We start from the raw sequence: 144,179 nt of genomic DNA, 5'->3' as shown, positions 1-144,179 counted from the left end.
TTTCCTTATCTCACGATTTTTTTTTTATTTGTTTTTATCTCATGACATCTCTAGGTCTCGTCCATGTCTCTTCTGTCATCTCACGAGGGTATTACGAATTGAAATGGGGTCCCCACAATTTTGTATTTTTGCTTTTAGGGCCCCCAATGGGCAAGAACCAACCACGAACACAATCTCACTTCCCACTACCCGTGGGTTGCATAGCTTACGAATTAGACAGAGCAATGTGTACTGCCCTGCACCTGGTGGAGGCATCTCAACATGTGGACAGGCAGCTGGAATATTAAATACCCTCTCCATTCCAGAGCCATTTTCTCCATCTGTCAAGTGAGCGGACGGACAGAGCCCGCGCATACCGCAGCTCAACCTGCAGGATACGCTAATGACAACAGGCAATCGCGTGTGATTTTTGCGAGCGTCCATTACATCTTCTTCGAGGATGCAATTTCAGCGCAGAGGCAGCCCAAGTACCTCCGGATGCACGCCTTAGCAGGGCAATTGCCACATGCCGGGGCATATCGCGATCGCCGCGTTGTTCTGCAACAACAAAAAAATCCTAAGCCTTCACGATAACATCGGAAGGAGGCAGCTGCACATACAATCGCACAATACTGTTAAAGACGGCGGGGCTGGGAGTGGCAAGGAGGCATGAGAGAGCACACCGTGAGAGCAGCTGCGTATGTCCTAACCGCACGCGCGCGAGGCATCGATCGGGCGCAGTTGTCTCGAGCCGCAAGTGTGACCTTACATATCCCAGCAATTACTCCAGGTAATTGCTTCCAATTACTTCCAGCAATTTCTTCCAATTATTTTGCCAATAATTGCTTCCGAGCGCTGTGTTTTGGCGCGGGCTGGATTTCTAACACGAGCTTGAGAATGTTTACTGAAGAGCGCTGCACCGACTCTATCTCCACGCGTCACAAAGAATTTCCAATAATAGAGAGTGTTTCTTTTAGCGATGTGAGGGTTTTATTTTTTATTTTTTTACAGGATGCATTACATTTCCTCTGCCAGTAATTATAATTGTTACGCTTGTACGAACGGTCTAGTTCCCTGATGCCAGCGTGCTTATTTATCTTCCCGAGAGGGTCAAAAACATAACCGAGACTTGGTTTTCTGTACGACTGTAATATGTGTCATAACGACTGTGATATGTCATAGCAGGTGGTGGTATCTGAATGACTCGAGGTCTACATGATGATTTTAGAAATAAATAGAAGAAGTAAGATCTTGAACAAAATGCGGTTGTTCTCTGTTGTGGGGTAATTCAAAATAATACTTTAATTTTTATCACGTCATTCATGCTAATAGCATCCCACAACGCTGTACATTAATTATATACGAGGACCAAATCCCATATACAGCCACTACCCAGCAATTAAACCCCTTACTACCGAGAAAAAAAATGGATAAACAAATCAACAAATGGCACCAAAATTGAAAGCACAACAACAATAACACCTCCATCACAGTCCGCCGCGCGAGCTGAGATTGTTCGTTGACAAGAGGACCCTGCGTGAACGATGGTGCGTGGCACAGTCTGGAAAATAACACGAGGCCCGGAATGCCCCCACCTCGCAAATTGCCGCTTGGAATTATGAGCAGGGTAGTTTGGCTGGCTCTTTCGTGTCAGAAAGTTCGCATTCAATGCTGACGTTAATTGGTGAAAATTGTTCAATTGATAGCTCATGGGGACTTTCCAAATACTTGGTCGTCAAGTCGCCATCAACTCGGTACCTGCTTCCATATGGGCAGTCAGATTTCGGTTGAAAAGCCCCAGTGGCACTCTGGCCTCGTGTGCTGGGCTGTGAACACTGAAGCCAAGACCTGGTTTTAGGTCCAGCAAGCGAGCGTGCAACATGAGGTTTTGGTAAAGCAGTCTTCACTTTGTGAGGGACACGTAAAAATAAATATACTTTCAACAAATATTCGTACCACAAATTCCCTTTTTAAAAAGTCCAATTCATGTTTACTGCAAATAATGGAAATAATGGATAGCTTTTATTAGATTGAAGGAATCAAGGAGATTAATGTGGAGAAGTCCAGTCAGTGACTTTACGAACGAGGTGGACTTACTCTAACGGACAAACCCCAGATCGCCACACGTCGTTGTCATCGTCAAACACAGGAGGCGGTAAGTTATTTCACAGGGCGGTAAGTACAACATGCACATCACTCCACGTATTTTCCTCGCAACATTTTGCACAACTTTCCACCAAAGGTGGTGGCATATTCCTTTGGATCAATGTGCAGACATGTTCAGTGAGTCGCTCCCTCTCATCACCCCCCCCCCCCCCGCCCGCCCACCACCCCCAAATAAATGAAAGCCATCTGATTCCCACTGACGGCGTGTGACTTACCGGATGGGAGTTGCGCTATTACGACAATGAACCGTTAAGTGAGTGGGAGAGGCGGTTGAGTGAAGAGGTGTGGTCGCCAGGGGGGGGGGGGGGGGTGGTCAGGAGGAGGGGGGGGGTTTGGTCACGCATCACCGGCGCAGGTCACAGCAGGGGTGAAGGGGGGGGGGGATGGGGGTGATGTCTCGCCTCGCGCGCACAGACACACGCGCTATTGTTGGGACAAGTCCACGTGTGCATGGTGACTCCGTTGGGGGGCGAGTGCCGGGTAGAAAAGGGGGCATTGACGCCCATCGAGGGGTAATGCGGTTCTGCTTTGGGTTTGGCCGTTGGAAATTTGCCGCTTTTGCGGGAGGAGATTTCGGCGGATGCTCTCGCTCTGCGTTTGCGACGTGGGGTCGACGCGCGTTTTTGGCATCGTTCGCCGGATAAAGTGTGGCAGTGTCGTGTGACCTGGTTTTTTATTTATTTTTAAAAAATATTCTTGTTTATTGGTCGCTTAGAAAATTAACAATTTTTCCGCAGATAATATAACAGGAATGCTGCCATGGTATAATTGTTAGCACACTGAATTTGCAATCCAGAGGTCGCAGGTTTCAATTCAAACTCCTGGCTCGGCAGTTGAGACGGTTAACAATGTTTCTTAAATCCCTCTGCCTCTGTTCACCCAGCAGGAGTACAGACGGGGTACACCAGAGTTAGTCAATCGGCAGGAGGTCGTGTGTGGTGGGGTAAAGTGTGGGTATTCTCACCGTTTCTGCGATGTCGGGAGAGTTGGACAAAACAACCTTCAGGAGGGGCTCCACGGAGCTCCTTCTGCCCGTAGCGGCGTGAGCTCGACATATGACAGGTGCAGCCATGAGCAAGTATTTATGCACCTTTACTTATTACCTACTTATCATGTTCGTTAACAATTGCCATAACAATGAACGACTTCTGTTAACCCCCCAATATTTAAAGTGTAATAACTACAAATAATAATCCTGCTGAAATGGTACATTTCTCAGTAATGATGACGAGCCGCAGTCCAGAGTTGCCATTTGGCGGTCCGGCCGCTGTTACGCTTGCAGCTACTGATAAGGGAGTCAACTCGAAACTCATCGAGTTTTCCACTACCGATGGCCCCGTCAGACCCCATGGTGGGGACGACCTTGGAGGTGACGTGGCCGCTGTGCATTAGCTGTGGGATCTGGTGGAGGGTGGCGAGGATTTGAGAGGGTGTGGTGGCATCAACCCCTTTGTTTGATTGAACTACGCTGTAAAATGTGTTATAACATAGTCTAGACTCTGCAAGGTCGTGCTATATAAATATCTAAAAGTGGATGGCTATGCATTTGAACGTAGTTAAGATGATAAAACACTTTAAGATGTCATCAATCTGTGGGGGCTACATGGTGGCGCGCAGTCGTAACACTCGTTCCTCGTGGGTTTTCTGTGGGTTCACTGGTTTCATCCCATAGCAAATAATAAATATAATCCATACAAAAGTTCCGAAAGCCTAAAAATGACATGTAATTTACTCAAGTGGGATTTGCACATCCGATGTTTTGTTGTCCTTCCTCCGTACCTCCGATTAGCACGGTTGGATACATACGGTGCAAAAGAAGTTCAACGTACTTACATACTACTGCGACAATTCACAGTACCCTCTTGAAAATGTCTCAATACGCCATGAGCCAGCCATTCATGGGTAATCAGTCGTAAATAATAATAATTAAAATACTCCGCGCTCATTGCCGTTCATCACAAATATGAATGGAGCAAACATTGTTGACCGTGTCATATTTAGCTGATAACGTAGCGATTATTATGGGAATGACCGACAAGAAATGTTAGGGGAACATACCGAAGAAGGCTACAAAGTTGCGCTGGATAAACATTATCAAAATTAAGGTCGTGTACAACAAGTTCGCCACGCCATTGGAAACATCTGTTGAAGTGGGGGGGGGGGGGTGTAACTGATAACAGCGAAATTGAATCAAAATCCGTTGGAAATGGCCAACGATTGAAATTAATAAATGAGGATGGGAGTGAGTTGGCCGTGCCTCTTGGCAAGATGAACTCGATCATGAATAGTAGCAACATACGAATGGGACTGCAGACGAATGTTTTTTTTGTTCATAACAACAGTCGTGCATATTACCCCGCCGTGACCAATGGCTCAGAAACGCAACAAAAGTGTGCAAAGAAGCGTGAATAGGTGAATGCTTGGAATTACACTTGAAGGTGGAAAAATGAACGCGTGGATCTCGAGAGCACACGCCGGTCTAGAGACACAGCATTGACCGTTCGGACAAAGTGAGCGGGCCTGGGCAGAAGGGACGACGGCCGGTCGTCTAGAATAGTGCCGAGTGGCAGCTAAGAGGACTCATTATTTGTTTCTTTCGGTTAAGTCACGTCTAAAGATCAAATAATAAATTAAATTAAATAATAGAATACGACGTTTCGATTGCAACACAAGCTAAGAGGACCTCCACTGCTGAGATGGAGCGATGAAATCAGTGTGTGTGCAGGTGCTGGGTGGATTGTTATACCCTAGGGTAGTGTCGCGGTTAAGGCACCAGCGCTACGAACCCCGCTCACGATCAACGCCAGTGACGATTATCTGAAGGGGTCCTGGGCCTCCCCAAGGTTGGTCCCAAATGAGTGCCTTGGTGCGGTGTGTAAACATCGCCACGAGGGAGACAAATGCGACCGGGCGTGGTGCTGGCCACCCACCCCTTCATGCGCCGTGCCAGCCTTCATAGGTGCTCGCTAACAGCAGTTGTCCCAAAAAGTCCGTTAAGGCTACACGGGGGGATCGTAGTTATATCCCGAGACTGTGAGAGATGGAAACAGCTTAAGGATGCCTTAATCCAACCGTGGATTGATCGTGGCAGATAATAATGCATTTTGAAGAAAAAAAACTTATGAAATATGGGTCGGTTCGTTCGTTTCCCAGTCCGCTTGTCCTGGTGAGGGTCGCGGCGGCAGCGTGTTGAGTCGGGGCGGTCCACGCCTCCCTTACCCTGACTCCAGCACGACATTACTATAGACTACTACACTACACTATACACTACTATACACTACTTTACTATGCACTACTATGCACTACTACACTATACACTGCTATATACTACTACACTATACACTATTATACACTACTACACTATACACTACGATACACATCTACACGACACTATACACTACTATACACTGCTACTACACTATACACTACTATACACTACTACACTATACACTACTACACTATTATACACTACACTACGATGCACAACTACACTACACTATACACTACTATACACTGCTACTACACTATACACTATTATACACTACACTATACACTACTATACACAGACTCTAGTTCTTCCTGGGGAATTCTCAGGCGTTCCCAGGCCATATACCGGCAGCAGCTGCTGCTGCTGCTGCCGGTATAGTTCCAGGGGGAGTCGACTGGGGGGGCATCCTGACCGGGGTGCCCGTACCACCTTAAATGGCTCCTCTCGATCGGGAGGAGCAGCAGCGGCTCGACTCTGAATCTCTCCCGGGTTACCGAGCTCCTGGGTAGGCTATCCATGTAGATTCATTGTATTTGTCATACACAAGTGATATTCAAATCAAAGTGATGATTCATTTAAACATTTATTATTTTAGCAATATATTTTAGTGCCGTTGCTTTGTATAAAAAAAAACACCCCAGGCCTTTCTATTCCACATACTATTCATCCAACAGATCCAGACCTGGACCTGACTTATTTAATAAACATGTAATAAAAGTCTCAGTAACTAATACAATCCAGGTTCATTGCAATGCTGAGTTTGGCATCACTCCCCACTGTGTTCCCTCAACTGTTCCAAGCGTTCCATATAATATCTTCTTACTGGTAAGAACCTCCTGGTTACACCAGCCCACAGGGGATTATTGTATCCGTCGTGCAGGGAGGGGCTGGGTGGGGTGGGGAGGGTGGGGCTGGGTGGGGAGGGGCTGGTCACCCCGTGGTGCCCTTATAAAACTCAACGTTTAACCTACTCACGCCGACTTGTGCTCGCCCTCACAGTCGGGCATATTTGCGGAATACACCCCGCCGCCGTTGACCCTGGCCATTGACCGAGCAACCCAACGTTCCTACCAGCTCCCTCCGCAGGAATGTGTTTAATTGACTGATGCCCCGTGTGATATTTTAGAGTATAATTCACACAATTTGCAATTGTAAATGTTGTGGATTTACTCTCCAACACACCGGTGGGCTGAAGCAGTAACTATTTGGCGTTTTGTTTACGTGACAAATCCCTTACTAATTGGCTGTGTCGGGTGGTGGAGGGTTTCGACGTATTTATACTTACGCGATCTAACCCAAAAAACGTTATTATGAATATTGGTCGCGAAAGCCTTCGTGTTAAACCAACTAATTTACACTGTCTACGTATTCATCGCAACTCCGATTAGCACGGTTGGCTACGTACGGTGCGAAAGAAGTACAACATAATACGTACAATAGGAGCAACTTCACCAATGATTAATTTGCTTAAGCTTTTCGCTGCCACGACATTAATCCCTTGCACCTATCCAAACACAATCTCACACAACCACTTCCTTCGCTGTCAAATACATTAATCCCCCCATTAATTCCTTAAACTATCCCCAACACTCCGAATGGATTCTTCACCTTATCCTGCCTGCACAGATGATTCCAACAATGTGACTCACACTCACACCTAAGCAGATGAATAACACAGCTATTTACACAGTGCCCCAACAACCCCAAGTGCCCGCAATGACATGCTCACGCTCTCTTTCCCCACTCACGTCCCATCCATCACAGCGCAACCTGCCGTGTCGCACTTATAAGTCATCCACAACCCCACCTACGCAATCCTGTATCACCGACTTAAGGCAAATTACCTTATTATGTCTTTGGGTGGAAGAATGCACAAATTCAAGATAATACCATCGGCGATTGACAGCGGAATGCAGATGGACATTAACCTTAAACTTAATATTTTACGCGTTTCATTCGAAACGGTTGTTCCTTTCATAAACAAGTTACAACAGGCAATGCAAAAGTATATTAAGATGGAAATAAATAACTGGGGTGGATTTTTCAGGAAATTCAAGCATACGCCAAAGCCTCAGTAGGAAGATCTTTCCATGTCAATCCACTGCTAGATGCGGGTCTCGTCGTGTCTTGTAGAGGGATATTTTGACCACACTTGGGTTGGTGTGGGCTGTACATATGCATGTTGAACTTCTTTCACACCATACGTAGCCAACGGTGCTAATCGGGGGGCAGGACAACAAACTCAACACAAAACGCAGCTCTGAATAAATTAGTTTGTCAAATCGAGATTATTTAAAAGTGCGTAGCTCCAGTGGCTTCCTAATGCCGGAAGGAAGAGCGTTCCAGACGGCCGCAGCAGCGCATCTGAAAGTGCTCGATGATGCGGGTGGCCGTCTTTGTTCGATGGCCAGCCAACAGCCACGGCGAGTATGGCCGGAGTTCGCGTGGTGGTGGTAGTTTATGTTCTTATGACGAGATCAGCGAGAAGTGCTGTGGTTCATTTGTGTCGAGCGCTTCGCGTGTGATGAGTGCGACCTCGTGACGTAACCCTTCGATAACCAGAAGCCCGGCAGCTGAGCGGTGCAGAACAACAACAGTGAATGTTGCTGGGTGGTCACTCACCCAAGCACTACCTGGGCTCAACCCTGCTCGAGGGCAGGCACGCAATGTAATTTCGACGTTGAATAGTCGTCGAAAATTACGTTGATACGCTGTGCGACGCGACAACAACCACGATTCAACACAATTTGCTTAGCTTCATAGATTTGATGAGATTGGGGGTGGCGCGTCGCTGGAGATTTGTTGGCCATTGGAGAAAGAATATAAAAGTTAGAAAAAAAAACATCGGAAAAAATCGTTTAATTATAGAGATAACGCTGAAGTAAACATTTTACATAACACGATAATAATGATCGTGTAAAGTTGTTGTTCTCAATGTTAGCGAGTCCCTTGACACATGAAATTCTCTATAAGGAGCATCGTGTGAAAATTAAGCGCGTGGTTGAGTCGAGTTCCGAGCGATGGCGTGGGGTGATGGGTTGTGACCAAGCAGAGAGAGTCCTGTGGGGACCACGGCTGGAGGCAAAGGGGGGGGGGTGGAGGAAATAATCCTGACGAACCAAAAAAAAAGGGTTTGGAAGTCTTTAAAATGTCAACACAATTTTTTATTAAAAATACATTTGCCACGATGCTATTTATTAGATTTTGTCGGAGCGATGTGTTCCATTTCGCGAAAACCGAAGCATCTTAGCCGAGGGTTGTGCTTAGCCCATTGGCTCTGACCCCGTAGCAGACGAGTGGAGCTGTGGTGCCGTGAGCGCACTGGGAATAGACACTGGGGGGGGGGGACGAGGGGGGGGGGGGACGAGGGGGGGGGACGTCCTGGGACCCCACCCCGGCCCAGATCGGAATGGGCCCTGAGTGCTTAATTTTGTCCGCACGAGTTCTTAGAAAAGCTGATTGAGCACAAAAATACAGCAACCCCTCAGCGACGAATAGTATTGTGTTTTAATGAACACATGGGGTGGGATGCGTAGTGGACGTTGGCAACCTACTTTGCGAACAAAAGTTTAATTTTGCTAAATGTGGCCTGCAACCGGGTGACCTTGCCGTTCGCGTACTCGCTTCTGAGGTTCGGAGTTTTCAAGTTCAAATGAAACATCGTAACCCCCTTGATGATACTGGGAACACACGCATAGCGCTTTCTCACACGCCGACGACCAAACTACCCACAATGCCCCCCACCTCGTCAAATTTTCATAATCTAAGCTGAGCTGGCCCTGCACAGTGCTTGTATGGGCATCCCCTGTGCATAACATGTATTATAGGCTGTGGAGATACAATTGTGGGTAGCAGAGGGGAGTGCAGAACAACAACTATTGTTGTACTGTACTTCTAAGCACTAACCTGCACGGACAAGCGTGGTGAATTTATGGTCAAACAAACGGCCATGACTCGCCCTGATCCAGCAGCAGATTGAGAGAGGCCTGTAGATGTGCATAAGCGCGCACCTTCTGCTGATTGGGTATGCGTTGCAAATTGGAGTATACCATTGCATTCCAAATTTCCATAGCCAAGTGTGGAAGAATATTTGTAATTAGTCTGATGGCAAGAACATTGTTCCTCCATAAACAGATCTGTGCTCAACTGAGGAAGACCCCACGACAGCATAGCCACAGTACAGATACGTTTGCTCAATGATGATCATCACGATGCGTGCTGTATGTACAATGGAACATATCTTGTATAAGTCGTCATTATAAGCTGTGAGAAATGTTACATTGGAAAGGGGAATAAATGAGGAGTTATTGATTGAAGAGGAATGAATGATTACGATGATGTTCACGATGATAATGAATGATGACAATGATGAGTGTTAATGATGATGGTAATGATAAATTATGATGATGTTGAATGATAGATGATAATGAGGATAATGATGTTGCTGTAACTGCTAATTAAGCACCAACCCACACCAACCCCTTATATGCGACGATCCATCAACCCTTGCATCTAAAGCGTACACTGCACCAGGGACCTATTTAAGGCTGAGTCACCCTAGGGGAGGTTCAGAACGGGTACCACTGACATTCAACGGTGGCCGGGAATCAATCTCAAGTTTTGGTATTTCGTAGCGCCTTGCGCGAGCCGCTGCAATACCGGTGCCCATATAACCGACACAATTCAAGGGCAGTGGATTGGCAAAGGGCTGTAACGTGATGACTTATATTACTAAAGATCAAAGCCAGTGATAAAAGCTGTAAAGATAAGCACGTCTGGATAACAGCAAAGTCTGGATTGCCGGTCAAAGCGCTGACGGACAAAGGCTGCTTACCTTTTGGAAATAAGAAAAATAAACGATCATTTACAACTATTGTCAATCCACTGCTGGATGAAGGCCTCCCCCATCTAACATTAGTTATGGAGATTGACCATATTTCACCATGCCGGTCAGTGTGGGTCGGTGAAAGGGGTGCTCAGGTCTGGTACAAATATCACTTGCCACTGACAAACAGCAGCATTCATTATTGTCGCAATAATTAGCAACTTTGATATCATCATCATCCTTGCTTAACACGTAAACTGTCACGACCAATATTATTAATAATAAACATTTTTGGGTTAGATCGCGTAAGTATAAACGAAACGTCGTACTACTCAAATTGTAAATGTTGTGGATTTACTCTCCAACACACCGGTGGGCTGAAGTAGTATCTAATTGGCGCTTTTTCTTTACGTGACAAACCTTACTGGCTGTGTCGGGTGGTAGTGGGTTACGACACATTTATACTTACGCGATCGAACCCAGAAACCTTTATAATGAATAATCCTTGTTGTTCATCTTGTATTCTTTATCATCACCACGGCCGTCGTCTTCATTTTCGTGCATGCCACCATTCTGCCACTTACCCGTTTAATATTGACCAACTAAAACCCGTCCTGGTTTCTCTGTCGAAATGTGGAGAATATGTCATGGGATTGAGGCGACAAGCACCGGGTACTAATTCGTGTACTTCAGTGATGAATTGGTCGCACGTGGATTGCAAAATCTGGAATGGGTCTGATCTGCCGCGAACATGGCCATTGTACTGCCAAAAAAAGTGGCAGGACGGTGAATGATAGTGTTACGTGGCCCCCATATCTTGCATACTTGCTCTTGTTAAACAAAAAAAGCTTGCCATAGAATACCTAGAAATGTACCGCTACTCAAAAGAAGCCTATTTCACCTGCATGAAGAACGAATTACCCTTTTCAGATGTTTCCGCATCACGTAAAATCATCCAGCATTTTTATTTGACTCGTAGTTAAACAAATGTATGTACTGACAGCAAATAAAACTTCACTGTGCAAAAAAAAAATGCGTCATCAAAATTCCACCAAACCCATTATAATCATTAAAAACGTAGATATATTACTTTCAGAGCATAAAAATGATCGAGTACATCCAATATCTTCCATGAAAACTTCTCAGGGATGTAATTTTTTCCAAAAATAAATGCCCGCAGCTTTGTATGCAAAACGTATTGCCAAGAGTTGGGCTGTTTCTCATTTTGGTAAACTTCTCTGCTATCCCAAGTGGTCGATTTCACTGTTGTGATGAATTAAAGAGGCAGCGCACAAATCCTCGTGGTACTCGGCGATATTTCTGGCCCGAACGCCCATTATATTATTGCTGCTGCTCGCTTTTTGCTGATAACTGCTTCAGCGTAAAATAATTATCTGTCATTTCCTTTGGGTAGGCGTTCACATTGACTTAAGTTAATTTAGGTATACAAATATGTACGTATTTGCTGAAATGTCTACCTGTTTGTCCATGTGTATACATGCATTATGTTTATCAAAGGCCATAACGTAGATTTTAAAGGCTCAAAACTGCTTTAATGTGACTAATAATTGTACTCAACAGGCATCCCATAAGATTGCACTTTGTATGTTTGTGTATGCATAAGTTCTGGCTATGGAAAGCGTTGGCTCAGTGGTGAGCGCATTGTACTACGAACCCACTAACCTGAGCATGATTCACAGTCAAGGCAAGCCTTCGTGGCGAGTGGACTGGAAGATGGCAGCCTTCACGCGGCCCACTCTGTTAAAGTCAGAAATCACAACGAATTCCATCGATGCGGCGACCCAACATCGCCCATCGGATCTCCCGGTCTCCGGAGCAACAACACAAGCCACGCCAATTGCCCTCTTCGGGACAAAACAACGCGCCAGATAGACTCTGTCACAAGGATCCTACAAATGAACATTGAGGGCATCTCCCGGGTGAAGTGTGAGTATCTCGCGAACACGATGAACCCGAAAATACGAAGGAGTCATCACAGCGAAACACACCGCTACTCCTGGCGCGGTTATCTGGGCTTGGTCAGCTGAGATGTGAAATTGCATTCATTATAGATTTGAAGTTTTCGTGACTGCAATGATCCATCCTCTTCAACTATATAATCCCTTGTTACAGCCATCTCTTTGGTATACTTCAGCGATTGTTTTCGCTGTGGTGGTCGCCACCTGATCAAGGACGCTTGTATTGCGCCCGAAACGTCGTGATTTAATTGAGTTGTTTTCATTTTTATTTTATTATTTTCACCTACGTGACTTTACCGAAAGAACCAAAGAGTGTGTAAAAGTGCAGTTGTTGCTCTGCATCTACATCAGCAGCCGTACGAAGGAAGAAGAAGAGGCGAGTGATATATGAACCAGTGCTGGGTGCCCCCTTCACCAAGCCGCACCCACCAGTATGGTGACATCATCTGGTTCAAACAACCCCCATGATCCACATGGCATGGGGTGGCCTTCATCTGACCGTAGATTGGAAAGGGCCGGACATTCGTATTCTTCATAATGAAGGGGTTTTTTTTGTTCAATCGCGTAAGTATAAGTGTGTCGTTAACCCGCCACCACCCGACACAGCCACTAAGTAAGGTTTGTCACGTAAACTAAACGTGCCTATCAGTTACTACTTTCAGTCCACAGGTGTGTTGGAGAGTAACTCCACAACATTTACAATTTTTGAGTACGAATATTGGTCGCGAAAGCCTACGCGTCAAACATTCTTACTATTAAATTGTTTTTTTTATCAACCTATCAATCTATCACCGCCGTTAATTACAATTGTAATTTATTTTCAAATATCTTTATAATTGGCTAACCTCTTACCACGGCAACTCTCTCTCCCACTTCAGCAAAAAATGTTCTTGCTGTGGTTTTCCCACCTGATGATGATTGCTTGTGTTGCAATCGAAACGTCGTGATTTAATTTTATTTATTTTATTTTATACCTACGTACCTTTACCGAAATAACCAAAGAGTATGGATTCCTGCAGTCACGAAAACTTCAAATCTAGATTGGCTAAACCTATTACACGCTCACTTACGTACCATGTGCGGTATGTTGTTTTTTTCTCTCCCTCTCTTTCTCTCGTGTTACACGTCGAAAAATGCAAGGCAGGCAGCAAAATTAGACAAACTAATTGAGCCTCCCTCTTTCGGCTGACGCCATCCCCAGTCGTAAACATTAGCGGCACGCAACGCACGCAACGCACGCACGAGGACGCAGACAGCCAGCAGCAGCAGCGGCTGCACGCGCACGCACGCGCGCGCGCGCTCTGTGCAAACAAGCGTTCGCACGCATCGCACGCGCGCACCCCGCGCGGGCACACGCAGGGAGCTCACGCACGCGCACACGCGCGCGCGCGCGCAAAAAAACCACCCACCCACACAACACGTGTCGGAGCGCGCACACCACACACACCACACACACACCACACGCGCGCGCGCGCGCCACCGTGAAAATGATGAGAAGCCGGATGTACACGGGCACATTAGCATGGACCACAAGCCACCTCCGCTAGTCTAGACAGCCACAGGCTAAACTACTATACCTCCCAGAAAGAATCGCTTTTTTTGGTGCAGTAAAGTATATTACACGTGCATGCACATGTACAGTCCACTGCTGGATAAGGGCCTCCTCATATCGTGGGTGACATCGGGAGTTGTTGAACAATATTTCATCACCACGCTGGCGGTTGTGATCTTGCGAAAGTGGATATTGCCGCACTGCATTCGCTACCCCACCACGTATCCCACCCAGCAAGCCCTGTGCTGGATCATCTGTTTGTGCATGGTGGCCATCCAACAAAGCAGTATCCAGGCCCGAACCTGCTTAGCTTCCGAGCTTTGGCCATAGGCATTTAAGGATTACCATGAAGAATATATCTGTCTAAAATGTGCTCTACGCAGGTCAATGAAGGACGCGCATCAGTGTCTGCTAGCAATTATTGTACACATCTTAACCTCCAATGTTGGTGAGGCCACGGAATTTAAGTTTTTGATCTATGTACGTAAACTTCTTTTGTACCGTACGTAGCCAACCGCGCTAATCGGAGGTGCGGGGGAAGGACAACAAACTTAACACAAAAAAGCAGTTGTAAAGAACTTAGTTTTCAATGTAGATTTAAAAGTGCACAGCTCCAGTGGTTTCAGATGGCTGCAGAAGTGCATCTGGAAAAGGGCGATGCAGGTAAACTCTGAAATAGCGTACTGGTTGTTTTTCTTCTTCATTGGATGTGAAACTTATTTCATAAATGGAGAAACCATCCCGAGGTACCCTGCACCAAAATGGGCTCTTATCAATTCACAAGTTCATGTATCACTTCCCAGACAAAATAGCTATAAAGCAGAGGCATGTGTTTAGGGCTATTTTATTGTTCTGGTTTAAGTCCTTGTTAAAAAAAAGCTGCAAAAATTACCTCCAAGTCTGGAGCCTCTTGCAGCCCCGGGGCGAGGGGAAAGCTGTACGCGTAATTTGTCCAAAATTACATGCACATTGCCATACACTGTACGTGTGTTGTTGTATATGAAGCTGTAAACATTTAATATTTTCCAAGGAAAAGGAGGAAATTTCCACTACCTGTTTGCATGGCTAATTTAGCGTATAGAATCGCGCAGGAGCGCACAATTTCATATGGTTTTAGTTACTAAGACAACATTGGACCTTTTAGAGATTTTTTTTTAGCGGTGAAAAAAGGGGGCTTTTTTTTTTACCCTCCACCACTGCGGGGCGGAAGCGTTGCAGAATGCCGCCACGCAGAGTGAAGGGACATCAATAACGCTGCGCGCCCCCTAACCGAGGCGCTTCGTCGTTCGCTTCCTTTCCCACTCGGGCAGCAGCAGCAGCGGCAGCGGCGTCGAAAGCCGCGGAAAAGAACAAAGCGACGCTTGTGCCAAGAAGTGAAGTCGCACGTGGAGCGAATGCCTCGTGAGGCCCTCTTCAAGCAGCTCGGCACTGGCAGCAGCAGCAGCACACACAAAAAAAAACCCTGAAAGCCAGCGATGGAGGCCCTCCCCGGCCTCCATACACACCATTCACGGGGCACCTTCATCAGTGTCCGTGTGACAAAAGGGGGAAGCCTGGGGCCATGCCAAGTGTTCCCACACGCACAACATGAACACATATAACACAAACACTCACACACTGCACTGACGGGCTTTTAGGTCAAGCGAATACTCGGAAATTTTGATGTGAATTTATAAATAAAAACAAATACCTACTATATGTCTGATTCCGCGCATAATTACAATACCTTTTTGGCTAATTCTGCAGGTTATTCATGGCCTTTTATAGAATAAAAGAATATGTACAGCCCTTTGTCAAGCCACTGCTGAATGAGGGCCTCTCCACGCCATGTGGGTGGTGGGGATGTGTTTGACCACAATTCACCGTACTGGTTGGTGTGGGTTGGTGAAGGTCGGCTGAACAGAAAGTGGAGGTATAGAAGTACGGTACAACAATCGATTTCGCTGCACTGCCCTCTGCTGCCTGCAAAGAAGCCCAACAGCCTACACCATGGCGGTCACCCATACAAGCACTATCCAGGCTAAACACTCCTAAACTCATGGCATCTGATGAGAATAGGTGCATTTTGGGTGATACAAATGCCAAAAATCACAAGCTTCCGAGGCTCAATTCGATGTATTATCAGATAGTATTCTATTTAAATATTTAAAAATCGAATTATAGTCACTCAGAAGGTGGCCCGTGTCTTCCTTGCCATATGCATTCCAGTGCCCCACTCTCTCTCCGCAGCTCAACGCACCCAACAACCTCTCTGGAATCACGCGGGCGAGAGTCTCCATTAGCTCCCCTCTTGTGAGGGCTTTAATGGTGTTTGCACACAGAGCAGTGGCATCACAAACGGGCCTGAGCTGCATGCTAACGAAGGGGACGCTTCCCAAGGAGTGCGCCATTGTCACCATTGGAAGGGGGAAGGAAAAACACCGAGACTTGTCACAGCCACCGTTAGAATGGTGCTCCCATGCCTCCTTTTCAGCCTGCGGTCCTTTGTGCGCCCGTGTGCGATGTTGTCGGCACGCACCCCAGGTGACGCAAAGGCCTTTCTCGTTTCGAGTTGCATTGTTCACGTTCCCCATTAACACGAAATTAAGGCAAAGCGCGTTACTTTGTGCTCGCATAGAAATGGGTGCCTTTTAGAATTTTTTTTATTCATTTAGAACTATTTACAAATTCCCTTCAAGTACCTTTTCCGAATATTCCAGTTGTTTAATTCATGAATATCGATACACAAATGGGATTTTGTAATTATGGTATGGAATGCACCAACCGTTTACATTTTTACTATTTTTTTTAAATAAATTTGTAAACATATTCATTGGCCGCTGAAGACATGTCCAAAGGCCCAAGTGAAACAATAATAATGAATTGGCATGTTTTTGTTCAGCATAACCTCCTGTTTCCATTGGTGCGAAATCCGGGGCACCCCAAGAAAAAAAACACGTGTATATACTGTGTGAAGCTGGATTGTTTGAGATGCTGTTTGTTCCCAACGATGAGGGCTAACTACAGTCCCAAAGCCCAGATCCAGGACAAGGTATAATCATGTTTATAGAGTGTACATGTACGTCCCATTTTAGTTTATCTGTTGCTGGAGGCCGGCCTCTTCATACCTTGTGGGCTGGGTGGAATTTTTTGACTATACTTCACCACTTCACCACACTGGTCAGTGAGGTTTGGTGAATGTGGAGGGAATGCAAAATGACAATGACTATTGCTGCTCCGCCCTCTGCCGCCAACAATGCCTACTACACTTGTTTTATTTAATTTTTAAACCGTTCAACTATTTGAACGTTACCAGGTAAGGCCCACTGAGATATACATCTCTTTTTCAGAATTGACCTGGACACAAATGAAAGCTCAGCGAAGTGGCCTATCGCGTGGAAATTTATAGCAGCAAAATACTCTAAACGCGCGTGTTTAAATGGAGAGGGAAAACCCGGAGGACTCAGAAAAATCCACGCGACCACAGGGAGAGAGAAACACGAAAACTACAAATACACAGCAGCAGCAGCAGGCGTCTGGGTGGGGATCGAATCCACGACCTCCTGCATGCCAGGCGAGGAAGTTAACATCTCGCCATTGTGGCACCCATGGTTGGTCACCCATGCAGGCACGATCCAGATCTAACGTGTTTGCAACATTCCGCGTGATTTGGTCACAGTCAAGTGGAATAATATGGTGTGAAATATTTTGCTACAATGAGGCATTGATGATGACCATGTGCGTGTCTAAATCCACCTTCACGATTTCAATCTTTCTTTCTGTAGCTAAATTAAATAAAGACGGAAATAAGTACGCCGTGCCAAGATCCACTTCCACCTTATATGATATATAATATCCTGCGCTATTGAAACGCATAATTCAAACACAATAAAAACGCACTCATTATGGCCCAGCTTTTAATAAAACCGTGCCCTTTTTTCTCCGGTTATATTCCCCACCTCCAACACAGCAAATGGTCTAGAAGTAGGCCATAATAAATCTAAATAAGTCGATGAGAATCACTAAATCACTCTGGCATTACTTCCCGAATAGAACTGTAAATGGAAACCAGGTTGCGCGGCGTGGCCGTAGCAATGCGGCTGGAAAGAATAACGGGGCAGGCAGGTAAGGCGAGACAGGAAACGAAGGCGGCTAAGGGAGCGATGCAAAACCTAGGAAGCTGGATGCTTAGGACCGCCAGTATAACTTGTCCGAGCGCTGCCATGTTTTGATATCGTTGGCGTGCATGACAGGAGATACAAAAACAAGCCCGTGTGTTTATTTCATTCATCAGATAACATGTCAATCAATATGCTTCCAAACATCAACGTACAAAATGGTCGATTGCTCTTGAAACGCGAGCCAAACGTCCCCGTTACTAAATAAAAGCAATGAATTATATACAGTATAATTCATTGGTATGAAATATATGTATTGTGTAAAGTTGAACTTACTATGAAATCAAACAAATAAATAATGAGCAAAGTTTACTTTTGGCGGTCAACAATGTGTCAATTGCACGTGAAAAATCTCCGTAATGCAATCAATTTCATCAGACCTCAGAAGCTAAGCAACTTAAACTTGTAGAGGACTCTGAAGGGTGGTGATCGTGTACAGGCTGCCACGGGCTGCAGGACGGCAACATCCATTGTTGTGCTGCACAACGCTCCAACACCTGTGCTCCCCGCGTTCAACCAACCCGCGATGACAAATGTGGGGAAGTATGACCAAATAACCTCCGTGACCCACGTGTCGTGGGGAGACCCTCACCCAGCAGCGGATTGACAAAAATTGGCCGCACGCATCCAATGCGTTCACTTAAAAATGCAACTAACATTTTTCCACACCAAAATGATTTGGCTTGCTGCTCAAACCCTAAGGATCAGTTCTGTGCATGTTGATGTCCGGAATTAGGCAAGGCACCTCGTGGTTTAATGTGTGCCATAGGTCCTTTCCTGGCTTGCCCTCACAGTTTGAGAAAACGTTTTTCCCCTCATTTTTAAGACCCCCCTTCCCTCCCCTAGTCCAAAGCAATTCATGCAGTTGGGTTTAAAGGCTGATTTAAGTTGTATTGCACCATTAAAAGAAGATTATACCAACAACATAACATGTGGACTTTTTATAGTCTTTGAAACAGTAAACGGAAATATTTTGTTTAAATGATTACCTACATTTTTTTCCCACAACAATACACTGTTTTAATTACATTTGTGCTTAAATTAAATGGAATTGTACATTTTAACAAGCGTATTAAATTCGGAAATAGCACCATGTAGGTGCCATATAATTGCGTTAAATCATTGACAGAATTATAGCTTTATTGATTTTTACTCAGAAATGCATTTAACAAGAACACATATATATTTCAAATGGCTGGAGTCCAAAGGTTACACGTGATGTGTATCTTCTCATTATGCCTCACGTTGTAAATGTGTGCTTGTGTTGTAATCCATTCTGCAAGTTTAAAACGATGCTTTGCATTCTGATCAATTTAATTTAAAATATACAACTCACGTCTCTGCCCTTTCTCAGTCCGCTGCTGAACGAAAACCTCTCAAACATGTACCGTTGGCATGGGAGCTGTTCGACCATACTTCACCATGCTGGTCAATGCGGTTTGGTGAGGGGGGTGGAGGCAGGACTGGTTTGGACAGCAATTGTCACAGATGTTAGCCATGGTTGGAAATCAATATTAGTTCACTGGGTTCGTAGCAGTACCAGAAATTAGATGGAATTGGGCCTGTATAATGTAATTACATCATGTAAGGTATTTGAACGATGTGATTTTTTGACGAACATTTCGTTTTCATACACAGTAAATAAAACGAGTACAATGATGGTTATAGTGTTGTATACATTTTGCTCACCTTGCTTAAGTCACGGATCTTTTGAAGTCTCCGTTTAGCTGGATGTGGGGGTTACAGTGTGAAAGAAGAAGAAAAAAAGACCCGCACAATTTAATGAAACAAAATATTAAAACAACACAAACAGACACATTTCTGCTACCACTGTGGAAGTATTTTTCCCCTGCAAAACAGCAGGGCAGGTAATTCAGAAACAAAAGCTCCACTGTGGGGCACATGTGAAATTAATTTGTTGCCTCTGAGCCTATGGCTCACTCCTGACAGCAGACACATTCATAAGTCCTGGCTAAGCAATGCCACGTGGGATGAAATGCTACACCAGTGCGGCTATCAAAAACACCACCAATCCACACTTGACAAGTTTCACTGATTTCACGAAGCCGCCTTTTGTTGGTGCATTCACAAATTTCACATTGAGACCCTTCATTACGTGACATACACGTTACCATTCGTGTGTATGGGCCTCCCATAGGTCGACTCAGCCTTAAATGAGTAGCTGATGCGGTGTGTAAACATCGCCACTGGCGAGACAAAGGCGATTGGGCGTGGTGCTGGCCACCCACCCCCTCGTGTGCCGTTCAGGCCTTCATAGGTGCTCGCTAACAGCACTTGCCCCAACAATCTACTCAGGCAATACGGGGGGATCTTTGTTTTTAGTGTATGTGCAATACAATGAAGAAACGACTGTATGGCATTTTCATTACACGCGCATGTGTCTCGTATTCAATAATGTACTCGTGTTTATATTCAGACCTCCCCACAACGACCACAGTGATCACACCCTGGACCCAAAAACGAATGTACATACTTAATGTGCATACATAATGTGCATACATTGACCACGCACACACATTGTGCGTGTGGTCACTGTGGGTTGGTGGAGGGGAAGCCCACAGGACCCGTGGTGACATCACTCGCCACTGATGCCATCCATGGCCAGGATTCGAACTCGAGTAGTCAGTTTCACTGCGTAAATCACAACACCACCACTCCCCCTATTTAATATACGTGTGTTTAACACGCATTTTTTTAAGATTCGTATGCAGTTAACGTGTGTATGTGAAGGGTGCATCTACAGATTATTGAAAATGCATGTTTATATGTTGAGTGGGCTGGGTGTATGGGGGCAGCAAACCATTATCCAGTGGCCCCCAAACTAGAACAAACAGCGTGATACAAATTGTGGTGTATTCATGACTACATTCATGCTTGCAGGTCAGTGGGTGTGCAGTGTCAAATGTTAGTCTTTTTTTGTAGTGTTGCCTACAACTAACTCACAGCCACAACTTTCTGATAATTATTTAAAAAATTACTATAAATAATTATCAGCTCATGGGGCCTATATGGCCGAGTGGAGGCCCAGGCTGTACAAAGAGCAACTAAGTAATGCATGGACCCAAAAACGGCAGAACTGTTTGGACCCAAAAACGAATGTACATACATCATCTGCATACATAATGTACATACATCATGCACATTATGTATGTTATTAATTGTAAAGAACGCAACAAATAATAAAGATCAATTATAATTTATATTAATACATTACCCCCCCCCCCCGATCTTCATACCTAATTGGCTCACATGTGACGACATCACATGTATTTCTCTATTTAAGCCCAAAACAGGATTTCTCCACAACTCTGGCTATCGCCTGATGATGCTAGCTGTAATTACCGCCGAAACGTCGTACACAAATTGTAAATGTTGTGGGTTTACTCTCCAACACACCGGTGTGCTGAACTAGTCACGAACTGGGACGGTTTGTTCACGTGACAAATTTCTAGATTTGAAGCTTTCGTGACTGCAAGGATTCATATTCTTAGTTTTTTTCGGTAAAGTCACGTAGGTACACACGTGACAAACCTTACTAACTGGCTGTGTCGGGTGGTGGCAGGATTAACAACACATTTCTATTTACGCGATCTGACCCAAAAAAAACTATTATGAATAATGAACCAATGTGTATAACCGAATATACACAAGACAAAGCTACCTGTGTATATGGATAGCCTTGGCTATTTGCTTGTACAGTCTTGGCTGTACGGCACCACACATTCCTGCGGCACATGGGTGTGGGTAAGAACCGTGCCTGGACCAGTCTCCATGTGGCTGCCTAAGTCCCAGATGCCCTTCCTTTTTGCCCGAATGCCAGTAGCAGAAATGGGATGGAATTAGGCCAATTCTACGCTATACGCATCAGAAATACGTAGTATTTCAATGTGGATTCTGGCAGTGTGGAATGGGCCTGAAGCTGCATTGTGGTTGGCTAGAATTAGCAATGCTCGACGATGCGAAGCATAACTGATGCTTAACTAGGCTAGATTTGCAATAGAATCCCAATAAAATCCCATTCGGTTGCACAAATTTTCCATTGTAGAATTCCATTCCATTGAATGGATATTTTTAACATGGGAATTGTCAACAGAATGACTCGTGATTCCTGCCAGAATTGTCCAGCAGTAGACTCGTGGAGATTGAATGTGATTCCAACATGAGTCACCCAATTCTAATTGTCATGTCAATATCCCATTTACCAAGAAAAGCTTTCCTGAGTCTCAAGAATATATTTTTAAGCAGGATCCTGTGTTTGAATGTATGGCCAACTCCTTTTGAAGTTATTCGCTGTGCAAGCGACCTGCAGATTAAAGAGTCAATGTCTGTCCCGCCATCTCCTAGCCATCTTGCACTACTCAAGGCCTCTAACACGTGGTATACCCTGGCAGCCTCCCATCCAAGTACTCACCAAGCTTAGCTTCCAAGATTTGATGTGATTAGGGGAATCCATGATTTTGTCACAGAGCATGTATATATTGTACTATATTGTACTGTATGTGGTTCCATGTGTATACATGTGTGTGGTACAAGGTTATAAGCTCTGGTTCAGCAGCGTGTGTTGACGGTTGGCTGGGAGGTGCTTTTCCATGCACATAATGTCAGCTCCTTGTGTTTTCTCTCCAACCCGACACTGACATTACTATTGATTTGGAAAATAGCCCAGTATGTGTGTGTGTGCATGATGAACTTCTTTCACACCGTAAGTAGCCAACCGCGCTAATCGGAGGTGTGGTAGCCTTCCACATTAAGATGCCTCCCTTTGAAGCTTTTGACTCGGCAGTAACAATGAAGACGCGTAATTAATGGCGTCCATTGGAAATGTTCTATCAAAGATGGCCAGAGACGTCAGCATGTTATTACTGTTTCGTGACATCCGCCATTGGCCCTCAAGGACATTACAGTATCATGCCACAATACCTGCCCTAATTATACCACATCACACTGTGTATAAGGAGGGACAGCAGTATATTTCATACCTGACTCGAATACCGCTTGGAAATATCAGTCAAGCAGACAGCGGGCAAAGTTGGCTTCCAGCCGGCTTCGCGCGGACTTCACAAACCTCAAGCACTGCACGAATAAAAATAAGGGATTTGGCAAGCAGACAGCAGAATGTCAACTATAATGCCAAACAGAAAGAAAGCTTTCTTTTGACGGGCGTTGTTAACGAGTGTCCTTACCTCTCACTTCAAAGGTGACACGGAACAACCGAGTTTCTGTGACTCCACTGTGCACTTCATCCGTGTGGGGTTGTAATAAAATCTTTTTACATTTCCACATAACTAAAATAACACAATTCTTCACCCCTGTGTGCTTGTTATTTTTAAAAAGGCTAATTAGTAATGGGTGTGGATGGTAATTGCAGACAAATGTGTAACCTTCTACCACAAGGCTACTATGTGCACTAAAACGGTCAATGTCAAACACATTGTCCATCATCATCTGTTCTTTGTCTTTTTCATAAAAACCATCACAGCAAATAAATATTATTACTCTGACGATCATAATCCATGAAGTAATCATTGCCCATTAGTCCGTTGTTGTTGTTATTATAATTACTCTATTTAACGGTACATATAGGTTTTACCTTTTATTATGCATCATATGAAAATATTATTTTCATGACATTATTACCGTCATTATCATCGAATCTTTTACTGTAAGTTTTAGAAGTGTATGCAGTAATGCCCTAGTCATTGTTTCATTCCTCCTCATCATCTTTATCCATCCATTGATCATTGCCAATATCGAAATTCATGACCATCATCAATACGATCATATTTCTCACTGACCACAGGGAATTGATTAAGCCACATTTCCAGAAAGCATGGTCCAACGTTGTTGTTGTTGTTAATAAGCCACGAAGTCAAACCACTGGAATTTGGCTTTGAGAGGACCACCTTGGAGGGTGTCGCAAGAAACACCACCAGTCCTCGGGGATGTTTTTTTATAAAAGAGACAGTGTTGAAGTCAATGCTTGAAAAAGCATGTACAGAATGAATGCTTAATGCATTCACGTGATTAATTATACGTTTTGTATTTGGCCCACTATTGCAAAAAAATTGCCTTTAGGGGTTTCTTGGCATCCTCCATCCTGGAAATTCGTAATGTTGCTCTATTTTGAGTTGTTTTTACTTTAAATGTAAACCATGATACACTGTTCCAGTATTTCGTAGCAATCATTTGGATCGTGGAATTTAGTTTTAACACTTTTCGTTTTTTGGCACTTTTTAAAAGTTGTTATTTGCCACGGAAAAGCTTGAAATTATAAACTTCGATTCAAACTGTGGTGAAGCGACCCAATAATTGGCCAGCGTTCAATAAAAATTAAAAACATGTTTTGGTTCTGTCCAAATGTATATTTTATGGTGCACATTAATTCGTGACAAAGGATTAATTGCTGGCACATTTGTACATTTCATTGTGAAGGCAATAAATACTTCCACTGTCATCAACAACTCCAACGTAGCCTTTAATCCAATTGAGACAAATGCCTGACGTGTGTTTTCACTTCGGTAAGATTTGCCACCTTTAAAGATCATCACAATAAATACATGTGTATTTTCGACTTTGTCAAGCCAAAAACACGCCCATTTACAGGTCATATGGGAGAGCAGTAGTGCAGTAGTTGGGGCACCAGACTATGAACCCAATGACCCGAGTTTGATTTCCAGCCATCGCCCCAGCCGCGCCTCCCTTCTCGAATCCTCTAGAGCAGGGGTCCCTAACCCCCGGGCCACGGACCGGTACCGGTCCGTGGCCTGTTTGGAACCGGGCCGCACAGCAGCAGGAGGTGAGAGCGGTGAGTCCGCGCGTGGCCCGCCCGTTATTTTATAATTTACCACTTCCGTCCGCGCCTTTTCCCGCACTGAGCACTTGTCTCAGTCACAGTGTTGGTAAGCCCACAAGCTGCTAACCCCTAGCCACAATGAGTAATAAATAAACGTGGCTGGAGAGCTTCTTTGAAAAGGGGGAAAGACCCAATGATGAACCCCCCCCCCCCCCGGTCCGTGAAAAAATTGTCTTCCACGAAACCGGTCCCTGGTGCCAAAAAGTTTGGGAGCGTTGCTCTAAAGGGCTCCCGGGGCTTCCACACGAGGTCTTCCATGACCCTTGCCCCAGTTCCTCCGCCCTGCTGCCGGCACACCCGCGTATATGCTCAGCGGCGTGTGCACTAAGTGCCCACCTGCAGTTGTTGCTGCTGTCCAACAGTCAGCGCTATGTCACTACACATACACCCAGCAGTATAAATCGGTACAACACAGTTAGTCGTTTGGCATGTTGGGGGTTCATGTGTGGGTATTCCCACCTCTTTTAAAATGTCCGACCAGTGTGGAAGAGGAAGCCAAAAAATATATACTAATGAGGCTTTCTCAATCGCCCTCTTGCGGAGGCATAAGCTAGTAATTGAAGTCATACCGTAGACAGTCAAGCCACAAGGATCCTCACACCATACACTGGAAATGTGGATAACCCAGACTTTCTTTACAAGTTAAACAGATGTATAGATACTAAAACAAATAGGATATGCAGCCATAGAGTGTGTACGTTTTTGTGGTCTAATACATTTAATATTTTTTTTTATAATTGCAATTCGTAAGTTTTCAAGTGATGTATCTCCAACCGCACTCTTGACTTTTAACAAAAACCATGCTTACTTTTTCTTGAATTCAATCAATAGAATGAGTAACACCTTTAAATGCATTGATTTAACTCTTTAACCAGACACTGTGAATGCCTGTGGAAGCTGCTTTTTTTAAATACTGTAATAATAATAATCCACATCCATATGTCAATCCACCGCTGCATGAAGGCATTCTCATGCCAGTCATGGGGGTTGTTTACAGTTCACGCTAGTTTATATAATACTGTTTTCATTTAGACACTGTAGGCTATTGTTTCATTGAAGCGACGTGTGCCATTGCCCAGTTGCTAAACTTGTGTCGTGCTGTAAAGCGGTCTGCTGCTAAAACGGCTGCAAGTGCGTTAACCAAACGAAATCATTTGGATAAACAATAAACACATTCAGCGTCCTTTCAGTGTAGGAAGAGCTTGGTTTCAGTCCCAAAGCTGGCAAGATGAAATTGGTACAGCGGAGAATGCTAAGGCATACGCATTTGCTCATTTTAACGAACTTACAGGGCTCTGTTTAGCGACTTGCAACGGCCGTTGATATCAATCAGATGCATTTGATAATTTCAAACAAAACCTAGAATGGAAAACAAAGAGTGAGTTGTCTTTTTCTACAGGGCCGTATCATTATAGGAGCTTTCGGGGCGATTGTTTCTCGGTTAGAAATTATCCTAATCCTGGGACAACGGTAGTCAGCCATCCTGGTCACCGATCAGAGCTGAGCTAATCATGCCAGGCAGGGCTCCGTTTAAACACACATCCATGGCTCATTAACTCCGCTGAATGGCTCGCGCCGAAGACAAAGATCTGAATGCTGAATAGCATCACATAATTCCCACCAAACCTCCACAATCATACACTGTGCTCTATCGTTTAGTCTCTTTCAGACTGTTCATTATGCTGTGAACAAGATAGAGAAGTGTAGTGTAAATGGTATAAGCATGTGTCGCGTGTGCAAAAAAAGTGCTAAAATAAGTTGTGATCGTTCAAGAAAATGTACTTGTATATTGTACAGATTGTAATGTATTTACATAAACGTTCATTGAAAGTTTACAGAAGCCGTGTTGTGGCCAGAGAGCATTGGTTTAATTTGAAGAGCACACCTTAATATATTTTGTATGTATATTGTACATTTAATCAACATCATGATGTCGTCATGACAAAAGTTGTTGATATGGAATAGCCCACTTTTGGTACACAGTTGCTATCATTGAGAGATTTATTTTTTTACATTTGTAAGTGGTCAGGTATTTATTGCTCCCACGAGAATTTACATGAATGACATTTGGAAACAGACTCACTTTTACGATCTCTGGACTAACATTTATAATTGAACCTTATGGCGAGACGCTGAGGTCCCATAAGCCCCCGGCTCTCGCATAAACATTATATTATAATGTAAACAAAAACCTTGCTCTTTTTCACCAATGGGTTTGAAGGATGGTGGCAAGTGTTATCTTGTTAAACTATGCCTTTAAAACTGAAAACTACTTATCTGCAGTACCTCTATTTAAATACACTATCGAAAAAGAAATTTACACCCCTCTGTCAATCATCGTGTTTCTCAATGTGGATTTGTGAACACACTCTGTACACAATACATAAAATAGTACGCGTTTTCAATGCGCTGTTCATATTGTAACAAGCGTTTATACCAATGTTACTCTACAGAGGAGTGGGTGGCCGCTCCTCTTATCCGCATTGATACGAGCGGTATGTGGGGACTATGGCTTAACCGCAAAAAAAACTATCTGCACAGATGCATACGGACAAGAGAAGTAACAGGAGGAATGAACGGTGCAACGCATCTCATCTGTTAAATATCTGCAGGGACTAGGATTGTCATCGATTGATTCTGGCTGCAGACATTGGTAGGTCACAAATAATAATGAAGATAAGAGAGCAGTTTCACTGTATTATGCATACCGCGATGACAAATAAAGGACTTAAGTCGTGTAGGCAGTTTGAGCCGCTTTGGATAAGACTTATGATCCTGACAATACCCGAGCATGGAGTGCAGCATTCGCTTGTTCAGCTCTTCTGCGCATTCGTCCTCGCTGCTGCGCTTGGACACGATGTGACAACAGAACGATATGTTCATGGTGGGACGGAGTCGCCAAAAATAAATTAATTACCGTAAGTACGATTTTGACTTCCGTTTGTCCGAGACCCCGGGGTCCCACCATAAGGTTCAATTGTTTAAATGAAAAAATATATCTATATATATAAAATCGCAAATCTGTCTGTCTGTGTGTGTGTCTGTCTGTCTGTGTGTCGCCGGACCATACGCAGTTTCATTGGACGACCGGCGCGGACCACGGTGGTTGCTCCTGGCAACGGGTAGCGACGCATTCGCTTCGGGGTGGACGCCATTTTTAATTCCCGTTAAAAATATGCGCACGCATTAACACGCGACTCTGAGGTAAATTCATCAAAGTTTCACGTCCTCTTCACTCCCCCCCCACCCCAATGTGTGCAATTACTATTATAGGGTCGGTAGATAATAAAATTATAGCGATTAGACAGTATTATTGTAGCGCGGGGGGGGGGGGGGGCGTAACGGCCCCAGTACCCAGCCTCAGCCGTGTGGGCAATCTAGGCGAGGCCGGAGGCTCTGCACGGTACTAGGCCTCGACACCCCACCACACTATAGGCCGTACATATTACTGCACAGCGGCCCAGGAGATCGTGGCTGGGGGGGGGGACAGGGGTAGCAGCCCATCTGTGTATATATGTAAGGTTATTAAGAAATATATTTTTCACCCGGGCAACGCCGGGTACTTCTGCTAGTAGATTTATATTAAAATGGGAGCAAATGTTTTTCGTCAAATGCAAAGGTTTTGCAATTGCATTGTCAGTGATTACAATGTTTTCTGCCAAACTTTTACTAAACATATTGTTTCGCATTAATTATATCATTTATTTTACCACGAGTAACGTGAAGAATAACAGCCTAAAAACACATTTACATTTAATGAAGAAATAAAAAAAAAATCTAATGGGCTCTAGAAAAACGTGAAATATATAAGAAAATAAAATTCCAAGAGGTTAGTCACTGAAACGTTGCAGGACCGGAACGAGTCCAATGAAGGAGAAGGTTCTTCTTCTTGGTTCTTTCGGTAAAGTCACGTAGAAGGGAAGTAAATAAAACATAATATTATCTTCTTGGATCTTTCGGTAAAGTCACGTAGAAGGGAAGTAATACAATAATAAAAATAAAACATTATAAAATAATATAACAATACTTCCCTTCTACGTGACTTTACCGAAAGAACCAAGAAGATGAATCCCTGCAGTCACGAAAGCTTTAAATCGAAACATAATATTATGTTTTATTTTTATTATTTTATTACTTCCCTTCTACGTGACTTTACCGAAAGAACCAAGAAGATAAATCCCTGCAGTCACGAAAGCTTTAAATCGAGAAGGTTGTTGCCTCCAATATTTTTGACTACGATGTGAACAGGAATTCAGTCAACTGACAATATGGCATTAAAAAAGAGCAGAGAGGCTGCGCCACCTGCAGTAGGGAGCGTATTCCCACAAGCATTTGATGCGGGTTGACTGTGGCCCTTATTGTGCCACGTCCGATGTGCCACTAGTGAACCATCCTCTGCAAACACTTGCACTGATGTAGTTGTAATAGTCCCACAAAAGCAACGTCTATGCTTTCTGTAAACAATCTACGTGTCCATCGGCACCCACCTTGCTATGTCTTTTGCTGGAGAGAGAGAAAAAGAAAAACGAACGTTACCTTTTCCAGTTGCTGGCCGCTTGGAGTTTTGGGCTTGTGCTCGGCAAACGTGATGGGTTTTTTTGTTCTCTCTTTATCAAAGCAGTGCGGTTTCAAGCGCGATTTGTTGGGAATGGTAGACCAAGGGCTCCCTCTGGTGGAAGTGAAAGTCTGGGAGTGAGGCGCGCGCGCTGCCGATCGCGATCACAGGAGGGCCCACCCTGATCGTGATCACAGGCGGGCCCACCCTGATCGCGATCACAGGAGGGCCCACCCTGATCGCGATCACAGGGGGGCCCAACCTGATCGCGATCACAGGGGGCCCACCCTGATCGTGATCACAAGGGGCCCACCCTGATCGCGATCAGTGGAGGGCCCACCCTGATCGCGATCACATGAGGGCCCACCCTGATCGTGATCACAGGGGGCCCACCCTGATCACGATCAGTGGAGGGCCCACCCTGATCGTGATCACAGGAGGGCCCACCCTGATCGCGATCACATGAGGGCCCACCCTGATCGTGATCACAGGGGGCCCACCCTGATCGCGATCAGTGGAGGGCCCACCCTGATCGTGATCACAGGAGGCCCACCCTGATCGCGATCACAGGAGGCCCACCCTGATCGCGATCACAGGAGGCCCACCCTGATCGCGATCACAGGAGGGCCCACCCTGATCGCGATCACAGGAGGGCCCACCCTGATCGTGATCACAGGAGGGCCACCCTGATCGTGATCACAGGAGGGCCACCCTGATCGTGATCACAGGAGGGCCCACCCTGATCGCGATCACAGGAGGGCCACCCTGATCGTGATCACAGGAGGGCCCACCCTGATCGTGATCACAGGAGGCCCACCCTGATCGTGATCACAGGAGGGCCCAACCCTGCACCAAACTGGATGATCTTTCTGAGACGAGGCAGTTATTACTTCTTTTTAAAATCAGGTATTCTAATTGGTTTCATATTGTGAACATATAATGAATCAATACTTTCAGCATCTACGAGCAGATGGTCGAACCGAAACGAAAAATTAAACCCAGAACCGGTTTTACCCGTAATATTTCCGGCACCGAAACCGAACAACAATTAAAATGTTTTTTTTACGTGCCGGAATAAAAACATATATATAAAAAATGCGGTTACCGGTTGTAATCAGTTATATAAGTAATGTATTGCATTTAGCAGAACGTTTCTGACAAAATTAAATTAATATTTATTTTAAGATATGCTTTTGTATCTGTAAATACGCATTAACAACAGAGACGGGTATACAGAGAAAAAGACAAAGATCCCCCATATCGACTGAACAGGATGTTGGGGCAAGTGCTGTTAGCGAGCTCCTATGAAGGCCGGAACGGCACACGAGGGATGGGTGGCCAACACCACGCCCGACCGCCTTTGTCTCCCCAGTGGCGATGTTTAACACACCGCACCAGGTTCTCATTTGAGGCTGAGTCGACCTATGGGAAGGCCCAAGACCGGTTCAAACAATCGTCACCGGTGTTGGCCATGAACGGGAATCACCGGGTTCGTAGCGCAGCACGAAAACCGCCACACTCCTGCCCTGTGCACGTCGCTACGGCTTGAAAATGCGTTGGTGCAGCAGTGGATCGATCATAGAATTGATCACACACTGCGTTACCTAACCAGAATGTTGTTTCCCCGGACATTCTGTTTTCCCCATGTAACCCGATGGGCGTTCCGTTTTTTTTTTAAGGTCGCCTCTGGCAATTCTGGATTTCCGAATGTTAGCCTCTGAGGATCGCGTTACGCGATCAAACCCAAACACCTCTATTGTGGATAATATTGGTCGCGAAAGCCTACGTTTTGAACTGAGCCTTTGAGGAGTTTATTTTTCCAATGTTGTCCTATGGCCATTTGGCATTACATTTTTAGTGTGAGCCTATAGGTATTGTGTTTTACCATGTAACCCTATGGGCATTCCGTGTTCTCCTTTATAGTCTATTGGTATTCAATTTTCCCCATCCAGTCCTATGGGTATTCCTTTCTCATTGTTATCCTATGGGCATTCCGTTTTCCCAATATAACCATATTCTATTCCATTTTCCCAATACAACCCCATATTCTATGGGCATTATTTTCTCATTACCCTATGGACATTCCGTTTTACCATGTGCCCCAAATGACATTCGTTTATCTGTAATTCGTTTAAGTCTGTTCCACGTGTCCTTCCCAAGCCGACTTTTGTTAATAGCTCGGATGAGATCGTTAACCTGCATATGATCTCTAATCCACGTGCTCCTATTTCTGTCTCTGAAAGTAATTCCAAGCTTGCACCTCACCACGTTTCTTCTGCACACTTTTTAAGTTTTTATCCCACTATCTTTCGTGAATGACCATGTTTCTGCACCATGTCATAGCATGTAACATGCACTGATTTAAAATGTTCTATTTCGGCGCGTGGGTACGTTACTTTTCATTATCCAGTTCAGCTTTGCAAATCCAGCTGTTGCCCACCTCTTAATTTGGAGTTTGAATGTTCTCCCCGTGGTCGCGTGGATTTTACTCCAGGGTCCTCCGGTTTTTCCCTCCACACTTAGAAACATGCATTTAGATTAGGGGTGGGGAACCTTTTTTCTGCCAAGGGCCATTTGGATATTTATAACATCATTCGCGGGCCATACAAAATTATCAACTTAAAGATTAGCCTGTTATATTTGGTCAAACATTTAATTAACTCACCCCTAATGTGATGGCTGGAACTGCTTCTCTTTGGCGAGGCGTGTGATGTTAGCTGGTGTTGATGATGTTGCTACTCGCAACTGCTTTTCCAGGTTTGCTCCTAGATGTATTGAATTTCGAGTCCTGCCTGCGGTTGCCTTGGCAGGGCCACACCAAATGATTTCGCGGGCCTTACACGGCCCGCGGGCCGGACGTTCCCCACCCCTGATTTAGAGTAATTGGCTGCTATACATTTCCACGTGATAAGCCCCTTCGATGAGCTATCATTTGTGGCCAGGTCCTTTAAAAAAGAGCTGTATAGCTCAGTGGGCCTTACCTGGTAATAATAACAAATAGTTTAGTTTATTTCATCGTTTTAATTTTGTGTTTCCTTCCATTTTTGGCCCAGACACATTCTACCTGACTGCCACTATTTATTTTCTAGAATTGGCGATATTCAAACCCTTCCCCTAACTACCGTGTCATTAAAGGGCTTAGCAGAGGCCAATTGAGACTTGGGACTCATCTTACACACCTGCTAGCATCATCAGTCTCTTATTGTTCTTTTGCTGCCCTGCCCAAGGTTGCATGTGTGCACGTACTCGTGCAAGTTGTACTACCGTGCTTTATTTATTTAAATGTATTTAACGTTTTCTCTATCTTAACTCGAGTACAGTATTCTTCATTGTATGATTTGCTTTGTAATTTGCTGACCTGCCCCGAGTGGAAATCTGTGATAAAAAAAAGAACATCAGAGCTCATCAGATTCCTCCATCAGGATAAATAATCTGATTCCAATAAAGAAAAGATTATGATGAATGTATTGAGTAATACAGGTTTCTTTTCATTGAGTAATTAAGTTAATTGTGCTGAAGTAGTAACTAATCGGATGGTGGTGGGGTAACAACATGTGTATATTGACACGATCTAACTTAAAACAATATTTATTATGGACGATATTAGTCGCGATTGCTCTACTCCTAACTACAGTACGTGTTAAAATATATTTGTTGAGTGTTTTGTCCCTATTAGATGCATGGACGTGATGACGTTATGACCGATATCAAACCACGCCTACTCCTACTCGCTCGCCCCGCCCCTTTAAACATCGCCCCGCCCCCTTCAGCATCGTTCCGCCCCCTACGACACCCCCCGCCTACTTCAACATAACCACGCCCCCTTCGACATCCCCCCGCCTACTTCAACATAACCACGCCCCCCACGACACCCCCCCGCTTACTTCAACATAACCACGCCCCCTTCGACATCCCCCCGCCTACTTCAACATAACCACGCCTCCTTCGACATCCCCCCGCCTTCTTCAACATAACCACGGCATCCCCCCGCCTACTTCAACATAACCACGCCTACGTCAACATAACCACGCCTACTTCAACATAACCACGCCCTCTTCAACCATCGCCCTCCCCCTTCAACCCATCGCCCCGCCCCGTTTTACCATCGCCCCGCCCCTTCCAACATCGCCCCGCCCTCGCGCGGCGGCCGCGACCAATAAACGAACGGCGTTCGACGTCGCCCGTGGCAACCGGAGCCGAGCCACGTGACACCGCGACGGGCCCAATGGTGGAGGGCGGCTCGCGCCGGCGCGCGCTGCTTCCCCGACGAACTCGAAGTGGAGGAGGAGGTGGTGGAGGTGGGTGGTGGTGGAGACACTTCGCAACTAAATTTACGTCGTCGTTTATAGGGGTTAACGGCTTAACCTCTTGTCGTTTATAAGGGTTTACGGATTGATAGTTTGAGGGGTTTTTTTTCTTAAATTTTTTGTAAGAACGAATGTTTATGTTTCGGAGTCGGGGGGTTGCGTGTGTAATTGAATGGCACCCGGTGTGTACTGTAATGTGTGCGTCACGAAGCGTAACGACTAATACGCCACAATGCTGCTGCCAATGGTTAAGATCCTCACCGCGGTGTTAAGTGCCGCATTGTAGCTGTTGCCAATGTGCGTGGACGCCCATTGCACCCACGACCATGCCCCCCTCCCCCTCGTGAGTCTCTTACTCGGTGGCGGTCCAGCGAGTCTGACTCCCTGCCCTGGTTGTCGGTGAGGCTGTCGTCGTTATGGATGTTGTGTTTGTTGTTACGGGTAAGATCGTACGAACCCATCGATCCGAGTTCGATTCCCGCTCACGGCCACCAACACCCAAGCAGTGACGGATTTATCCGGAACCTCGTCACGGGGAAGACAAAGGCGGCCGGGCGTGCCGTGCTGGCCCTTAATAGGTGCTCGCAAACAGCACTTGCCCCAGCAGTCTGTCACAGGCTACACGGGGGATCTTTGCCTTTAGCTGTCGCAGTGGCCGCCCCATTGTGTTGCAATTGGGATCGGCGCGTGTGTGTGTCACGTGACATCTCCACATGGCAGCTCAGAGGTTTTAACCTCCAGATGTTGTATATAATTCATAAGTGCGCAGTGAATTTGTGTTTTTATTTTTCTATCATTTATTCATAAGCTTTGGCGAGGGGTGGGTGGGGTGGTGTTAGTAAGCATTAGTTTCACATCTCTGGTTCTTTTAAGCTGGTCTGGTTTGCCCAATGATGGAATTCGATCATCTTACCAAAAAGCAATTTGCGTTAACACACATTTGTGAACGTGTTTCGTGTGTCCTGCAGTGCTATCTTTGTGACAGTCGAGCAAGGATTTAAACATTGGGAGGATCTTTTGAATTCTAGAGGTTTCGGCAGTAATTAGTCGCCAAAGCACCTATTAGGGTCATTAATTAATGGGCAAATTCTCACCATTGATGTTTGACTTCTTTTGGCTATTAATAATGAAGGTTTTTTGGCTAGTTTGAGCTTTCGTACCTGTCAACGCATACGGTTTACCCCGTATTCTTGTACAGGGAAATTTAGTTTTCAGGTCTTTACCGAATACAGCCGTTTCAATAGGGCACATTTTTTGTCTATTTGTGTTTCTCCGTTGTGATGGGACTATTTTAGGATGAAAATTTAGATGTTTCAGGGCACAGGGTGGCCAATAAGGTCTGAATTGGTCTTTAATAAGGTAGGGCACTGATAAGGGGTTGACGAATACGGGCTTTTGTTGTACTGATTTCGTGGCACGGGGCTGAACAACTTTGCCGACGTTTCTTCACGGCGAAGTTACCCTCATGGTACAGTCTAGCGTGGAGCTCGTCAAAGATTGACAAAAATAAATGTGACACTACAAAGAGTTTTTTTTCCCCCCACGTCATCATTACAGTGTTCATTTCGGAAATGTTACTTATCGTGAGAACTATATGCAATAGCCAATGGTTAGGTGACGACGTCAATGGTATAAGTAATATGAAAACAACTTTTTTTTTAAACACGTTTTAATTAAATGTACCCTACTAGTAATGGCAGAACTCCACGACTCCAGGAAGTGGCCCCGAAGCTTGCCACAACGTAAGGGGCCGTGGTGATTTACAGCCAACGTCAGTTGAGCGTGGACAATTAGACCCAAACCGAAACATAACATATACAAAAGATAGTTTACAAATATTTTTAATGATAGAATATAGTATTGTCATCAGTATGACATAAGTATGCCAAGTTTTCAGTCGATACCACATTGGGAAGTGGGTTAAAAATTAGTTACAAGATTCGAGGATACAACAACAGAGTGAGTTAATAGAAAGCGTGTAATAATAAATGATACATTCCTTTGAAATATTTATTTGACAATGATGTATTTTTGTTTACGACTGATTAGTTCTTACCAAATGGTGGAAATTAGAAGATCCTGTCATGGGGAACAGCCTTGTTGAAGTACAATCTTAACACAGCTTACGTGAACTTCCCACAAAGTGTTGCAAATGTTATGTCCCAATGCACAGAAAATACTGTCTTAGTATAAACGTCATCTGCTATCTTTAGCTTTTTATGGACATGTAAAAAGTGTCTCCATTGTGTAAAACGCAGAAAAGTCGGTCTTTAATGAACTTTACATTTCGGCTACCCCATATTTCATAGCAATAATGTGTCATTCGAGTTTTGGACAAAAAACATTCTTACATTTAAATTGGGCACGTTATTTTATTTTTCTCAGAAGACCCATGAGCATACAATACAGTACAGGTACATTATTCATTTCTTTTTTATGCAAGGACACTTGTAAGAGATAATGTTGTGACTTGAGCGCTGGTTGCATAACGGTCAGCTCAAACATGCACGGCACTTCTCTCTGGGAGCGATTGCTGTTTCAATGAGATATTGTCCTCACTGTGCCGTCTTTAATCCCCACGCGCCTAGATTCGATCACTGCAGTTGCTCCGATTGCCCCTTTTATAAACCCCCTGGGGTATGATGCCTTCATTACACAAATGACTACAGGAAAGGATCGCGTGACACGAGAGGAAATGGAAATGTCCGAATCCTGACTTTGGGCGGGCAGCAGTTGCTCAAAAACGAGTGCTCGTGGTTTGTTTTCTCTCGCTTGCATGGGCAAAATGTGGACGCTTGGTGGCACACAACCATATGCACACCAAGAGAGTATTTGCCTCTACAAGGATGTATCGTTATTTTATATTGCTGCCTTTTGAAAACTAAACATAAATCACAAGTAAACGAGCACATCTGTATGTTGTTAAGCCCTGTCGTGCAACCTATACAGTGAAGACAGTGTGGACAAGAAGGGCTTAATTCTTAATACGCTGTGTTTTTCACATTCGGTTCCATTGAAATCAATTTTCCTTCCTGTACAATAGAGCTATTATCTATCCAAGGGAGGGCCGTGCCACAACATGCACATAATCATTCTCTACAATTCTACAATAAAATATTTTCTATAACGTGTAAGCAACCTCCATTTTTAGCCATTCATTGTATGCAACAAACCCCAGATGTAGGGGAGCAGCAATGATAATTTATATGAATACTATTTTTTATTCAGCATCCAAGGGGATATGCCACTGGAGGTGTTGGGCATGGCTGAGTGGCGATGGACACTCCGTTAAAATAAAACGGCGACGTTTTGTATTTTTGAAGTGAAACATTTGAAATTCATTTAATATTAAATGTAATCAAAGGGTGGAGTGGTGGTGCTGTGGCTAGCACATTGCGTTTTGAATCTGGTGAACAGAGTTCGAATCCTAACCATGACTAACATCGGTGGTGAGTGGTATTTGAAGGGGTAATGGCCCCTACCTTTACCAGCCCACACTGACTGGCATGGTGAAAGTACAGTATGGTCAATAATCGAAAGGCAATGGGATTCCTTCATCTAGCAGTGGATTTACAAAACGCTGAATATAACAACCAATGAAATTTAATTCATTGCTTATTGAATAATTTAATTAAGGCTGAATTGTTGGGCTCATAAGATATGAGCTAAACAAATATTTCAGGAACAAAACTTGTCAACACGCCAGCATGTGTATACCTATAGAAATTACCAAAGATGTACCGGAATGAAAATGATTAAGTAAAGAGGCAAGTACGAGCATATTTGAGTGCTTTTATAAAGCAGAACTTGATCATGAATAGCAACATATCAGTGGGCCTACAGAAGAAGGTTTTCAATCGGTTCATATCATTTGCTATGCCATGGGTCAGAAACATGGGCACTGACAAAGAAAATTAAATGAAAGCTGAGAAATACGGAGAGAAGCGTGGGAAGTTGTAGACTTGGAACTACACTGGGTGACGGGAATACATCGGAAAACAATATCAATCATAAAGTTGGATTGGGCAGTACATATTGCTAGAAGATGCTGACCAATGATCGAGACTGACTATGGAATGGCAAAGGAAGAAACATGCCCAAGAGGACAGCTACCATGGAGATGGAGCGATGAGGGGACGTCCCATGCGCAGAAGTCGGATTGATCGTTGCATCTTCATGCAGCAGTGGATAGACCATGGATGATGTTAGAAGGCCATTTGCATTCTCAGATTGTACACGGATGGCAACTGTGTAAACATGCTTATTGCATTGCTTTCATTTTGAGTAGATGCGTCATGCGAATGCCAATCCCTGATGATTTAAAAAAAATCTATTGCCAGCCACTTAATGCTGTGTGCATTTTAAATATACATTAGAACAAATACATTGCACCACACAGTAATTTTAACATGATACATTTCATTTTAACCTCCATTGAATCTCTTTCATGTTTATGGACTTTGTAATTGTGAAGATTTTATCATTTTTACGTAGAGTAATTTTAACGTGGAATTGTCGACTTAATTATTTGCCCATTAATTTGATAACTTAACCGCCTTGTTCTCTAATTACATCCGATCCTTTGTTGAGCATATAATGAATGCACTGTAGTTAAAATTACATATTTTTACAAATGCGTGTGTGTGTGTTTGGAGTACAGTATTTCAAACATCAATTACCAGACGGGGTGGAAGATATCTAAGTTGAAAGATGCAGCAAAGGACGTAGGGAAGTGGGAAGACCACAGCACAAAGTTATCGGTGAAGGAAACGGTCACAAAAAAAACACAAGGGACTAGGAAGAGATGTCGACTATTTCTGTACGACAATATAACTGGGCATTATTGATGACGCAATATTTATTTTTTCATTATTCTTGTTAAACCCAAGGAAAGCCTGTCAAGTTTTCACGGGGGGAGGGGGTAGGGTATGATTCATGCTATATACTGTATATTACAAATGTGTACTTTGTGGATATTTTTTTAAAATTTGGCAAATCTCTACCATACCACCAGCAACACAGTGGGTGTGCTCTTGAGAATTACATCACGGAATCTTTAACGCCCACACTGTGAAACGGACGGCACATATTTTTACTGTTAATTATCCAGCAATATTAATTAGGGCGGCCGCTGGAATCGAACCGTGAATCTCCGCAGTAAGCGGTGAACACGCTACTGCTGAACCATAGCACTGACCAATATTCTTGTTACCTTTTTAACGTTTAACATTTCGGTGTTCTATTCGTTATGAATGGAGCTTGGTTAATGTTTGTTTGTAACAAGCTTGTATATGACGGGATGACCATCATCTTGTTAACTTGAAGGGCTGAGTGCGTCTGTGTTACTACTCCATTGGCGCCACACCAGAATTTAATGTTGTTGCGTCGCTAACCCTGCGACTGGCAAATTTCAATATCCAGTCAATTGAATTATCACCGGGCAGGATAGTGGGGTCGGGGTACCCGCTATTTCTGGCGCTTCATAGAGATTGCTTTGAGATTAATTAAGATACAGTCGTGACAGATGGTTGGCTCACTTGCAAACTCCCAACTAATGCCTAAGTCTCGTAAGGTTAATGTGGACAGTAAGCTCGGTTTAAGACAAACCATGCTTTATGTTTGCATCGCACGCGCTTGTCATTCTTGCACTTGACACCAATTGTGTATTTGAAGCATATTTAATATCACGCCCATAATTAATTGTGGTGCAGGAATACAATTTCAGTAATATTGTTGCACAAAAATGCGGCGTATGAAATGAAAGTCGACTTAACCTCTGTAACGCATGGTCTGTAATGTCGAGTGTATCAAATCTTGTATAGCCATTGCTGTAAAAGTGTAAAATCACTTCCTTTCCTCTGCAGTTGTATACAGCAATTCCAGTATGCAGTAAATATATACACATTTTACTAACCTTTAAAACTTCAATATTTCTCATTTGACTACATTGTTCTTCTGCATTAAACCAGCGGAACGCCGTGGCTTTTTATAAAGTGTGCGTGATATTGGGGTTATGTGGAGTGGGCGTGAGGAGGCCGGGGGTAAGTGCTTTTATCGGGGTATTGCATGTCAGAAGCAGCTGTCCCAGCTGTTGCCCATCCGAAGGCGAGGGGCTGATGCCGGGTAACGAGAGCGTAACTCCGTCTCCCTGCGGATTTACAAAATCACTCGGAGCGCGTACGGCCTGGAGCGCAAAGCGCTTGCTCGGACAAAGCGCGGCGGGTCTCTGCAGTCCAGCGACAAAGGCACTGATGTTCATGTGGAGTGTCTGCGGCGATAACCGAATATTCGGTGCTTTGATGGCTGGTGGGACGATTTATTTGCGTGAGGTTATCTTTTTAAAACAAATGTGGCGGTTTCTATATCTGGCTTTTTTTGTGGTTTGTTTTCCCTCGGGACTGGCGGCTGTTTTGTGTTTTTCGCTGACAGGAGCCTGCAGCAGTGAGAGCTTGTGGAGGAGGGCAGATCGTCCATCTTACTGAAGACAAACAATCTCCGTTACCCCCCGTGGCAGCAGGTTGGTGAAGTTATAGTTTTCTTTTGGCGTTGGAGTACAATAAAGAATTACACTGTGTAATTGTTGTTTTTTGGGAAGTAATGTTCACTTGGGATGCATAAGATTGAATATCAGTTCCATTTGCTTCGTCTGGCTGTAGCGAGGAGTATTTCCACAGCCAGGATGATTTGTTTCATTAATGTGACTTTGCTAACAAATGGTATTCCAAAACGTTCTCGTGTAGCTTGTTGGAATTCTCCTTTGTAATGTCTTAGACTGAACTCTTTACGTTGCGGGACGGTGAAGGTTGTCGGTGACTTGGAGAGGCCATCATCCGCAGACGTGTTTACCATGGACAAATAGTTGTCTTGTTAATAAATGTGAATCTCGCCAGACATTAGTTTAAATTCTGCGTGGGCATTGCAGCAGTACAGTGTTAGAATTTGAGCTTTGGCCAAAACTGTTTGGTGATGAACGACTTGAGAAACGAGCACTTGTTTGGGCCTGTTTTCCAAAGTAAACTATGGCACGCAAAGCATAACCAAGAAGGGACTTGTGTTTACAGTTTTCTATGGGCGCATGGTTGGAGCTAAAAAACAATAATAATAGGCCAATAATGTTTAATGCTTGTACACCAATTATAATATTTACAGACAGCAGTTTGGTGCCAGATAGGTTTGTTTCGGTGCTTAAAAAATGTGAACGCACAGCCCTTTGACCACTGCTGGATGAAGGCCTCTCCATGCCACACAGATTGTGATGGGTTCTTTGATCGTACCGCAACATTCTGGCCAGTGCATGTTGGTGAAGGAAGGGAGCTTGTCCTGTACGTAGCAGCATATAACTGGAGTACAACAATGAATAGCACTGCCCTCTACTGCCCACATTTAGATTCAAAAAAAGTTGTCGCGTTCGTGCAAAATTATTGTTTCCTTTTCGTGAAACACGTTGGACTCTGGAGCGTTTGGAGCAATCGACCTGCTGTGTCGAGCCGCTCTCGACGCGGCAGTGTTAAGAGGCTCTATAATATTACTTTAGCTGGTGATCCGGGATCAATATTCAGATGGTTGACTTGTGATCAATAAAGTTTGGAATTTTTCGAGCCCGAGTGCTTGCATAAAGACATTGGAAGCAATGTCGATATATTCACAAATGAATACCGTGAAATACTGTCACAGAATGGGACAATGCATCTCACCACTAGTTAGTGAATTGCTGCCTGATGTGTGCGCTTGGTCATTTGCTCAATTAAGTGGAGTGGTTTACACAAGTACAGGCTTTCTTTGCCAGCTTTTTTGCCACAAGGCATCGTGCAAGGAGACAAACATTGCTCAGATTTGACCTTTATTATGGCGCTGTCGCAAACATTAATTGTTTCCCATGCCTTGGTGCTGAAAGAGATGTTTGTTTTCACCCTATTTTAAAAGTCTGCCCATGAAAAAAACATGGATGGAAACGTGTGACATCATTGATGATGTCACTGCGAATCCAGTCCAGGCTGCTTGGACTTTGCAGAGCATAATTAAATGATGGTGCGCAAACATAAGCCCACGTGGGAGCACTTAGTTTCGTAAATAATAATCTGCATCTGATATTTGATGAACTGAATGGCATATGTGTGGTCTCTCCAAGCAAAAGTAGCAGTCAGGTTTGTTGTGTAATCTGAGGATATCAGAGTTCACATTGAATGTGACTTGGCTGAATGATGTGTCTTTGTTCAAAATACGTAGCACGGTTGTCTGCATTGTCTGTCCATGACTGTCGAGACGTAGCCTGCCTAAACTTGTACCGGGCATACGATGCATTCGTGGTCATGTGCATGAATCAGTGCGGAAGCTTTCACCGTGTCTTCGTCCGTCGTTGTTGGAGTTGAAAGCTGAAGACTGCGGACGTCCATAGCTGTTTAGAAATATAAGAATTAAGTCGTATTAAAAAATATATTATGTTCCCTTACTTGGCCCTAAAAAAATATCTTCCTCGGCCTCCAAAGGTAAGGCAGTAACGGGTAATAATTTTCCTGTGGCTGAAACTTAGCTCCACAGCGACTGTTTTACAAGCCTCAATAATCAAGTCGTATGAAAAATATATTAGGTTACTTTTATCAGTTTTTTTTATTAAATTCTTCGCCACGTAAGGTATTGGACATCTGTGAAAATGAGCTTTATAGCTCATCGGATTCCTCCAGTATATACTGATTCTGGTAAGGCATTACGGTAATACTTTTTCCCTGCGGCTGAAAGCTTACTTCGACAGCGAGGGTGTTACAAGCCTCAAGAATCGAAGAAAAGGTGTAAAGTCTGCAGCGCTGGTGCTGAGTTGGGATACTGTGAGCTGCTTGTTAGGCCTGTCACCTCACACTGCTGGCAGGGAGCTGTCAGAAGCAGCTTAGGCCATGCTTGACCAACGTGAGTGAGCATTTGCCATTATCGTGTTATAGGGTTCGCTGCCAGAGAGTTTGCCATGCTAAACTGAATGCTACATAAGGCTGCACCTAGCAACAACGATTGTTTTTTATTAAGTACAGTGTGCGTGTGTTCACAAGTTCTCTCGAATTTACCGTTCAAGAAAAGTTTGGTTTTAAAATATTTGCTTTCACGATGTAATTCAACGCAGTACGGTTACTCAACTGTATGAAGGAATTCACTATTGTGTCATACAGTAGTGTACACATTGGCAATAACTTGCACCTTCATGGGGAAGCTAAAACTGCACATGTTGTGTTAATGACGGCCAGTGTTTGGACAAGAGAAGCCAACACCTGGCCATTGGAATGTTATTCTTGTAGTTGCCCTGCTTATATTTTGAAATTACAGTAATGCCCGCCACATGGATACATTGCTGACGCTGCTCGCTGGCCATGCATGTCTCGAAATTATTCCACCTACTTTCGCTAGTGGACTTGGAGCTCTTGAACGATCCGACTGAAAAGCTCCCAGCTCGTAGAATGCCCTCCACAAGCACCTTTCTATGCCGCTTCTTCAATTTCCGTGTATTTCTTATTGTGCGCCAGGCCCTGGCAGTTGTGTGTTTACTCCATTGTATTAAAAGTGCGACACCGGCCGACGCACAAGGTGGATGAACGTCGTGGGCTTGTGGTTGCGTGCGTTTGTCCAAGTGCTCATCACAAGTCCAGTTCCGTCTTTTCGGTAGTCGAGAATGAGTACTCCGTCGAACACGTCGGCACGTCTTACCACCGGTTTTAAGATATCCATTGCCTGGTTGATGCTGACATAAAAATAGGTAACCATCAAGCAACTCTTTATAAGGTAAGCACGTGCATTACGAACATATTGCAGTGCGTTGTTACACTGTGTAGAGGTGGTATTGCCAAGCAAAGGGTTAATCCATTACTTTGACCATGTGCGTGAATAATAATGTTCGATTGCATTGAATGTTTATACCAGGTAAACAAACACACTGATTTATGTGTGCGGTGACATTTAATTGGTTTAAGTGAAATTCGTGATCATTGGCAGTATTATATCAGAGGCACAGTGGGGCTGTTGAGGTTCGCATCGATTTTGCCAAGCTGTGCGATCGTTTAATGCCCATCGCGACTCCCACATGTGGCCCGTGCCTCGTTCCAAATAACACCAGCCACAAGGTCACGTCACGAGTGTAAATTACTCGCTCTCAGTCTGCGTGTTAGTAATCTTTACAGCGATCTTTAAACGTAACAGGAAACGTGCCGTCTTGCATCCGCTTTCCAACACAGATGAGAGGTTTCTCATTGAGGAGGAGCTGGTAGACTTACAGCAGAACTCAAAAAATCCATGCTCGAATTATCCACAAATTCCTGTAATTTGCGAATTATTGGTGGGTTCGCGATTGCTCCCGTAATCCGCGGCACACCATGGTAGATTGAAACTCTTCGTGGGTCACAAATCACGGCAGGCCTAACATAGCTGCAGGAGCACATCTGCAGAGAAACACGGAGGTAAGATTGATTTTTATTTACCAACTTTTACGTTTTACATCGACACAAACTAGCTGGCTAGCTCTGCTTATATCATTTGTTTAGTTTTTTTTTTACTGGGATATCAACTCGAAAAAGTACACAATTAACATAGACCAATATGGCAGCTTTGCATCATTTTGAGTCTTAGAAAAACTCGTAACCTCAATCTGTAAATTTATCGTGGAATAATTTGGTTCCCTGGTCACGTGCCACGCTTCCCCTATAATCAGCGCATTTTTTTTTCATGGGCAATTGTAACCGCATGGCTCTCCCCCCAAATCGCACTGCGTTGGTGCAAACATTTTTTTTGCGGATGATTTGGACGAATCTCCACAGTGTGCCGCGGATGGTAGGTTACCCTGATATCGACGCACATTATTTGGACTTTGGAGTTCTGTGAACATTAATTGCAGGGACTTGTGCTGACATTGTTGTTGGAACTGGCTGAAGATGCTTTACATACAAGCAGCATCATTAGCAAATGCTTAACTGAATAAACATGTCATTTTGATAGAGCTGTTCTTTACAGCAGCTAAGGATTTTTTCTTTACAACGTTAGCTTTTACATTTAGAATTTTTTAGGGAGTGTAAACTCTGAGGGCAGCATGTTACCATTTAATGGCCATGCACTGCCATGTATAGGAGCACATAAGAGGCCATTTCTGGAGTGTACTCGTTTATTAAATACGTCTAGGAACAAACATGTCGAAAACATTACAGAATACATGCATAATGTATGCTTTTTCTTTTTTAGTGACCCTATAATGTTCTGGTATACAGTATTACCTGTCTATTTGTAGTTTGCATGTTCTCCCCGTGGTCACGTGGATTTGTCTCCGGGGTTTTGGCTGCTATAAATTTCCACATACGCCACTTCTTTGGGCTATCATTTGTGGCCATGTCGCTTCTGAATAAGTGCTACATAGCTCAGTGGGCCTTACCTGGTAAAATACAAAATAGTTAAGTTTCGTCTGTATGCAACACCAGTTTCTCAACAGTAGGTGGCGGACTTTATGTAGAAATCTGGTGCGTGAAGTTCAATGGAATACAAATGGCCACGTATACGCGATGTATTGTTTTGATTGTGTACACGTTCCGTTGGATGTGTTTTACATCACGCTGGTCAATGTGGGTTGGCGAGGCGGTGGGTCACATGATTGGTTCAAATATGAGCACTGATATTTGATATGCTTGTTTATAGTGCAGTGCACTAACCACTGAAACACTTCTGCACCCTGCCACTCTTATCGCTGTGTAATAACTTACAGAATGTATTATGCATGTAACCATGCATTGATTGAAAGTCGGTTCTGACTTGTAGGTGGGCCAGCTGGCTTGTTGAAGGTTGTTCTGAGCACACACCCGCTGAGATGCACTGTTTGAATTAGAAGAGCCACCCTTGGTCAAACCAGGTTCGCAAGTGAGACGATATGATGATGGTCTCGGCACGGTCACCAATGACTGCACACACAAAAAACATTGTTTAAGTACATGCAGCCCTCTTAGCGCTCTGCGTTCCTGGAGAAGTGAGCACTCATCGAATTGGCGCTGAAAGGAGTCATCAATACCTTTTATTGCTTACATTTAGTGTAATCCTACAGACTGTTACACTCGTGATTATATTAGTCAAACCCTGCAGTCACAGTCAATGGGTGTCTTTTTTCATTTATTCAAATACACGCAACTTATTGGTTGGAACTCCATGAGATGTAACAAACAAGACGGACGGTACAAAGGAAATGGACAATACGAAGAAAAAGTACAAAGATGAGCGTGCTCATGAGACAGACCATACAAGTTAGACAATTTAAATGCGACAGACTATTTTGAATCGTTAACATGAATTATCACTTTTTTATTGCAGTAGAAGTATGTATGAACTGTACGTTTACCATTTGACACACTAAAGATAACGCGATATCATAGCATTCTTCAGGGGAGTGGTCAGATTGAATGGTGTGCAACAAAAAGTTGACCGGGGACTATTGCGAACATCGCGTCAATTGGGTTAACCTGCGACTTAAAAAATGGGATCTTAGGTACGGGGAAACTGAAAACGGGTCTGTTGGATCAGTGTTTCATTGGAGGCTCTCAATCCCCCATTTTTGACAACGTTCCGATATCCATTAGGAGTGGGACCATCACGAGGAGAGGTAGATTTGGGCCGGCTCAATCCCCCATTTTAAGAGACGTTTCGGTAGGTGTTCCGCTTTGGAAAAAAATATTACATAATAAGTGGAACAATATTACACTGGTTAGTGGAATACTGGGTTCTTTTTTCTGTAAAGGTCAGACACGTGCCATTTATCGTGTTTAAATGCTGTTCCCTTTGCTTGTTTAGAGCGTTCTGTGCTCACATTCCGAGATATGAATGTGCTGTCTGTGTGAGGTGGTTGGGTGGTTCGAAGGTCAGAGCGCTGGCTTACACCGCTGATAACTTGGGTGCGAAATTTCGGGAGCCCCACCCACGCTTCATTTTGGTTTCTCCAGTATAGTGAGTTGATGGCCTCAGTCTGGTTACCTAATAACTGAACAATGAAACGACGAGAGTAAATTTGGTTCTGCCCTTAATATGGCTACATTCCATTTCTGAGAATAAAAAAACATCCGTTTGATTACCAAACTAATTTATATTCGTCCTAACTCGTCAGGGCAGGTGGGAAAGTGCTGCCTTGTAATGTGGATAAAAGGTCACTTGAAGAGATTTAAATAGCAGTTCTATGATATTTTATTTTGCATACTATTATTAAACACAGGCTATAATGCTGTGTTTCGAAAAATTACGAATGGATTATTTGTCACATGACACTATTGTAACAATCAGAATAAATTTGTGGAAAAGATACAACAATCTTAATTGGTGTTCCCTACGTCCTCTCTACCCATGAGTGTACCACTCCTGGCCCGCGCCGAAACAATGGAAATGTCAAAAGCAGTAAAAATTACCACTTGAAAGTGGCACTCGTAAGTCTGGAACTTCCTGAATGGACCGATTGTCAAAATGGCAACATTCTTTTCATTTACTTAGTGACAATGTATGCGTTTTGTTGTGCAGCTTGCATTTATTTTTCCCCATTGCCAAGAACTTTACAAGAGAAGCCACTGTAACAGTTTAACACTGCTTTTGGTGGCTTCACGTGAGTCATGTTGTAAAACTGGAAAACTTGGGTGTTTTGAAAATCAAACCATGACTACCACATGTGGGTACATTTTTGCAATAGCTTTCTGCAGGAAACCGATTTGTTTTAAAGAATCTGTGAAGGCATGTGTACTCACCTTCAAGTATCTTTGAAGGTGAACACGAAATGCATCTTTGAATGCGAGTACATGTATTATATGCAGCCCTTTGTCACTGCACTGCTGGATGAAGGAATCCTGGCACCATGTAGGTCGTGTGAATTTATTTTACGATGCTTCACAATGTTCTGCGCGAATTGGTGAATCCGAAACTTTATTTATCCTGAAGGAATCCGATGAGCTATGAAGCTCGTTTTCCCCACAGCTGTCCAGTATGGGCAAGTCAGGATTGGTTCAGACATCACTCGCCACTAATTCTATCCTTGGCTGGGAATGGAACGCAGACGGTCATTTGTGCTAACCACTGGACATGCGGCCAACCAATTTGCGTGGCATTTCATCTCAGTGCAGATCTAATTAACAAGGCAAATTATTTAGTGGTGATGCTGCGTTGGCAGTAGGTGCACAAGCACACTTAATTTTTTTTACTTAATCTTCTCTGCACCCCAAAACCTTCAAGTGGTAGTCGTCACAGGATCTACCAACACAACTCTTCGGTAGACTGGGTGATAACTAATTTTTATAGAACTGCTTTTTTTGTTTAGTTGTCCTTCCCCGTACCTCTGATTCACACGGGTGGCTATGTACGGTGTTAAAGACGTTCAACATCCAGAAAAAAGACAGATCCCCCGTATAGTCTGTAGGGGCAAGTGCTTTTGGCGAGCACCTATGAAGGCCGGAATGGTACACTCGGGGGTGGGTGCCCAGCACCACGCCCGACCGCCTTTGTCTCCCCAGTGATGATGTTTACACACCGTACCAGGTACTCATTTTAGGCTGACTCGACCTAGGGCAGGCCCAGGACTGGTTCAGATAATCGTCACTGGTGTTGACCGTGAGCGGGAATCGAACCAGGATCGCCAGGTTCATAGCGCAGCGCGCAATCGCTCCCATACACAGTCATCCAACCAGAAAGAAGCAGGACAACCTTCAAACCTGGCCATCAAAGATATCATCCTTAACAATGTTCGTGTCCTAAGGAACGACATGACTACTGCTAACGTGTTTAAGGAATCACCTCTTATGTGCCTCTTGCAGAAACGCAAACCTCGGGGGGCTGCTGCTCGTATATGGCTCAATGCGAAACGCAGGCAACAATATCATACCGGGCAGCTTTCCATGCAAGCGCAGAAGATGCAACCCGTTTACCTTCACATTCGACCAATACCCAGATAAAAACGCCCTAGAGCATATATTTGTGATGCACCATAGGTTTACATGCACCTCCACCAAGCTGCTTTATTACATCGTGTGCCAACGCTGTGGCCTCTACTACATTTGAGAAACTAGTAAATACTTCTGTGATTTAAATTTCGATTTAAAGCTTTCGTGACTGCAGGGATTCATCTTCTTGGTTCTTTCAGTAAAGGCACGTAGAAGGGAAATAATAAAATAATAAAAACATAATAAAATACAATTCTCACGACGTTTCGGCCATGAAGGACGGCTGCTTGTGTTGTGGCCGAAACGTCGTGAGAATGTTATTTTATTATGTTAAAATTTTATTATTTTATTATTTCCCTTCTACGTGACTTTACCGAAAGAACCAAGAATACTTTTTTGATTTGATTTGCAATAGATATTTCGTCAGCTCGTCGCGCAGACGCCCAAATCAGTAGCTTGGTCACTTCAGCAGCGGGGACCACAGCTCCCGTGACATGTTGGTGCGTGGCCTGGTCTTCCCCCTCGGGTGGGAATGATACCAGAAACAGGATTGAAGGGCCACTTGTTTAAACTCAATCGTTGAGCCGACATGACTGAATGAACGCCTCATCCCTTCACTTTAAACGTAGCAGTACAATTGAGTGCGAGAGACGCACCTTATCCATATTTAGTTTAAATTTATTTATTTTTGGTCTCAGTTGTACGTGCCTACTGCTATATACCTATTCATATGCCTACTTAAAAAATGAGAAACTTTTTTTTTTTAATCCGTGATAAGTGCAGTCTCCAATCCTTATTAACTCTGGCCTTTCTGTGTGATGAAGGGTCATTGCCTGAAACGTCACCATGCATTTGTGCGCACTGCGCTGTCAACCCAGTGACCTGGGTTGGATTGCTGGCAGGAGCCATCAGTGAAGTGGTATCGGAAGCTGGTCTTGGCCTCTTTTCGGTAAACTTTCCCCTTAAACATCGGCAGCTGTGAGACATAGGTGGTCCAGCATGCTGCTTGGCCATTGCACACCCCCTTCATGTACCATTCCGGCCTTAATAAGTGCTCTCTTAAAGCACTTGTCCCAACTGTCGGTATGGGAATCTCTCTGTGGGCTCATGTGAGGGAAATGTATTCAAATTAACGTCTCGGCTGCCACCATATTATCCGAATGCTTGTTTGCATGAGGTAGGGAAACCAAATGACTTGGACAAACCAAAATGTTTGATAAATAAGCTGCTCCTGCATTAAAACTTTGCAATTGGTTTATTTTCAGATATTAAAATCAGTTCTCGGTTATAACCCGAATCATAAACTTTGCGTTTATATCGTAGTTGTGTTTGTAATCGCACATCTAGCCTTTCTCCAGAAGGGTTTCTGAGTCGACACCGATTAATTCTGACCCCAATGCCCTGTGCCCTCTGCCCTCTTGTAAATACGCCATGGCCGTGGAGCGTGTGCGCTTGACTGGTTTCTGCAGCGATGTGACTGGGCAAGTGTTGGGATGGGGCCCGGGAAAGCCTCTTGTGTGTTAGCCTTTCGACAATAAAGGCATGGGGGGGGGGTCACAAGGCAAGAAGATGACGAAAACGCACAACACGGTAGACGTGTTCGGTGTTCAAATGCGAGTGAACTCATTTACCAGTGCGTATTAGATTGTGTACTTGGGTCAGATTGATTAATGGGAGAATTCGAAAGCAACCTCCAATCTTGTTCTCTTTTAATCGTTCTCCATTTATTTGTATTACATTGAGAAAGGCACATTTGCATATAAGCTGATGTGAAGCGCATTTAATAGTCCATCGGAACACTTGCACTCCCTGAGCTTTATATTGATTAATATTTAAAACAAGCATTGACAAAAGTGCTGCTGTATGATTCTTAAGACCTTGTTTGAGAATGTAAATATTATACCTGATAGTCACAAATGTAACTTCGAAGATAGCTAGCGCTGTGGTGTGTATTTTTATTTATCAAACATACGCACTGTATTGCTGGGGTGCTCGCAACATGCACACGCTGCAGGTAAGGAACGCAATCTCAACATTCAAGACGCACATTTGTTCTTCGTCTCTGATGGAACAGATAAGGCGCATTGGCACATTCCTGGCTTTGTGACGAGCAATTTGTGCTCCGTCGAGTCGCTCGCTCGCAGTCCGCCTGTGCTCCTCTCGGTTTGCGTGAGGCTTGCTGGCTCGTCCGTCTCATCATCATCATCCTCCACAGCTAACCTCTCTTCTGTGGCGGCGGCGGGGGGGGGGGCTTCCGTCGGTCGACACGTGAATTCAGCCTCGCATCTGTTTCCTGACGGGGAGCCAAAACCCGAGCTCCGCAAACGGCCGGGCTTGGCAACCACATCCTCCTGTGTGTGTGTGTGCGTGCGTGTGCTCGTGTGTGCTCGTGCTCATGTGTGTGCGTGCGTGTGTGTGCGCTGTGTGTGTGCGTGCGCTCGTGTGTGTGCGCGTGTGCATGTGTGTGCGTGCGTGTGTGCGCTGTGTGTAGCGGTTAGCGCGTTGCACTATTAAACTAGCATCCCGGGTTTGATTCCCGCTCACGGCCAACACCAGTGACGATTATCTGAACCGGTCCAGGGCCTCCCCTAGGTCGACTCAGCCTAAAATGAGTACCTGGTGCGGTGTGTAAACATCGCCACTGGGGAGACAAAGGCGGTCGGGCGTGGTGCTGACCACCCCCCACCCCCTCGTGTACCGTTCCGGCCTTCATAGGTGCTCGCTAACAGCACTTGCCCCTACAGCCTGTTAAGGCTATATGGGAGATCTTTGTTTTTGTGTGCGCTGTGCGGCAGTTCCTGTTTGCACCGTCGCAGACTCTCTGCGTGTGTGTCTCGCGCTCGTGCGCGCGTGCGTCTCGTGCGCGTGTCTCGCGCGCGTGCGTGCTCGTGCGTGTGTCGCGCGTGCTCGTGCGCGTGCGTCTCGTGCGTGCGCGTGCCTCGTGCTCGTGCGCTCACGCGCGTGCGTCTCGTGCTCACGCGCCGTGCGCGGACGTTTGATTTTTGTTGTTGGGTGTGTTGCGTTTCCAAAGATGCCGGCAGCCGCAGTGAATGGGAATGTACCGTAGAGAGTGGAATGGTTTGGATTCCTTAGGGGGAGTGTCGGTAACTATTATTACTATTCGTGTGCTCCTGGCCCCGGCCCCACTGGCCGGCTTTTTTCTTCTACTTCTGCCCGCCCGCTCGTCCGCCTTGTCCGCCTTGTCCGCTTGCCAGCGCGAGATTTTAGCGGTGGTTTAGTCGACGTCGAGCGTGTGCCAAGCAGCCCACGCAGCCCTTGGTTCAAAGGCTGCCAGTGTTGGATGCTGGCGCTGCTGCTGCTGCTACTGATCTATCGCACGTTGAAGGAGAGTTGATGGTGGTGTGGTGGGTGGGTGGTGGTGGGAGGAGGAGGAGAGGGCTGCCGTTTTGCTTCACCACCCCCCCTCCCCTTCATTCTTTCTGGGTTCATCGCTGACTCACTTGCTGAACGGGCTGTTTGGTTCCCTGCTGGCGAGCCACAGCCATTCAAAAAGTCGAGCTGGACGTGTGGGAAGAAGGGGGATTAGTGGGCACTGGAGACGACGTTGCTGCTGCTGGCTCGCGTTTGTCCGCGGGTTTCCGTGGAGAAGTCGCTCGATCGGCTGCTGCTGCTGCCTGCGTCGTCGTCGTTGTTGGGAGACGAACTTTTATGTCTGCCACTCTCCTGCGTTTTAACATTTTTATATCTTCAAACTGATAGCAGTGAGCCGGTTTATTTGTTCTTACAGACGAGTTTTCGAGTGCGTGGGGACATGGCGGTGGGGTGGGGGTAGTTGTATTTAAGTGAAGTTATTGCGCAGCTTTTTTAGCCTTTTAAGGATTACACTTTTTGAGCTCGGGCACAAACAGGAGTGGCAACAGGTGGCGGCGCATCGCTAAGTGCTTTTGCCGAGAAGATCTCTAAAGTGACGTCGCCGTTCGTGTAAACATAGAAAAAAAAGAAATCTGCGTGGAGCGAAACAACAAAATCATTCTCGTGGGGACGACGACGAGGCCTGGACAGCGAAGCGTTAAAATGTGCGGATAGTTTTGTGTTTGTTGTTTGTTTGTTGTTGTTAGCGAGACGGTTTTATTATAACAGTTGTCGGCGTGTAGGCTTTGTTCTCTCTCTACAAAGTCGGGAGGGGGGAGGCTGTGTTGGAGCAGTGCTTTAGGGGGGGGGGTTCGTTAAGTGTAAAGCTCATCGCGACTCGTGCTAAAAGAGCTTCTTGGAGGCGATCAGCTACCAGAGGAGAGGTACACACACAGCAGCAGCAGGAGGAGCAGGAGGAGGAGAGAAGGACCCCGTTGTGGTCGAGGCGTTAAGTCGGTGGGGAAGGGAGCGAAGGGAGATACGATTTAAGTCTCTGCGACTCCTGGTGGGGGTGGGGGGGTTGGTGGTGGGACGATGTCGAGCCCGTGGAAGCTGCTGTCACCTGTCAACTGGGCACGGTGGACGTGGTCGGCCGTGCAGACTGGAGGTGCCTTCGGGGCCCATCTCGTGCAGAAGGTGTCGAGCAGGCAAGTCTCTGTCTCTCAATGCGGCCCATGCCTTGTGGGTCCAGGGTGGGCTTGTGGATGAAATCTCTCCTCTCTTCTTCTTCCTCCGGCGTCTCATCATGCTGGCACAACATCATCGGCGCGACGAGTATTCAAGGTTTCTCTCTTTTAGAAGAGCCCCGGCTTCGTTGTTGGTTTAGCAGCTGCTCAGCCGCGGGCTTCCCTGGAGAGCCGTGTTATTAAAAGGAAGAGCCACCCACCCCCATCCCTGCGCTCTCTCTCTCTCTACCGCAGGAAGTGTGACTGCCTGTGATATGTCGCTGTCACCTATGACAAGCCCGTGCTGCTTTCTTTCCATAGCTCGGCGATGTCCTTGTGTACGTGTCTTGTTGTTTCTTTACACATTGGCGCTTTGTGTGTGGGGGGGGGCGGGGGGCAGAAGAGGAGGATGAGATGTTCGTCGGGGGCACACGCGAGATGTTAATGGGTCGGCATCGTGCTGGGAGTGTTTGTCGGCTGTGTGGTTAAAGTGTGTGTGGGGGAGCGGTGGCGTAGTGGTTAGCGTTAGGTCGTGCTACGAACCCGGCGGCCCGAGTTCCATTCCCGCTGACGGCAAACACCGGTGACGATTGTCTGAACCGGTCCTAGGTCGACTCAGCCTCGAATGCTTACCTGGTGTGGTGTGTAAAAACATCGCCACGAGGGAGACGAAGGCGGCCGGGCGTGGTGCTGGCCACCCACCCCCTCGTGCGCTGTGCCGGCCTTCATAGGTGCTACTCGCTTAACGGCACTTGCCCCAACAATTGATAAAAGTCTATACGGGGGATCTTTGTCTTATGTGTGTGTGGGGAGCGGTGGCGTAGTGGCTAGCGCGCTGCGCTACGAACCCGGCGGCCCGAGTTCGATTGCCGCTCACGGCCACCACCGGTGACGCTCATCATTAACCGGGTCCCTCGGCCTCTTCCCCACCCCCCAGGTCGACTCGGCATAAAATGAACACGGATGCTTTAGATGTGCTTGTTTTAAATGTGCACGATACCACTGAAATGCTTCTGCACCCCTCCGCGGTACTGTATCTAGAGTGGAAACGTCAATGCCACCGTCGGATTTGGCGGGGGTCGGGGTGGGGGGGTCCTCCGGCCGGCGGCGTTGCCTCGCGGATGGATTTGAAGTTGACCGTTTCCCCCCTCTCGCCGTGCGCCTCTTTGCAGGGGCTCGGAGCCGTCGCCTGACGAGTTGGAGAGCGACCCGGGACAGTTGTCGGTGGACGGCTCCCAGGGTCGAGGATTCTGGGTGGACGCTACTGGTAAGGACCACCGCCTCCTGCTCCTGTGTGTGCAGGCGTCTTTAAAATGTGGGGTTTTTAAGGTGCTGACGGACTCTCCGAGCTTTGGTCCAAAGCGTGTTCCCTTACGAGCGTTGTCAGGCTGGACCTGTGTACGTGTATCGCGTGTGTGTGTGTGGCGCTATTGCAGACCATTTGCGTTCGTAGTTTTTTTCAAAAGCTGGAGACTGCTTCTGTTGTTTACGACGTTGTCGTTGTGGTCGAGTGCGACGGGATAAACATTGTTGGTTTATCAGGGAGTGTGGGAGACCTTTCTCTGAACTTTACTGCAGTGTTAAAATGTGATGCTATAAAAAAGCGGGGTTGGAGGGGGGTGGTTGTAGAAAGAGTGATGAGAGAGATGCCCATAAATAAATAATGAAAATAGCCTTTGAGTGGGTTCATTCCTCACTGCTCAGGAGAGCAGACCAGCTGCAGGTCACTGCAGAGACCCCCCTAAGGGGCTTGGGTCGGTGCAAGAGATCCTTCATTTAACTCAATGTGATCGGATTTCATGATTTGTATGAAGTTGTGGTTCTCACACACACGCGCTTTCTTGTCTACCTTTTGATATTTTGAAGGGTGTGGTTCCCCCCCCCCCTCCCATGATATCTCGTTGCTTGAAAACGTACCACTTTTTGTGTTTTTAGTTTGTGTTTAGAACTGCTTTGTGTTTTCGTGTGTTGCCCTGCCCCACGCAATCTCCGATTTAGCACGTTTGGCTATGGTACGGTGCGAAAGAAGTTCAACATACGTACAGTGCACAGCCCTGTTTCCTTCTGAGTACGTTTTTCTTTTTGTCACGGATGACCTACTTTCATTTTTTTCTCACGAGTTGAACAACCAATTGGAATTCATATCTTAAACATACAACTTTAATGCTTAAAAAGCAGGTCGTGGTACATGGACGCCGGGTTCTCGGTAGAGGTCGCAACCGGGTACCCGATACCCGTATCCTACCCGATACCCGGCTACCCGTACCCGACTGGGTACGGGTAGCCGTTTGCGACCCTGGTACGGCCGGGTACGGGTAAGGAATCAAAACCCGTTTGTGACCTCTGGTTCTCGGCTCGCACAGAGCGAGAGAGAAAGTGAAGTTCTTTCGTGTTGGACACTGAAGCAGCTTTTTAGCTTCACACTACTGTCTGTCCTGGCACCTTTTCATGGATTCTCAGCAGCAATACATAACTATACAAATAGAGCTTCGTCGTGGATACAAAGGTTCTCACTGTGCTTGCAGTCACAAAGCACTCAAATAGAGAATATGCCAAGATGTGGCAAAACAAATAAGTGTATGTCCTGAACCCTGGCACACACACACATCGTGAGTAATTACAAGGGCACAATAGTGTTTGTTATACAAGGGGCTCTGTTAAGCATTGATGTGTAGAAATAATATCAAGTTATGTTGGTGCCTCAAACTAATTCTGTGTTCTGCAATAGACAACAGATTGGGTTGTCAGGATTCAATTTTAACTACAGTCCATTTCACCATAACACCAGCTCGGTTTTTCTCACTTCGCCAAAGCTTTGTATCGTATAAATGTTTTGGGTTGGTTAACTTAAGTTGAGCTAATCTGTTGCTTAATTATTAAAGTGGAAGATCCAGATTTGAAGCTTTGCCTAGGGTAATTCATGTTAAAGCCGGTATGATTGCCGAGTATTATTTTTTTTTTAAAAACATTTACATAATTACAATGCTTTTGTTAGTCCACTGCTGAAAAAAAACCTCTTCATGCCTTGCCAAGCTGGTGAAGGAATGGTTCAAGTATCCCACGCTACTCACGTCAGCCGTGGCTGGGAATTTCACCTAGCTGGCCTGGGTTTATAATACAATGCGTGAACCATTGCACCACTTTCATATGCCCCAAATAGTACAGTTGATACTCTTAGTTCTTTCGGTAAAGTCACGTAGGTAAAAAAATGAAATAAAAATTAATAAAAATAAAACAATAAACTCACGACGTTTCGGAGGCAACACAAGTCTCCGTCATCAGGTGGGACCATCACAGCCAGATTTGCTGCATCACTTGATGTAACTTTTTACAGTAGCATATTTATTCTTGTCTTTGTACGTTTATTTATTCCAATTTCACATAGTAAAGACATTTTAAACACTAAAAAACATACACACAACACCTAAAAACAGTGTTATGCAAGAATATGGCAAAAAAATATTTTGAATAGTGATTATCCGGTATTTTTGAAAATCGGATAATCGATGAGATCCACTGTATGACGATCTACTGTATTGCCCACATGGGTTGAACCACTTCTTTTGAAAAAAAAACAATTGACACGGTTGGATTATCTGCTAACCGGCGGGTGGTGAGGCCTACAAGTAAAACATCTAGAGGGACGTGTTATACTTCCGTGTAGGTTTTCTTAATTCGATTCACCTCTCGAAGAAGCTCCCAGAACGTGGAGGAAAACATCAGGGCGACCAACGCGTGTGGGACGTGCAGGAGAAGCGCCTCACGAGCTGCATGTCGTCACTGTTGTTGTTTTGGGTCCGAGCAGATGTAATGTGCATCAGCTGTGATGTGGAGCCGCATGCTTCACTGTTTAGTGCATACGTGTGTGTGTGCAGGCCAGGTGTTGGGCATTCAAACTTGTTGATTCCAAAATTCCACGAGGGATCTGGTAACATTTTCCATGGCAATGAGTCTTGCATATACGGTACAGTATTTGTTTTTTACGAATATTTATATTCTATGGTCCGTCCATTGCTGGCTTAAGTCCTCATGTCATGTTATTCATGGGGGATGTTTGACCATACTTCCCCTCACTGGTTATTGCTAGTTTGGTGGAGGTGGGGTCCCCTAGTACTGGCTCGGATATCACTCACTCGGGTAACCTGGTTCATCGCAAACAGGGAGACGGACCCTTTGAGACAGAGACACAAATGAAGACAGAGGGAGCCACTGATGTGAGCAATGGCTGGGAATTGAACTCTGGTCGCCGGGTTCATAGCGCAATGCATTAACCGCTGCACCACCGCTACCCATATACACAGACAAAGATCCCCCGTATAGCCTTAACAGACTGTAGGGGCAAGTGCTGTGAGCGAGCACCTATGAAGGCCGGAACGGTACACGAGGGGGTGGGTGGCCAGCACCACGTCCGACCGCCTTTGTCTCCCCAGTGGCGATGTTTACACACCGCACCAGGTACTCATTTGAGGCTGAGTCGACCTAGGGGAGGCCCAGGACCGGTTCAGATAATCGTCACTGGTGTTGGCCATGAGCGGGAATCGAACCCAGGTCGCCGGGTTCATAGCGCAGCGTAGCGCTAACTGCTACAATACCGCTCCCCATATACAGACACAAAGACAGAAACACGCAAAGGTGTTAGAGTACAAGAGTCTCAACTCGTGTACTGTACGTGCTAGTGGCTAGCAATGTGTTCTGCCCAAGCCCACTTACAGGAAAGTTTCCCTGTCTCTCAGTCTCATTGTCTCTGTCATCAACTCTGTTGTCATTTCTGCGTCTGTCTCAATGTGTCTCTTCCTGTTTGTCTCTCTCCGTGTGCCTTCAGTGTATTTGTGTCTGTGTGTGCGCGCGTTGCCCCGTGTCCGGGGTATTCGCGTCGGTCTCGTGATCATAGCAAGTGCTGCCCTTGCTTTGATCACAGCTATTATTTTTATTTGCTGAAAACCCGTGGGTATTAGGAGAAATTTGCTACGCAACTGTTATCCACGGAAATATCCCGAGGCATTAGGACGCCGTATGGCAATGCATCATGGGTAAACAATTGTAGGTAACTGCAGATAATATAATAGGAAGCAATAGGTCCACGGATAATGATAATTTTTGCGGTTCCTACAGCTCCCGTAGATAATAGGAGTCGCGGGTAAAGGGACTGCAGATAAGAGGAGGGTTCTGTACTGGAATAGTTTTCTAAGCAATGAATGACCATGCCCACGTGTCAATCTTCTGCTGAGTGAGGGTCTCCGCAAGCCGTGCATGCGGTGCAGTGAGGGTTATTTGATTATACTTCACCACGCTGGTCAGTGCGGGTTGGTGAAAGTGCTGATAGAGGCTGTTGCTGTACTGCCCTCTACTGTCCACAATGCTTCCTACAACTGTCCAGGTACAATCCAGGCTCAACCGTGCTTATATCTTCCGAGGTCTGACGGGATTGGATGTCGGGCGTATATGGGGGTCATTTGGACATTGTGATGAATATTTAGTATCACTGCCATTCTAATAGTGCAAGGCTTTTGCGAGGGCACTGCATTTCACAGATGAGTAGAGTCTTCAATAATTTCACAGTAGGGGTGACGTTGCAATGTTTTTCAAAGGAAGTAATTTAACTTGCGCTTCTTTCACGCCGTACGTAGCCAACCGTGCTCATTGGTTGGCTAAGCACGATGCAAAAGAACCTCCCGGGATATTTAACACCCAGTGTGAAGCAGACTGCACGCGTTTTATGGTTAATACGCCTGAAGAATGTATACACGTGAAGTATTAGCCAGGGTGACCACTGGTGCTTCATCGCGAGCCTCTGCAACAATAGGCAAACACGCTATCACTCAGCCATGGTAAAGGTCTGTGCAAAACTAAGTAGCAAATAATATATTTAAAAAACATTGGCCGTACCGCTAAATTTCACATCAAATGTTCTCATGCAAATAATCACGTAAGGTAAAAAAGAAGACGCTTTGCTTTCGTGTCCGCTAACCCGACGCTGTGATGGGAATCAATCGGCAGAGCAGAGCACCCTCAGCGTACGTTCAGTTAAACCGAGGCCGTGTCCTCAAACAAATACCAGCCGTTTGGAATGCGAGGCGCGTTGTGATGTCTGTGGCGTGATGCAGACAGTCACAAGCTCCCCGTGTGAATGCGCCGAGGAAAAGGTCACGCTCGCTGCCACCACTAACATCGCAGCGGGGAGCAGTTGGTTGATCGATCATGAATTTTGGGTGTCGTCACTAGTCCTGCTTTTTACGCCTAGCAACTTTCATGGGATGGTCTTGTCTGGTGGAACAGAAAGTATTTCCCATTGGAATGTACTTGCTGAGCTATCCAAAGCATCCGTAGTGTGCTTTGTTCACATTTGATTTTTGTGCAGCAACTAACCATATTTACTTGTTTTCAGTTGAAGATCTCATTATTTATTGTCGGAAGATTTTACCTAATGTGTGCCACATGGACTTGCCATTAACACTTCCAATATAATCGCTCTACTGTATTTTTGTGATCACAGTTTGTTCATAAGCGTGTGAGTGTACTGGTCCATATTTACACCATATGGGAAATTTCAAGATATGCTTATCTTGCATTGTGGCACATGCTTCTGAATGCCCATGAAAGTCATTGTCGGTGTTGATAAGCACATGGTAGGTGCCTTAGTTATTGTGTACAAGTAAATGTAATGTTTCTGTGCTTAGTATAAAAGCGAAGGTTTTGTTTTTATTCATATATACAGTACTTTCACTTGTTTGCAAGATGCTAAACATCCCAAACACCGCCCGCTGACTAGCAACAATAATCCTTTCATTTTATATAGCGTCGTGCTAATAGCATCCCATAACGCTGGCTGCGTGGAAGAGTTTGAAAAAAATTAAGCACGAGGAGAACTTGTTTATTTCAAATGGTGTACTGTCGTCAGGTTTCTAGTTGAAAAAATCTTCAAGAAGTATTTTGCAGTTAGCCATAAGTCATGAAATGTTGGCCTCCTTCATAAATCTATAATCTCTTAAACACTTGCAGATTTGGTCAGCTTCGTCATAAATCCATCCGAACTTTTAATCGTTTTGCCAGCAAAATTGGCCTTTCCGACAAGAAGTTGAAAAAATCGCTGTACACGTTGCCAGCACTGGCACATTTAACGGATCGCTTGGAAACGCGTACAGATGGTGTGAGCGTCATGCCTTGAATCGTGCACAGACACCGCTATATAACCATGTGCACCTAACTGCAGTTGGAATTCTTTAATAACCGGCTTGGAACACAGTCCGTTAGCCATGCCTTTTGTTTCCCTGTTTGAGTGGGACACGGTTCAGAGTGTTGGCTTTCTCGGATGACAAGCATTGCTGACCGCTGGTCTTGTTTAGGTAGGTGGAAGGGGGAGTGGCAGGGAGGTGTTTCAGGTCGGGCTGCTCATTGTGTCTCGTCTGAATGACGCGACACGATTGAGCGACGGTCAACGCACAAGCGGCATGCAGTCAAAAACCTCGCTGTGCTAAGTTTCGTGATTCCAGCCCGATGCGTTGGGACAGCCGCGCACGCCCTAGGGTTACCATCTGTTTCGCATTACAAAGTATTTCAACTTTCCCTCCCTGCTCGTCGGTTTAAAACACTCGCTGATTGTGTGTAGCTTTGCTTAGCCATCCGCACCTTGTCAATGACCGATGGCCACGTCGTGGATTTAAAATTTGCAAAGCATCAAGGCCGAAAAATGTAGGCAAGAGAAATTGGGTAGCGGCCGTAGTTTATGCATGAGACTGCCCTGTGTTGTACTGTACTTCTATGCTTCCCCGTCTATGCTTGCCACTTTCACCAACCTGCGCTGAAGAGGCTCTCGTCCACCGGTATATGGAGGGAAGGGCAATGTGCATGTCATACCAAACGCGTATGATTGTATATACAAGTTGGTGCATACGTGTCCACATTTGTCCGTAGTGTTGCGCATGTGGCAAATATTCATACTCTGTACCTCAAATGCGTGAATACTTTGTGAATGAACACGACCCCATATCGGGATTGCAAATCAAAACGAATCGTGAAAGTTGTGACCTGGTAAATTCCCATTCTTTTTTACCACGAGAACATGGAATGTGCAATTCTACTTGTTGAACATTAGGTGGGGTTAGTGAATTGTCACAGCCGATTTCTCACAACTCTCTCGTGTTTGAATACAGTAAAGCAGGAATCTAATATTCCCCGTTGATATTGGGAACCGTATCGTGGTTCCTGTAGTCTGTGGCACAGCGTGGAGGTTAGACTGATAATCCACAATAAAGATTTAGCGCCGACGCAGATTATTGGAGGAATTAGCTGCTTGATTCCATTAATCCGCGATAAATTCACAGATTACAAAGTTACAAATATTCTTAGACCCAAATGGTGAAAATCTGCACTTTGGTTCTTATGTTTGAAGAATTTTTTGCAATTAAAAGAAAAAACTTCATGTCCAAGTCTTCTACTTAACAAGTCCCGTTGCTTGACTTCTCACAACATAAATAAATACATCTTTCCCTGCAGCATTGCATTAGCCCTCCCGCTCCTCGCTTCTACGGATCACGGTTTGCGGGCCGCAGCGGTGTGCCGCGGATGACTGGAAAGTCACTTGCCGCCAATAATCCGCAAAATTACAGGGGATTCGCACATTATTGGGAACGCTGATCGTACGAGCTCTGGCGTGTACGGTATTACATGTTACTGAAGTCGGAGGCAGTGGTGTAGGTCTGGGCACTGCGGTTCGCACACTGCTCGAAGAATCCAGGGACCCGAGTTTGAATCCCAACATCGATGGTGATATCTGAACAATTTCTGGGTCCCACCCACCACCTTTCACCAACCCGCATGGACCAACGTGGAGAAGTATGGTCAGACACTCGCTTTGGCCGACAGCACGGGGAGGGACTCACATAGCAGTGGATTGACAGAAGGGCCGAAATATTTGCACCTTTTCAGTGTCACTGATCAATGTGCGCATGTAAATGTACTGTATTTACAGTGCAGAATTATTGATGTCAGTTTCTCTCTGATGGAGATGGTCTCATGATGCGTAGGTGCCAGCAAGCAGCACATTGCACATGAAAGGAGTTATATAACCTGAGAGCCCTGATTACAGTTGGAGGCACGCTGCACTGATCGTTTTTTCTTCAGCCTCTCAAGATCGTTTTTGCATGCAACATTTTGTTGTGGGATTAATGTCAGCGAGCACCACTGATATTGCCTGGTTCTACGAGGCCAACCCCTATAATGCCATGGGTTATACCAGTCAAAGCCACCGATTGTCTCGGGCTGTCCGATTTATGCCCAGGTGTCGGTTACAGTATTTCTATACGGTACACGACATGCTTGTGTTGGTGGACTTCCATCTGGCACAACATAAATGGGAGCTGTATATTTGGTATCGTGCTCATGAAGTCTGTCCACTTTACGCATTGACATCGAACATAGTGCAGCACTGCTTTTAAAACACATCCCTGCGGAGGGAGCTGGTAGGAACGTTGGGTTGCTCGGTCAATGGCCAGGGTCAACGGCGGCGTGGTGTATTCCGCAAATATGCCCGACTGTGAGGGCGGGCACAAGCCGGCGTGAGTAGGTTAAACGTTGAGTTTTATAAGGGCACCACGGGGTGACCAGCCCCTCCTCACCCACCCCCCACCCAGCCCCACCCTCCCCACCCAGCCCCTCCCCAACCAGCCCCTCCCCACCCTCCACACCCAGCCCCTCCCTCCCCACCCAGCCCATCCCCACCCAGCCCCTCCCCAACCTCCCCACCCAGCCCCTCCCCACCCTACCCAGCCCCTCCCTGCACGACGGACGGGCGGACACAATAATCCCCTGTGGGCTGGTGTAACCAGGAGGTTCCTACCAGTATAACACCTTAATCTCATTATGCTTTTGCCGCGATGCACCTCGTCCGAATATAATCGATACACAAAGGGCTGTTTTGACACCCCGTACGCGTGAGATAGCGAGTTTGGAACAGTTCGAAGGTGATCGTGGCAACGCGAAATGCCGTGTTCTCTTTCTTTTTTAACGAAGGTACAGAGATATTCTGGTAATTGGTAACCGTGCAGGCGTGTGTGTGTGTCTCGGGGCAACATGTGGAGGGAGTGCGAAGCGTGTCGTAAGCGGAAATGTCGCTCTTTGGGGCCCACTTACATCCACGCCGTGAGACCTCTCCCGAGGAAAGGCGACGCGCTGTTGTTGCTGCTGTGCATTTGTGAAATATGAACCACGCCGCCAGGAACGTACGGTCCATGAAGCATCGGTTTGATTTCGTGTTGGTGACCATATCGCCAAGACCATTGGTGTGTGTATTGTTGTGTGTGGTTATAGAACAATTACAAATAAAACAACACGTTTCATTGGATGTGCAATTTAAATAATTATCAATTAAAACAAATATGACGTGGATGCCCCATTCTATAAATGCACTTCTTTGTGCGTTTATATAACAATTATAAAACGTGTAATTGGATGTCCTGTTGTGATTATTGTAATGTAAACATGTCAAAAAAGGTGTTTGTCTCACAAACTACGTACCGACGGCTTTAAAAAAAATAAGTAGTATTTAAAAACAAACTTTTTTTTAAACACATGAAATGTACCGTACTCGGAATGGCAGAACTCCACGACTCCAGGAAGTGGCTCCGAAGCTTACCACAACGTCAGTGGCCGTCGTGATTTACAGTCAACGTCAGTTGAGCGTGGACAATTAGACCCAAGCCGAAACATAACATATAAAAAATAATGTTTAAAGTTTTTTTTTTATGATAGAATATAGTATCGTCATCAGTATGACATAAGTATACCAAGTTTGCAGTCGATAGCACATTGGGAAGTGGGTAAAAATTTAGTTACAAGATTTGAGAATCCAACAACAACAACAGACAGAGTGACTTAATAGAAATCGTGTAACAATAACAAAGTTTGCCATAACGGAGCCGTTGTGAGTTTGCCGCTGCGTTTCTAATTTGTAACATTGCGTAACGCTTATTAATTAGGCGCAGGCCCACGCTGCGTGTATAATTAATGGCGTTGTTCCTGGGCGTGTACACGACGCCCGCCTCCGCCCTTGGACATTACAGCTCCGGCTGGCAGCCTCTTGTAGCGGGGCTGGCTGGGCCGGGTCAGTGTTGTGTGTTTGTGTGCGCGGGGTGGGTGGGTGGGGTGGGGAGAGGGCGTGGGAGGCAGTGGACAATCGACTGTCAAACGAGAAATGCGAGGCCACGCGCAGGCTGATGTCACATCCCCCGTGTCAGTCGGTCGTCGGTGGACGCGCGCGTGCACTCGCGGAGCTGTTCGTGAAAGCGGAATGATGGAGCAGCTCAGGGGTAACTTTGCGCGCATACACACACGTTCGTCTTGGGTTGTTTGTTCACCAACTTTGTGTCGCGCTCTGCTGTTTCGAGGTTCATCATGTGCGCGTATTGTGGGCGTCTGCGTCGTCTTGACGATGTTTTCTCCCCCGTCTCGTGTGCTTGGCGTGGCGGGTGGTGGTACAGTGAACATTTGTGCTGTTTTGTATTGGGAGCTTCTGCTGCTGTGTGAGCAAAACTTGTTTTTAGCGAGAGGTGGTGCAGTTTGGGACGTTGCTTTGTTTCAGACCTCGCGTAATGCCAAACAACAATCGGGTTGTTACTTTGCTGGTAAGTATGCGCGTGACATTAATGTTTTACGTGGGAGCATTGTCACGTCGGTACAGTGCTGTGCTTTTATGGCTGCTTAACGCACGCAGTGATGGTTGTTTCAGCGAATATCCTAAGCGAGCCAAAAGTTGACTTTAACAGCCTCTGTTACAGTAGTTTACGGAGACTTCGGCTCAAATGGTGGCCACACATTTTGCACGGTTTGCAAATCTGGTCTCGTTTAGGGAACTTTTTATTAACTTTTTAGCCTTTCTATCACGGTAGACATTTTTACAGTGCAACCTGAAAATACTGTGTATACTGTGCATCTGAGAATGATTATTTAATTTCAACAGTAATTTTGGCGGCTTGGTGTTTTCTCCTGCACAGTTTATTGGATTGCAAAAGGAAGAAAAAAATGTTAAACGTGTTTATTACATTTTCTACGTGAAATGTTACTTTATTTTCCATCGGTAAATAGGTTACTGTGCAATGTAAGTTATTGTCAATACAGTAATTATCCTCTGTCAATAAAATGTGACCACTGTGACGTCCGTGCTGTTTATTGATGAGCAAACGAGCGGAGAGTTTTGTGTTTCGCGGGACGCATGACGAGAGAGTGGACGCTGTCGTTTTCAGACGCTTCGTTGGACGATGACTCGGAGGACGGGGGCGGTCGAGTCGGCGATTTGAGCGACCAAGAGGTTCCCTCCGACTCGGAGTGTTTCGAGACGGACCAGGCTGATGAGACGCTCAAACCCTCGCGCCTGAACTTGGACGGTTCACAGGAGCAGGACTGCGAGCCTCCTGCCGCCTGCGTCGAAGGGCGCGAGACGCCACGGGGCGACCAGCCGCTCGACGGCGTCGAAGCTGCCGAGTCCACAGAGTCCGAAACGCTCGTGTCTGACGGCACGCTGCGAACCGAGGAGATAGACGAGGTGTCGTCGCAAGGGAGCGAGGAGGACATGTCGGCGGGGTATTCGCCGTCGCTGGGATCGGCGAAGCTCTGTGGCGACGTCTCCAAAGGCAAGAACAAATCTCCGGATAAAAGTGCCGCGCGACTCGGAGTAAAGAAGCCATCCAGATTCTCAGCCGACCAGAAGTCCGATAACAATTTAATTACCGCTGGCAATGGACCTCAAATAAAGGGCAATTACATGATGGACTTCAGCCAACTGGAGGACTCCAATTTTAATCCGTTTGCAACAACGTCGCAGTTACCCGGCTCCCCCGTGCCCATGAAGGCGACGCACTCCTTCGACGCGGGCGGACACTGTGACGCGGTGGATTCGAGCGTCAAGCTGCCCGGCGTGCCTCTTCACCGCGAGTCCCCCGACGGGGGAGACGTGGCGGGGGGCGGCAGCGAGGCAGAGTCGGGCGATGGCGAGGACGGCAGCTCCAAGAGCTCGCAGAAGAAGAAGAAGAGAGCCGTCATTAAATCGTGAGTCCATTGATTCGGCCGCGGGTAAAATTTTTGCGTATTTTTTTTTACACACTTTCATTGCACTTGCTATGTTTGTCTGTTTATATTCTTTGGAATCTTTGACGCTTAATGTCTTCGGATCTACGAAGCCGGATGAGCTGAAATTTTCTACACGCGCAGACTCGCCGCCTCGCGTGACAATTCAAAATTTAATTACAAAAAAAAACAGTCCAGGTTCCTGCCCATTGTGGTCCTATTGATGTTTTAAAATAAAATTTACTACTTAATAATCGTACATTTCACCCCCCCCCCTTTTGAAAAAAAAATCACAAATGGTGGCGTCCACCTACGACAGTTAACGTCTGGTCCAATCACAGCAGCTGTTGCTGGCCAGCCTCTGACCAATGAGAGGCGTGCTTCTATCGCCGCTCCTTGTGGCGCCGGAGCGGCCGCTGCACTGCCCTCTTCTTCTTCCTTAGCGCGAGACCAACAAGTCCACAACAAAACTATTGTTAGATAATAAACAAACAAGATTTGCAATGCACGCGCACTTTTATTTGCACTCAAAAGTAGAAAATGCATTATTTTGAACCCGGAATTAATCAAAAATGGGTTGTTTCCTTTCGATGTGTTTAATTTTCTTTATGCGAGCCCACCCTACTTTTATTGAGCACTTCAACATTTTATTAATTCCAGGGTCTAAAGCATTTATTTTCTACTTTTAATAATAATAATCCAAATGTATAATGCGTATTCCATCCTGGGATCCCAATGCGAATAAAAGTGTGTGCATTGCAAAGGTATTTTTTTTTACCAAATTTTTTTGGTTCTCAATTTAGTAAACTGTTCACAAAAGGAGCACCCGTTTCCTGCTGATGTGTTTCCGAGTTGTGCCCGCGTATTTTTGTTCGGCATGGTGGTGTCCAATGTTTTTTCCGCTCCACGTCCTGGAAGGCTTGTTCAGGAACTAATCGGAGCAGCGCACTGTTTTTTTCCTCCTCGATTTATACTGAAGAAAGAAATGCCATCATTGAAAGGACACCCTTGATTGTTTTTTCAGCACCGATTAACATTCGTGGTTCTAAATCAAAGGCCCTAATCCGCAAACGTATCAATTGATGATTACCTTCGAGCAACCGGCTTGCGTGTGAAGAACACAAAGGGCTTGCCTCTATGAAAGTTAGGCCCTTATGTGGTGCTGTGCGGTTTGTCTTATGAGACAAGACGTTTTGCTTTGGTGATATCTTCCTTTTACGAAGTTAACTCATGCACACAGCACGCTTTGTAAGAAGATACTGTGCGTTGTGGTATTCGTCACCATGTCATTGTCTCGCAACCAATACCTTTCTGTGTTTTTTCGTCGTAAAGTTCCGTTCAGTGCCGCTCTATGTTTAAGCGGCTTGACGGTTCGGTTTGGCTGGGGGGGGGGGGAAACAACTTTGCCCTCGGCACCAGTATCGTCCGAAACTATTTATCTTCAAATCGACCGTCAAACAGACGCGCACACTCACTTTCCCATGATAAGAGTGTACGGGTGTGGAGAGTGGTTTGGAGATGAGGGCACAGTTGTAGTTGATCGTGAGGGATGTGATGCTCATGAATTCTACTGTGTCAGCAGAGCTACATTCCGAGTGAAGAACCGGTTCAGGAACGCGTCGACCACCTCCGACAACGCCCAGGTATATATATTTTCTGCGCGAGTTTTGAATGTTTATCCAAGAGAATACACGCTCCAGTACAGATTAACATTATATTGTGTTTGGGGGCGTGTATCTTGCATGGTTGTTAATCACGTGTGCAGGATGATTTCCAGATGTGCAAAAGGTGAACCATCTGTAGATACCCCACGCATTTAAAATGACCCCCTGACTTTCTTCTCAACAGATGGAATATCGTGAATGTTATGGGTCCCTATCGTTGAGGAGAGTTAAAGATTTTAATATTTGTATTAAGATTGGCTGAATACATAGAGGGTGTTTTTAGATGAAATGCTGTTTTCTCTAATTGCTTCGTTATTTTAGTGAGCTAGCTATGAACGGACTCTCTTAGAAAACTGAATTCATATGCCTTGGTATATTCTACGAACAAACTCTCTCCCCACACCTTTCTCATTTCGTTTACAATGTTTGATGCATGAACATGAATTGGCATTGCATCTACAAACAGCCCCCACCTATAGTGAATACATATTTTGGAAAACTATTAAGGATTAAGGAATTTCAATACCATGTTCACCATGGAGTTTGTTTTGACCATACTTCACCATGATGGTCATTGATAGCACGGTTGGCTACATACATTCATGCCCAGTGCCACGAACCAGTTTACGTATCACTGGCCCCCGCTGTTAGCCATGGCCAGGAATTAAACTCGGATTGCAACCTTTATAGTCCAGTATGCTAATAACCACTGTTCTGCAGCTTGATAAATACTACACTTATTATAATTCAGCGTTGTTGTTGTTGTACAGCAGTCTAGAGGATGGCCCTTAGCCATAGCTCCGTGACATTCCTTCAATGCTTACTGTTGGAGATGAGCACCGCCCAACACAGTTGTTGATATTTCGTTGCGCATATGGCCGCCCACATGTGAACACGTCTCATCGACATCGTGCCACTGTACACCCCCACTCTCTGCTGCTGCTGCTGCTGGCCCTAGGACCCAGCCCTCGACCTGGATGCCGACGCAGCAGTGGCAGCCCTCGCCACGGACGAAGAGAAAATGCAACGCGCGTCGTCGGCTGCCGCCAAAGCCACGGCCTTCTCGCTCGACGGTTACTCGGCAGAGACCACGCCGGGAGCACCGGACGCCGCACGGCAGGACGAGGCCGTCTTGTGCGCCGCGAGAAACGGAAATGCGTCGCCCGCTCCTGGTACTGCCCCCGCTGCCCTCCCCCGAAAAGCTTTTTTGGTTTGATGTTTTGTTTTAGCGTGTGGGAAAGAGGTTGTACTTAGAGGGAGGAGGTGGTGCAACGAGGTAGGGTAAGGAGTGTCTGATGGGTTTGGATTGTTCATGAGCAATAGCTGCTGGATGAAGGCTCTCCCCCAAAGTTGCGGCCATCCTTAAAGGTCAACAATTCTTGGATTGTTACCGTCTCCGGATAATCGGTCATCTCGTATTTCAGGAAACTTCAGTTTCACGTCACATGTTTTAACACTCAGAGTGATTGGTCAGACATTCTAAGCAGGACCCGCCTCAAGAAGCGCATTAAGACTGTAAGGTTTTCTCTAAGTAATTATTGTTATGAGGGGGTGAGCCATAGAGCAGTGGTTCGCACACTTTGCTTATAATTCCAGTGACCTCTCTGCTTTAGTCATGGCCATAGCTAGCATCGGTAGCAAGTGACATCTGATGCGTTCCTGCGTCCCCCACCTTTCCCCAATCCATCTTGACCATCTTGGTGAAGTATGGACAATCAACTCCCACGACTGGCATGTTGTGGGAAGGAAGACCTTTATCCAGCAGTGAATTGACAAAGGGTTGTAAATTATTGTCATGAAAAATACGTTTTGTTTATATTGCAGTGTTCGATTTTGATTCAGTATTATTAATACTAATATTTGACAAAAAGCATCCGATTATTTAGTAATGTGCAAATTGGCCTTGTTTAATTTTAAGAGCTGCATAACTTGTATTGAGTTTGCAGAATACAAGTTCTGCATGTGCCATTGTGTAAATGTTAACTGCTACATTTGCAGCAAGTGGAGCTGATTGTTGAAGGTACTGTCTAGAAACCTGAAACAAGCTCTCGGCCATGGTATTTAATAGTGGTCTCTGAGCTTTGATGTTCATTAGAAAAGCAATGTGTATGTCTTGTATGCAGCGATGAGCGCATGACTAGTGCAGTAAAATATTTATTGAGCTACACTCGGGAACAGAAGTCTTTGAATAGGTCACTAGTTTGCTTTAAGACCTTTTGGACCCAAGGCAACAGTGAATCTCATTTATCATTGCTAAATACACGGGTACCCGTAATAGTGGCAACTTGTTTTTAATTGCACTTAGGTCACTTCCCTCTGTATTTGTTTTGCGCAGGTCTTGATGTTTAAATTGTATAATTTAATTATTTGAGTTGTTCCGCTCTGACATATGTTTGCGGATGGTTAACCGATGGTTAATTATTGGCAAGTGTTCAGCATGAGTGTCGTCTTGGCACTAAAATTTGCCTCAATACAGGGACGGTTTGGTGCCGAGGCTTTTAAAATGTGTCTCAATGACGTTTATTTTGTCAACACAGGAAAAAAAAAGTACAACAGGAGCCCTTAATGTCACTCAGGGTAATCGTGATCGTCACTCATCTGATGGCCCCTTCACTTATTCATGTTCATGGGACGCTCAGAACCGGTGACTCGGCTAGCTGGAAGATTTCTGGCAGTACCCGCGTCTGGCTGCCGGGTCCGTGAGTCTCGTGTGCCTTTACCCTGCGCCCCTTCCCCCCGCCATGCGGCTCGCTAGCAGGCAAACGAGCAGAGGCATCGGGCGCTCCAGCCATGCCAAGCGGAGGCCAGATGCTGGAGATTGACTACCTGGAGCAGTTCGGAATGGTAATTCGCCCGCACACGCGGCACACGGCCAGATGGGACTGCAACAAATGGGTGCGAGGCTTGAGACGTGATCGGGCGTTACAATGTGCAGTCGGTTGAACGTCTGATTTATTGCTCACGCCAGCTGCGGCAGTTTGGCTCTGTCAGATCATGGTGATTTTTGTGTACAATTACGTCATCTGTTCAAAAAAAAAACCCTGTGACAAAGCCCCGTGTGTTGTGAGTCATGTTTGGAGAGAGAGAGTGCCGTTTGGTGTTGTAAATTACACTGGATAGGGCTCAATGAGGTAAGGAATAATAGTACCTTTTAATGTAGTTAAGCAAGACCTGTTGCTAGTTCAAATTGGTTGAAAAATAAATCTTACTATGAAGCATTGGTGTGTTTGTAGCGTGTTGTTTTTAGAAAGCTTAGTGTTTAGTATAACTTGTTAAGCAGTTGACACAAATTTGAATTATTATATTTACATAGCATCTAAATCCAGCAGTATCTCAAGATGCAAGGGTACACAACATGTGTAGATTATAGCCATACATGTTCTAAGTTGTTTACATTCAGACAAATCTTAAACATCTATTTTAAATTAAACCAATCATATCCTTTAAACACATTAATGTGGGCACTGCACTGCGGTCACTAATTCTAGCATCAGCCGCGTGTTATCATCCGGCTCCCACAGTCATTCACCCAGCAGGCTGCGTGAACACCATCGCACACACGGACACATCATTCCTAGCTGCTGTTTGATTCCACCAAGTTTGTTATTAATCCGTTTTTCTCTTGGGTTTTTGTTGTTGTTGCTGATTTGGTGCACTGTGTGCAGAGTGGTGCTGGCCACCCACCCCCTCGTGTACCGTTCCGGCCTTCATAGGTGCTATGCTAACAGCAGTTGCCCCTACAGTCTGTTAAGGCTATACGGGGGATCTTTGTCTTTGTGTGCAGAGTGGCTTCACAGAGTCAGACTTGAGGAAGCAATCGCTCTACGTCAAGTTTGACCCACTGCTGGCAGACGACCTCGAGGCCTCTACTCGTCCGGTCACCAAGAGGCGCCAGAATGACAGGCAGGTTTCTGTGCCCCCCTCTCTGCTCGAGAAACAGAGACTGCCCTTCGTGCACCATGCTGTCCGTTCACTGTGTGCTTTTATAATGCGGGGTGCCACGGTGGCTAGGAGATGTTAACTTCCTCGTCTGGTATGCAGGAGGTCGAGGGTTCGATCCCAACCCTGACACCTGTTGTATACAGATAGTCCCCGAGTTACGATGGTCCGACTTACGATATTTCGATCTTACGATAGCGATCCGACAAAATTGTAAAATATTTTAAATTTCGGGCGGCAGGCAAACGCAGCAGCGAACGATACGTTCAATGCATGTTTAAAGTTTTTATTCCTGAAAAACTTTCTATTAAATTGCAGTTCATATAGATAGGCTAAGAATTTACCTTGTTTTTTTTTTACTTTACATTTTACTGTGCAATACAGTATTGTAATTAATAAATACATACAGTATATAGTTTATACAGTATGGTACTGTAAATTGCTCTGTTTTGCTAAATGATCACCATTCTTTAAGACTCCTGGGTAGGCTAGGCCATTTTCGACTTCTGATATTTTTGACTTACGATGGGGTCGTCGTAACGCATCTCTATCGTAAGTAGAGGACTACCTGTATTTGGAGTTTGCGTGTCTCTCTCTCTCCCCGTGGTCGCTTTGATATTTTCCGGGTCCTCCGGTTTTTCCCTCCACATTTAGAATCGACATACGTTTAGAGTATTCGGCTGATATACATTTCCATGTGATGAGCCACTTTGTTGAGCTATCATTTGTGGGCTGGTCCCTTCTGAAAAAAGATCGACGCAGCTCAGTGGGCCTTACCTGGTAAAACAAAAATAGTTTAGTTTGAGTGCTTTTATTTGCTTTGCCACAAGGGTCCCATAATGTAGCCTTTGTCTTCAGCGCATGCAGGCTTGCTGTAGTCATTATGGGTTCCGTGGATTATTGCGTATTGGAAAGGTGACCTTGAGGTTATGGGGGGGTGTGTGTGCCACAACACATTACACTTTGTGACAACATCCCATTTTGCAGTTGAATAAAATGTGCCGTAACAAGCAATACTCCATCGCCCCGTGGCCCGTTGGAGCGTGCTCAACTCTTTAGAATCCTGACGCTGTGGAAAAAAGTGCTTGTATGCAAATTGTTTTATACCCTCCTCCCCCCCTCTTACTTTCACCACTTGTGTGCCCATGTACTTTTGTTGGATAATGAACTGTAACTGCACTACCGAATGTTTCTCATGAAATACACACGCACCAGCACTGTAAAACAAAGTACAGTTACGCTATGAATCAATACTTGGCGTTGTCACGTGTTATAGACATGAGGTCATCTGAATGAGGCCATCAAAACATGTTCCAAGCCATGATGTAATTGTGCAGTGAACTCCACCCATTGTAGAGTCGTCGTCGAACAATCTGCCCAACCGTTAACAATGGCAATAGTAATCATGTAACAAGTTTATAGAGCACCTTTAATCGCAAGTTGTCTGAAGGCTATTTACAATCCATAAAGGGTAATAAACCCGCAAGTCTACAACAGTTAAAAAATATAACTTTAAAACCGGAAGAATTGTTGACTAAATCATGATGATGATGATAATAAAAGCCATAACAATTAATTAAATGTAAAAACAACACAATTTGTCTGACAATGTGATTTTTAAATACATTAATGGTAGTCCCTGAGACTGGCTTTGTTTGGGAGTGAGATCCAGAGATGAGGTCATAGATGAGGTCCATAGAAGTAGAAATCTGTAACGGACACGTGCAGTACCTTGTTAATGCCACAGAGTGCAGCACAGTAATTGTATACAGTTTATTAACTTGACTCTGTCCTCTCTGCTTGTGCACCACATTTACTCCGAAAGAAGACTTGGCACTCGGTGTGAATATTAGTTGGCTCCCATGTGTCAGTTAACTCCCTTTTTTTTATTTGTGACAGTTTTCTACACAATGGAATGCGATTTCCCTTGGCGGGCGCTGATTAGATGAAACTGTGCATGTCCAGCCTCATGATATAATTCGAGTGTAAAACCTACAATGTAAAACGGGCCGTTATGCGAGGGCTATTATTTCAGTATAACCGAACTACGATTGTTAGTTTTAATGCTGCAGCCACAGGCAGGTATGGAATGCACCTGGGGGTGCAATTTGAGAATTATGGCTCCATGCGTGGTGGTTGGGTGTGGTCCTATAGCACAGCTCTGCCGTTCTTGCTTTGCTGCCAAACTCCAAAAACTACAGTGTATCATAACGCTCATCCGGTGGTGTTGTTCCACCGATGGAATTCAAGGTTTCACGGTGGTCCTGGTCGTCTACTGCTATCTGATTTCAATGCAGCGTGCATCACCTGTGCCTGTTTCTTCTCCACGAGGTGGGCTGCTGCTGATTATATTTATTTTGTTGTTACGCTAATTAGTCATGTTGGTAGTGTTAGGTATGGTGGTGTGTTTGCAGTGCACTTTTCTTTTCAAACGGATACCATTGTGTCGACTTTTCAAAGAACAAAACGATAACAGTCTAACTTTAAAAAGCAAACTTAACTAAAAAACATTGCGTGAATGGGTGCCGCCTGCCCAGGAGGTCTTCCACTAAAGCTCGGTGTCTGTACGTGTGTGTGTGCGTGCGTGTTACGCAGGCCCAGTGAAGAGGCTGCGGTATCCGGACAAGGTGTGGCCGGTGCAATGGCTGCAGCGAAGGTGGATCTGCTCTCCGTATCACCTGATAAGGTTTTACAGGTGAGCTTTGTTAAGGATCTCGCACCATTGTGATGTTATCCGTCTTGTGCCAAAGCTACAATGCAACTCTGACCATGCTTTTGAGTGTTGTTTTGGCATAACTGCACTAAACGTTACCAATGAAGATAACCTTAATTTACGATTGCAGTAATTGATTCCGTGGCATTTTTAAGGTAGCTTCACTAAACCGTTGTTATACATGAGTTTTGTTTAAACTATCTTGGTTGGTTTATAAAGATGTGGTGAGGTGAATGGGCATGTTTGGCTGTCCATAGATTTTATGGTGTACTTTTAACACAAGCTATAGAGCACTACATTCACTAACACGTTTTTGTTCTTCATCGAGGCATGTGACTCATCGTCAGTTAAAACATCGTGAATCACAACAGTGGCACCGTTGTATCTTTTTATTAGTTTTTTTCCACGATGTGTTTACCGCAACGCAGCAAGCCAGGCGCATACCTTGAAGAACACAATTCCCGTGTCGACCTTCACCTGAGCAAGTGTACAATGAGGCGGCATATCTTGTGTATCCACTGTACTTGACTGGTGGCATTTAACTTCTGTTGTGATTGCCATTTGCAAGGCACAGTATTGATCCGTATTACCGCTCTTGCGTTTGTTTTTTTATTGACCTGGCAGTGTCTGGAGAGGGTAGCGAGCACGCCCGTCGCTCTGGATGGTGACACGATCGTGGAAGTCCTCAAGTACAGCCAGCGCGACATGGACACGGCGCTCAAGGCAGCCAGCGACAAGGTGGTGGCAACACGCCTGCCTGTAGACCACACAAAAGCCATACTTCTCATTTGAAATAACATCGACAGCAGCTTTGTTAATCCAGTGCTGGATTTAATGCTTCCCCGCTAACATCGACAGCAGCTTTGTTAATCCACTGCTGAATTAATGCTTCCCCTTGGCGCCACGTCGGCCGCGGGGGATGTTGGACCAAACGTCACCACGCCGTGTGGTCTGTCTAGGTTGGTAACAGGCAGATACATCACGATGTCAGCCGTGGCCAGGAATCGAATTGCGGCCCAGTGCTGGGTTCGTAGCGCAGTTCGCGAACCACTGGTTTCACTGTTCCACCCCTAGCCTGCATTAAAATATAAAATTCTACAACATTTGTACCGGGATATGTGTGATAAACACCTGCCTAAAGTGAGTAAAATATGCAGACCAGTTTGGTGTTTGATTTGGAAAATTTGTATTGGTCCGAACCATTCATGTGTTTGTTTAGCTGCGTATATAAGTGCAGTCTATTCATTCAGCAGTGTCAGCATGACTTTGCTGTCGTTTAAGCCTGACTGAAAGAGGTAATCTGCGTGGTATCTGTAAACAGTGTCACTGGTTATATAATGGATGTGATACACTAGCACAATTACATTGATGTGTTTCTCCATTTGGTGTTGCTCACAAAGTTGATATACAGCATCCACATGTTATGCTGCTCTTCTGCACGCAACAAGAAATGCATGTTAAATGGGAGCATCGGTTTGGCCTCCGCTGGGAAATGGATTGCTTAATGAAGCTCATGTTTTCCGTAGAATGTTACTGTGGATCAGGAAGCGACCGTGTGGAAACAGAAGTGCGGAGAAGCTGAGGATAAGCTGGAGACAATGAGGTGAGGACCTCCAGTCTTAGCTTAATTTCAAATTGAATGCTGGAATAATTTTAAAAGAGGTGCATACATTTGCAAATGGTTAACATTTCCAATTCCTGTCTCTTTCAGAAAACTCCTTAAGGAGTATGAAGTGGCGATGGCGCAGATGATGGGTAAGTTTTTTATTTTTTATTTCTATTTAAAATTGGTACATGAAACTTGGATCTTTTACTAGCAGCGTTCGGATTGAAATAAAATGCATGATAAATTGCAGTCACATTGCAGTCAGATTTGGATGGGACACTGTTCTGGCAATATATATCTTTAATCCAGCTTTAGTCACTTTCATAATAGCAGTGTGGTTAACGTTTACAAAATAAATGGTTGGATTATTGTTATGCAATCGATAGATTTCCAAACTCCATTCCCTTTGAAAAGCCCGATTCCAGTTTTACATTGCAACCAGTAGTCTTTATTCATATGTAAATTATGCTTCCATTTGAAGGGAAACCTGCAACACAGATACATTAATATAACCGTTGAGTGGTTTAGAACATAGGCTGCATATTTTCAAAGCATGGCGTTAAGCACCAGCTGAAAGGACCCAAAACACTGAGTGGCCAGGATCAAACAACACTGTTGAAGCTGTAATGGATAAAAGAATCATCTTTAGAATGTGAACACAAGATTGCAGGAGCATTCGAAACCGTCTATGGCGTTTTACTTATCTGCACCTGCATGCCCAAAAATACATATCATAATTGGCTGGTCGGGAAACGTAACGCAACTTCGTGATGTATTTAAATACACCAATATTCTATTGCATGTCATTACCTTCCTACGATAAAACACCATTTTCAGGAGCCCCATCAGAGTGTTGCCAAGATGTAATGACTATTAAAGGGGTGGTAATGTTCCATCAATTCTAGATTTGAAGCTTTCGTGACTGCAAGGAATCATCTTCTTAGGTTTTTTCGGTAAAGTCACGTAGAAAGTAAAATAAAATAAAAACAAAAATCACGACGTTTCGGAGGCAACACAAGTCTCCGTCATCAGGTGGGACCGTCACAGCCAGATTAGCTGTATCAAGTGAGGCAATGATTCAAGATGTAATCCCTTAAAAGCGAGTTGAGGGGGGAGGGAGAGGGAGGGGGGAGCTCATCAGACTATGGTAGCCTCCCTCCCGATACGTTCCGTTCATTGGCTACCATAGTCTGATGAGCTCCCCCCTCCCTCTCCCTCCCCCCTCAACTCGCTTTTAAGGGATTACATCTTGAATCATTGCCTCACTTGATACAGCTAATCTGGCTGTGACGGTCCCACCTGATGACGGAGACTTGTGTTGCCTCCGAAACGTTGTGATTTTTGTTTTTATTTTATTTTACTTTCTACGTGACTTTACCGAAAAAACCTAAGAAAATGTTCCATCAGTTAGCACGCTGTGCAAGGCGGCAGGTGAGGTCCATCATGTGCAGAGACTCTCTTCCCCCTGGAAGTAATTGGCATGCATCTTGTGATTTGAGAAGTCTGTGTGTGTGTGAAACCTCACTGTCGTAACTAATTACAGTGCGGCTGTGTTAATGACATTCTAAAGTGCTAGTGCAGGATGTATTGAGAAGCGGAAAAGGCAATACAATTGTTTAGAAGGCCTCTAGAGATGCTACAAGTGCAGGGCAGGAGGGAGTAGAGACGGAGGATGAGATTAAAGGAGGTGGTGGAATTAGATCTGAGGGTAGTGGATGTGACTCAAGCATTGTCGAAAAAAATGTAATCGGAAGACCCAACATTCATTTCACTTTTGTAGCTCTATTCTCAATAAGCTTCCAGCATAGAACAAAACGTGAAACAAAATGCCGAACAAACTGACATCAGAGCTACACAACGCAACCACGGAAACCTACGTAGTGGCAACACGCGACCTGTGGCTTATAACTAGTGCAGCTTTTCTCCGCCTGATGACAACCGCTTGTGTTGCGATCGAAAAGTCGTGAGTTTTTGGTTTTTATAAAAATTAAAAAAAATTAAAAATATCTACGTGACTTCATTGAAAGAACTAAAGAATAGTGCATTAGCTATTACAGGTGTGTTCCTGTCAGTAATGTCTTTCTTATTCTGCTCTTGCCATCATTGCTGTCATGAAACAGTTTGGGCCTCTGTGTTATTGTGTCTAACGTGGTGCTGACAACTAAGACTGCTTTTGGCACCATAACTTTAAGTAAAGTTCATGGCTGAGGTGTGAAAAAAGAACACTTCATAGAAATGTAATAGTTTAGGCAAGGCGGTAACCCCGCCTTGAAATTGTCTTTTATTTTATTATCATAGATATATGTTCATGTTATAACACCATTTACATAACCATTTTTTTTTTATAAAACATAAGATCAAGTGGCAAATTTGAGCAATTTTGTTAATTTGTTTGCATTCTTGAAACAAAACAAAGAAAAGTCGTGCCTAATGGAATGGACTTCCACAGGAATTTCCAAGATTTCAGACTTAAAATGAGCAACGTCTATGACCCGCGTGTCCTCGCTGCCAAAGTCGTAAGCCTTAACGAAGGCCACGTGTGGCCTCTTTCACAGAGGACGAGCAGCGGGGCAAGGCGGCGTTCGAGCGCACTGTGCATCAGCTGACGAGCGAGAAGGACCAGGCACTCGCGGACCTGAACTCGGTGGAGAAGTCTCTCTCGGAGCTCTTCAAGCGCTACGAGAAGATTAAGAAGGTCATGGAAGGCTTCAAGCAGGTCAGAATTGTCCCCCCCACACCACCCCGCTCGCAAATAAGTCGGCGGCCAATTTGCTATACGGCCTCTCGCGGGTACAATTTTGCTCCAGCAATTTGAACGTGTCACGTTTAATTGTAGGGCCAAGCAATTGGATGATATTAATTTAGCTTTTCTAAATGCCTTTATTCTGTGCAATGTTTATTGCAATGTCATGTATTTTTGCAGATAGTGGTCTGTTGCAAACTTAATGGAGATCTTGCACAGAATTAGTTGATCTTGTGTTTGTAGATTTGAGAGAATTGTTGTTTTTATTGTTGCTTCAATTTTACAGCCTGAATTGGTTATTCCAGATTATGGTTTGGGAAGATGTTTCCTGAATTAATTGTTTTTTGTTGCAAATTTCAGTTTTTACACTCTATATTATCACTGTATAATTTCAATATTTGTGGGAAGGGAAAAAAACAACCAGTGGCATTGACTGCAAATCCATTGAGAGGTTCAGGGGGAAGTTGCTTCAATAGAATGATGCTCATATTATCCAGCAACTACGACTACTTCTACTACTTCACATGACTGACATAGGGCAAGCATTCGATCAGTGTTTCTTAACATTTATTGTAGCCTTGCACCCCTTTGGTTATCAATCGTTAAAAATCTATAATGTTAATACTTACATAGCTTTGATGAAACAAAGTAGTTGTGCTAACGTGCCCGTGCTTAATTCGTGTTTTGATGATTTACCTCCTAAAAAAATCTGGCCATGTCCTCGCACCCCCAAGTGGTGCGTGCACCCCAGATTAAGAACCACTGAATTAGATGGTCAATTTGAGGTATGTTAACCACTGAATTGTATCATCCTGAGTGTTGTGTAGTTTTGGTGTGCCTCCTACCAACTTGTGTTCAGGGCAGTGTGTTGTTATATGTTCCATTGCCTGGTCTGGGAGACCACATTCGTAGGCTGTTTGCAGCAACTAAACTCCCAACAAACTCGTCACTAGGTCGGCCACTTTCCTACAGATCACACTCGCATACTCGGATTTCAATTATTCAGTACAGTGCTCAATTAAATATTCAGCAACAACGATTGCCTGTCAAGGGCAGGTGATGCGTGTGACCGAGGGATTGCATTGTTTTACCAGAGCCTAATTATATTGTCATGTCTTCTTGTTGCCTGCGTGGTGACCTATTTAAAGTACCACTCAGGATTTCCTTGAAATTGTTATGTTCACATCTTTGAGGTGTTGTCACTTGAGACAGTCTCCCTCTCACCATTCCATCCCTGCTCCGAGTCCTCCTTCACATTCTGCCCACTCTCTCGTCCTCCATGTTTAGAATGAGGAAGTGCTGAAAAAGTATGCTCACGACGCCCAGATCCGTCTCAAGAAGGAGGAACAAAAGTACCAGGCGCTCAAGGCGCATGCCGAGGAGAAGATCAACAAGTACTGCCATGCACAAAGACGCTGCAGCAACACGATATCATACCGCATTGCTACCCCGTATTACATCGCCACACTATGCCATAATGCCCTCGCCACAATAAATCTTACTACCAGCCACACCATACTCTACACTGCGCTACGCCTTGCCGTGTTACACAGCGGCACACTTGACTGCATATAGTGGTCGCTCCTCTCATCCGTGACCCTGTGTCTGCGACTTCCGTGGCTATGTCTTTGTTGCGAGGCCTTTTTAACGGACTGCTGCCCTCTTCTTCTTGGTTCTTTCGGTAAAGTCACGTAGAAGGGAAGTAATAAAATAATAAAAATTAAACATAATAAAATAATTCTCACGACGATTCGGCCACAACGCAAGTAGCCGTCCTCAGGTGAAAACCAGGTCTGTCGAGGCGACAGCATCTGAATGAAACAGCACCATGCTTGGAGCATATATTTAAGCTGGGTTGGAAGGGGGGGGAAAGGGCGTCTTGACAAAAGATTTTGCATATCAAGAGGAATTCAGCATATTTATGGGAAATGCAGGTATGTGATTAGTACTACTTATGCCCGTGCATTATGCAGGATTAGCAGCATCAAAGGGAGGGGATATGGGAAATGCAGGTATGTGATTAGTACTACTTATGCCCGTGCATTTTGCAGGATTAGCAGCATCAAAGGGAGGGGATATGGGAAATGCAGGTATGTGATTAGTACTACTTATGCCCGTGCATTATGCACGTGACTTTACCGAAAGAACCAAGAAGATGAATCCCTGCAGTCACGAAAGATTTAAATCGAAATGCTGCCCTCTTGCCTTGCAGGGCGAACGAGGATATAGCTCAAGTGCGCAACAAGGCGCGCACCGAGTGCCTGGCGTTGGACGCCAGCCTGCGCAAAGAGCAGATGAAGGTGCAGTCCCTCGAGGTCAGCTTGAAGCAAAAGGTAAGTCGCGTGACTTTATTACTGCGGTTCTTAGACACAGGTGTTCTATTCCAAATGAGGCTGTAGTTGTTTGCATGCTACTACAGGGGCAAATTTTTCAAAGATCTGAGACCATAACACGTACGTTTTTACAACCAAATATTACGACTCGCAATAAGATGTTTCTGGTCCAGCCACAATGATCTAGGCAAGTTATTTTTGTCACCTTCCACCACCCAACATAGCCAAGCTAATTAAATTGTGTCCGAGTGTTCAATGTGCAATTTATTATTCCAGTAAGTTTAAGAATAATTCTCACAACCACATTCAGCACGTTCCCCTCTGAGACCTTGTTAGCTGTATGATGTGCCACCTTTTTTAAATTTTTGTATCTGTGGGAAAACAAATTTACAGCTAAATCGCTTGACATGTGTTGATGTCCTGACACCACTAACCTTTTCCATACCCCAATTAAATCCTGAAGAATTTGTGAAGCTAAAGGATTACATTCAGAATTAAAGTGTATTGAGCACAGACTCAATTTTAATGTGTTTTTTTTTGTTTTGTAACTTAATTGATTACTATCGTTTAAGATCTGTGTGCAAATCATGTTAATCTTTTAAGTATAATACCTTAGAAAATGAGTAAGTATGGCTAAGACTCATGGTACTTGAAAAAAATCTGCATATAGTATCTATTTAAATAAAGTCTGAGATTATGGATGCATTTAATGTGTTTAACTGGGTGCGATATTCATTATATAAATGCATCCCGTAGGTTATATATTGAAACTATTTGTATACGTGGCATTACATGCTTGCAATGTGTCCATTGGCACTGAGCACAACCCTTCCAAAAGAGATGTTCCGTCTCAAGAAATTTTCCAGGAGAACTATTTGACTACATCAGTGGCTAAGACTATTCTATGAGCTTATTCAATTGTAACTCTAAATTGATGCAATTTCTCTTTCAGATTCACGATAAAGAAGAATTGACGAGGATCTGCGATGAGCTCATTTCCAAAATGGGTAAAAGCTGATTGCTCTTCATGAGTTGCAGAGGCAGAAGTTGGGCAGTGTGGACAATGTGACCACTTTTCCATAAAACATGGAAGAAATTGTCACTCAATTGCATGCCGATATTTGAGATCATGCCTTATTCACAAACCTAATGTTCCGTACCATCACTGATATGCCCTTAAATGTCGTCACAGCTTAATGAAACAAATTGCACAATCTCAAATACTTGGCTGCTGTTGTCCATCGAGTGTTTCACAAGTGTCGTACTTTCTGGCCTCGGGTTTGTATAGAGAAATTAAACTGCCTTCTGTGTGCCGGGGGGGTGAGGTGTTTCTACTGAGACGAAGGAGTGGTGAAGGAACCTGTATCAGGGTTTATTTTAATTAATTTGTTTATTGCATGTGTATGACAGCTGCTTGTGTACATTGTGAACACGGCCTGATACGCATCTTGCATTTATTTTGTCATTGTTGCACTTGTGTAAAAGTTCTAATAAAGTTTGTCTCACGTAACAACGCAATACAGTACACGTCATGCCTTTTATTTTATTGTGTGCATGTGCGTGCTGATTAATGTGATGTTGATGCTTCACGTTTACTTTGTGTTTGCTTTATGTTTCGAGTCGACCTCTCTCGTGTTCTCTGGATGCCCAGAGTGAACTTTGTAGTGGAAAACACAGCGATGTGGACTTGGGCAAGGCCATGTATTGAAGGTGGACAGCGATCAATCAATTATAGATTTGTAATGCCATATTTAGCACACACAAAAACAACTTGAAGCACGGATGGGTACCGAGAACATTTATGCTAAATTAATGTAACCCGAAGAGAAAATAAATGTTTTTAGTCCAGTCTTGAAAGTGCCGATTGTCACACCTGAGCGTACTTCAATTGGCCCACTGTTCCAGACCACTTGGGCTCCAGATGGAAAAACTCCGTTTCTGCTGTCCTGACCCAAGTGGATATATCGCACACGGTAGGTCCATACCAGGTGACAGCAGATTTCGTGTTGGTACATATGGGTGGATGGCATTGCTCGGCTAAGTTTGTCGACAGGGTTGTTGTTGCTTTAAAAGTGAGTACTGGCTGCCCTGAACTCAAAGCTCGCGCATTGGCAACCAGTGCAGCTCCGCCGTGAGGTTTCTTGAGCTGATGAGAAGGTGGGGCCAGGAAAACGACTGGCAAGGAGAGTTTTGGAGATGCTGGAAGACGTTTGCCAAGGGGGGGCCCTCCTTTGCTCCGCACAGCAGTTTCAGTAGGGAAGGCCTGTGGCCACGAGACTACAATGACAACTTTCAAAGATGGACGAGAGGCAGCCCAGGTTGGAGTGCTGAGGGACGGCTGAACTTGACCATGGAAAAAAAAAAACATCCAACGTGGCCTAAAGAAACCAATTTTCTTAATTGGTGTGTACTGCCAGCCTATGATGCATGGTTCAGGATGTGTTCACTCGCGAGAAAATTGCAAGAAACATGAGGGGAAGGGATGCACCTATAACAAGTCCCGTGTGGCAGCCCATTTGCGTGTCACCTGTACCCACGATGCCTCGCTTTTCTTGGCCGCGATCTTCATCGAACGCATGGGGTGGTGGTGCGGCTAACACATTCCTGCGGAGGGAGCTGATAGGAACGTTGGGTTGCTCGGTCAATGGCCAGGGTCAACGGCGGCGTGGTGTATTCCGCAAATATGCCCGACTGTGAGGGCGAGCACAAGCCGGCATGAGTAGGTTAAACGTTGAGTTTTATAAGGGCACCACGGGGTGACCAGCCCCCCACCCTCCCCACCCAGCCCCTCCCTGCACGACGAACGGACACAATAATCCCCTGTGGGCTGGTGTAACCAGGAAGTTCCTACCAGTATTAAGTGAGATGTATTTTTTTGGCAGTGACACTTGTGTTGGTCTTCACTTCTCCTCTGTGGACTCTCTCGCCGCCTCGGCATCACCAAGATCGCCCGAGGCCACGTGGCTGGTTGTGGGTGGGGGTTTACAAGGTGCCGGTGGGAAACTGACCCGGCCTGAAACGACAAAACTCCCGATTTTTTTCGATTTTAAGCTTTCGTGACTGCAGGGATTCATCTTCTTGGTTCTTTCGGTAAAGTCACGTAGAATGGAAATAATAAAATAATATATATTTTTTTATTCCATTCTACGTGACTTTACCGAAAGAACCAAGAAGATGAAAACTCCCGATATTGATGACTAAAACACCCCGCGCTTAACATTAACATCGACTAAATTCCCAAGTCGATTCTAAAGCGCGGCTAAAATTGGCTACTTTCTATGGCGGAGAGAGAATGTTTAAAACTTTTTAAACGTTCACTTTGAGTTAGAAAATTAGTTGAAAAAGTTTTCTTCAATCTTTTTGTTGTGTCCAGTATAGTTTTTTTGTTGTTGGATCGTGTAAATATAGATGTGTCGTTAAACCCGCCACTACCCGACAGCCAAGTAGTTTTTTTTGTACTTGGGGTGCCATCCAGTTACCGAGTGGTAACACGTGTCGCTTCTTGTTCGCAGAGGTGCACGGTTATTACAATTGTGTTATTAGAATCATATCGTGGGGAAAGGAAATTGTTCACCGTCAGCAGTGACCATCCTTTATCAGATAAGATTAGAGATGGGATCATAGAATTACGTTTAAAATCACTTCACAGTAAAGGTATATAATTTAAATGCCCTGCAAAGTGTTCATGACGTGCCAATCCAACGAATAACAAAAAATAATCTCGGTTCTTTCGGTAAAGTCACGTAGAAGGGAAGTAATAAAATAATAAAAATAAAACAAAATAAATTTTATTTTACTTCCCTTCTACGTGACTACCGAAAGAACCAAGATGAATCCCTGCAGTCACGAAAGCTTTAAATCGAAAAAAAACAAGTTATTTTCTAATTGCTTATGCATCAAGTATAGAAAATGGCTATTATTCCCCACAAACTTTGCTTTTGTGAACAGGACTATATGGGAAGGAATGTCACATGCACACGTTTTCTCATTAAAAATAGGTAAATTTCTAAATATCACCGTCCTGGTCAAAAAAGTTTGTGGGGGAATAGCCATTTTCTGTACTTTTGAGGCATAAGGAATTAGGAAATAACACTACCCAGGAACAATTTGTTTTGTTAGTGTTATTAATGGGGTGGATTATGAACTTTGCGTTTGTGTCCTGGTCACAAAAGCAAATTTTATGGGGAATAAGCCATTTTTCTGTCCTTTTGAGGCATAAGCAATCAGAAAATAACACTACCCAGTGTAGTGTTATTCGGTATTTGAGGCCAGTAATCTATTGCATAGATTACACTAACAAAAAAACGTTTTATTTGTTCGTGGCCTCATACCAAATTACATATTTTTATTTGAATGGGCTCATCTTTTAAAAATAAATCAACATGACTGAAATACGGATACCTTTTTGAAGCATTTTTCAGCCACAAATTAGCTTACCAAGTATCGAAAAAGCATACACGAACTCTTCCCAGACTTCAGGCAAGTGTCAGCTGACTGCATACACCAGTAAATTGTTGTAGTAATCTTTATTGGGAGCAATTGGGAATTAATTCTAGGAGTTAAATAAAGACAGCCACAATTCCAAACAATGGTAGCCCTTGGGGTTTTTGTTATGAAACGAGACGCGGAAAAAGTTAAGTTTCACGATAGGCATGTTAAGTCGACAAGATAATACCATATATCAGACATCAGACTTAAAATTTTCGTTTGAATGCCATTTTGTATGCCATGCCGATGCACGTTTCAGTGTATGACCGGGTTCTCTCGTTCAAACATCAGGGTGCCAACATAAAATAGCATCAACACCTTGACTTCGACACACATGCATTGGGATATCAACAAAACGACAACTCAATAAATTATTGCCCTGCCCTAATACTATCAACTGCAAGTTAAATATACTTTCTCTACGGCAACGGTGGTCAATACGCGGATCTCAGGACAAATAAGAACACTAACATAAGCGACAAACATGTTTGTTACTATATTAATTAATCATAATATAAGGTTTTACCCTTTCTGGCATACATACGTCTGTAAAATTGTTTAAACATCAAATAGAAACCTAATACAAGGCATTAAGTCTGCATTTACCGCATATACCTTGTGGTAAAAATGGAAACCAATATACTTTGACAATGAATGTATGCATTACCTGATTGGCCTACACCAGAGACAGCCCCCTAACATAGCTTTGTTGATTTGAAGTTTTCGTGACTGCAGGGATCCATACTCTTTGGTTCTTTCGGTAAAGTCATGTAAGGTATCAAATTAAATCACGACGTTTCGGGCGCAACACAAGCATCCGTCATCAGGTGTAACAACCACAGCAAGAAACATCAGGTGGGACAATTGCGTTCATTTCTTGCTGTGGTTGTCCCACCTGATGACGGACGCTTGTGTTGCGGCCGAAACGTCGTGATTTAATTTAAGTTATTTTATACCGACGTGACTTTACCGAAAGAACCACAGAGCATCACTTTGTTCTCACCAGTGCTAGGCCACAGGCCACGAAAAGGCGAACAGTATCCGGACAATGCAAACGCCGATTGCCTTAATAGCTCGAGATTAGCAGTTATATCTATAGGACCGTCTTTATTATTCAATATTTTGATACTTGTAATAGGGGTCCCATAGATATTCTTCTATCACGTCCAATGGCAAAATAAAAATCCCTGAAACTTCATCCATTAAAAAAATAAATTCTACCAAATAGATGTTTTTTTGGTATTTGTACATCACAGGGTTAAATCTGGATGATGGTCGTAGCTCTGGTGGATCGGAGAACCCGTTGAGATCCACCAAAACGGATCACAACGCTTGGTGTACTGGCCACCACTACTCTATATAGCAACTAAACCTTAGGTAAAGCGCAACGCATTAAACATGCCAAATGTCCTGCTTTTGTTGACATGTAACTACTGCTTTTGAGATACAGTATACAATAATTTGAATTCATATTTAAAGTCCATTTGCCTCCAACATGAATGCACCCAGTAACATCCAAAGTTAACCAGGGTCAAGCTCACCAGCTATTTGAAAGGCAGGAAAGGTACCTTCATGTTTCTAACTTAAAAAAAAAATGTAACCACGTTAAATGTTTTTTTTTCAACGTGTATTGCAGCACTATTTTACTCTCGCAACGAATTCAACATTCATATCAATATTTAAAAATAATAATAAACCCACTACATACAAGGCGTCCGTAAAGATATCACCCAACAACCTACTATGTAGAGTACTGCAGACCTTGGGAAATTGTTGACGTCTGATAAACGCCTGGCTGCCTTTCACGGAAGTTCCTCATCAATCGTGAGATGTAATTTCCATGAACGCGATATATATATCATTATGCATTATCATTGTTAACACATTATATTTAGACATCATGATTGAGAACTGCATTCTCGAAATGTTGGCAACGTTGCTTATGTCTGTGACGAAACGTGTGTAAAATGAGGTAAGCTTCTCAAATACAATTGATTGCTGGGCACAAAATCTTATTGGATTTTATGACCTACTGACAGTGATTTAACCTGTACATAATTCCAAAAGTGGGAAGTGCAAGTCATAGAAACACCTAATTTAGAGTCAACATGGGGAAATGGAATGGCAAAAAAGAAGGGATGAATTACCCAATCTTCCTTCCAGAGGGCAGGAGGGTGACGTGTGTTTTTCAATGTAAGATTGGGTATTAACAATCCGTTCACATTACGCTTGGGTGACGAAGCGCGCAGTGGTAAGAAGGAAAAATATTACAACGTGGGCCGATAGCATTGTGGGCATCTTGTCAAGCAAGGGCTGAACAAGGCCAAGTCAGACAGAAGGTCTGACTTACATTTAAAGCTTGCAAGTCAGTAAATACAAATTGTATGTACGGTGGTATAAGAAAGGAACACGAATATATTTGATCCTTTTCAGTAGTCCGGAGGCAGGGCACCAATGAGAGTCCACGTGTGGTGGACGAAACTTATCAGGCGGAGCCCAAGCGGGTCCAATATATTGAGTCCAGGTTTGAAAAGAGCGTGCAAGTTGACACTGTGCAGAGAAAAGGAAAAGGGGGGGGGTGGACAAGGGCTAGGCACTCGTGTGAAACGAAGACTCATCTCGGGTGAGCTGTCAGTCTCTGTTAAATGTGTAACTGTGTAAAAGTGATGAGGTGGTGGTGGTGCGGCATGGGGGGGGGGGGACACGACCCCTGCCACGACAAAATAAATCTATACTCTCCGACTGTGCGGAACGAAAACAAAAACAGTCCAGATTGTGGAATTGGGAGAAACAGTCCGTATAACGAAAGGAGAAACACTCCCATTGTGTAATGTAAGGGAAAATCGCTCTCCTCGTGTGCTGCTGTTATATAAAGCGCACTCTATAAATGTGCTATTGTAAGGGGGGAAAATATATATACCCTTTGTGCGACACTGGAAAAAAATATATATGCGTACGGGACTCTGTGTATACGGGTAATGAGCGGCAAGCTAACCAGCGGAAACAAAACCTTCCGCTTTGAGCATACCATGCTCTTCGTGTTGGATATCTTCTTATAAAAAATGTTAAGCATTAGGTCACCTATCTGAAAGTTTTTTTTTTTGTGAGGCCTTTGACTATTGTTGTTTTGAAGTGTTATGTTATTTTGCTCCATTTGGGTTCCTAGATTTTGTTTGGGCGACTTAAATGTCAGAATCTTAAAACCTGCTCTCGAGCAGTGACTTTCAACCTGTTTTGGCCAACTACTTGTTGAATTCAGTTTCACCCGATAACCCCCTTGCCTGACCCAATAAGGTTCTGAGAAATAAATGTAGAATGAACATCGACATTTTAACCAATTGTCCATTTTTGAAAAAGTATCCTAACAGGCGAGTAAATGCAAGCGGAATAAAAACAATTCGACGGACGCCCTCCTGCACGCGAGTGACATGATTTGTTCGCACTCGCCGGCGACTCTTGTAAACTCCACATTGCGTACGATCGACGAGCTGAGAAAGAGATCTTTGATGTCGTTCTCGGTTACCACGAGGATTTTAATGTCATCGTAGTTATTTTATATTGGCAGATTCATACGTGATTATTCACCGATGACTCTCGCGATATAATTTCACACATTTATAAATCACCTCGCACGTACCGCCCCCCCTCCACCCCTAGGGAGGGGCTCCGCATACCTCCGGTTGAGAACCGCTGCTTCTAGACTCACCCAGTGACACATCAACCAACCACTTTTAACATTTTAAGTCCGGTTGTGACACCGCGCTTACGTTTTTATCGGCCTCGTGCAAACTGCCGCCGAATGTGTTATTGTTTAATAATGTACATAACAATACTTTTATGGACATCCCGCACACATGATTAGCAAAACACTTCAATTGGTAGTCTATTTTTTTACCACGCATTAACATACAAGCCCATTAGGCATTTTTAAACTTTCTTCAATTATACAAATCGCAGAGCACAGACAGCGATGTGATGCAGTTGTTAGCAAGTGAGCTGCTGATGTAATGCATTTTAATTGCTTAACAATATCAACTGCTTTTTAGCAATGACAGGTGTCATTCAGAAAAAAACAAGTATTCTGTGAAAATTAAAATGTTGAATGTCTTCCTGTGTACAAGAGGTTGAATTCTGCTGGCCTCATGAACAGCGGAGAAATTTGTATTAAATAACAGACCTCACATGTTTCTGTAAACTGGACATTGTTTGTAACCAAGGAAGGCTTAACATTATCATTCAAGTTTATAATCCAAAATATATAAAACACTATCTTAAGCTGGCATATTTAATAACAAACTCTACTTTTTCATTGTGTTTTTTGTACTTTAAATAAAATACTTTATTCAAAATATGTTTTATCTATTAGGAACGTAGCGCCTGTTATAAAAAAAAACGTATTGTTTAACTACAGTGATGAGAAGCGGTGAACATTTTACATGTCCACAATCACTTGAACTTGCCATTTCAGCACGATCACATGTAACTTTTAAAAACCAAATTTCACAAACAATAAACAAGGTAACATGTGGGAGGATCTTCAAGAGCGTATTGCGTAAAACTATAAATCACACGAAACATTGACCTTGCGCCGGGCTATCTGATTGCAAATCAAATAAATACTTAAAAAACCACAACAAATGCCAAACACTACAAATATTGAAATTCACACGCTTGTGTTTCAATAACTACAAATCACTCCCGTTGGGTTTTTGTTGTTGTTAAATAATACCGGCGCGGCTGACGAAAGGTTGTCAGAGCAGGATAGAGGCAGCGATGGAGGGACGAAAGGGGTTTCACGGTCGATTTGTTTCCCCTCCCCGCGACGTCGCTACTCGGACACGTCTGTGCCGAGCACCTCCTCCGGCCCGTCGGCCGTCGCCGACGAGTGCGAGAGATCGAGCTCCCCCAGCGGGTGGTTCTCGTCCACCATGTGCTGCCAGGCGCCCTCCGACAGGTAGCACCGCGAGTTCAGGCACACCCTGCGCCGGTGGGCCATCAGATTGTTCCTGTTGAGGAACTTCTTGCCGCAGATGTCGCACGTGAAGAGGCAAACGCCGATGTGGATGAGCGTGTGCTTGATGACGTTGCTCAGATAGTTGCACTTGCGGCCGCACACCCTGCACTCCCGCTTCTCGCTGTCCACATGGCACTTGGCGTGCTTGCGAACGGCGAGGAACTTCCTGGGCAGGGAGACGCCGCACACCTGGCAGAACACCCTTTCCGGCGGACCGCCGTCGAGCCCCTCCGACTCGTCCATCTGGAAGTCGTCCAGGTGGTCCTTGGACTCGCCTTTGCCGCAGTCCCTCACGTGCAGCGAGAGGCTGTCCTTGGAAAGGAAAACCTCGCCGCAGCCCTCGCAGGGCGAGGCGGTGATGCCCGTGTGCAGGAGCACGTGCTCCACGGCCTCGCCGAACGAGCCAAAGGCGACGCCACACACCTTGCACTCCATGGTCGCCAGGTCGAGGTGCACGGCCGCGTGATCCTTCAGACCCATCTCCTGAACGAATTCACCGCACACTTGGCACAATACAAACGAGTCGGTGGCACCCACCGGCAACCGCGGCGCAAAGTCGTTCACGTGCAGCTGGTTACGCAGCTTGCTGTCGGCAGCCACCATCGGATAACTCTGCATGGCGTGGATTACCTCCATGTGCCTACTGCCATCTATGCCAAGCATGGGCGAGTTGGGGTCTCTGTGTTTTACATCGGAGGATTGGACCATCTCATTTTCGCTGTCGTTTGCCTTCAGTCCGACGTGACTCAAGCGCGATTCCTTGTGTGAAGGCAATATAAACGCCTCTTCGTCCAGAGGCTCCATCTTAACTTCGCAAATGCCAACGGGAGTATAATTGAAATCTCCTCTCCTTTGAGCAGCGTCGTGTTTATCTGGCGATGACTCTGCGACAGCTCGCTCTCCTGCACGGCGCGACATGCTCTCCACATTGGAGATGCAAAATTCTTGCTCTGAATTTTTTCCAGCCTTCACACTTTTTTGCGGTTTGTTGCCATTGCAGGGATGGCTCTGGACACTGTCAGAGCTCCTGGCATCATTACTTTGACGACTCTTCTCTCCCTTATTTTTGGTGACACAGTTTTCGGCTTTGTGCTTAGGGTTCGTTTTACCTCCACCGTCAACGTCGTTAAGGTTTTCAGCAGAAATTGCCGCTCCGCCTTCAACGCACCCATCGGCCGAGGCCGACATCTGCGCGCCCGCGTCGCTAAGAGATTGCGAGATCTCCGACTCGCTGTCTGAACACTCCTCGAGGTACTCCAATGGCACGATGCGCTGGCAGATCTCCTCCAAGCAGTCAAGTCCGAGGTCCTTGGCCGCTTTGTACAAGTCACGAATCTCCACCTTGTCGGCTTTGATGTGCCCCTTGTAGACGAACTCCAGAATCTGGTGAAAGAGCTTTATGGTCAGGAAGTCGATGACGAAGGGCCCCATGGAGCTGCACGGCACGTCGAGGAAGAGGCTCCGGAAGTACCTGCAGGTGCTGCTCAGCACGGCCTTGTGGGCCAGGTAGCGCCGGCTCTGCACCTCCACGACGACGTCGCAGAAGGAGCCCTTCTCGCGCAGCTCGCACAGCTCACGCAGGAGGTCCGGCAGGTGGTTGTCATTCACCAAGCTGAGCTCCTCTCCTACCGGATCGTCGGCCATGTTCGTCGTCCCCCGCAGCGTCCTCAATGCGGCCGTGGAGGAGGAGCAGCAAAACGGCGTCTCTCTGAAAGAGAGACGGACCCCCGGTGAGTAAAATTGCAAGTCACGCGCGACAGGATCCGTATGCGGCGACGCGTACTTATTAACGCGTGCGACTCAAACAACGAAGAGTGTGACGTATAATTACTCGTGTGAAATAACTATACGTGGATCCATAGCTATTATCGATTTACATTAATAATTTGTAGACAGTGCAAAATTAACTTTTCATCTCCAAATAGGTACTAAGCAAGCCAGGAAGAAAAAAGAGGATAACCTGGTACCAAAACATGCATGCTACAGCATTAAGCACTCTCTGAGAATGGTTTTAGAGTTAGAAATTCCAACATTTTCTGCACGGTCATTCCAAATGTTCCTAATGCTTTGTTTCGCCCACTGCAGCTCTGTAAAATTTAGATGGAATAAATTTGACATGAATGTAGCTAACTGGTAAGGTATTTTGCTTTAATTGGAAGTGGCGTATAGATAAGGTAAAGTATTAACAAAAACGCAATTGACTTGCGGACATTTCATTTTAGATAATGGCACCGGCATCAGCACAATGCAATGTGGACAGCCATTCACCACTCAAGATGTTGTTATTGTTAAAATGCCTGGCGATGTCAGCGTGCATTATGTTTGGATACACACTAAATGCGGGGATATATACCACAGTATTGGGACAAACGACAATTTAAATTAATGGCGCAATCAAGGAATGACAAACACGGACTGAGAGGCAGTCCACATGGAATAGTTACGGTACACTGCTATGCTTTGATTTCCACGTAAAGATGTGGAAATATGTACAATACGTTAATGAAATACAAGGACAATCACTAATTGTATCGAGTTTTTTTTATAATTCAGGCTTTAGCTTATAAAGTTACTCTCTGGAATTGCTCCTAATTTTAAGGTTTCAAATTCATGTTCGTATTGTAATTTTAACATATACCTTGAAAAAATAAGTCTACTTTTAGACTTTCAGTTTATCTGGTTGGCTTCAAATGGTACAGACTGGTCAATCATACACCAAATATCTTTGAATAGTTCACACGGCATACCAACTAAATTCCTTTTTATGCCAATTTAGAGATTAAGATATTAAATTGTCTTGCATAAATGATGGCAGAGCTTTGGAGGTCACGTTGGTACCACAGTCCATGTATCTGTCGTAGTGTAAACAATTCACTATCTCAATAACTGGGCTAAAGGTCCCTCGGGAAAAAATTAACCATTAACCAACTAGAGTTTAAATTATAGAATACTTAGGAAATTGCAAATAGAAGCGTTTCATGTTGACAATCCCATTTTTCCACATTTTATTTATCACAGCTTAATCGCAATGTTCTACCAGCAGCTTAGTGCCGCGAAATAATGATTCTACATTTACCCAGAGTTGTACAGAACAATTGCTGTTATTGAGCGGCCTCGGCCAAGTGTTTGTCAGTTGCATAGTAATTTATAAATCTATATCCGTGGCTTCCATGACGACGAAGCTTTCAGAACCACATTGCTGCTGCATATTTCAAACACCATGAAGTTTTTTGGTGAATTACATGCTGCCATTTTTTTCTCTCCCAAAAACCTGTTCGCATAAAACTAGTTTTTTTTTAATGCCATAAAAAATTTCAAAAGCCCAATTCGAAAGGACTATTGTGGTCAGTAAAATAGATTAGTTGAACGCAATCAAAATCAGGGACACGCGTCCTCAAAAATCCGTGGCAAATATATAATTTTACATGAAATTGTACGCGGCAAATAAACCCAGACATTAACACAGTAACTATACCGTAAATCAACTCTGCTAACACAACACAATATCTGTAACTAAACATATAAAACTACAGTTCAGCAGGTACCAGAGAACAGACATGGACACTGGATTAAACGATGCTTGTTATGCAGCCTCGAGAAGTATTATTTATTAATCAACAGCCACTCGTGCACGCAAAAGGGTCTTCATTTCACCCCTTATACCAGCGTTCTTCACTCATTACACAGGGGGGGCCACTTTCGTCCGATAAGACATCATCAGTGTGTGCGGACCTCCACACGCTTGAAACCAATGAGGGTTTGACAGCAGCACGATGATGGGAGGGGGGGTCAGAATTTGTGGTCATGAATTTGTGTATTGTCTGGGGCCACACTAAAGGTCACCAGAGGGCTGCCAACAGAGGTCGCAAACGGGTCTTGATTCCTTACCCGTACCCGGCCGCACCAGGGTCGCAAATGGGTACCCGTACCCGGCCGGGTACGGATAGCCGGGTATCGGGTAGGGTACGGGTATCGGGTACCCGGTTGCGACCTCTGGCTGCCAGTGGCCCGGCAGGCCTTGCAATGAGGAACACTGCCTTAGACTCAGAACATGTATATACAGTGTACATGTACGCACCTTCCGGCCAAATCTACCGCTGGATGAAGGCCTCCCCACGGTGAGAGGGACCACTCATTAGTGTTTATTGTTATAGTTACCCCCTCCCCCACCTCCTCGTGTTGGCAAGAATTGGGGAATTCCACTTGGGCATGCTTGACGTAGTGCAGCCGAGGCCACAAGCCTTTCCATTTCACTCTAACATCTCCATCAACAACAAAAAAACAACCTCAACTCCGAACCAACATCAGCCATACATCTCACTTTACTCTCATCCCCAGCCTATTCTCATACCTTCTCGTTTCTCCTGTCTGATAAGTACTGTGCAGTTGATGAAAGTGATACAAATGCCACCTTAATAATTTGAAGTCGTTGTTGTTGTCCATTCTCTGCTGGATGAATACATCCCCACACCGACAGTGTCAATTATGGAGGTCGCTTGACCATACTTCACTACGCTGGTCAAAGCGGTTGGTGAAAGGAGGGGGGAATGGAGCGGTTTGGATGTCAGTCATCACTGATGTTGGCCATGGCTGGGTATCGAACTCGTGCTGCAGAGTTCACAGGGCAGCCACCACTCATCGATACCAATAGGAGCATTGCGTTGAATACTCTGGGACCCAAACCATTTGGTACCCGATTGCATAACATTGCATGAGCTTACCTTGATAACTGGACAATACATCATGTATGGGGCCATACCTCTCAGTAATATTAACGAGTGACGAGTCATCAGAATGTGCCTGATCTCATCACATCTCAGAAGCTAAGCAGAATTTAGTCTGGACAGGGCTTGCTGAGATGGGCTACCAGAATGCACAAACGGGTTGCCATGGCATTGCGGGCCAACGTACTGGACAGGAGAGGGCCGAACAGCTACAGATAGTCCCCTAGTTACGATGGTCCGACTTACGATATTTCGATCTTACGATGGCGATACAACAAAATGCATGTTAAAAGATTTTTTTATAGCAGATAGGATTGTTTCCTGAAAACACTTTCTATTAAATTGCAGTTCATATAGGTAGGCTACGAATTTACCTTGTTTTTTTACTTTACATTTTACTGTGCAATACAGTTTTGTAATTATTAAATACATACATTATATAGTTTATACAGTACGGTACTGTAAATCAGAGGTCGCAATCGGGTACCCGATACCCGTACCCTACCCGATACCCGGCTACCCGTTTTGCTAAATTATCACCATTCTTTAAGACTCCTGGGTAGGCTAGGTCATCTTCGACTTAAGATTTGTTGACTTACGATGGGGTCGTCGTAACGCATCTCCATCGTAAATAGAGGACTACCTGTATATGTCTTCATTTACTCCGATACCTAAACTTCCCGCCTTCGCCATCCCGTACCAACCCGCTTTACCACCCATCTCAAACAACGATCTGCAAAGGTGTGGGGAGGATCTCATCGAGCAGTGGATTAACAAAAGGGCTCTTCGCGTACACAACGAGCAACATCTGCGAGGTGTCAACAAAGCTGGTGCAGCTGTGATGCTGTTCAACAACTAAATCATTTTGTTATTTGCACATCCCCCACCCCTCTTCATCTCATCACTCCGCTGATTTTTTTTCCATTTTTTCTCATCACCTCCATCCGTGTCACTCTAGCCTCTCACCCCCTCCTCTGAGCGTGGTCTCTGTTACCCCCTGCTAGAAGTGGCATCTCGGAGACACGAGAACAAAAAACACAAAATATACAAACAGCACGGTGGAACCACACAGACGTAGCGCTCCAGTAGAGTGAATGTCCCCAACAATGAACACAAGGCAGCAGTGACCCGGTGAAGAGAGCGCTTATAAGGAGACAATGTTGCTGGCCGTGCTATAATGCCGGTCAGTGGTTTAACAAATCTGTGGTTTAAGAAAGGCACTGCAAACTTATGAAACAAAGTATTCGGTGATGCTGCTGCTGCTGCTGCAATGACAGTGGTGCAAAAGCACGACTAACAAAAGAACTCAACTTTCGTCAACAACACTTGCCTGGTTTTAATGTGCTATGAAGAAGGGCCATTACTCGAAACGTCGACCACTGTACGATTCTCATTTTAATGGCACAGTGTTATTGCCAAATGTGTTGAGTTTTTTGTAAATAAATTACGGCCAACGTGTATTTGAGTTGATGGCTAAAACATAGAATGTACCGAAGGCCTGATTAAAATTGATAAGAGTTGTTGTTTTGAAATAAGCTTGGCGAGAAATAGCGTGTTTGGTAAAGTGTTTACTGCAATGCCAAACAAAAAAACTGCAGGTTAAATGTTGTGTATATCATAATAAAGTCAGACTCGGGGTGTATTGCAAGGTTAATAGAGTGCATCGTGCCGTTTAATGCAGGTTGCATTTAGACGCTAAGTACAATCCTAATCCTCGGAGTAAGCACTGTACTGTGTCAATACTGTAGTAGTTAGACAATAGTTAAACGACGTAGTGAAGGGTGTGTAAGGAAAGGCGTGCTGGTTAAAGGTTCAATCAAAGCTAGTGGTTTTCAGTGAATAAAGAAGCTATGAGTGTTAAGGTAGTGGTTTGCTATAACGATGTCAGCAGTGATTCAGTCTTCACTCAGCGATTCAGTATAACGTGGTCGGGTTAAGGTGAATTATGAGTTTTTACTGAAGCGCTAGAAGGTAAATACAGGCAAGGGTTACGTAAGGGTAAAGGTACAATAAAGGTTTAGTGGTGGCACTAGTAAAAAGTTAAGCCAAGGTCTAACAAGGATACATGTTCATGGTTTGGAAGTGTTAACGAGCGAAAGGTTAACAGTTTAGAAATGTCAATACGTAGAGGTGAAATTGTTGTGTGCTTATTAGATATTAAGGTGGCATTAATGTTTAATAGGGGTGATGCATAGAGGTGAAGCATAAACTTTCGATAGTGACACAAGTCGTGGGTTAAACAAAGGTGAATTAGTTGGGGGGTTTAGGCGTTGCATTTGGTGGAGGTTAAAAATGTTTATCGGTGCCACTAATAAATGGTTAAGTTGTATCACAAGTTAGAGGTAAAATAAGTGGTCAGTAGTGCCACTAATAAATGTCACAAGTTAGAGGTAAAATAAGTGGTTAGTAGTGGCACTAGTAAATATCACAAGTTAGAGGTAAAATAAGTGGTCAGTAGTGCCACTAATAAATGTCACAAGTTAGAGGTAAAATAAGTGGTCAGTAGTGGCACTAATAAATGTCACAAGTTAGAGATAAAATAAGTGGTCAGTAGTGGCACTAATAAATGTCACAAGTTAGAGGTAAAATAAGTGGTTAGTAGTGCCACTATTAAATGTCACAAGTTAGAGGTAAAATAAGTGGTTAGTAGTGCCACTTTTAAATATCACAAGTTAGAGGTAAAATAAGTGGTTAGTAGTGTCACTGATAAATGTCACAAGTTAGAGGTAAAATAAGTGGTTAGTAGTGGCACTAATAAATGTCACAAGTTAGAGGTAAAATAAGTGGTTAGTAGTGTCACTAATAAATGTCACAAGTTAGAGGTAAAATAAGTGGTCAGTAGTGGCACTAATAAATGTCACAAGTTAGAGGTAAAATAAGTGGTTAGTAGTGCCACTATTAAATGTCACAAGTTAGAGGTAAAATAAGTGGTTAGTAGTGCCACTTTTAAATATCACAAGTTAGAGGTAAAATAAGTGGTTAGTAGTGTCACTGATAAATGTCACAAGTTAGAGGTAAAATAAGTGGTTAGTAGTGGCACTAATAAATGTCACAAGTTAGAGGTAAAATAAGTGGTTAGTAGTGTCACTAATAAATGTCACAAGTTAGAGGTAAAATAAGTGGTTAGTAGTGCCACTATTAAATGTCACAAGTTAGAGGTAAAATAAGTGGTTAGTAGTGCCACTTTTAAATATCACAAGTTAGAGGTAAAATAAGTGGTTAGTAGTGTCACTGATAAATGTCACAAGTTAGAGGTAAAATAAGTGGTTAGTAGTGGCACTAATAAATGTCACAAGTTAGAGGTAAAATAAGTGGTTAGTAGTGTCACTAATAAATGTCACAAGTTAGAGGTAAAATAAGTGGTTAGTAGTGTCACTAATAAATGTCACAAGTTAGAGGTAAAATAAGTGGTTAGTAGTGGCACTAATGAATGTCACAAGTTAGAGGTAAAATAAGTGGTTAGTAGTGTCACTAATAAATGTCACAAGTTAGAGGTAAAATAGGTGGTTAGTAGTGGCACTAATGAATGTCACAAGTTAGAGGTAAAATAAGTGGTTAGTAGTGCCACTGATAAATGTCACAAGTTAGAGGTAAAATACGTGGTTAGTAGTGGCACTAATGAATGTCACAAGTTAGAGGTAAAATAAGTGGTTAGTAGTGTCACTAATAAATGTCACAAGTTAGAGGTAAAATAGGTGGTTAGTAGTGCCACTATTAAATGTCACAAGTTAGAGGTAAAATAAGTGTTTAGTAGTGCCACTATTAAATATCACAAGTTAGAGGTAAAATAAGTGGTTAGTAGTGTCACTAATAAATGTCACAAGTTAGAGGTAAAATAAGTGGTTAGTAGTGGCACTAATGAATGTCACAAGTTAGAGGTAAAATAAGTGGTTAGTAGTGCCACTATTAAATGTCACAAGTTAGAGGTAAAATAAGTGGTTAGTAGTGGCACTAGTAAATGTCACAAGTTAGAGGTAAAATAAGTGGTTAGTAGTGCCACTATTAAATGTCACAAGTTAGAGGTAAAATAAGTGGTTAGTAGTGTCACTATTAAATGCCACAAGTTAGAGGTAAAATAAGTGGTTAGTAGTGTCACTATTAAATGTCACAAGTTAGAGGTAAAATAAGTGGTTAGTAGTGGCACTATTAAATGTCACAAGTTAGAGGTAAAATAAGTGGTCAGTAGTGCCACTGATAAATGTCACAAGTTAGAGGTAAAATAAGTGGTCAGTAGTGCCACTAATGAATGTTTAATAGTGCCAGGATGTGGCGGCTAAGGGGTTGGTAGTGGCACTGGGTGGATGTTAATGGACGAGTGGTGGCGATGATACCTTGAGGGTTTACTCGTGTCGCTAGTTAAGGGCGACTTGTCGCCAGTCGCCTGAAAATCGAGGCCCCAGTCGCCTGCAACTCGTGTCACCAGTTGACTGCAACTCGTGTCGCCGGTTGACTGCAACTCGTGTCACCAATCGCCTGCAACTCGTGTCGCTAGTTGACTGCAACTCGTGTCGCCAGTCGACTGCAACTCGTGTCACCAATCGCCTGCAACTCGTGTCACCAATCGCCTGCAACTCGAGTCGCCAGTCGCCTGCAACTCGTGTCACCAGTCGCCTGCAACTCGAATCGCCTGCCACTCGTGCCACTAGTTGACTGCAACTCGTGTCACCAGTCGACTGCGACTCGAGTCGCCTGTCGCCTGCAACTCGTGTCGCCAGTCGACTGCAACTCGAGTCGCCAGTCGCCTGCAACTCGAGTCGCTAGTTGACTGCAACTAGTGTCACCAGTCGCCTGCAACTCGAGTCGCCAGTTGCCTCGTGTCGCTGCGTGGGTTTGTGAGCAACTCACGGCGAGGCGTCACGACGCTGGCCGCGTCCCCCGCACGCCGGGACCCAGTCGAGGAGCGCCTCTCAGCTACGGAGACGCTGGGGGAGGGTGAGGAGGAGGGTGAGGAGGAGGTGAGGAGGGTGAGGAGGAGGTGAGGAGGGTGAGGAGGAGGTGAGGAGGGTGAGCAGGAGGGTGAGGAGGAGGTGAGAGGGTTGACAGAGTCGAGGGGGAGACGAGGAGAGCGGCAGGAGGAGAAGTCTGTAGCGGGACCCGGACAAAGCGCCGCGCGGCATGCCGGGAGCGCGCTCCTTAGGCTTCTAGTGGGGGGCGTGACCAGCAACAACATTGACAATAGCGACACCACCAACATCAACAACCATCAACAACAACAACATCACCAACAACATCAACAATAACATCAACAACAACATCAACATCATCATCAACATCACCAACAACATCACCAACAACATCAACAACATCATCACCACCGTCATCACCACCATCATCAACAACCATCAACAACAACCAACATCAACAACAACATCAACAACCATTAACAACATCATCAACAACAACATCAACATCATCACCACCGTCATCATCACCAACATCACCTTCATCGCCACCATCATCAACAACAACCATCACCTTCATCACCACCACCATCAACATCACTGTCAACATCACCACCAACATCACCACCATCATCAACAACCATCACCAACATCAGCAACAACATCACCAACCATTACCAACATCACCAACATCACCACCATCATCAACAACCATTACCAACATCAACAACACCATCATCAACAACCATCACCAACATGAACAACACCACCAACAACATCACCATCACCACCATCATCAACAGCCATCACCAACATCACCTTCATCACCAACATCATCAACAACCATCAACAACACCACCACCATCATCAACAACCATCACCAACATCACCAACAACATCACCTTCATCACCATAAACATCACCACCAACATCACCTTCATCACCACCATCAACATCACCACCACCAACATCACCACCATCATCACCACCATCAACATCATCACCACCATCATCATCACCACCAACAAAATCAGCACCAGCACTACCATCAACATCATCACCACCATCAACATCACCAAAATCACCACCAAAATCATCACTAGCACGACCATCAACATCGTCACCACCATTAACATCATCACGACCATCAACATCATCACCACCATCAACATCATCACCACCAAAATCATCACCAACACCACTATCAACATCATCACCACCATCAACATCGCCAACAACATCATCACCACCACCAAAATCATCACCAGCACCACCATCATCATCACCACCACCATCACCAACACTACCATCAACATCACCACCACCACGAACATCACCACCATCAACTTTAACATTACCAGCAATGTCAGAATCACAAATTCATATGCTGAGGATAATCATCACTCATGCTCAATTACCACCACCACTATCAATAATTAACTGCCATTGTCATCATTATGTAGAGCGAGAATTCATCTTCATCATGATTGTCATCTCTTATAATTATCACAACCATTGATGTTACCAGTCATGATCATCATTTCCATAATTTGTATTACCTTACCTGGTTATTTATAATAATTACGTCATCAGTAACCAGCATGATTATCATCCTTATGACCAAGTTTTCATTGTTGCCAAAACCGTGACCAGGACAGCCACTGGCTTGCTGGTTTAATTAAGGGATTCGCCAAGACACATGGGTTGGCCACTGAACACTGCACATAAACCTCTACAAACATCTACAAACAAATTCTTTGCCTTGCACTTTAAACAAATATATTCAGCAAACACCTTAAAGTGATACGTTTGTGGTTGAAGGGGGAAACGGTTTAGGAATGCTGTTTGGGGCTGGTGGCCAGAGTAAGCTCATGGTTAATGTGTTTTGATTGTCTTGCGTTTGGAATGCTATTTGCTGGGATGCTACTGCCTCTGTGGATAGGTTTTCTCAGTTGCTTAACATGCTAGCTTTCGTGTGTCTCAACAAGCAACCTGTCGAACATATTACTCTGAAATAGTATTTAATATCATACATCTTAGAATCATTTGGCCTTTTGGGCTGTTGGCACACGACAGTTTCCTTCACTGATATGTTGAACTTCTTCCTCGCAGTAAGTAGACAACCTCGCTAATCGGAGGCGTGGGAGAAAGACAGCAGACTAAACACTAAGTTTTGTTCTAAAAACATGTTGCTTTCAATCTAGGTGATTTGAAAGTGCATCGCTCCAGTGGCTTGCTAATATCGGAAGAACGTTCCAGACGGCCGCAGAAGCAAATCTGAGTGCGCGCGATGCGGTGACCGCCTAAGTTCGACGATTAACCGAAAGCCACAAATGGTTCATTTGTGGCAAGCACTTTGTGTGTAATAAGTGCGATATATCTTGCAATATGCTTTACACTTCTGCATATTCGTCATTTTCTAAATGTACGCAGGGGGCTTAATTGCAACATGGGAAACAAACTTACACCCGGCAAACGACATCAAGTTTATCTCTTAGGGGCCGTCCATAAATGACATCATGCGCTTTTTTGTCCCCCCCCCTCCCCTCGTCACACGGCGTCACAAAAAGTCAGACCCCCCCTCTAAAATATGACGTCACAAAGCACTGCCCCCCAAAATAAATCATGCTTCAAATTGCTTTAAACTATTGTCATTGTAGTGCGTATTTAATGTTGCGCTGCACTCTGATGTTGTAGGAGAAACATTTATTTAAAAGTCTATTTAATTAAGTAAAACGTGTTGTCTATATTTATTTAAAGTTGCGCATTTTGATGTGACGTCACATTTCTCAACCCCCCCCCCCCCCCCCAGGTGCGTGACGTCATTTATGGACGGCCTCTTATGGCAGTGACCGGTATTCCCGTGCCTACTCCAGGCTACCTGTAACCCAGACAATGTGAGAAATAATTAAGCCCCGATTACATGCGCGTGTAAAAGTCAATCTTGTTTATAAAAAAAAAGTGTTTTAGCAGTAAAAGAGCTGTCAGTGTACATGTTTGTATGAAGTTATTTCATCACCGTACGTAGTCAACCATGCTAATCAGTGTTTATTACATTTTATGAACATAAATTCGGTAAAACCAATGACATTTATAAGAGGTTTTTTTTTGGTTAGATCGCGTAAATATGTGTCGTTAAACCCGCCACCACCCGACACAGCCAACTAGTAAGGGATTATCACGTGAACAATCTGAGTATGACGTTTTGCCAGTAATTACAACCAGCTTCATCAGGCGACAGCCAGATTTGTGGAGAAGTTCCTGATGTAGGACTTGAAATATCACACGCCACGCGTTCTGTTGCTAGGCAAGCGAGCAGAGTACAGTGGGAGCATCTGAGGACACGGTTGTTGTTGTCGTGGCATTAAGGTAGGGGTCGGCACGGTTTGGCTCAAACCACCAAACCGCGGTTTGAACCGAACCAAATCGGTTTGGTTTGGCTCTGTTTGAACTGGTTCGGTTTGGTTTGGGGCTACGAAAACCGACTCGGTTTGGCTCGGACAGGGTGGAACCGGCTCAAACTAGTTTGGTTCAAGCCAACTTAAGAGGTTTGGTTTAGCTTAGTTTGGTTTGGTTTTGGTTTGGTTTGGTTCAGTCGTCGCTGGTTTGGTTTGGATTGCTCAATTTGAAACCAGTTTGAGTCGGTTCAAACCGTGCCGACCCCTACATTAAGGGGAGGGTCGTTAGGAGACGCGACAGGTGTTAGGGGTGACTGAGGACGCAGGCCGGTGATTGGTCAGGAGGGTGAGTGACTAATGACCGGCGCCGGCCTGGCGGCAATAACATGGTCACGTGAGCCTGGGGGCCTGGGGGCGAGTAGCAAAGCGGGGGATGAGATAATTGATTAGGACTGATTGGTGCGGGGATAAAGGGCACAGCGTAACGGAGACGGGAGTCTTGGTTGGGATTGGAGCTGGAGTGTTTGGTGCCTGGGACAGAGACGGAGCAGCAGTGAGCAGGAATAGATACGATAAGGATAGAGAGAACACAGTGTACGGTAGCAGTGGATAGAGAGAATACAGTGTACGGTAGCAGTGGATAAGAGAGAATACAGTGTACGGTAAAAACGGGGAGACACAGAGCGATGGTGAGGAGGTGTGAACTCTATGCGTGAATAAACGAGACAAGAAAGACAACGAGAGTACGAGTCCTACACTTATATAGAGGCGTAGATGTGGTGACCACGCTTTTGCGCAAAGTGGGGTGGGATTACTGAGTCAACGTACATGATGCATGTGCATTATGGTCAGCCCTTTGATCTTGTCCTTCCTGTATATTGTGTATTAAAATAAGCCGTACCAACGGTAATCCTATTGAAGTACGCTGCCCTTTATAGGCAGCCTTTAAATAATGTATTATTTGATGATTCGCTTCCACACAGCACTAAGACGGTAGCTATCCGAACGGTTAAAAAAAAATTTCTTTCAATTTCGATAGATTCTCTAATTAGTCTTGGCCAGTAGTAGCTAGTTTTGCACAGAACTTCGTACTCAGATTGTAAATGTTGTGGCTTGGCTCTCCAACACACCGGTGTGCTGTACTAGTACACTGCACTATACACTAGTGCAGTGTACTAGTATACTACACTAGGTGGGCTGGGTGGGGTGGGCTGGATGGGGAGGGGCTGGTCACCCCGTGGTGCCCTTATAAAACTCGACGTTTAACCTACTCACGCCGGCTTGTGCTCGTCCTCACAGTCGGCCATATTTGCGGAATACGCCACGCCGCCGTTGACCCTGGCCATTGACCGAGCAACCCAACGTTCCTACCAGCTCCCTCCGCAAGAATGTGTTTTCCCTCATCCGTTGTTTAAGGGCACCTTATGCATCTAAATTGTTAATGTGTATAGAAAGTGAAGTGTGTCAGTTTAGACAATGACACGTTTGATAAAGTCCACAATTCTAAATAAGTGCATGATCCTGGTGTACAGAATTGATAACATTACATATACTTACCTGCCTGATAAAATCAATGGGCATTTTTCCTCAAAAAACATTGTACATCTTCCACAAATATACAAATTATATCACTTCGAGTTTAATCGCATTTTATTATTTTAATGTAGTACAAATCTGAAGGACTGATCAAATATGCATTTTTCATCGCCTGAGCTGTTACAAATTCAGAACAATATACATTTTCAACTCTCATAACAGTAAAGGCAAGTCAAATAACTGTAACTTTCAAATGAGTGCAGATATTTCCGAAGTATATTTTCCCACCACGGCATATACCACCTGCATGAGTTTACAAAAAATGTAAATTTCGCATATATTATGAATGGGCTAAATTCGAACCCAGATTAGATTTAGATTCGTCTTTAGCTCTGAACCGATGCTCAAATTCCAACCAGCCCTGTGCCATCTGTAGTCGGCGCGTGAATGGCCACCATGTCACACCACCTCCGATTAACACGGTTGGCTAAGTACGGTGTGAAAGAAGTTCAACATACATACACTTCCCACCACTTTGAGGTGACTCTAGCTCCCCACTTTATTCACTCCCCACTCGTATTCCATGGGCCAAAGCTAAGCATTTTTACCACCCAAAGGTGCCAAAACGTCGGGTTTGTAACCAACTGATTTCGAATGGTTATCACATGACTCACTGGCATATGTCTGCAATGTCTTTGAGTTGTGCGCCTTTTGGCGTCTAAGGTCCAACACCATGTGAGGCTGGGTTTAAGAAAAGCTGTCTTGGGTGTGGACCAATCAATTTCAAGGAAAGTGCATACATGATCAGAGTTAGGTGTTTTGTTTGCATTCCGACTAATAATCACACCATCCAGCTATGAATGTAATGATTGACACTCTCCATTGACCCAGGAGTCATTTATCAAGATGCAGGTTACAAATCTGTTTAATATTGTAACTGTTTGGATGGACTTTTACATTGTATTAATGCCCGTCTTATCCGTTGTCTATTTCGCACAATTATCATCAATGTAACGCATTTTAATAAATTGTGAAAGAACCTCATTCTTACAGGAATTACTTGTATGCATGTTTGCTGAACCTCTTTCGCACCGTACATATCCAACCGTGGTAATCGGTGAAGTATATATCACGAGCACAATAATTAGTTTTGGTCATTTCAAACATACCTTCTACGAGCACAAATATCACAGCCACTGCCATCATTATTACATGCATCAGCTGTGGCACAAACGGTCCTCGTACGCACATATCCTTAGCCACGGCTCAGCTCGGGCTTGACCGACTCATTGAGCCAGCTCAAATCCCCGCTGACCTTGAGCAGACTCTGAACATGGTCCAAGCCATATTCGGGATTTCCGTGATCAGAGCCTGGGCAGAGGACATGGCCGACCCCGTTCATGCATATTTGGAAGCAAACCGAGAGGCTCAAGCCAGAGTCTGAGCCACAACTAAGAGCACGGCCCCGTTGTGTTGCAAATACTCTGTGGATACCCGTGGTGCACTCGGGTATTCAGATGTTCGCGGCTCGCCGTGTCCGAGCAACCGCCGACTTTCCCACTGGAGGCAACAACAACAGCGGCACCAGCAAAATGACACCGACCACAGCTGTCAGCACAGTCGCATTTGCCCGCCTCCTCAACAGCACTCGTCGTCAGCCACTCCAGCCATCGGCGCTGACCTTCCGACATACCTCCATCGACGTGATATACCTCGTCACTGTCGTTTACAAAAAGCGAAGAGGAGAAATTACGTGAATGTATGCATGTACGCGTGTTAGTGTGGTGTGAACGTCTACATGTCTTTGCATACATTATGCATTTGCACGTGTTGTGTGGGTATGCGAATGCACATGCGATGCCACTCATGCTTCCATGCACAGCAAGACAGTACTTATTAAATTGTGAATTACAAAATGTTCAATTTGTGTTTAATTGAATGGGCCACTTGTTAAAAAAAGTTGTCACCCACCCTTGATAGTATTCTCAGCACTTGTAGGTAGTTTGCGTGTTGTAATTGTACTCGTTTTGCTCTTTGCGAATTGAAGCAGAACAGTTTGGGTTTGGCCAGATTCGCTTTTAAATGTGGAAGCTCAGCTTCAGGTCGGATTCAATTCGGCTATGATGGTTTCATCCCATGTTCTACCTTAAATAATAACAAACATAACGTGTATTCTAAATATATTGAATTACGTTCCAGATCTGCTGGCCAAGTATCCATAAAGCGTGGATATTTGCTTATTAAAATATATACAGATACATTCATCAAGAGAATGTTGCAATTCGGAGCACATATGTTTTGCAAAGGTGAAAACAACGCACACAAAGTACTAAAATGACAAATGATTGAAGCCACACACTTTGCATTCCTAGTCTAACGTGTATCAAATATTTGAGCAACTATTCCCTCAGATGATCACATATTGGTTAGATGTGCACATTAACACCAATGCATCTCCCAAATTGTGCCTAAAGTATCTTTGCAGCTACAGTACTATATAGCTTTAAAGGTTGTGTGCCTTAGCAGTGATGCCTCATCCTACTCGCTTGACTATTACCACAAGATAATTAAAATGTGTAAATGAAGAGCAAACCCATCTCATAAAAAAAATTGACGGAAAACACAGATTCAACAACAGATAGGTGTGCATTGTACGTACAAAAGCTTCAGCCTTATCCAGACCCCCCAGCTCAAAAGAACTGGATGTGTGGCCATGTTGGTGGTCTAAACAACAGCATGGCCGCACGTTCAGTTATTTTAAACAGGCGGTCTGCATAAGGCTGAGATAACTTTTGTACATGAAATGGACACTGTTGTGTGCTATTAAATAGACTATAGGAGAGTACACGCACATCAGAATAGGATAGTATGCCCATTTAGGATCAAACTACTGATTTGTTGTAGTTGTTATAACAATGGAAGGAGTTCTATAAAAAAAAAAACTGTTTGTCAAGACAATCCTTGAGATACCGAGATGCTCAAATCAGCTTTGTCCACCCAGTCCTCACGGAGAGGTGCGCATTACATGCTAGGCAGGGATCTTCTGGTGCTTTTCAAAGATACCATTTGGGTACTGAGAGACTATATTCTTGGTTCTTTCGGTAAAGTCACGTAGGAAAAAATAAAAATTCTCACGACGTTTCGACTGGAACACAAGCAATCATCCTCACACCTTATAACAATGGAAGGAGTTCCATTAAAAAACACACCTGATGATTGCTTGTGTTGCAGTCGAAACGTCGTGAGAATTTGTATTGTTTTATACATATATTTTTTAAATTTCCCTTCTACGTGACTTTACAGAAAGAACGAAGAATATGAATCCCTGCAGTCACGAAAGCTTGAAATAAAAAAATACTGAGAGACTGTTTGGAGTTTTCCATTGTCCTGCTGTTTCAGAGATTTCTGCAGACCGTTAACTTACAGAGGCAGAAATTGGGTAACCTGCAAATGGGAGTCAAATAGTTATTTTAGTTAAATATGAAAAGCACACACGTGCATTGCTTTTCTGATTTACTTCATATCAAGCACGTAACTAAACATCAGGTTGAGGCATTATTAAATTGTTTGTCAAACGAATAAATAGTATAAATTGCTCTCATTTTCAAACAAATTGTCCCGACTTATCCTCGTAGTCCACTCCTGTCCACTGTGAATTGACATGACTCGACCGAAAACAAAATTGACTTCCACCTCAAATCGCTTGCTGAAGCTGCAATTTATGTTTATATACTGAACAAAGCACTGTGTGAAAACGTGTGTACACACAAAAGTATATTAAACGAATAACCTTCGCTTCCACAATTACTGCCAAATTTCATGAAAATATGTGCACTTAAGGAAAAATAACACATCTTCAGAATTATAAACTACAGATGGAGGGTTGTGCAGTGGCTTCTTTCAATGCCACAAACCGAGCAGCCGGACTTTGACACTCGATTATGGGTAACATCAGTAGCGAGTGACATGGCGAACTAGTTCTGAGCCTACCTATCACAACCTGCACTGACCAGCGTGGTGAAGTATGATCAAACATCCCTCCCTCATGGCTCACAAGTCATTGACAGGCCTTAATCCAGAAATTATATGAAGGGCTGCAACTTATTGTTTATAATTCTGGTGTCTTTGAGGCCCCATTTGGAAAATGATTTTAGATTTCTTCTAAGTGTCCATATTTGTGTAATTAAAGCAGTGGTTCTTAACCTGGGGTGCACACACCCCTTGGGGTGTGAGATGCCCTTTCTGAGAACCAAAGGGGTGGAGGCTGCAGTAAAGTTGAAAACCACTCAACTAAAGTGCCTGAATGCCTGTAGCATACACTGGGACAATTTTTTGGAAATCGCTGCAACAGTTGTTGCACTATTTTATACTTATGAACTTATTGATGGGAGTGTGCATTACAAAAAAACAACATCTTGGTAGTGCTGCCTCATATAAGTCACAAAGTTACATCATGGGCCAGTGTCCAACCCCACAGGCTCCCCTCCCCCATCAGTAGCTGTTGGCCACGGCACTGGCCTGCACGCCGGCCCCGCTGCCCCGGCAGCCTCTCTGGTGCACGATCAAGCGGCAGCGCATCAGGAAGCGCTTGCCGCACGTCTCGCACTCGTACAGGAAGACGCCCACGTGGAGCAGCGCGTGCTTGATGAGGTTGCTGATGAAGGTCGACTGCTGGCCGCACACGTTGCACAGCAGCGAGGAGGTGTCCACGTGCGTGCGTGCGTGCGACCGCAGCGCCGTCATCGACTTGAACACCATCTCGCCGCACGTCCGGCACCACACCACGTTGTTGCCGGGCGCCAACAGCGTCGCCGATTGTGGCGGCGCCGGCAAAGAAGGAAGAGACGACGGCGACGAGGCCGCCCCGACCCCCGTCGCCGCGGGGTCGGCGCGCGCCAACCGGCCACCTTGCCACGGCGCCTTGAGCTTCTTGCCGCAGCTCTGAGCGCGGTGCAGGATGAGCCGCTCCTCCGAGTAGAACTGCTTGCGGCAGTCGTGGCAGTGCAGCGCGGTGACGCCCATGTGCAGCACCACATGCTGCTCGGCGTTGCTCAGCAGCCGGAACTTCTTGCCGCAGATCCTGCAGCTCATGGCCGCCACGTCCAAGTGCACGGAGCGCGCGTGGGCCTTCACGCAGTCGTCGCTCTCGCCGATGAACTCATCGCACACCTGGCACGGGATGCCCATCGGGATGTCATCCGCGAACTGTGCATAGGGTTCATTGAGCTGGTGGTAACCGACGGGCTTGGCCACGTACGAGTCCGCTTTCACTCGCTCCACCTTGCCGTCGAACATAATATTCAGGTTATCAAATTCTCCGTAAGGCTCTTCAATGTTTTCATCCCCACCATCAGCACCCTCACTTTCCAAAGATTCAATCTTGATTTCACCAACCATTGTGGAGGCATTTCTGATTTTGTCACACCCATCTTCCAAGGGTATGGCATTGTTCATGTTGATGTGTTTTGAAACGGAACAATTCACCAGAACGGGCTTGTCCTCGATGGCTGGCATTGCGGGGACATCTGCATGCTCTTTCTGCCCATCGTTGTCATGTAAATCCTCAGTGAAGGCTCGCGCTCCCTGCGCAATCCTGCCACAGTCATCGCTTTCCATGTCATTCTCAATATCCTCGGCCAAGTTGAAGGGTTTGCAAGCTTCAGCCAGGCAGTCCATCCCGAGGTCCACGGCCGCGTAGGAAAGTCCCCGCATCTCCTTACGGCTCGCACGGATCTGCCCCTTGTAAATGAAGTTCACGACCAACTCGAAAGTCCTCATGGTCAGGAAGTCGACGAGGAAGGGCCCCATGGAGCTGCAGGGCATGTCGAGGAAGAGGCTCCGGAAGTACCTGCAGGTGCTGCTCAGCACGGCCTTGTGGGCCAGGTAGCGCCGGCTCTGCACCTCCACGACGACGTCGCAGAAGGAGCCCTTCTCGCGCAGCTCGCACAGCTCACGCAGGAGGTCCGGCACGTGGTTGTTGCTGGATAGCTCTAACATTTCCTCCATATTCTCGGCCATTTCTTCAGACTTTTCTCAAAGAGCCTGTCTGGTAGATGTTGTTGAACACAATCAAAATACAGTGTCAGAAACCAACAAAGATACACACGTTAACATTGTACAAAAAACGTAAACAGTTGCTCATAGTCACATATGGATATCATTGTAAACATGGCATAGACAAATTAGGTCGACTCACCTCTACCCATTGTAAACAGCGGAAAATGATTTATTGTAATGGCTAAAAGCTGTGGCTCTACCAGCAACAGCCAAAGATAAACTAAAACCAACACACTCAGCTTTCGCGAGATAACATTCTACAGCCACTACATATTTTACCTGCAGCGATTTGTTACTCGTAAAAACGCTAAAAATAGGCACATTTGCAAGTCACATTTTTAAGGAATTGCACCTTGCCTGTGCTGCCACGAGCTTCTTCTGAGCCAAACTGCTGCAGGGAAATATTTGGAAACTTATATCCACCTGATACCTCTGGAATGCTGATTGTATAGTATTACACCACCGGGTCTCCTTGATAAAGAGACTGAATGTTGCTTCAACGAACCTCCACCACTAAAATGAGCTGCTTGTACGCTATATAACGGATGTATAATTGTATGAGTGGTTCAAGTAATTCCCAGTTGCTGGAGCAGTCACACCTGATCACGGATGCTTGTGTTGCTTCCGAAACGTCGTGATTTAATTTAGTTGTTTTATTTTTATTTAATTTTCATGTACGTGATTTTACCGAAAAAACCAAAGAGTATGAATCCTTGCAGTCACGAAGACTTCAAATCTAGAATTAATTCCCAGTTCTTTGCTCACATCATTCCAGGATCATGGCAGCTCACCTCACGTTATTTGTCAACATAAATCTCCATTCATGGAATTTCTCCTACCCATTCAAGTGCTTGAATGCCTGTAGCATCAGCATAGGAGTCTTTCTGCTTGGCCACTTCACACGCATCATCACTTTATCACGTTGACAACCCATCTGACAAGACACCTTGTTGAAGTACAGATGTGAATGAATGATCGTTTCAACACTCCCCAATGCTCACCGATGGCTCTCCTGAGATCACAGGATCAGTGAGAATCAAGCTCTCTGCACGTGCCTCATGCTGACCTACGAAAACTGAAGGGCCTACCATATAAAAACAACTTTTTTACCATGTGTCTTTGTTTGTTTGTATGTTAAACATTTTTAACCAAGATACCTTCTGGAATAAATCTATTTATCTAGCGTCAATCATGCGGTGAATGTCCCACGCTGTTAACGCACCCACGCACACACAGCCACACGTCACCACCACCGTCAAGTCCACAGAATAGAACACGTCCAAGCACAGATCACACGTTTTGCGGATTATTCATCTCACGCAATTCTTAGGTCCCCGTGGCCACGAAACGGCCACCACGCCTCCCCCAACACACCGACCAGAGTCCGGGCACGCTACCACGAGCTTCTAGGGCACAAGTTGCTGTGAGCGAGCAGCACCTACGAAGGCCGGCACGGCACAGGAGAGAGGGGGGTTGGGTTGGGTGACCAACACCAACGCCCTTTGTTGATATTTAGACAGAAACACCTCGCACGGTTGGCTACGTACGTTGCGAAATAAGTTCAACATACGCTGCTCTAAGTACTCAATGGAGGCCCCGTGATCAGTCGAGACAATCGCCACCGGTGATGGTCGTGAGTAGGAATTAAACTCGGGTCACTGGGTTCGGAACGCAGAGCGCCGACTACTGCGCCACTGCTCCGATTCGCCACGAAATGGCGGTGGCGTCACCGAGGCGCCTGTGCCAGGCTAGGTGCACTTCTAGGCCACGTGAAGTGTGGTCGGCTCATCGACAAGTCACGAGACAGAGCCCGGTGCCATGGGTTCACCGAGAAGATTTCCAGATGCACCCAAACTGAGCTTCCCCACTGCACAACCTCGCTGCGTGTTTAATCGCCGGGCGCTCCGCTTGTTGTTGTGAGCGTCGCTCCCCCCCTGCTGATGACGAGGGCGACTGCCTCCAACTGCCCTTCACGATCTTGACACAGCTGGCAAAGAACAAAACAAAGATATCCGGGTAGCTTACACAGGTTGTTGTTGTTGTTGTTGTTTTCGCTGCTGCAAGTGCTGTTAGTGACCGCCTGGAACCACCACACACCACGTGCCACGGCATTGAAACCCAAGAAACCCGAACGCCTCCAGCCGGACAAAGCCTCGCACGGTGATTGGCCCGCGAGTCGATGTTGGGTAGGGGCGTGGCTTCCGCCTGAGAGGCGTGGCTTTCGCCTGAGGGGCGTGGCTTCCGCCTGAGGGGCGTGGCTTTCACCTGCGGGGCGTGGCTTCCGCCTGAGGGGCGTGGCTTCCGCCTGAGGGGCGTGGCTTCCGCCTGAGGGGCGTGGCCTGTAAGGGAAGGGGGACGGGTACCCCCCCCCTTCACCAATCCCACGGGGGGGACACGGTGGGGGGTTACACAAGGGAGAGGGGCACCCTCCTTCACCAATCACAAGGGGGGACACGGGGGGGTCACACAGGGGGGAGGGGCATCCTCATTCACCAATCACAAGTGGAGGGCGCGGGGGGGGGGTCACACAAGGGGGAGGGGCACCTCCCCTTCACCAATCACAAGGGGGGACATGGGGGGGGTTACACAAGTGGGAGGGGCACCTCCCATTCACCAATCACAAGTGGAGGGCACGGGGGGGGTCACACAGGGGAGTCACCCCCCTTCAATCACAAGGGGGGGGGGCACCCGCCTTCACCAATCACAAGGGGGGAGAGGGGCGGAGCGACTTCCATATTTGGACTTTGGTGGTAAATCGGTGTGGCGTAACACCGGGGCGCTCTTAAAAAGTAAAAAATAATAGAAAAAAATTTGTTTCAGCAAATCAGATTTTTTTCATCAGCCTTTAATTGACCCTGTCGCCAGGTTTGACCAAAAAAAAAGGATCAATATTGACCGGTCAATATTGATTTGGGTCCGTTGAATAATTAATAATCGATGAAACCGTCCTCCCCAAGTCGATGTTAGGGCCACGAGTCCAAATCCTTTGGATTCACGGAGCGAGCCCAATCGCCATCAGCCTTGGGCTTTGCTGCTATACGGCAAACAAGAATGTGTTGTCGTGTTCAGGCTGCTCCATCAACATTCTCCTCTGCCGACTGCTCTCGATAATCGCGACAAATTAATGTTGAATCGATCCCCGCAAGGATTTTTGTTATTTCTGACCGGCGGTTGAGAATTGTGTGGAAAATATAGAATATACACACACACACAATAATCCATTAAACTTTGTCTTTTGGTTTGATCGCGTAAATGTGTGTCGTTAAACCCGCCACCACCCGATACAGCCAATTAGTAAGGTTTGTCACGTCAACATTTAACGTTGAAAATGTTGTGGCTTTGCTCTCCAACACAGCGGTGGTGCTGTACTAGTATAATACACTTTACACTACACTACTATACACTACACTATACACTACTATACACTACACTATACACTACACTATACACTACACTACTATACACTACAGTACTATACACTACATTATACACTACACTACACACTAGTGCTGTATTAGTGACGAATTGGCCACGTTCTGTTGACGTGACAACCCTTACTAGTTGGCTGTGTCGGGTGGTGGCGGGTTCAACGACACATTTATATATTTACGCGATCTAACCCATAAAACGTGTATTATGCATGATATTGGTGGGGAAAGCCGACTTACTACGAGGTGTTAATCTGAATGTTTAAAAAAAATGCGAAGAATTTGCGGGAAGGGAGAGGGCGAACTCCCGGTGGGAGAGAGGGGGCGTGGTCACGAGCACTCGGCCCCTCCCTCCTCGGCCGCCGCGCCCGCCCCTTAAAGATGAGGGGGGGGGTGTGGAGGTCAAGGGGGGTGTGGGGTCGAGGGGGGGTGTGGGGGTCAAGGGGGGGGGCACCGTCGGGGTCTGCACGCCGCTACGGTGCAAGACGACAGAGAGAGACTTTTGACTTTTAAACAACTTTTATTGCCGCCAGCAGCACCGCGCACACTCCCCCTCGGATCCCCCCCCTTCTCCCCCCACCCCCTCGCCCCCCGCTTCCCCCCTCGGCCCTCCCACCCCCCTCGCCTCCCCCCCTCCTCCCCCCCACCCTCCTCGGGCCCCCCCTCCTCCACCCCTCTCGGGCCCCACCCGCCTCGGTCCTCCCCCCACCCCCCTCGCCCCACCCCCTCCTCCCCCCTCGCCCCACCCCCTCCTCCCCCCCACCCCCCCTCGCCCCCCCCTCCTCCCCCCATCCCCGTCGGGTTCCCCCCCACCCCCCATCGCCTCCCCCTCCTCCCCTCACCCTCCTCGCCCCCCCCCTCCTCCCCCCATCCCCCTCGGGTTCCCCTCCTCCCCCCCACCCCCCTCGCCCCCCCCCTCCTCCCCCCATCCCCCTCGGGTTCCCCTCCTCCCCCCCACCCCCCATCGCCTCCCCCTCCTCCCCCCACGTTGATTGTCGCTGGCGGCGTGCGCGCCTTTTTGTTTCAGCGAGTTTCCTTTTTGTTTGTTTGACCTTAGGGCGACTAGTGGTGGTGGTTGTTGTTGTCGTTGTTGTTGTTGTCTTCTCTCCACGGAAATCCGAGAGGCGGCGAATCGGTGCCGGGTGCGACGCATGGCAGTGCAGGCGGCAGCAGCAGCAGGAGGAGGGCGGCAAGATGCCGACCCCCTCGTCCCCCACGCCCCCCTGCCGCCCGCCGCCTGGGCCCCCACGCGGGCACCGCAATCCCCGCCGGTGCTGCTGCTCCTCCTGCTGCTGCTCCTGCTGCTGCTGCACCCACCGTGGCTAATCAGTGGATGTCGTTGCGAGCTTCTTCTCCTCCTCTTTGACGATACTTTCACGCCTTGTCGTTGCGGAATGGTGAAGCATTTCTACAACGGTGGTGGTGGGGAGATGTTAATGTGATGTTCACCGCGTTTTAGGTGCTTTTGAAAACCGCGTTGTCCGCGTTGAACGACTGCACATCGTTGACCCGGCGTGTTAGACAATCGAGTTCCCCGTGCTGCCAGTGACTCGTGGGACGATGCTCTCTCTATCTCTACCTCCAGCCGCACCGTTCGCAAGATGAAGTTGTGAACGCATTTATTGTTTTGCCTTTTTGAAACTCGTCCCCCGCCCGACCCCTGACCCCCGTCGACCATGGCCCCGAAGCGCAAGGGAGGCGACAGGGTGGCCAAGAAGCGGGTGAAGCGTGCGAAAAAGATCATGCCCCTGAGTGAAAAGGTCGCTTTGCTGGACCGCCTGGCACAGGGTGAGAGCGCCGCGTCGGTGGGTCGTCTCTACGGCGTCAACGAGTCGACGGTGCGATACATCAAGAAGAGCGAGGTGGCCATCCGTGCCAGCGTGAGCGAATGTGTGCCCAGGTCCGCGAGAGCGTCGTTCTACACCCGCGACCCGCACATGGAGAAGATGGAGAGGGCCCTGAATCTCTGGATCGAGGATCAGACGCGGATGGGGGTCCCCTTGAGCGGCGTGGATATTCGTGACCGGGCCCTGCGGTTTTACGAGCGCTCGGTGCAAAGTTCTTGCGGCGAGAGCAGCAGCAGCAGCAACAACAGCGGTAAAAAGTCACGCACCCCATTTGCGGCGAGTAAGGGATGGTTCGAAAACTTTAAGAAGCGATATTCGCTACAAAACGTCAAGTTGGTCGGCGAGTCGATGGATACCGTGGCTGATGAAGCGGCTTATCGTGTGTGCCATAAGAAGGTGGTGGACGAGGAGGATGAGGATTGCAAACCCGGACAGGTGTTAGACGTGGACGACCTGGGCTTGTTTTGGAAGAAGATGCCCACGAGGACGTACATCTCCAAGGAGGAACGCTCGGGATCGCAGGCGCCCAACGACGACGACGACGGACCGAGTCTCCTCTGCGCCAGCGACGTGCCCGGTTCGCCGTCTCTCCACGGCGACCCGAGTCGGCTTGCCGGGGTGGCCAGGACCGTCGGTGCGGAGGAAGCGCACGAGGATCTGCAAGGTGCCGATCTCGTCGTGCTCATAGAGTCGCGCACCGAGGAGTTGCCCGAGGAGGAGGAGGACCTTAAAGAACGCATCAAGGCAGGCGATGGCGAGAGTGATGATGGGGAAGAAGAGGAGGAGGATTATGCGAGCGGTAAGTCTCGGCTGAATTTGAAAACGCTGGCAGAGATTATGCAACTGGCGTCGGAACTTAAGGACAAAGTGTTCGAGGCGGACCCGCTGGTGGAGCGGAGCGTGCGATTCAAGAGGGAGATGGACGCCGTGTTGGATCCCTACCGGGAGGTTTACAAGGACCTCTGGAGGAAGGCGAAGCGGATGCCAATCGCAAGTTACTTTCAATCGCACTCATCCGCCGTCTGCGACAGCACCACCACCATCCCCGTCGAGCCACTGCCCGGCACCTCCAGCTGGACCCAGGATCGCCCGGCTCCTCCCGGGGATCTTCCCGTGATGATCCGCAAGAAGGACTCGCGTCGCCATCATCATCATTATGAGCATCATTAAAGGTGAGTTTACATATTAGCCTATTATATTAATCTTCTTGGTTCTTTCGGTAAAGTAACGTAGAAGGGTAATAATAAAATAATACAAATAAAACATAATAAAATAATTCTCACGACGTTTCGGCCACAACGCAAGCAGCCGTCCTCAGCTGAAGAACAGGTCTGTCGGAAAGACGCTGTCGCACTCATCCGCTGTCTTTCCGACAGACCTGTTCTTCACCTGAGGACGGCTGCTTGCGTTGTGGCCGAAACGTCGTGAGAATTATTTTGTTTTATTTTTATTATTTTATTATTTCCCTTCTACGTGACTTTACCGAAAGAATCAAGAAGATGAATCCCTGCAGTCACGAAAGCTTTAAATCGAAATTTATTATAATCATGTTATAAACGCGGTTGGCTTCTACGGTGCGAAACATTTTCAACATACATACATGCATACATTTATTCATTGTTGTATTTGCATTATTAATATTGGTTTTGTTCATTATTAATAGGGTTCGTACGAATCTTTATGCATGTTTGCACGTTATTTTCCCCCCATAACCTTTCAGTTGATATTCGTGCCGTTTTCCAGGTCACTTATCCACCGAGAGTGTTGTGGGTTTATTTGTGTACAGGCCAAGTGTTGCAAACCGTGGCCACACCGTGGAACGGCGTTCTTCATCACAAGTGGCCTTTAGTGCGGCCACCCCCCCCCCACAATACAGAAACAGTGAAACCCCCCATCATCCATAAGGTTTTTTTTGGATTAGATCGAGTAAGAGGTCGCGAAACCCAACGTGTTAAACCCCCCATCATCATCGTGCTGCTGTCAAGCCCCAATGATTTCAAACGTGTGGCGGCCCCCCAACCAACAAAATTCGTGACCGTACCTGTCAACCCCCTATCAGTGCCCCCTACCTTATTACAGACCAATTCAGACCTTATTGGTCACCCCGTGCCCCTTATACATCTCAACGTTCATCCTACAAAGTCCCATCACAAGGGGGAAACACTAACAAATAGACACAAACATCATTATTGTTGCCCGTTATGAAACGGCTGTACGCCGTATGGACCTGAAAATTGAATTTCCCTGTACAAGAATACGGGGTAAACCGTATAGGTTGACATCTATGGGTTGACATCTATGGGTGATGTCTTATCGGCGAAAGCGTCTCCCCTACCCCTCCGAAAATGAGTGAAGAACACTTTGCTGTGGAAAGTTTGGGGGAGCGGTGGTGCAACGGTTAGCGCGCTGCCCTCCGAACACGGCAACCCGCGTTCGATTCCAGCTCACGGCCACCAGCACCAATGACGGTCAATCTGAACCCGGTGCTGGGCCGCCTCCCCTAGGTCGACTCGGCCTCAAATGGTTTGCGGTATGTAAAAACGTCGCCACTGGTGGGGAGACAAAGGCGGCCGGGCGTGGTGGCGGCGGCCACCCCCTCGTGTGCCACTCGCCAACAGCAACTTGCCTCCCCAACAAATCTTGTTACATGCTAACAACACGTGTGTGTTGGGGGGGGTGGATGGCCTTCGTCTTGCGTCTTAATCCCCATCTTGTCGCCGTGTGTGCGATTCAGCTTCAGGGCTGCACGAGACGCCCAGGAACCACGTGACCACCACGAGGGGGCGGGGCGGCAAGAACCACGTGGAGCCGAGACGGAGGGACACGCCCACGTGGTGGCACTTGGGAACCACGCGAATTTTTGAAGGCTTTGGACAGTTTTTTTGTATTGTTTTGTGATGTGTTGCGGATGGTTTTCGTTTTTAATTTAGGTCGGCTCCTTCTCAAGCCTGTTTCTCGGCCGGCCATGGGGTTGCAGCCTCCATCCAGCGTTCTGGTGAAACCGTGCAAGAGAAAGTTTTGAGTGTTTGCGGGGGGTGGTGTGAAAATTGGGTGACGCGTTGCGGCGACAAGGTTGTCGTTCCACGTTGTTAACGTGTGGCGATCTCCTTGAGTTGCAAGAAGCGCAGCACACGTGTCGTTGATTCCAACTTTTATTGACCACATCTCTTGCTCTCTTGTTTCCTCTGCCTCTTGGCCGTGTCACATGAGCGCAACGATTCGCTGCGTCTCAAAATGTTTTCGTTAGAGTCGCGCCAAGTTATCGATGTTCCTGTGTAATATGAATTGGGCGATTTTCAGCATTTCGATGTTTGGCTAATACCGGTTACATTGTTTTAGCTGTGGGCGGTAACGCGAGAACACACTCTACACAGGGGCCCTAGGAAACCCACGTGCTTGCTGAGGCATCAGGGTTACCACTGCGTCTCCCACTTGCAACAAATGTCTTTCTAACACCTTGTTAAGTGTGGCAATGTTATGTCTCAGAGTGGCCCAGATGGCTTGTGATTGACCATTTAATTTTCAAAAACTTAATATATTTTTTTAAGTAAGATTTATTTAAAACAGAAATAAATATGCAAAGGAACAAAAACATGTTTGGGGGGTCAATTAGTTATGGGGGGGGGGGGGCTCACAAGACATCTGGTCCACCCTGTAGATTTGGTAACCCAAGAGGGCGACGGCTTGGGGGGGGGGTGCCTTCGTCCAACAGTGGATAGATTGTGTTTGAATAAAATTTGTAGGTCTTTCGTACCATGGGTTGAGAGGTAAAGACTGGGACTAGACCGGACCCCTGACGCGGGGGAGAGAGCTTGCGTTATCCCTGAAACCAAATCCTAACCCAATAAATGCGTACCTGTAACGTAACTTGAAAAAAAATAGCTGAAGGGCGATTGTCTGAAATGTCGTCCGTTACATTTTTAAAAACTTTTTAAGGCCACTTATCGACGACTGTGTTGAGTTTGTTATTTTTGCATTTGTACCACCACCAACGCAGCGTCACCGAATGTGCTAAGATATGCCGCCGATTTCGCTCAACGATACAAGTTTTCACGATGATCGCGATATCGGTTATCCTTTTGTAATTCAATTTCACAATTATATCGTCACGATGGGCTTTGATGTACTTCAAGTATGAATAAAGATGTTTTAACTGTGAATTCAACTGGATTTCACACAACACAAGCCTGCCAAAAGTGTTATCATTGGCACTTTAAAATCCATGACGCCTGTCAGAACATAACATACAATCGACGTGCCGTTAAATTACTCGGCAAAAGATTTACACCACTAATTGATAATAGTGATTCACAATTTGACCCTAAAGTGTAAATACAATTTTCACTAACCGGGCATAGAGTTCGCATCCAGAGAAAGATAATTCTAAGGTTATTCCACAAACTTCCCCATCTATTTCAAGTAAATGATTGCTGCTGAAGCAACGCTACACCAAATTGCAGCAGCACAGGGCACCCACCGCATCAACGATGATAACACATTCTTCCGATTATAAGACGCCTGTCAAAGGCGAATCTGGTCACGCAAACTACTCCCGGATTACGAGACGCACACCCAATCGTCGCTTTAAAACACGGTGGGAAGGGAACGCCATGGGAGCGAGATGTTACCACCCTCGCATGCACAAGGCCGTGGGTTCGATCCCCGAACTTGACGTCTGAATATTTTTTAGTTTTTTCCCCCCCTCCACGTTTCACTGCCTTAAATTTCCACGTGATTATCCACTTTCGTTGAGCTATCATTTGTGGCCAGGTTGCTTTAAAAAATGCTATAAAGCTCTGGGCTTTACCTAGTAATAGAATAAGTTTTAGGTTGGTAATAAAAAAAAAGGTGGGAAGTGCCAGGCACATGATGTTGATTCGGCCTTTCTGCATTAACGGTTAAATATGTTCGCATTGGGCATGAGATTCACTCGTTTAAAATAACGTCTGCGTTACAAAAAATATGGAAATGTGCCCTGAAATAAGTGCATGTCAAAGACGAGATATATCTGAAGACGAGTGCATGTTAAAGGAATAGGCACTTGAAACACGCAACAAATCACGTTGCTTCAAAAGGTATTTGTAGATACGAGGTGCATTACACAATTGCTCATTATACAGAACCTTCAAGATCATACAGTTCAAACAATGCATACATTTACTCCACAATATATTTTAATTTAGGTTATATTTTATGTAAAAATACAAAACCGCATACCGTGATGACGCCATGTATAAGCACTTTTGTTGCATCAGGCGTGGGACGACCCCAGCCACCTGCGCATACCCAGGGTGATTTATACTGGTAGGAACCTCCTGGTTACACCAGCCCACAGGGGATTATTGTGTCCGTCCGTCGTGCAGGGAGGGGCTGGGTGGGGTGAGAGGGCTGGGTGGGGCTGGTCACCCCGTGGTGCCCTTATAAAACTCAACGTTTAACCTACTCACGCCGGCTTGTGCCCGCCCTCACAGTCGGGCATATTTGCGGAATACACCACGCCGCTGTTGACCCTGGCCATTGACCGAGCAACCCAACGTTACTACCAGCTCCCCCCACAGGACAATGTGTTTTTGCGCCGGTGCTGCCCGGGGCTGAGCTCTGGAAAAACATGTCCCTGCCACTCTCCGCCCTCTGTTGGGTTGTGGCGGAGCGAAGTTGGAGGACGTCGGAAAATATTAAATCATACAGCGCTTACTACCCACACCAACTCCACCTGTGGAGATGTAGCACTCCAGCTTGTACTTTTAAAAAGTGTGGATTATTACAAGCATTCCGACAATAAGTGCGTTTACACGAGTAAATATATTAGAAAGTACGACTAACCTGGAATATAGCATACAACTATGTACAAATAACTTTTATTACGTTAGAAGACCACTGTATATTGGCATTTTCCAGACGTGTGACCTTCATTATTGCTGCCTGGCTGACCTTTGAAATCATGGTGTCAACTAATTCCCACGTTCACAGTACTTAAGTCTCAAACCATCATCACCATCACACACAAAATAAACAATTCCATCCATCATTTCACTTCGGAACATTAACCAATCATTCTCTTGCGCATCATCTCAATCAAGCCCGTGGACAGCATCTTGCGACAAAGCTGCGTAAAAACCCCACTAACAGCAACGAGTGACCCGCGGAAACTCGCGACGTTCCAATCACGTTTGGCGACTTCTCAGCGCGTTCGGCAGCACCGCTTGCAACGTCGACAAGCCGGCCCCTCAGGGACAGATGACGAGCGTGGTCTTGCCACCGAGCTGGAACGCGGGGTAGAGCGGCTGCGTGAACTTTGCGCGGAAGGTGTACAGCTCGGCCATGCGCTCCGCGTCGATGAAAGTGACCACGCCGGCGCCGTAGTCCAGGAAGACGCCGACGGTGCGTGGCGGCTCGGCCACGACCACCGACTGGTGCTTCTCGTCGTGCCACGCAGCGCACTCGCACTGGGCTTGCGCGAGGCACCACGACGCGCCGTTCAGCCCCAGCAGACTCGAGCCGCTGCTGCCCTTGCGCCCCATGGAGCCGTAGGCGACGCCGATGCGCCACGTGTCCCCGCCGCTCACGGTCGCAGCCCAGTAGCGCTGGCCACTCGCGAACGCCTGGTGGCACATCACCTGTGGGGGAGGGGTGGGGGGGCACGTCATGGGCATGGAGTCATGATCGGGTTCATCCTTATTTTATCCAGAAAACAATTGCAGAAATAAAAGCACGGCTCGAATGCGCTCCGGGTGGTATGGTTTTTGTGGGGTTGTCACCACGTGTTGTTCGGCACAGTGTTCGACGTTTTGCTCCGTTTGCCGGGGGGCTCAAAAAATTGCTGCGTGAATTTCACCCCACTGGTATGGAGAACTGGACGCTTCCAGCACGTGCAGTTAAATGGTACTGCCCGAAAATATTGTTGGAGAGCCAAACGGCACCGCTAGAAGTAAAACACGACTGAAACTCGTGCGCCTGTCGCACCAGGGCACGTCTACAGGAAATACGTCCACCTACACAGCCGTTTTGTCAATTCACGGCTGTAATGAGGGCCTCCCCCCACGTCGTGAATGTTGTGCTGGTAATCTGACCGCACTTCACATCAGTCTGCGGCTCGGTGTCGGTGGGAGCCGTGGACGTGGGGATGTGGAAACACAACACAACACTTTTGCTGCACTGCCATCTACCGTCCACAGCGTGGCCCAGCAGATAAGGCAAACATATTCTTTGGGTCTTTTGATAAAGTCACGAAGATAGGTTCAAAGAAAATAACAAAAACATAGTTTTTTTAAAAAGACAAACACGAGTTGGAAAATCTTGACTTAAAGCTTTCGTGACTGCAGGAATTCATATTCGTTGGGTCTTTTGATAAAGTCACGAAGATAGGTTCAAAGAAAATAACAAAAACATAGTTTTTTTAAAAAGACAAACACGAGTTGGAAAATCTTGACTTAAAGCTTTCGTGACTGCAGGAATTCATATTCTTTGGGTCTTTCGATAAAGTCACGAAGATAGGTTCAAAGAAAATAACAATTTTTTTTTTTTAAAAGACAAACACGAGTTGGAAAATCATGACTTAAAGCTTTCGAGGCTGCAGGAATTCATATTCTTTTGGTCTTTTGGTAACGAAGTTTTATTTTTCTTTGAACCAATCTACGTGACTTTACCGAAAGACCAAAGAATGTGAGTTGTAAAGAATTGAATATATAACAAGAGAGTTGCTTCCCCGTTGTTGCATGGTTAAGGCTCGCGGGGCCGTGCGAGAATCATCACGCTTTTGAGTGGGCAGACGAGCGGGTGGGGACATCCGTGAAAAATAACTTTATAGCTCATCTGATTTCTCCAGTCTAAAATAAAGATTCTGATTCTTGGGGTGTGGTGTGGAGTCTGTCTGATTGGAGCTCAGAGCAGCTTTAGAAACATTTAGAATCAACGTGCATGAGTATTTGGCTGCTATAAATTCCCATGTGATAAGCAACTTCGTTTAAGTTATCATTTGTGGGCAGGTCGCGTCTAAAAAAAGAGATTTTTAACTCAGTGGGTCTTACCTGTTTAAAAAAAAAAAACATTTAGTTTAAATATCTTTCACCAATGTGAAACTGGCAGGCAAGATCAGACATTAGCAAGCACGGGCTGCCTGGTGATGGATGATCCCCTTTCCATGTCACTGGTGGTCCCTGGCATAGCTGGCAGGAATTCGCCGCACGAGCTCGGTGTGCGATGCGTGATTTGCGGTCGCGGCACAGTACCTGGCACCAGTGGTCGAAGCGCTCAGGCCGTTCGGGGTAGGAGAGGCGGCGTGAGCTGGTGGCCGCCATGCGCCCGTCCTGGGACAGCAGGAGGCTGGTGCTCGCCGTGTCGGGGTCGAGCGTCACGAGCTGCCCGTCTGCACGTGACACAAGTTGCGTGTCAGCGTCATCGTCAACACGTCACTGTTAACGCCTAGTAGTAGGGCTTTCGCGAACAATATCATCCATAATATGGGGGTGAGGAGGGGGGTTGGGTTAGATCGCGTAAATATAAATAAACCTGCCACCATCCGACACAGCCAACTAATAAGGGTTGTCACATAAACAGAACATGGCAATTCGTCACTAGTACAACACACCGGTGTGTTGGAGAGCCAAGCCGCAACATTTACAATCTGAGTACGACGTTTCGCCAATAATTACAACTAGCTTCATCAGGCGACAGACAGATTTGTGGAGAAGTCTAACTGATGGATGAGATTGGTCGCGAAAGCCTACGTGTTAAACTGACTAACCTTCCTTATTGTTATCAGAAATCGTCGTGATACAATTATATTGTGATTCTCATTGCTATCATCATTACGAATAACCATCAATGAGTTGTCCCTTCCCCCGCACAATTTGATTAGCATGGTGGGCCTCGTACGGTGTGAAATAAATTCAACATACATACATCATTATCATCATCACCACCACCCATAACTATCATTCAAGGTTGTCACCACCATTGCCAATAACTATCATCACCGCCATAAATAACCATCGTAAGATCATTGTGATCATCACAAAATAACCATCATGTACATCCATCATCACTAATGACCATAATATCCACCACAGTGGCCATCACGTCCGTGCGGGCTGCGTGGCGTGCACCGGGCTTACACATGAGCTTGAGGTTGGCGTTTGTGTCCTTGCTGCCATCCAGGGTGCGGATGAGCCTCTCGAGCCAGGCCTTGATGCTGGTCACAGCTGGCGTCTCCACCTGCAGCGTGGGACCTTCATCCTTGGGCAGCCCAACCAGCGCTTCCACCCTGCAGACAACAACGGCACACAGCGCCCCGCTCAGCCACACGTCAAACTCCACGCTCGCCACGGGAGCCATTTCTATCGGGGGGGGGGGGGGGGGGGGGGGAAATGGCATAGAGCAAAGAAGAAAAAGAATGGGTGCTACGGTTGTGAGACGTTATGACTCTCGACTGGTGTGCTGGAGGGCGTGGGTTCGATCCCAAACCTGACGCCTGCTGTATATCTGGAGTTTGCGCGTCTCTCTAGCCGCGATCGTGCGGAAATTTCTCCCGGTTCCTCCGGTATTTTACCTCCACATTTAGAAACACGCGTTTAGATGATTTGTCTACTTTAAATTCCCACACATGACGAGTCACTTCGAGGAGCTGTGACGTGTGGCCATGTGTCCTCTGAAAAAGAGCTCAGTGGGATTTACCTGGGAACCAAACAAATTGCTGGCAATTGTCACCGGTCTCGCGGTTCTATTAAGCCAATGATGATGGAGTTTGTTGAAAAATGGTGAAATATAATACATTTCCTATCTCAGATCACATTGTCATTCGGTCACCAAGACAAGAGGATCACAGTCACTTTGGGCAGGAGTTGCTGATGGACTTTCCGTAACGCACAGAGGCCGAGGACTTCTGGTACACGTTTCCGTGTGCTGTTGTTGTTTGAAACTCATGGTTTTGTGCCCTGCACTGTTTGTTTCTGTTACGATTCATTTTCTCGTCATTCACATATCTGATTATAACCAGCACTGTACACCGTGTGAGTGAAAAGGAAGTCATTGACAGCTTACCTCTTCGAAGCAGACGAGTAACCCTGCGAACACGCACACGCCAAATGCAAGATGTGTCAGTACTACAATTTAACCAGCGTGTTAAGCATTTTAACAGAGGCACGCATGAGCCACAGGGTTACTCTTTCAGATCTTGTTTGAAACATTGATACATTCTGCTTTAAAGCACTGTAGCAGCGGGATTGAAAACAAACACTTGTTATTCTGAAAGTCACCTCCTACCCCGCACCCCAAAGTTAATAGTCACCAACTACTGCCGTTAATCTTTGGGTGCGTATTACATTTAGGATTTCAGTTAACGGTAGAATCAATGGCTACCAATGAGTTGTTAACAAACGAGGCACATTCTAAAAGCTTAAGTGTATAAGGAATGCGTTGCGAACAATTCAACAACACAGCTCAAACAAATTGTCATCTGTAACTAAACAATGAGCGCTATCTTTACGGACACACGGACGTAATTGTCCATGTCGAGTGCAATAGACATTGCCAATCGGTGCATTCCGAAATTTCTAAAAATACACAATTCATATTCAAAATGTACATGTAAGTATTATTATTCCCACTGTATTTACCCAGGAAAGCCTCAATGGGTCTCAGCTCTTGTTCAGGAGGGTCTTGCCAGGTGTTCGCAGTAGGGAGGGGTGCAATGTTGCCGTGCGCAATTCTAAATCGAATAATTTTCAGGCAACGTCGCCACCATCGGGGTGATGCTTGGCCAACGCGAACCAGTTTACAATGCGCGCGCCAAATTTGAACCTGCGCCGTCGAAACTGTCGGCACGCGCTCGCACGGCGCGCTGCCCCCGTGGGGCTCTGGGAGCAGGGACTATCGACGGAGCACTATTTCGACAGCGGCTGCGTTACAAGTGGCGCGTCTCCCCGTGCCGCCGCGTTCACCTGCATGAAGGCGAGCACGTCGCCCATGGCCCCCTGCGCGTTGAGCTGCTCCTCCGCCTCCCGCAGCGCCACGAGCTGCTGCTCGAGCTGCGCCATGCGGTCGTTGGCGACCGCCAGCAGCCGGCTCTGCTCCATCTCGATGGTGATGACGGCCGCCCGCTCGCGCTCGTCCAGAGCCCGGCGCGCCCGCCCAAAGCGGTCCACCACCTCCAGCTTCAGGGACACGCACGAACCCTGCAAGCGCGCACGCGACGCGAGAAAGTTCGGTAAGGTCAAGGCGCAGCCCTGCTAATTCTGATCCCGACAAAATTAAAACCGTGCTGACTTGTTCAGAAAATCCACACGATCGGCGAGACACCTTTGGGAATGTGCACGTCTGCCAGGGGGCATTCTCCTAATTCGTTGCAATGCACTGCGGAGCATTTGGTTTTGACAATGGCCTCATGCGCTTTCGAGATAGTGTGTTAATAATGTCAAGGAAGTAAAGGTGCAGCCGTGCAATTGCTGGGCTTGCGCCGCTGTTGGTGTAAGGACCTCCGCTACAACGATCTCTAGAGAACCCCCTCGAGAGGGTACTTTGGCCTACTCTTCCACGCTGGTCAGACCATTGAAGTGGTGGGAGTACCCGCACATTATCTCACCACACGCGATCTGTTGATTCACGAATTGTGGTGCACAAATGTGTACAGGTGGGTGGACACAATTGGGCGGATTTAATCGGCTTGCCCCGTTGATTCAACTCCTGCGCGGGGAGGTCAAATCGAACTGGCGACTTTGCCGGTCAACATCGATATTTGATAAGCAAAGGCAGGTGGATACCATCCCTGCCACATCGTCCCCTTGTCTGCTGCATTGATCTTCATATTTGGTTGTTAAAAGAAATGCAATAATCTATACGGGGATTTTTGTAGCTGTGTGCATAGCAGGATGATACTTTCCAATTTATTAACAAAGTGGTGGCAAGCTTTGCGTTATCTTCCTCCACTGGTATCCTGTACGCTCAACTAAATGTCCAATATTTAAAACTATACAGTATTACTATATCTGCGCTGAGCCTATATGACATTACTTGCTATCATAATAATGAAAATGTAACAATTTTTTTTCAATAAATCAGTGACTACGATTGTATGAGTAGAACTCACCATAATATCTTTGGTGGCTATTTCATATTCGATTTTGCTCTTGGACACCGTCATTTGTTTGACTTTAAGCTTTTGTCTCTTCTGCTTTAGGTCCATCTGAATGCAAATAAAAACAAGACACACGTGTGAATACTCATCGAGTGTTGGATTGTGGCTGTCCCGTTCAAAAACAGGCATGAAGGTATAGTAGTAGGAGATTATAGAGGCGACATTGTATTTTCATAACAAGGAATGGAATATCTATCGATATATATGAACACATACATTTGACAAAATGCTAACATAGGAAACCATTGTACGAATAACAAAACGTTAATATATAGGGGAGCCGCGGTGGCAACATGTTAACAGCCTCGCCGGGTATACAGGACGTCGTGGGTTCGATCCCGACCCTGACGCCTGTATATTTGGAGTTTGCGTGTTCTCCCCGTGGTCGTGTGCATTTTTCTCCGGGTCTTCCGGGTTTTCCCTCCACATTTAAAAACGTGCATTTAAAGTATTTGTCTGCTATATTTTTTCACGTGATAAGCCACTTCGTTGGGCTGTCATTTCTGGCCCAGGTCACTTCTAGAAAAGAGCTGTATATCTCAGTGGGCCTTACCATACCTGATGGAATAAAATAGTTTTAGTCAATATGGGGAAAAGATCTGCTTCGAGTGTGATGTTACACACGGCCAATGCGAGAAGGGGAGGGGCTTGCTTACGGTGTAGTATATGCCGACAACTCGAAATATGTCATTCCCCCCCCTCCCCACAAACGTATCTTGACAGTGATTTATAATGTGCACGGACTTTTTGTTCATTAAATTCAGATATGTTTTGCTCTTTTGTGGCTTGAACGCTCATCCATCAACAGACATGCCGTGAGGCTTTCATGTGATGTAACTCGTACATTGTGCAATATCTCGGACGTTGCTGAAATTACACGTAAGCAGCTAACCCAAGAAAAGAAAATCGCCAGCAGCATGTGGCCTTTACGTCATTTGGCTGACACATTCATGCAAATGGAACGAACAACCGTGCGGTTTTTTTCTCTCTCCAAAATTCTGGAGGTGTCGGAGCTCCTGCATTGAACCGAGTGGCTTTGGCGGTTCATCTCCCACAAAGGCAACAGACAGCAAAAAAAGGTGGCTCTTAAATTGTTCTGCATAGCCCACATCAGCCCGAGTGCAAATCAACATTGGAGAGGAAATGTGCACAGCCCTTATGTCATTCCACTGCCAGATGAGGGCTTCACCACGCCTATGTGGGTTGTGGGGATTATTTAATTTACCATACTTCACCACACTGGTCAGTGTAGATTGTCGAAGGCACAGAGTTCGAATTGAACGGCCCTCGTGATCCCATGTCACCGTGCATGCGTGGTCAAAAATGTAACGCCTCTAATGTTGCACAGTCGCATTCACACTCTAGTCAATATAGATTTTTAAAACAGGCTTTCGCGGCCAATATTCATAACAAAGGTATTTTTGGGGGGTCATATCGCGTAAATGCGTCGTTAACCCACCACCCCCCGACACAACCATTTGTTCAGGTTTGTCACGTACACGATGCGTGCCAATCCGTGACTACTTCAGCACACCGGTGTGTCGGAGAGTAAACCCACAACATTTACAATTTGAGCACGACGTCTCCGCTGGTCATTGCAGCAGCGAAAACCTTTACTATGAATCTTCAACTGTGTTTGCCTCGTAAAAACCTGTCCAACTAAACAATAAAATGTCGCGTTGTTCAACACCCCCTCCTCCCCCTCCTCCCCCATCCCATCTCTCACCTGCGCTCCCCCGACCGCCAGCTGCAGCTCCTCGACCACGTGTCCCTGGCAGAGGCCGTCGTTGACGCACGCCGCGCACACGCACGCCAGGTCCGAGCGGCAGAAGAACTCCAGGGGCCGCCCGTGCCGCCCGCACACGCCCAGCGCGCCGCGCGCACCGCCGCCTCCTCCTCCTCCTCCCTCCGCCACCGTCGCGGGCAGCTCCAGCAGCCGGTGCTGGCGCGTAAACGCCGCCGTCTCGTCGTGCATGCGCAGGTGCTCGCCGCAGAACGACACCTCGCAGGTGAGGCACGCCTTGGCCGCCGGCACGCGCGACATCGTGCACAGACCGCAGAGGGAGGAGAGCGCGGGCGGGGAGGAGCGCGCCGGGTCGGCCGAGATGAACGCGAGGGCGTCGGCGGCGCGGAACGGGCACCGCTGACCGAGCTGCGCGATGACGCTCGCCAGCGGGGTGCTCGTCTGGAGCGCGGGGCGCTTGTGGAACACGTGGCGGCACTGCGGGCAGTCGCAGCCGCTCCGCGAGCAGTTCACCCTCCAGTGCGTCTCGATGCACGAGCGGCAGAAGCTGTGGCCGCACGGCAGCGTGCAGGGCGTGATGAACATGTCCAGGCACACGGAGCACGTGCACTCCTCCCGGAGACCACTGCCGAAGCTCGACTGGAGGCGCACCGCCATGGGGAGGCTGCGCACGGCTGCAGATGACGTGGTGCGCTTGACACGGCTGCAGGTGACGTGGTGCGCTTGACACGGCTGGAGGTGATGTGGTGCGCTTGACACGGCTGGCGATGATGTGGTGCGCTTGACACGGCTGGAGGTGATGTGGTGCGCTTGACAAGGCTGGAGATGCTGTGATGCGCTTGACACGGCTGGTGATGATGTGATGCGCTTGACACGGCTGCAGGATATGTGATGCGCTTGACACGGCTGGCGATGCTGTGGTGCGCTTGACACGGCTGGCGATGATGTGATGCGCTTGACACGGCTGGCGATGCTGTGATGCGCTTGACAAGGCTGGAGATGATGTGGTGCGCTTGACACGGCTGGAGATGCTGTGGGAAGAGCTGCGAAAGCTGTGCAGTGCCAGTGAGTGTCGTGGAGGCGAGACAGGTGTGTTTTATATATATACTCGACTGCGTGTGTCAGGGGAGGGCTCAGAGGTGTGGCTTACAAATGTGACGAGCGAATGTCCAAATTCCATAACCCAATAGGGAGCGACGCTTTGCATGACTCAAGTTTGTCACCTGGGGTTATACAAAGCATGGTTCATGTAATTTGCATGTGGTGGTCAAAACATGTATGTTTTTTTCAAAGGAAATTAAGTACACATAGCACAGACTTGAATTAAAAAAAATACTTGTAACATGACTATACGGTCATTTATTTACATCAAGATTTGTACTTTAAAGCAGGCTCCAAAATAACCTGAATGCACCCTTTCGTCAATTTGGATTTTTAGTATAGTATCTTGTCATAAACAATGTTTGCCCCATTAACACCTCCCTTATTAATCACCAAAATGTTGTGTATTTTAACACCATGGACGTAACTTATATCTTGCACCACAATGATTCGGAACAGTTTAAATTGACCACAGGTTACATGTTTAATGCGCAATTACACCTTGCTGTGTGTGTGTATATCAAAATCACCCGTGCTTCAACAACCAGCTGTACCACTTGCACAACATTTTGCCATGGTATGCGTCCAACTATAGAACGCTAAACGAGATGATCGGCAGGTAGCGTGTAGCGGGGTAAATTGTGGGTTTTCTCATCTCTTCAAAGGCGTCTGGTCAGTGTGGAAGAGTAGGCCAATAACGCGATAGAGTAGGGGAGCTGTCTAGAACTCCTCCTTGCTAGTAGTGGAGGCCCCTTTGCTAGCAGTGGTGCGAGCAAGTAATTTCAGGTCTGCTGTACCTCGGTAGCGTCCCGGTTGGCGAGATGTTAACTACCTCGCCTGGTCTACAGGAGATCGTGAATTCGATCTCGATCCTGACGCCTGCTGCTGTATATTTGGAGTTTGCATGCCTCTCTCCCCGTGGTCGCGTGGATTTTCTCCGTGTCCTCCGGTTTTATTCTCTCCACATTTAGAATCAACGTGCTTTGGAATATTTGGTTGAATATAGATTTGAAGTTTTCGTGACTGCAGGGATCCATATTCTTTGGTTCTTTCGGTAAAGTCACGTAGGTATAAAATGAATTAAATCACGACGTTTCGACTGCAACACAAGCAATCATCATCATCTGATGATAATCGACGCTTGTGTTGCAGTCGATCATCATCAGATGATGATTATTGCTTGTGTTGCAGTCGAAACGTCGTGATTTAATTCATTTTATTTTATACCTACGTGACTTTACCGAAAGAACCAAAGAGTAATATTTGGATTTAAAGCTTTCGTGACTGCAGGGATTCATCTTCTTGGTTCTTTCGGTAAAGTCACGTAGAAGGGAAGTAATAAAATAATAAAAATAAAACATAATAAAATGTTTTATTTTAATAAAAATAAAACATAATAAAAAAAAATAAAAGATAATAAAATGTTTTATTTTTATTATTTTATTACTTCCCTTCTACGTGACTTTACCGAAAGAACCAAAAAGAGTAATATTTGTTTGCCTATACATTTCCACGTGATCAGATATCATTTGTGGCCAGGTCGTTACACAGCTCAGTGGGCTTTACCTGGTAAAATAAAATAAAAAAAATACTTCGTTTAGTTTGACTAAAAACTGTGTCACGTCACAGTAATAAAGAAGTGGGGAAAATAAAAATTTCATAAAGAACCGGTTCACCCTCATTTGTCGCATTCAGCCCACAAGTCAAACCACACCCCGTCTGCGAAGGTCGGCCTTGAGTGCACTCCCGTGCGTGTCCGTTGATCCTGGTGATGTCTTCCGAGCGTTGTTGAATACCGAATAAAATAGAAAAACAATACCTCGGTTTCAACCGACAGAGAAAACTTACAGCAAAAAAACAACACACGAATCGGTAACACCACGACCAAGTTACTGATTATAATTACACCTTCCACAAGGGCTCTCACCAGGAGGGGATATCGCGAGCTTCATCTAGTGGTGGCCCTTCCACCAGCAGTGGCAAGTCATTGCAGGGCTGCACCTTTACCATTTTCACCGACCGATTTTAACATAAATTCATTGTAAATGTTTGCCAGTGCCAAATAACGAGCAACGAGGCCTATTACGTGGGCAGTTGGCCAAAAATCTGTCAACTATATAATCGATTACGAAAAAAACCATGTTGTTAAGGTTGTTACGCAATATTAAAATGTTCTTATAACCACGATTAATGAATGGGTAAGCCTAGTGGTGTATTTTACTGTTCGTTTTTTTTTTAATGTCTCGCGGTTGCAGTGACAAGCTGGATACTCTGTACCACCAATGTCAACACGGGTGAATTGACCTGTTTGTTTAACGTAATGGGCGTTAGCTCTGTTTTTCTTGTTTAGATACCGCATTGCATGACTTTAGAAAAAATACCGAAAAGTACATTGAGATCCCAGGTAATCAGACGAGTCTTTGTGTGTCTGCACGCCTGCCTGTCTGGATTGCTCTTTTGAGTGAAATAATCTGTGCTGAAGATCGCAGTTTTTCTAAGACCCGCGTCAGTGGAATGGCTAAAGCAAATACGTATCACAGAGTGTCCCTTGTTACTGTTGTCAGATATCGCCTGTTCATGTGCCTGCAATTCAAGCGCCCTATAAGTTTAAATCCGTGTCCTTACTATCGTCCCCATGTTAATTACATGGAAGAGAAAAAGTTGGCCACCAAATAACACATCATGCCCATCGTCCAGCATCATCGATCCACTGTGTGGGTGAAGGCTTCCCAACGTTGTTGTTCCCGTCTCTCCTGGCCCTGCAATGCGCACAAGTCACCCTGCACAGGCCAGCGAGCTCATTTCATTGCTCCATCTCTGTGGAGAACGTCACCTACGATTAGCACGGTTGGCTACGTACGGCGCGAAAGAAGTTCAACATACACGCATCTCGGACGTGGTCCCTCCGTTGGCTGCCCACTCAATTGTTCGTCTCAGCCGTGGGCCATCATCCCTTCTCCAATGATGCGTCCTGTGCAAGCCCGCTTGCCTTCCTTTCACAGGCAAATTATGTCTCGTTTGCATATAATGTAATGTAATGCATGTTTTCCTCTTTCCGTCTCTTAGTGTATTTTAAATGCGCACCTCTCTGCTTTTATTTGCACCCTTTTACGTTTTTGTTTGTCAATGGACAAGTTTCTGATCCATGCCCTAACCACGAATATGCAATAGTTATGAAGAGGATTGAGAGGGAGTGGGAGTGCTTATAGCAAACTGAATTTTATGACGAAAAGCAAACACATTATATAAGCGCAGAATAGACTTACTTTAAAGTGTGTCTTCAGGCAGTACATGCAAAACCTAGTTATGTATGTACTACATAAATCTGCCTCGTAACACACGTTTTCATTTTTTTTTACAAAATAGATTACCTAAGGAAACTTCTGAAAAATAACCTTGAGACTCGGTGATCATTTTTTCGTGAATAAAAAGTTAGGGGTCGTCATCGGCCATACTTAAACCACTGCTCGATGAAGAACTCCCCAACCATTTGCTTTCTGTTCCGGTCCTGTGGTGTAATAATCCATCGCAGCTACCTCCACACAAACCCATTCCACCACTCCGTCTCTTGCAGCGGATGTCTTCTTGGGCGTAGTCTCTCGTCTGCCTGTCACTCCATCATTCGTTTTGACCACTTGCCATCCCAGTCCCACTTTACTTTTCTCGACAGCGGACCTTCCGCCTGGAGATTTGCGAAGGTGAAACACTGCCGCCAACGACGACAACGACTACGTCTACTACGTCGTCGTCGTCACACCTAAACCACAACCCTTAAATGGGCGCATTTCACAATCTAGCCTTGGGTTAGAATCGGACAGTTGAGGCCTGTCTCCGGCCAGTGCCGGATTATCCTAGTAGCAAAAGTAGCTACATATGTAGTAGTAGCTACGGGCCCCGCACTTTCAAAGGCCCCGCGCTAAATGCTTTCAAGATATCAATTGCGGTTCAGTGAATCTACACTTGCTCTATTACTATAGTACTATACCGCCTTCAACTTTTATGAACGACTGGGTGTTTAAGGTGAGTGATTTGTCGTATTCTCTGGCTGTATTGCAAATGAAAAAATAAAATTACATTACTATGCAAGTAAAAAAATGTGTGTTTTCATATTTATGGGTTTTTTTTCATTTAGGGTCCCTTTATAACATATGCTACAGGCCCCGCACTAGCTTAATCCGGCACGGTCTCCAGCACGTAACAGCTCACAGGATTAACACAATTTTAAAGGGGCTTTAAATTCCCCCAAAAAAGCATCATGTAAAGAAAATACAAATCCAGTTTTCTTAACATAGTAGAGAACACATCTGGTCTGAAAGAACCCACTTAGCAGATGGTGAGCCTACATATTGTGCATTCATCACTGGCTCAATTTGCTTGCGATAACTTGGATAATGAGGTTTTTGGGTTAGATCGCGTAAATATAAATGTGTCGTTAAACCCGCCACCTCCCGGCACAGCCAATTTGTAAGTTTTGCCACGTAAACAAAACATGCCAATTCGTTACTACTACAGCACACCGATGTGTTGGAGAGTAAACCCACAACATTTACATTTCGAGAGCGACGTTTCGCCAGTAATTACAACCAGCATCATCAGGCAACAGCCATCGTTGTGGATACATCCTCTTGTTTCGGGTTTTAAACAGAGAAATACATGTGATGTCGTCACTTGTGAGACAATCAGGCCAGAGGGTGGTTAATGTATGCATGTAAATTACAATGGATAATAGTGGTCGCGAAAGCCTACGTGTTAATGCGATAACTAGTTGGGTTTCCCAAATGTCCTCGATGATCCTTGTGGAGAATTACCAAAATTGTTTATGTCCAGTGTAAGTAAAACATCCTGTAACCCCCGTCTGTTGAAAGGGCAGGCCGTTGAGTTCTATTGCCGTAGCTCTAATCGCGTTTCGATTTAAAGCTTTCGTGACTGCAGGGATTCATCTTCTTGGTTCTTTCGGTAAAGTCACGTAGAAGGGAAATAATAAAATTATGATGTTTTATTTATATTATTTTATTATTTCCCTTCTACGTGACTTTACCGAAAGAACCAAGAAGATCTAATCGCGTTGTTGAACATTACCTGCGAATAAGAACGCGCATGTGCATTCCTTTGTCAACGCACTGCTGGATGAGAGATGAGGGACCCCACCCCCCCATTCGGTACGGGGTGTGGGGGTTCAATTGAACACGCTTCATCGCATCGGTCAGTGCGGGCTTGTTGGAGGGGCACATTTGTGGGAGCTGAGCACAGATGTCGAAAACAAGCAGAGAACGGAATTGGACTATCTAAGGGACATTTTTTTTGGCAGTATAACAAAAATGAGGAAAAATAAGAAAACGTTTTTACCCTTTCTGATGTTAAGATGTTCAAAGAGATCTGTTTTAAGATCTATGTGGTATCTATTTGGTGTTTGAACATCTTAACACCCATTTCATCACCACCAAACAGATACCTTTTTTTGGACTTTTCTGTATTGCACTTTGCTGCCAACAAGGTAATTCCACAGCCTATAATCCCTGGTATATGTAATTAATAATCATAAGCAAAATTAACAAATATATATAAACCAGCCGCCAACACCTTGCATCATAGGGACATAACCTTTCTGCACAAGAGGCATGGACAATGTTGTAATGTCCACTGAAGACTCTTTCGTCAAGTGAAAAAGTAAGTGTGTTTACAATTTGCATATTGCTCGAGGCCGCTATCAGGGGAAACCCACAATATGAAGCTAAACAAAGCCATAATTAACCTGTCATGAACTTCCTTATGTGTCAACAAAAACCGTGTTTATTTATGTAGCCCAGTGAAAACTTGAGACAGCAGGATAGGTCTCACAAGAGTGCCCTGGATAGAGCCTCAAGGTACAGTGAATCCCCAGGTATTCAAGGGTGTAATGCAGACGACCTATTTTTTTTATTACCAGAAATGGCCCAAAGGCGTCACGGTCAGGATCGAACCCACGACCCCCTGTATGCCAGACGAGGTAGTTAACATCTCGCCACCGTGGCACCCCCAATTCAAGTAGGGTCACAGATGCGTAGGTATGGGAGTAGAGAAGTACAGAACAGCAGCGGATTTTCCCGCATTGTCCTCCGCTGCCTCCCAGGTAATTCCATAAACAGAACATGCCAATTGGTTACTAGTGCAGCGCACACATCGGTGTGATGTAGAGCCAAGCCACAACACACCGGTGTGTTGGAGAGCAAAGCCACAACACACCCAGTGTGATGTAGAGCAAGGCCACAACACACCCAGTGTGTTGGAGAGCAAAGCCACAACACACCCAGTGTGATGTGGAGCAAGGCCACAACACAACCAGTGTGTTGGAGAGCCAAGCCACAACACAACCAGTGTGATGTAGAGCAAGGCCACAACACAACCAGTGTGATGTAGAGCCAAGCCACAACACACCCAGTGTGATGTAGAGCAAGGCCACAACACAACCAGTGTGATGTAGAGCAAGGCCACAACACACCCAGTGTGATGGAGAGCCAAGCCACAACACACCCAGTGTGATGTAGAGCAAGGCCACAACACAACCAGTGTGATGTAGAGCAAGGCCACAACACAACCAGTGTGATGTAGAGCAAGGCCACAACACAACCAGTGTGATGTAGAGCAAGGCCACAACACAACCAGTGTGATGTAGAGCAAGGCCACAACACAACCAGTGTGATGTAGAGCAAGGCCACAACACAACCAGTGTGATGTAGAGCAAAGCCACAACACAACCAGTGTGATGTAGAGCAAAGCCACAACACAACCAGTGTGATGTAGAGCAAAGCCACAACACAACCAGTGTGATGTAGAGCAAGGCCACAACACAACCAGTGTGATGTAGAGCAAGGCCACAACACAACCAGTGTGATGTAGAGCAAGGCCACAACACAACCAGTGTGATGTAGAGCAAGGCCACAACACAACCAGTGTGATGTAGAGCAAGGCCACAACACAACCAGTGTGATGTAGAGCACAACCACAACACAACCAGTGTGATGTAGAGCAAGGCCACAACACAACCAGTGTGATGTAGAGCAAGGCCACAACACAACCAGTGTGATGTAGAGCAAGGCCACAACACAACCAGTGTGATGTAGAGCAAAGCCACAACACAACCAGTGTGATGTAGAGCACAACCACAACACACCCAGTGTGATGTAGAGCAAAACCACAACACACCCAGTGTGTATTGTCCTCGTGTAGTGACATGGAATGGGTAACTATGGCGTGTAGCGTGAGCTGCTGGCAATAAGGGTCTCGGCTGCCATAGCAACTCTGTCGACCAGCAGGTGATGGGGGAGGCAGGAAGAAGGGATGTGGGGAGAGGTGACGGAGGGGGCACGGGAGGGGGCACGGGAGGAAGCCAGGAACTTTCGAGGGGGTTCAGGAAGGGGGGCGGAGCCGAGGCTGCGCTGGGAGGATAAAAGGGGGACCCTGGAGAGGACTCGGGGCCGTTGTTGGAGTGGACCCCTGGAGCTCATCAAGTCTTCGTCATCATCTGGAAGACCGCGTCTCGAGCCTCGTCTTCAGCGGTGTGGGGGGTCAGACCCGATTGTAGTCTCCCTTGTGCCTGCGAAGGCGATAATCAGCAGTGCCTCCTAATAAAGTGTCTCTAAAGTGCATCACTAGTCACGAATGGGCATGTTGTTTTACGTGACAAACCTTACTAATTGGCTGTGGCGGGCTTAACGACACATATTTACGCGATCTCACCCCAAAAAAAAACCTGTATTATGTATATTTGGAGTTTGCAGGTCTCTCTCCACGTGGTCGCGTGGATTTTTCTCTGGGTCCACCGTTTTTTCCCTCCACATTTAGAAACACGCATTTAGGGTATTTGGCTGCTGCAAATGTCCACGTGATGAGAAGCCACTTGGTTGAGCGATCATTTGTGGCCAGGTCGCTTCTGAAAGAGAGCTACGTAGCTCAGTGCGCCTTATCTGGTAAAATAAAATAATGTAATATGTTAATGAGATAATATTAATTAAAAGAAACACACAACAGCCTTCACTTTGCTTCACGTGGAAGTAAGCTTGTTGAACAACACCCGTGGGAAATTCTGAAGTTGCATTCAGCTTATTCGCGTAGGCATAATCGTATACTTGTAAATGTAATTAACTTAGATTTGAGGGTTCCACAGCCTTGATTGAAATCCATGTATTTGCTTATTTATTCGGTTATCACCAAGCCCCACGAGAAGCCTGAAGCAACTCAAGTAAATCCGATGCCAGACGAAGGCTTCTGAAACGAGGCTGTTGCCTGCTGTGCAATTCTGCTCCTGATGTTATCGTATGCGCTGCTGCTGCTGCTGCTACACACGCCACCTGTTCTACAGAAAGCGATTGTTCGAGAGACAATCAGTGAGGATTACAGATTCACTTGCTGGTGACATTTGCCATTGTGTTACATTCCCACTCCTCATGCATTGTTTGCATTCATGGTGTACGGCGACCGGGTGAAAGGGGGTGAGGGTTTCGCAGCAACCGGTTGATGAAGTCACACACAGTCATATCCGAATACTTTAGATTTTACATGTGAATGTTAATTTTTGCATATTGCTCGAGGAAGCCATCTGGAAATCCCCCGAAATATAACAAAAATAGGCAATTCACTCGAAAAAAAACGTCAACGTGTTTCCACATGTCAAGAGAATAATGCATGTCAACTATATTTAGTGCGCATTTTGGTCGAACGCCATTTCAGGTATCCACCCGGGAGGGTTTAGATACTCCTTCTCGTGTCAGAAAGAGAGAGAGAGAAAATCAACGCGAGCTGTGCAATGTAGCAGACGTGGCAAGTGACGAGCAGAAGCGCCGTAGAAATAATTGCGTAACAACTTTTAACGTGAAGAAAAAAAAACATCCCAATGCGGAGGACATGCATCGTCACTATGTTTCGCGAGGTGGACACGTTACCGGCAGGGTCTCAGTGGTGTTGGTTCAACACGTTGTCTGATAAATACGTACACTTCAATGTACAACGTGCTTTAAAGATGACGAATGCCCATATCATGCTCAACAAACTTAAATCCTCACCTGCCAGTCGATGGATCTGTACGATATGTATTTACTAATATTCTTTCGTATGGCTGCTCTAGATGCAGAGCAAAAACTACAATTTCACATTTAGGTGGTCAAGCCAGACAACCGCGTCAGGAGCCAGCGGACTGTATCGCTGTGATGTCTCCTTCGCATTTGTGGATGGTTTGTTCTGGATGACCGCAGTCACACATAAAGAGAGTTTTCAATTTTCCATTTGTAGCATCAGGTGTCTGCGTCTGCCATGGTTTGTGCAGATGCGGTTTAGGGTGGGCCATGAGCTTCGTGGAAGATCAAAACCGGAGATCTTCGTTGGGTCATTCACAAGGTTAAGTCACGTCTAAAGATAAAATAATAAATTAAATTAAATAATAGAATACGACGTTTCGATTGCAACACAAGCAATCATCATCAGGTATAATGAAATAGCGACATAAAATCTAACCAGAAAACTATAGACAGACATATTAGCAGACAGATATCACCAAGATACATAGCGAGAGCAACACAGGTAACAGAGAGGGGTGATCGTCTCTGTGTGGTGGCCTTAAATAGACAGAGGGGGGGCGGAGGCAGAGAGAGGGAGGAGGGTTAGAGAAAAAATTAGCATATCAATGAGTGGTCAACAGACGTGGTGCTGCGAATGCGATGGCACGGCAAGCAAGCCTGAAAATCAGGAGAAGGACACACTAAAATTAAATAACCTAGTAAAAATCGAAATGTAATGTAATACAACACAGAGGGTCCGTCAACACACAATTAACGCATAGCCTGGTTGATTACGTATTTCAAAGATTGCTAAGTTAGAATTTAAGTGTGAACAATCTAAAGAGAGGACACAGGCAGAGAAAACAAGTCGCCAGAGAGAGAGAAAAAAGATAAGCTTTAAACTTCCCCGTAGAAGTGGTTCAATCTTAATTTTAGAACTTTCGTGACTGCAGGAATTATTATTTGTTTCTTTCGGTTAAGTCACGTCTAAAGATAAAATAATAAATTAAATTAAATAATAGAATACGACGTTTCTATTTAAGGCCACCACACAGAGACGATCACCCCTCTCTGTTACCTGTGTTGCTCTCGCTATGTATCTTGGTGATATCTGTCTGCTAATATGTCTGTCTATAGTTTTCTGGTTAGATTTTATGTCGCTATTTCATTATACCTGATGATGATTGCTTGTGTTGCAATCGAAACGTCGTATTCTATTATTTAATTTAATTTATTATTTTATCTTTAGACGTGACTTAACCGAAAGAAACAAATAATAATTCCTGCAGTCACGAAAGTTCTAAAATTAAGATCATTCACAAGGTGTTTGTGAGTTTTACTTATGCATGCATGTGTAATGTAGTAACTCCACGGGAGACGACTTCACGGGTAACACACTCTTTATTTTATCAAACTTGGTTACAGGTGACTAACACCTACTTTGTATCTCGGGTGACAAACACCCACTTCGCTACTTGGCGACTAACGCCCACTGAGTTACTCGGATGACCAACATCCACTTAGTACTCGGGTGACAAACACCCACTTAGCTACTTGGCGACTAACGCCCACTGAGTTACTCGGATGACCAACATCCACTTAGTGCTCGGGTGACAAACACCCACTTAGCTACTTGGCGACTAACGCCCACTGAGCTACTCGGATGACCAACATCCTCTTAGCTACTTGGCGACTAACGCCACTGAGCTACTCGGATGACCAACATCCACCTAGTACTCGGGTGACAAACACCCACTTAGCTACTTGGCGACTAACGCCCACTGAGCTACTCGGATGACCAACATCCACTTAGCTACTCGGCGACTAACGCCACTGAGCTACTCGGATGACCAACATCCACTTAGCTACTCGGCGACTAACGCCACTGAGCTACTCGGCTTCACTAGGTCTTCAGCTCCGTCTTCGGGTCTTCAACTGGGTAACTCTCCCCGAGTGCTCTCGCGCGTCCCCCTTTATACCCCACCTGCGGACGTCGCTGCGAGCACCCACTTATTCGACCAATCGCCGGGTGCTGGCTACGATCCTCTTTTCCCACATCTCATCGTGCCTCACCACTCACTCCGCGCCGCCTCGTCATCTGTCACTCCCGGCGCGCGCGTCCACACCACGCCCACAACGCGTGCCCAACCCCGCACCCCGCGCCGCCCCGTGATCCATCACTGTCACAGTCGGCGCACGTCAATACCACCACTACATCACCCCCTACCACATAGCTCGCAGCCGCCCCGGCTGCTACAAAAATTACAAACCCTCCCTGTGTGCCCCGTAACACAACACAACAACAAGAACAACAACTAAGCTAACAACACAACACGACGCGAACACCACCATCCGCAACCCTCAACCAATGCCACCGTGACAACAGAACAATATATACAAACCGGCGAGTGACAATAGCAATGTGTATACAAAAAAAATAAATGGAAAAAATTTTTTTTCCTTCTTTCGACTCGTGCAGTGTCCCCTTTTCTTCCGAGCGTCCCTACAACGGGACATTACCCCGGCAGAGGGGAACACCGGGCGAGCTCGGTGTAGAGCACAAAAAAACCGTCCTCATGAAAATTGTTGAGACCTAGCCCGAGTCCGCCTTGCCGGTCCGTCGTACGGCACCAGACGCGGTTGAACGTCCGGTGGTGCCGGCGGTTCAGGAAGACATCGGCCAGGCATCGAGGACTCGTGCGTGCCCCGGGGTTCAGGCTCTCGACGGTCAGCAGCCGTCAAGCCCGAGGCACCTGTAAGTCCCAATCAACCTGATCGTCGCAGACCGGGTTTTGTTGGGATGACTTGTGGCCCTGGTCGTCGTCCCGACGTGGTCCTGCGGCGCGCGGACGCGGGGCCCGGCACCCGGCTGCGACGTGACCCCGAAGGCCGCAGTTGTAGCAGACGACGGAAGTCGTAGGTTTCGGTTGCTCCAGCTTGCGGGGCGAACGTGTGGGCGAACGACCTCCCGTTCTCCACTCCCCGGACACGATGCAGCGAAGCCCCGCTCCTGCACCGCAGCTGGCTGAGGTTCGGCGATCGTGGCGGCCAGTGCCACATTCCCCGGCCATTTGCAGACGACCCCCGGCTTGCGTTTGAGGACCTCGTACGCGTGAATGCTCGTGGCGATCGCCAGGGAGCAGATCTCCATCTCGTCTGCCACGTTGATGGGGACCCCCAACTCGTGGGCCAACACCAGCAGCTGCTCCGTCACCATGGCGTCCTTCCCCTCCTTATCCATGCGGGGAAAAGCCGCGTCCGCCAAGGCGAGCAGTGCCGTGCGGTAGGCCAGCGTCGTTTCCCCAGCCACCTTCCGCCGATCGTAGAACTGGTGGCGGCACGTGGAGGGCGGCCCGAACACCTTCGCCATCAAGTGTAGTGCGGCCTGGAGCGTAGAGCGGGACGACCTTGCAGCAGATGTGAAGGCTGCAAGCGCGTCGTCGTCAAGCATCGCTGGCAACGCACGCAGGGCAGTGGTGTCGGACCACCCCGACATCTCCTGATGAGCGAGGAACCTTCGTTGGAAGGCTCCCCAGTCGCCCCCATCCGCCTTGAACGCCGACAGCGCGGGCAATCTTTGCTGGAGGACCCGATCGTCGTCGACGTCGGAGAG

The 144,179-nt window shown here is 45.8% G+C and overlaps 5 protein-coding genes across 11 annotated transcripts; 2 read left to right on the top strand and 3 right to left on the bottom strand.

The window, feature by feature from the left end:
- The first annotated feature begins 51,956 nt into the window (after nt 1–51,956).
- Nucleotides 51,957–82,691, top strand: LOC144935182 (uncharacterized). Of its 5 annotated transcripts, none has more exons than XM_078861654.1 (15): nt 51,957–53,097; nt 54,288–54,382; nt 65,352–66,153; nt 67,754–67,814; nt 68,794–69,007; nt 70,591–70,679; nt 71,620–71,738; nt 74,370–74,469; nt 75,112–75,225; nt 76,014–76,090; nt 76,199–76,242; nt 78,649–78,809; nt 80,124–80,230; nt 81,049–81,169; nt 82,122–82,691. In XM_078861654.1, the coding sequence occupies exons 1-15, from the start codon at nt 52,985–52,987 to the stop codon at nt 82,185–82,187; spliced, it is 2,283 nt and encodes a 760-aa protein (XP_078717780.1). In that variant the 5' UTR covers nt 51,957–52,984; the 3' UTR covers nt 82,188–82,691. The 5 variants fall into 5 exon arrangements, with proteins under 5 accessions (XP_078717780.1, XP_078717781.1, XP_078717779.1 ...); XM_078861655.1 differs by having other exon boundaries at nt 67,751–67,814; nt 70,594–70,679; XM_078861653.1 differs by having other exon boundaries at nt 67,751–67,814.
- A 3,009-nt stretch (nt 82,692–85,700) lies between these two features.
- LOC144935181 (zinc finger and BTB domain-containing protein 39-like) lies at nt 85,701–100,587 on the bottom strand. 2 transcript variants are annotated; one of them, XR_013637273.1, is made up of 3 exons: nt 100,241–100,587; nt 90,387–92,379; nt 85,701–88,207 (listed from the first exon to the last, which is right to left on the bottom strand). XR_013637273.1 is itself a non-coding variant. In XM_078861652.1 (2 exons), the coding sequence occupies exon 2, from the start codon at nt 92,313–92,315 to the stop codon at nt 90,486–90,488; it is 1,830 nt and encodes a 609-aa protein (XP_078717778.1). In that variant the 5' UTR covers nt 92,316–92,379; nt 100,241–100,587; the 3' UTR covers nt 85,701–90,485. The 2 variants fall into 2 exon arrangements, 1 of the variants encoding a protein (XP_078717778.1); XM_078861652.1 differs by having other exon boundaries at nt 85,701–92,379.
- Nucleotides 100,588–108,410: 7,823 nt separating this feature from the next.
- Nucleotides 108,411–113,390, bottom strand: LOC144935180 (zinc finger and BTB domain-containing protein 39-like). Of its 2 annotated transcripts, none has more exons than XM_078861650.1 (2): nt 113,313–113,390; nt 108,411–111,276 (listed from the first exon to the last, which is right to left on the bottom strand). In XM_078861650.1, the coding sequence occupies exon 2, from the start codon at nt 111,246–111,248 to the stop codon at nt 109,722–109,724; it is 1,527 nt and encodes a 508-aa protein (XP_078717776.1). In that variant the 5' UTR covers nt 111,249–111,276; nt 113,313–113,390; the 3' UTR covers nt 108,411–109,721. The 2 variants fall into 2 exon arrangements, with proteins under 2 accessions (XP_078717776.1, XP_078717777.1); XM_078861651.1 differs by having other exon boundaries at nt 108,411–111,272.
- Nucleotides 113,391–115,708: 2,318 nt separating this feature from the next.
- LOC144935178 (uncharacterized) lies at nt 115,709–120,152 on the top strand. The gene is made up of 2 exons (XM_078861649.1): nt 115,709–117,734; nt 119,297–120,152. Exon 1 carries the CDS (start codon nt 116,392–116,394, stop codon nt 117,730–117,732), a length of 1,341 nt encoding a protein of 446 aa, XP_078717775.1. The 5' UTR covers nt 115,709–116,391; the 3' UTR covers nt 117,733–117,734; nt 119,297–120,152.
- A 2,539-nt stretch (nt 120,153–122,691) lies between these two features.
- Nucleotides 122,692–131,093, bottom strand: LOC144934972 (tripartite motif-containing protein 14-like). The gene is made up of 7 exons (XM_078861234.1): nt 130,419–131,093; nt 128,645–128,740; nt 127,500–127,733; nt 126,601–126,623; nt 125,676–125,824; nt 124,791–124,927; nt 122,692–123,179 (listed from the first exon to the last, which is right to left on the bottom strand). Exons 1-7 carry the CDS (start codon nt 131,091–131,093, stop codon nt 122,790–122,792), a joined length of 1,704 nt encoding a protein of 567 aa, XP_078717360.1. The 3' UTR covers nt 122,692–122,789.
- Between the last annotated feature and the right edge of the window lie 13,086 nt (nt 131,094–144,179).

The sequence above is a fragment of the Lampetra fluviatilis genome, chromosome 12 (genome assembly GCF_964198595.1).
Source record: "Lampetra fluviatilis chromosome 12, kcLamFluv1.1, whole genome shotgun sequence".
In the NCBI taxonomy this organism is placed as follows: Eukaryota; Metazoa; Chordata; class Hyperoartia; order Petromyzontiformes; family Petromyzontidae; genus Lampetra; species Lampetra fluviatilis.
Note: the sequence above shows the minus strand (reverse complement) of the source record. Positions and strands in the feature narration are given on the sequence as shown.

Bases quoted from the DNA above. Each gene is read 5' to 3' on its own strand.
- LOC144935181 (XM_078861652.1), bottom strand. From the start codon at position 92,315: ATGGCCGACGATCCGGTAGGAGAGGAGCTCAGCTTGGTGAATGACAAC.
- LOC144935178 (XM_078861649.1), top strand. From the start codon at position 116,392: ATGGCCCCGAAGCGCAAGGGAGGCGACAGGGTGGCCAAGAAGCGGGTG.
- LOC144935182 (XM_078861653.1), top strand. From the start codon at position 52,985: ATGTCGAGCCCGTGGAAGCTGCTGTCACCTGTCAACTGGGCACGGTGG. The intron at 70,680-71,619 runs GTAATTCGCCCG...CTTTGTGTGCAG, and splicing joins ACCTGGAGCAGTTCGGAATG to AGTGGCTTCACAGAGTCAGA. The intron at 78,810-80,123 runs GTCAGAATTGTC...CTCCATGTTTAG, and splicing joins TCATGGAAGGCTTCAAGCAG to AATGAGGAAGTGCTGAAAAA.
- LOC144935180 (XM_078861650.1), bottom strand. From the start codon at position 111,248: ATGGCCGAGAATATGGAGGAAATGTTAGAGCTATCCAGCAACAACCAC.
- LOC144934972 (XM_078861234.1), bottom strand. From the start codon at position 131,093: ATGGCGGTGCGCCTCCAGTCGAGCTTCGGCAGTGGTCTCCGGGAGGAG. The intron at 127,734-128,644 runs GTGAGTTCTACT...GCGCGCTTGCAG, and splicing joins TAGCCACCAAAGATATTATG to GGTTCGTGCGTGTCCCTGAA. The intron at 123,180-124,790 runs GTACTGTGCCGC...CCTCCCCCACAG, and splicing joins GCTTCGACCACTGGTGCCAG to GTGATGTGCCACCAGGCGTT.